Source organism: Brachyistius frenatus, unplaced genomic scaffold, assembly GCF_029030835.1.
Source record: "Brachyistius frenatus isolate BFR_SWC_R1_liver_20210118 unplaced genomic scaffold, ASM2903083v1 Contig_28, whole genome shotgun sequence".
In the NCBI taxonomy this organism is placed as follows: domain Eukaryota; kingdom Metazoa; phylum Chordata; class Actinopteri; family Embiotocidae; genus Brachyistius; species Brachyistius frenatus.
The window spans coordinates 4,434,344-4,564,746 of record NW_027210627.1 but is presented as its reverse complement, the minus strand read 5'-3'; the positions used below and the strand labels follow the sequence as shown (position 1 = coordinate 4,564,746).

General features: G+C 40.9%; 5 protein-coding genes across 5 annotated transcripts; 1 reads left to right on the top strand and 4 right to left on the bottom strand.

Annotated features, from left to right (window-relative positions):
* Positions 1-45,009: 45,009 nt before the first annotated feature.
* cdk5r2b (cyclin dependent kinase 5, regulatory subunit 2b (p39)) lies at positions 45,010-48,118 on the top strand. The gene has a single exon (XM_069698934.1). It carries the CDS (start codon positions 45,297-45,299, stop codon positions 46,185-46,187), a length of 891 nt encoding a protein of 296 aa, XP_069555035.1. The 5' UTR covers positions 45,010-45,296; the 3' UTR covers positions 46,188-48,118.
* Positions 48,119-54,798: 6,680 nt separating this feature from the next.
* On the bottom strand, positions 54,799-58,679 carry fev (FEV transcription factor, ETS family member). The gene is made up of 3 exons (XM_069698933.1): positions 58,603-58,679; positions 57,850-57,921; positions 54,799-56,647 (listed from the first exon to the last, which is right to left on the bottom strand). Exons 1-3 carry the CDS (start codon positions 58,649-58,651, stop codon positions 56,106-56,108), a joined length of 663 nt encoding a protein of 220 aa, XP_069555034.1. The 5' UTR covers positions 58,652-58,679; the 3' UTR covers positions 54,799-56,105.
* A 5,224-nt stretch (positions 58,680-63,903) lies between these two features.
* On the bottom strand, positions 63,904-67,357 carry cryba2b (crystallin, beta A2b). Its single transcript, XM_069698724.1, has 5 exons — positions 67,312-67,357; positions 66,277-66,465; positions 65,143-65,284; positions 64,653-64,795; positions 63,904-64,211 (listed from the first exon to the last, which is right to left on the bottom strand). The coding sequence occupies exons 2-5, from the start codon at positions 66,432-66,434 to the stop codon at positions 64,064-64,066; spliced, it is 591 nt and encodes a 196-aa protein (XP_069554825.1). The 5' UTR covers positions 66,435-66,465; positions 67,312-67,357; the 3' UTR covers positions 63,904-64,063.
* A 10,395-nt stretch (positions 67,358-77,752) lies between these two features.
* Positions 77,753-84,409, bottom strand: umps (uridine monophosphate synthetase). Its single transcript, XM_069698932.1, has 10 exons — positions 84,199-84,409; positions 82,737-82,890; positions 82,394-82,518; positions 82,102-82,289; positions 81,890-81,987; positions 81,655-81,815; positions 81,448-81,565; positions 81,196-81,371; positions 80,991-81,105; positions 77,753-80,021 (listed from the first exon to the last, which is right to left on the bottom strand). Exons 1-10 carry the CDS (start codon positions 84,346-84,348, stop codon positions 79,843-79,845), a joined length of 1,464 nt encoding a protein of 487 aa, XP_069555033.1. The 5' UTR covers positions 84,349-84,409; the 3' UTR covers positions 77,753-79,842.
* A 1,533-nt stretch (positions 84,410-85,942) lies between these two features.
* On the bottom strand, positions 85,943-117,595 carry LOC138621117 (fibronectin-like). The gene is given in 50 exon segments (XM_069698931.1): positions 85,943-87,389; positions 87,845-87,964; positions 88,252-88,358; positions 89,063-89,188; positions 90,191-90,355; positions 90,489-90,627; positions 90,712-90,882; positions 91,062-91,281; positions 91,441-91,549; positions 92,446-92,535; positions 92,649-92,840; positions 93,330-93,419; positions 93,600-93,785; positions 93,943-94,030; positions 94,119-94,330; positions 94,697-94,966; positions 95,055-95,168; positions 95,258-95,413; positions 95,525-95,689; positions 95,851-95,967; positions 96,049-96,315; positions 96,429-96,518; positions 96,607-96,683; positions 96,798-96,912; positions 97,508-97,780; positions 98,451-98,642; positions 98,778-98,864; positions 99,010-99,178; positions 99,551-99,645; positions 100,043-100,306; positions 100,716-100,918; positions 100,920-100,995; positions 103,028-103,222; positions 103,309-103,398; positions 103,558-103,686; positions 103,809-103,994; positions 104,324-104,492; positions 104,640-104,761; positions 108,114-108,257; positions 108,614-108,742; positions 109,119-109,274; positions 111,954-112,130; positions 112,583-112,765; positions 113,277-113,474; positions 114,157-114,315; positions 114,999-115,136; positions 115,407-115,538; positions 115,985-116,122; positions 116,253-116,378; positions 117,318-117,595. Coding segments are annotated over 50 exon segments (7,515 nt in total). The 5' UTR covers positions 117,448-117,595; the 3' UTR covers positions 85,943-87,320.
* Between the last annotated feature and the right edge of the window lie 12,808 nt (positions 117,596-130,403).

The following is a 130,403-nucleotide window of genomic DNA, read 5'->3' as shown; positions in this document are numbered from 1 at the left end:
TAGATAGATAGATAGATAGATAGATAGATAGATAGATAGATAGATAGATAGATAGATAGATAGATAGATAGATAGATAGATAGATAGATAGATAGATAGATAGATAGATAGATAGATAGATAGATAGATAGATAGATAGATAGATAGATAGATAGATAGATAGATAGATAGATAGATAGATAGATAGATAGATAGATAGATAGATAGATAGATAGATAGATAGATAGATAGATAGATAGATAGATAGATAGATAGATAGATAGATAGATAGATAGATAGATAGATAGATAGATAGATAGATAGATAGATAGATAGATAGATAGATAGATAGATAGATAGATAGATAGATAGATAGATAGATAGATAGATAGATAGATAGATAGATAGATAGATAGATAGATAGATAGATAGATAGATAGATAGATAGATAGATAGATAGATAGATAGATAGATAGATAGATAGATAGATAGATAGATAGATAGATAGATAGATAGATAGATAGATAGATAGATAGATAGATAGATAGATAGATAGATAGATAGATAGATAGATAGATAGATAGATAGATAGATAGATAGATAGATAGATAGATAGATAGATAGATAGATAGATAGATAGATAGATAGATAGATAGATAGATAGATAGATAGATAGATAGATAGATAGATAGATAGATAGATAGATAGATAGATAGATAGATAGATAGATAGATAGATAGATAGATAGATACTTTATTTTGTTAGGAACCGTAAAATATACCCAGACCAGATAAGACTACAAGTCTGTGGTCAAGTGCAGACCCTCTCTTACCAGTTGCTGCTTGCGTGCAGAGAGAAATCCTGTTGAGTGTCCTGACTCACTTATATATTCTGTGCCCCGAGGGAAGTGATGAAGTCACCAACTCAAGTGTAAGAATACAAGAGATACACTTCCAAAGTAAACAGATGTGCATGTAAAAAAGGTGCTATTTCAGGGTCATGCGATTCTATTCTTATCCAAACATTCCACTCCTCCCCGTCGCTCCCTCTCTTTCTGTTGCACCATCTGTATGTTGAGCTTAGAATGCACAGCGCATCTTTCAGTGCACTGATTTAAGTAAAAATGCTCCATCTCTACACGTATACATCGTTTATGTGTGAATGTATACTTGCAGTGACTGTGTGTGAAACGCATGTGCCTGTTTGTTTATGCAAACATGCGTGTTTCTTTTTTGCAGGCAATGAGTTTAAAGTGACAGGGTGTGTGTATGCACGCCAGTATTATGTGTTCACAATGACCTAAAGCCTAGGTTGAGTAACCTGCTGCGATCACTGCTGGGTTCTTCCAGCAGAAGGCTTCAGTGGCTGCCAAATCAAAGTTCAGCTGATCCTCTCTATTGTATTTAAGAAGTAATTGCACAGAAAAAAATAAATGCTTACTTCTCGTTTTTCTGCTCCAACTATTTCATGTTGCTTGGGAAGAAAAAAATGGTAAATGATCATGTAATTGTTCAGAACCTGAACATGTATTATAATCCTTGATAAAGAGGTTTAATATTAGATTACTCAAAAGAAAAAAAGAAACATTAATCTTCATGAGAATTGCTCTTGCCTGTGAATGTCAGAAACACCAGGCCCAGGCTTGTGTGTGGAGTTTATTTGAACAGTGGCTGTTATTTTGATAGAGAGCAGGTCCCAAAGTGACTGCAGATTTGAGCAGAAACAACATTATGCTGGTGAATGAGATTTATTATGATGTGATCCCTTGACATGAACCGGCATGTCTGCATCACTTGTTACACATTCTTTAATGTTTTCAAGGAAAAGGTCAAGTTGTTTTGCAATGATGCCTGAATGGACACTCACTGTGCATGTAAATAACAGGAAGTGACGCGTGTCTTCACTGTGCAGAATGAACTTGCATGTAAAACCATTTTTTTCCATCTTCTAAATCAACATCTGTCAACTGAAATATTATTTACCTATTTATACGACTGGGGGAGACTCAGCAGTTTATCTGTCATTCTGTCAATAAAAGGTTTTTACAGACCACTGACAAGTTTGGTCCTTTGGCACTGTATACCAAACTGTCAACAAATACATTCATCGGGCTTAACCGTAATTGTTTAATTGGTGTTGTTGTTCTTTGAGATGGCTGGTAAAGAAAAATGTAATAGCTCAATTATCATCAAAGTAAACAAGCTACTGTAATTAAAAGCATACATTTTGCATATTCCTACAGGAAACAAGACCACAGTGTCCAAACTGTAATCAGTGTTTTCACTAGAAATGTGTGCCTAAAGAGATTAGTAGAAAGACAGTGAGGGTAAGAGTATATCCCTGTTGTTCTAGCATATCACATGTTTGTGTATGAGCAGTTGAGCATGCAAGTGCTAATATATCTCTTGTTGGCATGCGTGCATGCCTTTTTATGAATGTTTTATAACACCCAACAAGCCTAGTCTGTTTTCTGTCCCTCTTTACACCATGACATTTAGAATCAGTCTCCTAAACCGATAACATTTACAGAATGCTGTTTGCAGATGATGTGGTCCCGTTGCCTCTTCGGACCGTGACCTCCAGCATTCACTTGGACGGTTTGCAGTCGAGTGTGAAGCGGCGTGGATGAGAGTTAGCACCTCCAAATCTGAGGCCAAGGTTGCTCTGCTGGGAGACCGACAGGCGGATCGGCGGCAGCAGTACAACAGGCACTGCACCGGACCGTTTTGGTAATAAGGGAGTTGAGCCGAAAGGCGAAGCTTTCCATTTACCAGTCGATCTACGTTCCGACCCTCACCGATGGTCACCAGCTCTGGATCCTGACCAAAAGAATGAGATCGCAGCTACAAGCGGCTGAAATGAGTTTCCTTCGCAGGGTGGCCGGGGCTCAGCCTTACAGATAGGTTAAGGAGCTCGGACATCAGGAGGGAACTCAGAGTAGAGCCACTACTCCTTCACGTCGAAGGGAGTCAGCTGAGGTGGTCCGGGCATCTAATCAGGATCCTGATTAGATTGGGGACACCGGGCCCAGGTGTCCCAAATCCATCTGATGGCCGGCTCCAGCCTCCTACAACACAGAGTTAGAGTGTATCCATCAAAAACAGACAGGCCATCACAAGTAGGAAGTCAGACATTTGGAGACAGACAGGCAGCCAGCTGCTACAAGCTTGATGAAGAATAAAATGTTCTCTTTTCCCTCAAGGGTGGATTGACAAAATAAATTGTGAAGGACCAGTCCCTACAAGTAAACTCATGAGAAAGAACCCTAAATAGTGCATTATAAGAGTAATCCACATGTGCTGTGTGTGCATGCCACATGCAGCCAACAGCAAGTCAAGGAGAACAACAGCAGCAGAATTAATGATTCAAATTTTGATCCATTTACAGAATCTGAACATAATAGAAAGAGTGTCGTGCCACTGACAGTGATTTGGTTGTCTGTGGTTTCTGTGATTTGTCCATGAAGTTGTCAGCTGGTGACGCTCTGACGGTTTTCAAGAAAAGTATAATAAAGTCAATAAAATAAATTAGAAAAGCCATTTGGTCAGTATTCATTTGCTGTCTGACCTACAGCGTCACATAATTGTGATTGGCCCCAGTGCAAATATATTTATTGGGTCCCTCCTCTCATAGCCCTTGTTGCAACTACCTAAGGACAGTGTCCACTAAAGCATTCTTTCTGAGCTCTGCGTATTTTTTATATTGTTTTTAACGAGCGCCAGCAGCGTGACAAGGAGCCCTGGTTCTGCCCTAAGCGTTGAACACTGGCCGTTTTTTTCCGGTCACCAAGAGTTGAAAAGTGTTAACACTGTGCTTGTCACTGTCATCAGCCGTCCAATCATAGTGAAGGAGGGGCGGGACAAACACAGTTAACCACTGACACTGGTCGCTGATTGCTCCTCTCTTAAGAGCGGCTGAGGGAACGATAATACATGAATGAGCACTGTGCCCAGATTATAATCATAGTTAAGAAAACTGAAGCTGTGAGCTGTAGTCTGGCGGAGCCAAGCTACTCCTCTCGCCCCAAATGTCCAACATGTGATGTCACAAATGACAGAGTAAGGAAATTGGACAAATAAACTACTATTCCCAGCATGCCTTCTTCCTGTGTAACTTTTGAGAATAACAAAATTCAACAGGTCGAAGTGAAGGGTCAAAATACTATTTATGTTTAATAAAACATGCAGTTTCGGAAAATTTCAATGAAGACAAATAATGACACATAAAAAGGGCTATGACTAAAAACTACAGGTGCACAAGGTGGGAAGAAGGTATACATACCTATGACAATGAGCGTAAGACAATTTCAGTGGAATTGTTCAATTAAGTTGAGAATTGGGTCAGCCTATTTGTAGTAGGGCCCGCCCCACAACTTATCGTGGGCCCCTTGCTACTCCTGGGTCCGGGTGTATTGCACCGTTGCACAGTGGATAGTCACGCCATTAACTATGACACTATTAGGCTACAGGAATAGTTTAAATGGCCAAAACAAGCAGAAATACACATCGTTGGAAATGTAAAAATGACCAGCCGAGAGCAGTCACACATTCCCACATGTTGAGGAAAGTGTTGCAAAGAGTTCATACAACATTGGCGATATGGAAAAGGTTTAGATTTCAGTGCAATATCAGTTGCAAAATATGCAAGTGACCTGTAACCATGAACCCAAAAGCACAAAAAACATCTTACCCCATTTGCAAAGGTACAGTTAACATCCTATCAAGTATACAGAAAACCAGAGTCTCTGAAGATGCTGGCACAACCATGAGCACCAAAGTTCAAATTCTATCCTAAACTGAAAAATACCCCTCGAACTTCAAATTAAGTATTCTTATAAACAAAAAAAAGTTATGTTGGCATTCAGTGTTACTCACCAAAAGAAGATTAATATAAAAAGTAATGATCTGTCCACAGTACCATCAAGTTAAGAGGTGATTTGCAGCAAAGTAACTTCAGCTTGTAACTTCAGACTTTTTTGTTTACTGCTGCTTTTAATTGAACCAGATTCAAGGATGTTGATCAATTTCCTGTATTTCTGCATTTTACTACTGTATTTTATTTCTTAAACTGCTCTGCAACTTTTATTCTATTCTTAGCTTGTTTAATGTTTTAATGACTGTTTTTAATGTTTCAATCAATGTTCTTAATTGTTTTTAAATTTCCTTTTCTTTTGCCTTATGTTTTGATACTTTTAATGGTGTTATGTGAAGCACTTTGAATTGCCTTGTTGTTGAAATGTGCTATACAAAAAAAACTTGCCTTGCCCTGTGCTTTTTCTGTTGCATGGTTTACTCCTAATAATTTTCTCATGGGCTGTCACTTCAAAATCAGTAGGGACTGCTTAAAATGCATGTTACAGTAATGTTTGGAAGCAATACAGTCCCTGAATGTCATTTTGAGAAATACCATGTCATAGATGCCCTGGTTGAGGCTAGATCAGAGAAGACCACACAAGTGGAAAGCTTAATCCAATTTATTGCATAAGACCAACCCACTAAGGTTAAATCAGTTCTTCATCGAGTGAGTTCTCCGACTTCAGATGAGTAAATACGATGATGTCTTTTCCATTTAATTCTAACTTTAACAGCTTTATTTTCTAACAGCTTTATGAAATGTTTTTTCAAGACAACTTTGTCTAAAGATAGGAGTTGTGTTAAGATAACTAATTCATCATCGTATACCTTCTTTCTAAATTGAAATCCGATGTGACAAGCGTGAGGAACATGCAAGGCACATCCACATTATCTCATAGGGCCTCTCTTGTATATAGTCCCTTCAGCTTCCTTACAAATACTTGATCTGCGCTAACACTGCAGTTTGATCTGTGTTATTAATTCATGCGGTCTTCCACCAGGGAAAGATCGAAGAGGAAACAGGGATCATTTTTAGTGTGCCTTTTCTAATTAATTATTAAGAACGGAGGCCAACGAGTACATGCTTTTAACACCATTTGCAACATGTTCCACTCGACCTAAGCTGACACTTGCTCCAGTGGATTTGAGTTCCACTTTCTCGAAGCCTGACAGGGAATGAGATGGTGAACAGAAATGCTATGGGCCTGCTGACGAAATCACTTTAACTCAAGCCTCACACACACACACACACGCACACATAATACAATCACTTCTTTGTGAGCTTGGGAGATGGGGAGTGACACAAGGAGCAATTTTCTAAAATATTGATCACCGAGGGTCAAGCATTTCCTCACAAAAAGGGCTATATATGGAAAAGAGCTAACCCGTCTGGTCGAGTGTTTTTTTTTCCCCAGGAAGAACCTTATGTGCATCAGTAGACCTTGCTGATGCACATACAACTGATTGAAATATTGCACTTAGAGCTCAACACAGTATAAGTCCGCATTGGACCGTACTTGGCATTATGTGGACTTCAAATTAGAACAGTACTTGGACAAATGCTGATGATGTTTTGTAAGTGTGCAAGAACAAAAATGCAGATTGAGAACACCCTATTTCAGTTCACTGCATTGCTCAATAATCGTCCCCTTCGGAGCAGGTAAAAAGATTTGTAGTCAAGCCATTGCCCATTCATGTTTGTAATACGAAACAACCGTGATTGCTTAAAATATATAAATAGGAGAATGGGTCAAAAACTTCAGAGACTGCTCTTGTTTTGTGTGAACTGTGTGCAGCACCATGATGTGCACAGAGCAGGGGAACAGAGTGGGATCAATCTTCTCTAACCCACGACAAGACAGCTAATAACCGTATTTCTCAAAACTATTCCTTTAACCTCTGAGGTCTTGTCCCACTTTCAAACAACGTCTAAGGTTGCCTGATATCTTGATTATTGCCGCCAAACAAAGGAATAAACCTATTGGGCCATTGTTTGGCCTTTTATCCCTGCATTCTTTTCTCATCTGTCACGCATTCTCTAGAGTTGCCTTTTCCACCCACCATGCCAATCATCACAGTGAGAGAAGTACAGACATCATGAAAGTCTCCATCAACATTCTTCTCTTCACTGTTTTTCGTGACTCTTAATGTTTATAGATAATGATAAATTATCATGGATGTGTTACCAATTAGGAATCATGGACGTGTAGAACAGCGAACTCTCCATGAACACCGGTGACTGATTGGCAACATGCACGCCTGTGGTAATGTTCCTCTGTTCATTACACCTCCATAGTCATATAGCACAAGTATGTCGATTGCAGCTGGCACTGGAAGTAATGTTCGTGATAAAATCTATGTATTCATTTAGAAATGTAAAATTCATGTATTTTTCAATCTTGTTCTTATAATTTTGACTGCAAGTTAATAACATTTCACTTGTTGCAGAGATTCTTAAAACAAAAACTCTGTCTATGAACTATCCAAGTAAACTAAATCTTCATATGACGAAAAGTGCATTTGGTGGAGGAATCAAATAGAAGTTTAAGGCATATTGAAAGGGGAGACGGAAAGGCAACGTGCCAAGAAAAACAACAAGCCTCAAGTAACTGGTGATGGTTCTGTGTTCAATGCTCTCTGAGGCTAGTGATGCCAGACTTGGAAAATCTTGGCGTAATCACAGGTGTCTTTCCCCTGGCCACCGCTCCTGACACACACAAACTGGTCTTTACTTCAAGTAAAAAATCCTCTTCTTGTCAGTTCTTTAAATTTCCGTAAACTGATGATATGAATTAACATTAATAGGGCAGTCACATCTTCTAAATTCGACAGAAATTATGATAATTTTACTCTTTTTTTTTTGCCATCTCATACATGTCATACATGTACAGTGAACACTTCTCTCTCTGCCTATCTCTTTGTATGTTTCTCAGTTTACAGCCTTCATCTTTATGACCGAGGCGCCTGTCCTGCTTTGATCAGCTATCTGCCCCAAACAAGTTAAATTTCTGCATCATCAACCAAGCCTTCAAACATCTAAGACAGTATAATTAGTAATTTCAGGATTAATAACACAACGAGGGACAAGCAGTGGTACCCTTTAATCTTCCGATCTTCAGAGGGTTGTTTTATGTCCTTTCTCCAATCCACTTCCTACCTTCTTCTTAACTTCTACTGACCCGTGGTAGACTACAACCCACGGCCTCTAACCAGACCAGACTTTAAACCTCAGAGAAAGGGTGTGTATGGTTGTAGAGATCTGAAAACAAGTGGGGAGCCAAAAGGCTTTGTCAGTAATTTCTCATTTGTAGCTCTGTAATTCTTCATTTTAGTCTCTGGCGACCTGTAATGCATCAAAGCATTATAATGGATGCTAAGGATTAGCGGAGGAGTTCGAGAAACTGGGTGGATCTGAGTTGGAGCCTGATTGACTCATTCAACATAAATTGCATATTTTGCACTATTTGGATTAAGTGCGTGAGTTGCCTGTGCTAGTTGAAGCAGAGCTATACTATGTAACTTTCATCGTGTCATCATAGACAGTGCAAATAGACTATTAGCTTTGTGTTATAATGTATGATGTGTTATGATTACATTTTATTCATTGTAGCACATTAAAAACCTTAAATTGTACTAGTTCAGTTCTTCATTAGGGTACAGGTACTGCTTAGGAAAGATGAAACAAATTGACCATTTTTAGAACAGTATCATTACAGCAGTTGGGTTGGAGATTTAATGCAGCAATGGAATTCCAATTATCCGTTGCAATGAAGGTCAAAATCTTTATCATCAACTTTATAGCCTTGGCCACAATCATGGTCATTACCAAAACTGCTCTCAGCTGTATCCATAGCCTTGATGAGAACTTTAAAGAAACCTACATAGCAGCTAAATATTAGGGGCTGCACTCACAAAAATACTTAAGAATTGATGGCTATGTCAGCACGTCTAAGAATTTACATTTTGGGGCTCCTCCAATTGTCCAAACTTTACAGCAACAACACTATTACATCTGTGAGAAGTTAGAGGCAGTCCAGAGGGTTCTTGAGTCACTAACACCTAATCAAAATCAGTAGGCTGCTGCCAAGTAATGGGACGTGTTTTGGGGAAAATACAATGATGATAAGCGGAATCGGCTCCACCAAGAGGGTGTTTCGATAGCTGGTGAGCTATGTACTCCCTTCCCCAACAAATTAAACAATTCAGTCACACTGGAATCAAAGTTCACAGTTTCCGTTACTTGCTAACTGGAATGTTTTCGCTTATCAGTTCTGATAAGTAGTGATATCTGTCTGTCGGTAGAACTTTTCATTGAATCATGAATGCACTTAAGAGTGCGGAGTTTGACAATCCATTAGATTATTGCCAAGATGGCCATTTGCCAGACTGCAGTGTTTTTTGGTGTGACAAATTGGTCACAGGTCCATGTAATCTCTACAGACAGATATCAGCGTAAGAGTCTGTAGGCAACAGTAAGAATTATGGCCAAAGAGCCACTTTTGAGCCTTTCTTGTATTTTCTTTGCTATACCATGAATATACTGAACCACGACACGAAAACAGTTATATACCTAACTGAATGTGGAGCTGCTGGCAAATAGCCATGTTAGAAGACTCTGCAAGTTACTGTAATGATCTGGTTTGATGGCAAAACAGTGTATCTTCTCCTGTAATCTTCTTTTTGTAAATTTTGTAAGGGTGTTCTTAAATATATTTAGTGCTATTGAGACAGATGCTTTACTTGCTTTGTTTTTTTGACAGTTGAACTCAGAGAGCTACAGGCCGAGATACTGTCTTAAAATGGGTGTGAGAGTTGATTAAATGAAGGTTAATCAGTAGCAAGTTCTTTGTGTGAAGGCAGAGACAAAGAAGTATCCCGAGGCCATTTCTACTACCTTACATAGAGCATGCTGTCTTTGCACAGACCTGCCAGGCTGAGCTCACTCTTCATTCTTCACATTCTTCCATCCTCCATTCCCTCCTGTCCATTCCTCCTCTCTCTCACCCGTGAGCCCACAGGGCAACCCTGCCTGCAGACAGTGGCACAACTGGGGTAGATGTGCCGCAAACAGGCTAGATCACCAGGCTTTCTTGCACTTACTGTGGGCTTACCCTCTAGTTTTCTGCTTACACATAGACACTGGCTGTACTCAAACTATTTAAACTGTGTGTATTGAAGAGATTATACAGTTCACTCTGTACATCTGTCATTGAGAAATAGCCAATCACTGAGCTCTCTCAGTTTGTTTTAAAATTGAAATAAATTCACATTTGCAAACATTTGGCCAACAGAAACAGACATTACCTTTAGTTATATGCCCAAGCCTCTCTCTTACTGCTACCTCTTCAACATGTACACACAGCATCTCAATGTTTTTCACACATACAGCATACAGTACATTCCATGTGTTTAACTAAAGGGAAGAGTGAGAGGAATGTAGCCTAAAACTTTCACCTTCTGTTTTTTACAGGTGTGACTGAAGTTTTCAACTCCTGTTTCATGTCATAGCCTACCCCACCCCCACTTACGTGTGCCGTTCTATGCTCTTCCAGCTTAACTTCAAGAGGTGCTTTATTGATCACATGTAAGTGAAATAACTGGCCAAAAAAAAATGGAAGAACACAATGCATCACTTCTCTCTCTGCCACCCCTCCCTTCTCTTTTTAATGTGACAGACAGAGGTGATCAGGTACAGATTAAGTGGAGAATCAGTGATGAGGACAGATTTGAACATGTCAGGAGGGGAGTGCCATGGCTTCCCTGCTACCACAGTGTTCAAACCTGCCCCATGCTGAAGGCGGGTGTGTGTGGTTGCATATCTATGTGCATGTACACACATATACAATATTTTCCAAGTATGCATTTCTGCAGACCAGAGACCTCCCAGCAAAAGAGACCTGAGGCCACAAGTAGCAGAGACTTTTAAACACAGTGTTTGTCTTGTTTAGGATGGTCATTAATGATGGTGACTATAGTGCACACCATAAGGGACTGAATATGGAAATACTTTTTTTCTCTTCTGACCTTCAATGCACACTTTTCCTTGGCCAATGCTAAGCGTTTTGCAAATGAATGTTTGAAACTGGAATGACAGGAAGAGTTGAGCTGTTGTGTTAACAAACAATAAGTGTTTTCTAAAAAGGAGAGTGTAATGCTTTCACCACCTAGAGAATTATGTCTGAAACAAACTATGTGTGGCCTTCAATTGTGATTTTGCTTAATTTGAATGACATAACAACTACAAGGGTTAATACAACCCTGCATTTATGTTGTCACGTATCTTAAGGATTTAGTAATGCACTAGTATAATGTTGTCAGACAATCAATGGGGAGTTGTTTAATGTAGCACCGATTGATGTGCTTCAATACATTACAGCATTTTAGATGCTTGGTTAAATCATTTTCTCAATATATCTAATCTTATAACATACGGGTTATAACAGGTGAGTTCACATGCAGCTGATAAGTACTGGAGGCAAATGTCCGGCTAACAAGATATTGTGGACATGGCAATGGCAACTACCACACGATAAAAAGTTTAAAATTAAAGTGCAGTACAGTAGGTCTACTTTTGGACAACTAAACACATGTTATGGTCAAAGAAACATCAAGGTAACTGAAATATGGTTATATTATAATTGAAATTAGACAATTAAAACAGCTCACTACATATACGAGGAAGATTGGGGTCATGATTTAATATATATTAAAAAAAAGTCAACAGGATGCAAACCTGTTTTCTGACACTGGTTTTGAAGTCAAATTCTTGAACAGCCAATCCCCCTCAGGCCTCCTTATAGTCACATGCTCTGCCCTACAGTAATGTAGATATATGGCTGACAAATGTTACTAAGGTTCATATGTTTATTTAATCAGATATGCAGTTACATCTCAGTCACATAATGCTGGCTTTTAGCTGCACATATCTGTTTCTAAAACTGAAAATTAGGACTCTATATAGAGTGTATTATTACAACAAAATTTGACTAGTCACACTGGTCATGGTGGCACAGTGGTCCAGTGGTTAGCATTGTCTCTTCACAGCGAAAAGGTTTGGGGTTCAAATCCGGGCCTGGGCCTTTCTGTGTGGAGTTTGCATGTTCTCCCTGTGCCTGCGTGGGTTCTTTCCGGGTACTCCGGCTTCCTCCCACCATCCAAAAACATGCATCTCAGGTTAATTGGTGGTTCTACAAATTGCCCTTAGGTGAATGGAGGAGCGTGAATGGTCTTCGTTTCCATCTGTCAATAAGTGTTGGCCCTGTGATAGACTGGTGACCTGGCCAGGGTGAACCCTGCCTTCACCCAAAGTGAGCTGGGATAGGCTTCAGCCCCCCCCCCCCGTGATCCTGTTCAGGATAAAGCAGGTATAGATAATGGATGGATGGATGGATGGCCACTGGTCATGAATCCAGGCTGTGGGGAATAATGACTGTAATTTCAAAATAATCCTAGCACGTTCTCATTCCCAGGGCGTCAAACAATGCCGTTTTGTCAAAGCCTGGTTGTATCTCATTGATGTGCACAAGGTGCCTGTGACTACCCAATTCAAACAGCACAGTCAGGTAGGTGAAATAAGAAGTGTGAAAGCCCGTATATAGAGCAGGGGTTGGATGGATCAACAATATGTTGGACAATGCAGAATTCTTTTAAGTAACATCCACAAGTAACATTATTTAACATATTTAATTTACATAATGTAGTTGAATGTAATTTATGTGACATATATGGAGTTACTTGCATGAGTAAAGAACTTATTTTGACCCAAACAGTGATCTTTTTCTAAACCTAACAAAGTACTTTGGGTACTTAAAACTACCTCAAACTAAAGGACTTTGAGATATACTGTACACGCCAAGAGAGTGAGAACAGGTTGGTAATCCATGTAGCAGCCAACTCGGCACCAAATCCAAGAGGATTAACTATTTTTAGTTATTGTGTTTTTTAAATCTTAAAGTAAAGTGAGACTATACTTCAATGAGTGTACTTCTATGTCACTGTGAGTCAGCCTTTGTTAGCATTGTGTGTTGAGTGTGAAACAATAGGTTTTAAATCAATCCCATTCTTCACCACCAGTACCTGAACATGATGACATAATATTTGACCAGGTTACATCCTCACCTGCACCAAATGTCTTATGAACAACATTCCTTTGTGTATGAGGCAAACATTGGTGGTGTGTCACCACCTCAGTACCGCTGACATGAATATACCTTCTGGCTGTAGGTGACGTGTGTGTGTGTGTGTGTGTGTGTGTGTGTGTGTGTGTGTGTGTGTGTGTGTGTGTGTGTGTGTGTGTGTGTGTGTGTGTGTGTGTGTGTGTGTGTGTGTGTGTGTGTGTGTGTGTGTGTTTGCGAGCGTGTGTGTGAGGTAATTGAGAATTATCTCTGATGTAGTGAGTAAGCATTAATTTTATGTGCTCAGCCCTCTACATGATACACACACCTGACATCTGGAGCGACGTGCTTTTATTGGGGTTATGACATTAAGAGTATACTGTTTCAGAGATCAACAAATGGCGTGTATGTGTGTGTGTGTGTGTGTGTGTGTGTGTGTGTGTGTGTGTGTGTGTGTGTGTGTGTGTGTGTGTGTGTGTGTGTGTGTGTGTGTGTGTGTGTGTGTGTGTGCTTGCAGAGTCTTGCATTCAGTCATTGGCGTTTATGTATTTCCACACATATACGTGCGTTCCAGAGTTTAGGGAACAAAGAGATCAGACACAGAGGAGAAGCATTTAAGCGTGTGCCTGGCTCCCAGTGTCACAGCAATAGCCTTCATCTCACCTAGAGAAACCACAACAGAGGACAAGGAGGGGAAGCCTCACTGGTACATGAATGATGGCCCCCGCCTAAAGGGGAATTCCACCCTAAAACATATTCTATGCACAGGTGGGTTATATGGAAGACATCTATTCTTTCATAGAGGTTCTTGTGTTGCTGGCAACCAAACTGAATTCATTTTGAATGATGACAAAGCCAAACTAGAGGAACAATTGTTGTGTGATTATCCAGACTTTAGATTCCAGTAGAGTTCTCTTCATCTTCAAAACAGTTAAAGTTGTAACTAATACATAGGAAGAGGAGCATTTTTATAAACAACAAAATTAACAGCAAAACAAAATGACAACTCTACTTTACTCATTAAAGGAAAGTAAGTTATGGTCTGTGTGAGTAGGGCTGAGTACCACACCTCGATACTTTTATGGCACCGACCAAACTGCTTCGATAATATCTAGTATCAAAAAATGTGTTGTTATTCAATAGCAAATTTATTCAGTTTTAACTTGGGTAAATCCTTATTTCACTATTTTATAAATAAAATGTTGTGTGCGGTGTCGTAACTGAGTGGGGTAAAAGCCTGTATGTGAGGTGTTTAGGAAACATCGATAAATTGCAGCATCTGGGGGAACATCTGTAAAATTGTAGTGTCTATTAATAGTCAGCATGTGACCCAAAACTCTAAATTGTAGCGACAGAAAATAGCCTGGATTAAACTCTACTCCAAACTGCATGAAAAGTAAAGATATGCATTGGAATGTTTCATCAAATTTTCTTTTTGTTAAAATGGGTTTTGTAAAATTGGTATAAAAAAGGGAATTTTTCACGAACCATCAGTTAACCATCATTAACTTCTGAACGATACCCAGCCCTATTTGTGGGTCTTGTTATTGTCTGTAAAGATGATTTTACTCAGAGTATTCAACAGGAAATCAAAATAAGACTACATCTGTGTCGACAAGCTCAAACATCCAATAAGCCACGAAACGTCTTTCGTACTAGGTGACATTGTAATAGTTTGCTTCGCCAACAAAGGCAGATGGGCCCTTTAAATGAATTACCCTTTTTATAGTATATTAATATCTGAAAAAAGGATAGATTTTCATTACACGTGAACTGATTTGACCTGCGGAATCCAAAGAGCTCTAATTATTAATAATTATATTGCTATGTGTGAAATGAGTCATTTATTAAACTTCTGTGGGCTTGTTTAGTCATTTGAGAGGAATTCTCTGAGCAGAAATTACACCTTTTTAGAAGTAGTATAGAATGGGTCATTGTTTCAGGCTGATGTACAAACCAAATCAGCCCAGGGGACATTATCATGTTTAGTGCAGGACAGACTCATTAAAATGTAACTGGAAAATTACTCTAAACAAAGAGTACTAAAAAGCCAAAAAGATGAAAAATGGCATTGACATACTTAATGTACATGGCTTTGTAAAAAAAAAAACAGTTGAATTGTAAAAAGGAAATTTGTGAAAAAAAAAAAAAAAAGTTACGCAGTTAAAAATGTTATTGTTATAAAATATAACTCCGTTAAGTGTTCGTGGCCCCAATTGTCCCAATGTCAACAACTCCACCTGCTGTCTGGCAGCCATAAGTGTGGGCTTAGGGGGAAAAGTGCATAATCACATACACTTTTTAGATAAAAAACAAATAAATGAATTCTGACATCTGTGAGAAGACAAAAAGTTTAAGAATACTAGGAATTTGAGCGTTTAAAGAAATCAAAACTGAATGAATTTCATAGGGTGTGATTTTTGCTGTGCAGCGTTCTTGCAGTGCGAGAATCCAAAGCTTGGCAGGTGTAGCAATTGTGTTTAAGAGTTGCAAAGATTTCAGTTCCCAACCTCTCGCCACCGTCCATCCATCCATTTATCCGTTCGTTCATCCATCCATCTAACCGCTCACTAAGGGCATCCAGTGCAGTGCAAGCCTCTAATCTGTGGGCCTGAGCAGCTGCTGCCTTGTGGCTGACAGACAGCAGGGCTCTTATTATTGTACACACATGCATGCTCTCACACACATGCGAGCGCACTCACACACACACATGCACATACACACATGCATCCACCAAAGTCCTCTAATGTGGTAGGCCAGCTGCCAGTGGCGTGCCTTCCCCCTCACCAGTGTGACCCCAACATTGCTGTTGCAGCTCCTGGTGCTACTGCTAAACTCAGGGGATTTTCCAGGAGAGAGGTGAGAGTGTAATGTTGTGTTAAAAAAAAATTAAAAGGGAGTTTGGGGGGATGTTGCAAGGTGAGAGATGACAGCAGATACGAATATTAGGACGATATTGAAGAGAAAGTTCAGAAGCAAAAACATGGAGAGAGTTGTGGTGATAACTCAATATTTACCAACTGGTTGGACACACTATTCAGACTGAAATGTTGTTACTGATACCAGGAGAGGTAGTCAAAGTTAGAACGGAAGTCATGTCAGGTAGGTTTTGCCAAAAAAAAAAAGAGTCCTACTTTTCTGGATTACAAATCCCATTGCCCCATTGATCTTTTCCTTCCCTTTGCCACATCATCTCCCAAGCTTATTAGCTTCAGCTAGCTGTGTTTCTGACATATTTTAGCTTTTGTAGGCAACCTCAACCAAGTCAATATTCATGTCCAACACTAGTATTTTAGTAATCCATTCAGTTATGCGCATATCTAAATGACCATTCATTTATATACATGATAAACATACAAGCCAAGTGACCATGCAAGAATTTATATGGGAATATCAGTGTAAATTCAACCGTCCAACTCTTCCCTGCCCAACCCTGGCAAGCCCATCCCAGCCAGCAGACTGCACATCTGCTGGTGAGGTCAGTAAACTCTTCCCATCGCAGTAACATGAGGATGATGGATGCTTTGGCCGCATAGGTTTTCTCTGTGGTTTCCTCCTCTATAGACCTCAGAACCAGACTCAACTCCGTCCACCTCTCCCCTTCTCTGATCTCTCCTTCAGTTATCTTGGTGGCTGCCATCTTTAGCTGACTGTGTAATTCTCAGAAACATTTATTAATTACTCCTTGTCCTAATGCATTTTTCTCTCAGCATTGGGCAGGGCTATGGTTATGTCTATATAAAGAAAGCAGTGTAATATCTGCTCTGCAATAAATGTTCTACATTGCAATAGGTTGGCACTGCCAGCAAAAAGATTTTTACATAGGCCTAAAATTCTCATTATTATTAAACTGTGAGAACCAATGAATGTTTTTATAATTGTATATTTGTATATATAACTGCTGAATCACTGGGGTAAAAATCAAGTTGAACATACAGAACTATAAAAAATACTTAATATGACTAACAGAACAGCAACAGTCATGGGCAAATAAACTTTTCTGCATCTGTACTCCTGACTCTGTGTTGCCATGAGTTACATAAAACATTGTTTGTTTGATTAATGCACCTGAATGCTTTGATAATGTCTTGTGGCATCCTACATTTGTTACCTGACCTCAATTTCTCCATTCCAGAAATGGGAAACATAATACATACAACACACACCCACACATATAGTATACACACACACACACACACACACACACACACACACACACACACACACACACACACACACACACACACACACACACACACACACCATGGCCAGCTGCATGTGTTCATTTGAGGTGATAGTAAGATCAAAGCAATCATCTTGTCGTCCCCCACCAGAACTGATCACACACACACGATCAGGATGTTGTTAATCAGTAGCCGTTTGAGCTACTAGGGAGGGGAAGTAAGGAGAAATCCTTTTTTTTTTTTTTTTTTTTTCATGTGATATTCACATGGCTGTTTAAGTCCTGCATTTATTAACTCTTTTGGGTACTAAAAACAAAAATAGATACAAGATTTTTATAAAAAGAATTTGCACTTGAAAGTAAAAAAGACATGTTTGTATATTCTATATGACTTCAACTGAGTGCCAGAGATGGCTCAAGCAGGTTAAGTGTGACTACTATTTTAATGGCATACCACAGCTCGATATTTACTCTTCCAAAAAGTGGAGAAGGCCATGAAATTGCTCATGCCATGAATGAAACAAGTGGTTAAAGGGAAATACATGGACTTCATTAAATCTACGGATGATATGCACTTTAAATACTGATGATGAAAAGCAAAGACAAAGAACAACCCACTAGATGTTAAGCCATTAACCAAGAGCCAAAATGAGTCACAGGCTTCTGTCTGGTGGGACACCACATGTGCTTTATGATTCAATCAGCCCGTGTCCCAAGATGACACTGCATTTCAGAAAACCTTCAGAATAACAAATATTCACTCTGTTTAGCTATATTATTTAGAGCACTGATCAGCTAACCAGCTGCTGTTTTTCTTAATAACATTTATACAGTGCCTCCAAAGAAGAAAGAAAGAAGCTTCTTAGAGGCCGAACAACTAAAGAGTCAGAAGAGGAATGTACACTGGCCTGTGTTGAGGGGGTAGCCTAATTGCTGTAACTAAATAATAGAGTGAGGTTGACGCCCAGATCAGGTGAATGGGTGGTTGTCACTTTTAGGCATCAAGAGAAAATTATTTTCTGAATGACCCACATTTATATACACACAGACACATGCATGGCCACTTGTAGTCCACACTTAAAAACACAGTCATAACATGCTGAAGGAAAACGAGAAGAAATCTCTATAGTTATGTTAGCTGAGTCATTTCTTCTGCTGAGATTACTGGTCTGTAAGAATAGATGACGCATTCACCCTTTTTACTGAAGAGAAATATTACCGGCATTTTGTTAAATGGATGTTTGTGTTTTGTAAACTGTTTTCAAGAGCCACTGAAGGAGTTCTGATCTGCACGCTAGAAAAAAGATCACTAAAAGCTGTGTTTCATTAAATGTTTCTTATCCATCGATTTCTTTTTTTTTTTTTCTTTTTTTTAAACCAGATGATTCTATGCAAACCAAGTCGCGTTTTTCATTAGTTTTTCCAATAAAACTCTCACGGCTGCCCTGCAATATCCAGCATCTCCAGCAGCTACACACAGTTACAAGCTGTCTCAATTATTTGGAAATGTTACGGGAACAAGAGCCTTGAGTTACGGTAAGTGTTTCTGTGCATCTGTGTTGAGTCACCATTCTCGAGCCAGTCACAAAGTGAGGTCAAAGGTCAAATAGGTCCCGCTTGCCTCAATGGGAGCAACCATATTTCCTGCACTCACAAGCTTCTTGTGTGGCTCCTGAAGATTGGATGAAGGGGAGAGAAGAGGGGGAGTCAGGCCGGGAATAGCTTAATTTTGAAGCATTATTATTGGAGTGTTTAACATCCCTTCAGACAGGACTTAGCCGTAATTACACAATTGTACCCAGATGATTGTGACGGAGGGAAGGATCTCTTTAAAGTCTTTTCTCACAGCAACTTGTTTGCTTGCTTTGTGTCTCACCCAAACGCACGGAAAGACTCGACAAATTGATTTACAACTTCTGACTGACATAAACATCATGATTAGGCTGTGCTTTCATCATATGTTGACCAAACACGGTGAACCCATTCCCGTAAATCTGGGTGTGCAGGCGGATAGAGCTTTACAGGGTGAGGATTCTCATGAGCAAAATTGTGTCAATCAACTCTGTTTCTTACTAATTTAGGAATTTGGTTACATTCATTATCGTTACGGCCAATCCAAAATTCTCATGACGCATCGACGGCCCTGAAGGAAGTACAATCTACCCGCTTACATCGATCTGGTTTGATTATTGTCAGACTATTGTACAGGCAGTTGTCATCACATCTGTCCCAAATACATTGGTGAGTAAGGGCCTAATAAACCTAATCATAGTTTCAAGAGGCCATTATCAATGAAATATGACTCTTCCTGTTGCACACCAACAGGGTGCAATGGAGCTGCGGAAAACAATAACTTTCACGAGTTATTATGACAAGTTACACGAGTTTTAGTGACCACTGCTTCCTGCGCATTTGCGACAGGCATACCAGACCGTCGTTGTCACAGCAAAAATAACAAACATGTGGCTAACTTTGTGATAAGATTGGAGTTTGGTTAGGTTTGGGCACCAAAACTACTTGGTTAGGTTTAGGAAAATATCATGGTTTGGGTTACATATCACACAATAACAATTTGTTTATGTGGCACCAAAACTACTTAGCTGGTTGAGGAACGTTAGCTTACTTAAAAGCAGAGTGAATGAAACAATTTTCCAAAGGGTGAAGTTTTCATTATTTATTTTTTTTGGCTGTTTTGAGTTACTGTAGCTGACTTTGACGCAACTAGAGACCAAACTGTTTAAATGGCTTTAGAGTTGTTGTTTTTTTTAACCATTATCCTATTTCTAATCAAAGTTGTTTGATTGGTCAACATTTTTACACAAAATGAAGAGTTGAAAATGACCAGGAAATGAAGATAAGTAAGTAGACTTATCTTCCTTTCATATGAGGGAAACATGATAATTACATTTTATGTTTCAGATTGAGTGTTCATTTCACAACTTAGTTTGACACAGTGACACTAAGAGAATCACAACATCTCATTTAGGCCTTCTTTTGAAAAAAAAATGTGCTATAACTTAGAGTAAAAAAAAAAAAAACATCAACCATGAGCCAGCCATCTCGCGTAATTTCCATCTTTTCTCATTTTCCCGTGTTATTTTAAACTTTAAATCATCAGACTGGAAAGAAGAACAAAGCTGACGGTCTCTAAAATATACAGTCACTGGTTATCATGATGTTTTTTTGGTCTTGGATCTCTGAGAGGGTTGGTTATGGTTGAAATGAAGGCCGCTCATTGCCACAGCAACCATACAAGACAGAAACGCTGATGAAAATGTGATCATGGCTGTGTGTGCGTATGTGTGCACACATGGTATCATGGGAAGGTTTTATCGAGTGAACAAGAAGTCCAGACTGCGCGGTGAGACGTTGACAACTCGGTCAATATTTCCATTAAGTCAGCGTTACTCCACTTCACACTGGCCTGACATTTAGCTACCATCAGTGTAGTGGGGCTTTGTTCCTGGACCACTGCCAGAGAACAGACGCAGAAGTTTAATATCTATATCTCAGGAACATGTGTGCAGCACAAACATGCTAATAACTAAAGCAAACCACCATGCAAATGAATCAATTTACTGTATGCATCACCTATTTAATCATTTGTCATCAAGCCATTGTTACTGTCAACACTGCTCATCAGTTTCTTTTGACACTTGTGCTGTATGTAACTCTACTATGTTTTTCATTCCTTCTCTGTAACTCTAGACTACACAATGTTAATATAGCAGGAAAGTCAAAATTTCAGTGAAAATAATCTGTTGAGCAACAATCAAAAAACTATGATTCCATCTTGAAAGACTTTAATCAATGAAAAATTTTAACTTCTCTTATCTATGTTGATGTATTTGGATTATTTGTAAAAAATAAAAAATAAAACAAAAGTCTGAGAATACTGTCAATAATAGAGCAACTTCTGCTCAAAGGCCACACCTGTATGTTATAGGCCCCATAAAGCCACCATTAACACCCTGCCACCATCAGCAAGTAAATTATTACTTTAATTACAGACAGAAAGAATACTAGAAAGAGCTTATAACTACTCTAATAGGTATGACCCCTGCAGGTCCTCTACAGGGTCAAAGAGGGTCACCATCACTCTTCACAAAAAGAGTTCAGGGCCTGGGACTCTGAAGTGGTTTGAGCTTTAGGTGCTTATGAGGTCCTTAGAGCCTGATATTGAATAACCATGCTCTTTTATATCTAAACTATTTAGTGAAATTACTGGGACATAAACATAGATGAAAACACTTGCATTAACTCTGAAGAGTCACAAAACAGTTTGGCATTTTGGAGAAAGAAATCTATTGTTAATCATGAATAAATACATGTACATAAATACTAAAGATAGACGTGTAAAAATATTAAGTATATTTCTGTGATGCTTGATGATTAATGGGCCATGTCTTGAGGATAAAATCACACTAATTATGTAATAAATATCATATAAAACCATTGACCTAAATATACTTAGATATTCCAAAAACAGTGATCTCAAGTACAATAGATAATTAAAACTGCAAGCAGTGATATGCGGGGCCTCACATGCTGCACGTCGGGGAACCAGTGGGTCGGGGGCCTCTTGTCGTCCAAAATATGAAAAGAAAGCCAAACTATAGCATGTCGTCTGAAATACAATAAAAAAAAAAAGTAATACTATAGCGTGTTGTCCAAAACACGACAAAAAAGTTTCTTTTGGGGGATCTTTTTTTTGTTTGAGTTTTGTATTGTTGTTGACCTTTGGTTTGTTGTTACCCTTAGAGTGATTTGCTCTCCAGTAACTGTGTGGCTTATTAAGGGGACTCACCCTCGTGAATCATGTGTAATACCTGAGCTGGGTTCACACCCGTGTCTTCGTGATGTCATTTCCAGCAGCATCGTAGACCACTGGACTATCTCCGGTGTCGGAGAATGTGTCGCGGCAGGAGAAAGTGTTTCACGAGCAAACGGACAGTCTGGTTAACTCAACAGGTAAAAAATTCTACTTCACCAAGGTTGCTATTAATGGTTCAAATTCCACCTTGGCCTGTTGATGGTGATTCAACTTTAATGAAGTTGAAACATTTGGAGAAATTGAAAACGTTTTGCATACACTACACATTACAGGAATATATGTAATATCACTGCAGACCCCCTTGAAAACATGTATATATACTATCCACTTTTTTGTACATCTCGGTGTGATACACGTCCACCAAATTTCGTGCATGTAGGTAAATGTAGCCACCGGGGCATCTCTTTAGGGGGCACTAGCGAGCCATTTGGCCACACCCACTCGCGACTCCACAAAAATACAACATTTTTCACCGGGAGAGATGTGTATACCAACTTTCATGAGTTTTTCACTATGATAAAGTCTCCAAAAATGCAGTTCTTTGTGGAGAAAAAATAAGGAATGAAAAGAATAATAATTCCTTGGATAACAATTGGGCTTTTGCACCATCGGTGCTCAGGCCCTAATAATATAAAATTGATTTTTTTTTTTTTTTAAACCACATTGTGTTCTTGAGTTAGATGATACTGTAAGTCCATTAAATGAAAACCATCTATTACAGCAATTCTGTCACTGAACCTAGAAATAGATCTACAACAGAGTAGCTGCAAAAGCTGGAAAATACACAAAACATTTGAAAATTGGTATTTAATGTTTTTCTTTGATGCCAGTTCAAATTCTTGCTGCATTACTTTCCCATAGCATTCTTTTTAGATTTCCACAAATTTCTAAAACCAACCAAAACCACAGGAACATCAACCAGATTCAGGCAGCAAAATATTTCTTAGTTGAAAAAACATTTTTTGTTTGAACCCCTGCATGGTTCCATATGTGTGATGGTCAGGTCGAGCATGCATCTGTTGTATGAGTGTGTGTTTATGTGGGCTGGGAGTTTATCTGCGTATATTGAGGAAACATGTACAGAGAAGTTGTGTCTGTGTGAGTGTTCATTTGTATCACATTTGTGTAACAAAAGGCTCAGTATGTGTGAGGGCTTGTGTTTGTGTGTGTGTTGATGCTGTGGGTGAGCAGGGTGGGACCCTGATGTGGTTGCCCTTGCAATAGTTCAACACATGGCGATGGGGGCATGAGGCTCCACGCATCACTAAGAATGTCAGGGAAACCTTCTGTGTTGTGTTGTGTTGTGTTGTGTTGTGTTGTGTTGTGTTGTGTTGTGTTGTGTTGTGTTGTGTTGTGTTGTGTTGTGTTGTGTTGTGTTGTGTTGTGTTGTGTTGTGTTGTGTTGTGGGGAGGGGAGGGGGGATGCATCTGTGTGTGTGTGTGAGTGTGTGTGTGTGTGTGTGTGTGTGTGTGTGTGTGTGTGTGTGTGTGTGTGTGTGTGTGTGTGTGTGTGTGTGTGTGTGTGTGTGTGTGTGTGTGTGTGTGTGTGTGTGTGTGTGTGTGTGTGTGTGTACAGTATGACTTTTATTGGGCCGGTGTGGCCATACTAATCATTATGTATCTGTGTATCATGACGATGGCCTGGGAATATTTGCTCCAAACATCAGGAACAGCTGCCTTGCTAACTCCCAATGGTACACCACAATCACTATCAATCTTCCTGGGAATGTATTTCTCTTTTACTGTATGCATATGGATGTCCATGTGCTTCTCTGATGTTTTTCTTAATAAGAATTTCACGGTGACGTTACACTGCTGATTTGTGAAGACATATACTTTGTCTGGACCCCTTTACGGGATCAGCTCAGCGATGTCTTATACATCCGTTCTAATGCCAATTTAGCTATTTTTTAATTCGGTGTGCTGTTTGACTTTTGTTTTGTTGTGCTGTGTTTTTTTTTTATGTAGCAACAGCATGACTCAAATACAGCTTGTGTTCATTGTGGCAGACATGAGTACGGCATCCTATAAGCGATGGATGAGAGCTTTTTGTCTTTTACAAGGTTCGAAGGATAATATTCAGTTGTTTTCTTTTAAGTCTCAGATGTTTTGTAAATTACAATGTGCAAACACACACATTCACCTCAGTAAGCTTTTTGATTCCAAAAAATTACATGGATGATACACTAATATCTCACTCATAAAACACTTGTAATATACAGGTGCACTCATAAACAACAACAAAAAAAGAAATGAAAAACGAATGGACATGTACTTTTTTGAGGCAAACAGCTACATAACAGTATGAATATATTATTTATAACCACAGACTGTCAGGACTGACTGATACAGAGCTAAAACAATAACTGCATTAAAATGTAACTTAGTTTTTTAGCTTACATCCTGCTTAAGTCCTGCTTAGGGATGTTTAGGCTGCAGCTTGCCTAATGTATTACGACACACATGAGTGTGGTAGACTTGCATAGAGCAGTTCCATGCATGTCTGGGTACAAACGTTTCTTTGAAAAGACCTTAAGACATGACAGTGTGATGTGCATAAACTAAATTGAAATTACTGCAACTGCATGTGAACGATAGCAGAGAGCGTTAACGAGAAACTCCACGTTGCCGCAGCCAAGCTCGTAGTTGGTCGGACTTATATACCATTTCCAAAATAACTTTGTTAAGTGTCGTGGTATCATATATCTGTTTCACAACACACAACTCTGTAAATTGTGGCTATGACACATGTCGAGGTTCTCCGCGCGGTTCCTCGCGCGGTTCCCTGAGCGGTTCTCGTGGTCCTCGCTCCCCGAGCAGCTGCACAGAATCAGGGCCAATCCGCTGCTGACTTGACTGTTCTGCTTCCAGGAGTCAACCAACCCAGGCAAATGGAGTTCATCTTTTCCAGAGATTTCAGGCTCCCGGGATAAAACATCGTCGCTAGCAGGCGGACCCGGCAGGCAGGCAGCGGTCACCACAGCACCGGCCCATGGGCCAGAGGGAAACACCCTCCCTGTGGCTTCCCTCTCATGACAAATATTAAAGACCTGGCCTTCCCTTTGGCCATTTCTGCTTCCCTTTATTTGCGTGCCATTTTGTGGTGGTGTAAATAAAAATAAAAAATAAATTTAAATCATAATCGGATACTCCATTATTTTTGTTTAATATCTATATGAATCCGAAAAGTCCAAAAATACAACATCTGCTGAAACACTTTTAGTAGCTTACTTTATATTTATTTTTCCCATCATACTTCCCAACTGTTAGAACATTAGAATGCATTTTTTTTAAACATAAAAAAACATCACAAACTTTCCATCATCAGCTACAATTGAGAGCTCTCTTGTCGCTTGTTTAAGTGTTTCCCTCCCTTTGCCTCGCTGTCCTTCTCTTCCTTCCCTCCCCCTGTTTTCTCTCAAAAACTTACTGGGATAAGTAGCGATGTCTTCAAAGGCAGGGCAATATGCGTGCAGATTTACTACAAACACACAGGGGATAATTGCACCAAAGGCAAAGGATTTTACTCCCCAACAACCACGAATCACAGGACACTTCCCCGACTGCTGCTAAAACTCATTGTTACCTTTTGCCAGCTTAACAGAAACCCACATGTAGCACTTTATCCACTGTTCAAGTTAAGACTAATTTTCTCTCTGAGCCATTATGTGACTCATAAAACATTTGCGTGTGGCAACTCCCACCTTCCCTTTATCCCCAAAGAAAAATATACTAAACACACAATTCAGTTGCAGTGCACTTTAGGCGCTGAAGTGTATAAAAGAGGGATTAAAAAACAAATACCTCAGCCCAGTCGGTTTAAGGGGCTATATGGAGGGTGAAGAAGGCATGTGGGAGAAAGTGACGTGAAGAGGGTCCCCTGTGCCTCATCCATGCGCTCTGTCACCAGGTGATGTTTCAGTTCCTTCATTTCAACTGTGCATGCAGCAGCTCGGGTGTAATAAGGACTTATGTAAATAATCTAAGCATGGAAAAGAAGGCAAGAGAGAGACATCGAATAAGAGCTGAGAACAGAAAGGTGAGGAGAGTTCACGGAGAAGGTTGCATTTGGCACTTTTTTAGGGTAGTGAGAGGGGGGAGAGGGAGACAGTAAGAAAGAACAGCAAAGTTTGAAAGTCGAGCTCATTTTCTCCTCTTGCGGAAGAAGACATCTGGAGAGCAGGTGTTGCAGCCAGCTGTGGTGGAAAGAGGAGACGGTGCAAGAGCATGGGGAACTACTCCCTCTATAGGTCACTGAGACACATTACTTAAGACATGTCCAGGCAAGGACCACTCAATCCAAAGACTGATCACCCCACACACACACAAACACACTCACACATACACACACACACACCCCACCAGGTAATGTGAGTCAGGTGTCTAACTGACCTGAATCAAAGCATGAAACAAAGGTCAAAACAAAGAATTTTAAACATAAAACTAACATAATTTGCAGCTTCATCCCAGTGCCTTATGGAGATTGTAAAACCAGTGTGGCTGCATCAAAAACTGCATTTACAATGAATCTGTATGTTTTAGCTTGCTATGCAATTGATGACACAACTGACTTTCTCGTGGAGTGATGTAATGGCAGTGTTAGATATTCCACCTGAGGAAACATGAAATGAAAATACAATGGAGTGCAATGTTGTAAAACACAATGGAGCATTTTTATGGATTAAAAAAAAAAAAAAAAACATCGCTGAAATGTTACAGGCCTGTGGTCTTCCTGCCTCACTCAAGACTTTAACAAATGTTGAGTTAACACAATTGGAAAATTTGAATGAACTGTTCTGGGTGTTAGACAATGTTCTTTTTCTCCTTATAAGCGTCTTGATCCCTTAACATGTCTAGTTGCCCTGGCAACACTGCTCAAACACAATAAATTCTCATTCGAAGGCCAGATGAAAAACTATCTGGGTGACGCAGCATGTCTGAAGTAAAAATACCAGCTTGGTTATTTGTTCAATCTTGTAACGATTTCCCATCTTTGTTTGAAATTGTTTTCTTCTGAAAAATGTTTTTATGTATGCATTTCCTACAGGGGTGGGCATTTCAAGTGAAAATGCTATTTGACAAATAAATATAGTAAATAAATAAATATTATAATAAATGCAGAAGTACATGTTACATCATTTAAATATGTAGCCAAACAGAGGTGACATTTAAAAATGGTTTCAAAAACTGCAAAAAGCAAGACAATTTTTAACACTGTACTATGTTCTTACGGTATATTTTAGCAATTATGTTTAAAGCACATAATTTATTGAGGCCAAGTAGTAACTGAAGTCATCAAACACACCAGTTTTATGGTGGCAATAGAGAAACGAGCAGTTAGAGTGACCCCTCCATACTGAAAAGATACAGCATTTTGAAGACCTTGAAAAGCATAAAACTGAGAAATCATGTGATTTTATTTTTTTAATTTTTTTATTTTTTTAAACAAGTTTCAAATTAAGAAATCGTAAAACCTGCCCCCTCATAAAGTCACACTTAATAAAAGAAGCTTTATTCTTGCTTTGGACAATATATCGGTTCCAGAAGATCTTAAGTTAATAAACCAAATCAATTACTATGTTGCGGATGTCACAGATAAGTGTCGCTATAAATTGTTTTAAGAGAAACACAAAATGATCAAAGTGGGTAAATAAGAACCATTCACTTTAGCGGTCATGTTCAAACATTCAGTTATACTATTTAATTGGTGGTTGCATGTACATGTGTTGGTCCCCAGACAACACAGTCAAATTCAGTGAACCCTTTATTGTGTCTAATAAGGGGTTTGTGATGAGGGTTTTGGTCAAGACACAGCCTCTTGTTTTTTGTTTGTCTGAATCTGGATATTTACAGCGTGCAAAGCAGGGAACAATTTTGGAGAAGATGGAGAACATCTTGTTTTTTTACAGATACTAACCACAGTATTCACTGAGCTATAGAAGAAACCCTCAACCAAGGAAAAATATAACTAATTTACCATTACATAAATTTAGACGTGTAAAAGTCATATAGGACTTTGAACACACACACACACACACACACAAAAATAGAACATGTGATCATCCTTCCTGTGTTATGATCAGTGATCTATGAGCCCTGTGTCCTAACACAGGTCTAAGCCTGACTCTTTAACTGTACATCACAGAGATAATCTCCAGATGAAGATCTATTAGCAGTAATGATGTTTAATCCACTCTCCAGTATGCGTGGATAACAGCCCTCAAATTTTTACTTCTCATTAAATACTGACTGTCACTCTCTCATCATAAAGAACTGTTTGTTCATGTATATCACAAGCACAAATACAAGAACACAAAAGCGAACTACATTTTTTTTTCTCCAAATTGTGCCTGTAGGTTTTGTGTGTGCCTCCATGCGTGAGTTTGTGTACATGGCTATGTGTATCTGCACATTCCTGGCCCTCCAAAAGCATGTATAATAAGCTTTACTTTGTCGTGCACTACAGATGAACTTGAGAATCTGCATCGTTTGACTTCTTCGCTTTTGACATGGCTGCCAGTCAGCATCAGCGGTTGGATGAAATCAGAGCTGGTGCCCTCAGAGGATCTTCTATCACCCTTTCTCTCCCCCCTCTCCCTTCTTCACTGCTCTGTCTTGTTCATTCTCTTCCCCTCACTGCAGTTCTCCTCTGCCTGCCCTGGTCAGGTAAATCTGTTTCATATGACTTTGCGAAAGAGGCCCTGTGCAGAGGTTAACACCAAAAGTGGAACACCATGCTAGCAGAAAATTAATCTAGAACTTCTGCAAATTGTTCATTCGTATCTGATCTAGGTTGAACAAAGAACCGCACAGTTATGGAAAATAAAGGAATATAAGCATGTAACCTAAAACTAATTTTCTTTATAATTCATTTATCTACGTCTTACGATCAGAGCTTTTTTTTAAAGGCTGACAATGGCCTGTCACTGATATATGTCAGAGATTAAAAAACATTTTACAGACGCTAATACAGAGAAAGATGGTTGGGTTGTTTTATTCATATTTATTTAAAATGATTAAATTACCAGTAAAAAAAATACTGTTTCAAACACGATAGAGTTTATTGTCAAACTGTAAATCATCCCACCACTGTTACAAAGCTTTATCACAAGTATTTGATAACCAAATTTCGGTCAGTATATCAATATTGGAATTGTTTTTACTCCCTAATATTGCCATCCAAAAAATCTAGTACCAATCAGGCCCTCTTTTCTACATCTGAATTTGACTCACTAATTCAAACAACGTTTTACATTTCATTGACTTGTAATACTGAAAAACTAATTTTTGGTGAAATGTTTACTTGCTTTTGGCTGTAGTTGCTATATTAACCACAGTTACTGTAGTTGATATAGTACCTGTAGTTACCATAGTTACGTGAGAAAATTCCTGAATGCTAAATAAGACCCTAAAGCCAGCAATTGGTTATCTTAGCTTCAGTTTAAAAACAAAACCGATGAGATACTGTATTACCGTGTATAATCGGTGTCACTCATTACATTATACAGTAGGCTTATCCCTGGGCATAGTATGTCTTAATTATCCTCCAAAATGTCTTGCCTGTATACATCGAGCAACTCAACCAAACCTCATAATCCAAACCTCATAATCCAAACCCATAACAGATTAGTTTGGGTTCGCTGTTTTCAGAGCTTTGATTTTCCCTGGCCACAAATTGATGTCATGCTCGTCAGATCCCCTCCCATCTCCCGAGGAAGGCAATAGGAGATGATAGCTGGTTGTTGCCAAGTTACAAAAGGTGAGAGGTTAAGGAATGCCTCTCCCTGTGATGGTGTTTTCAGAGAAGGCCAGTGAAAGTACCGTTCACTCCTGGATACTTAGAACATGCTTGTCTTAGCAAGGAATCAAACACTGGTGATTTGGCTCTGTTATGTGTTTGTCTCCTGTCTCTCAGTCTGGGCCTTCTCTCCCTCTCAGCGCTCTTGGAATCGTCCGTGCTTCTTCATCTCTCGCTCCAGTTTGTGTCCGTCTCCCTCTGGCTTTATCTCTGTGTCTCTTTTCTGTCAGCCGACCACCCTGTTTTCCAAACCTCTTCATATGTCATTGATTGAGTTGCTGCTGTGAGCTTTACCAGATTGTTCTGTTTAAGTAGCCTACTGCCATGGGAGAGCCAAAAAAAATTACTTGTCAAAGAGGAAGCATGCCTACACACACACACTCAACCACACACACACACACACACACACACTCAAACCCCCCCCCCACACACACACACACACACACACACACACACGCACACAGCGCTAACAAATTCAAACATGATCAGAGAGCTAGAAGAAGATTTGATCAGCTCTGATGTTCTCACAGATATTTTCATAATCAGCAAACTGAACTGACAAAGAAAATAAACTTCCAACCAAATCTATGACATTCAGGGTCCAAGGTCCCTGAACTCAAAACGATCTTTGGCAGCTTTTCACAGGCCACAAAATGACATCTACCCCCTATTTTGGTGTCAGATATCATCCACCTTTCACTGTCAAGTCGGAAGAGTTATCCTAAAGCTCATCTCTGACTCACACATAGAGGCTGTCTCTGCTTCTTGCTGTATCTCTCTTATCCACAAACTCAGAGAACACAGGTCATTATGGAGAGCCACTGAGCTCTCCAGAGCATGATAAGTAGCCTTTAAGATGGCCTGATATTATCATATTCATGCCTCATTCATAACAGACAGGCTGATCAAAAACCTAGAGCATCTCCAAGAGGTCATCTTTGGGGTTTACTGTAGGTCAAGCCTAACCCATGAAAGCTGAGGGTCATGGGAAGCTGCAGTTCTTGGCTCGACCGAATAGGAACTTCACTGACAGGTTCTCTTGGAGGATGTTTGTAAAATGGCCGACCACTTATACCACAGCAAAGCGAAGTGCATCACAGGCCAAGGACATGGTGAGCACATCATGACCAATGATCTGAACCGAGGAGGAGGCACTGAGAAATGAGTGGAAGAGTGTGGCCTTTAGTCTGGGTTTGGACTAGGACAGGGTGTGTTGATGTGTGTGTGTGTGTGTGTGTGTGTGTGTGTGTGTGTGTGTGTGTGTGTGTGTGTGTGTGTGTGTGTGTGTGTGTGTGTGTGTGTGTGTGTGTGTGTGTGTGTGTGTGTGTGTGTGTGTGTGGAGAACGAGCACTAAGAGAGTGTGTGCCTGTGTTTTAGTGGGCTGAATTGGTTTGATTACATTTGGAGATAGCAATCAGCTCCATTCCACTCGCCTCTTTATTGTGTTTGATGTTCGGTGAGCATCCAGACGGAGCAACTCAATAGGCATGACTGGCTAGTATACACACAGACACACACACACACACACACACACACACACACACACACACACACACACACACACACACACACACACACACACACACACACACACACACACACACACACACACATGATGGGAAGGAGTCTCGAACAGAGCACCATTTAACTGACAAACTGGTCTGACTACTGCCTACACTTGTGACAATGGTAGCACAGGTGTGTAAAGGAAAACTAGCCAGACAACATCTGCAAGCATCTTCCTTTCTGACTCCATCCGTCCTCTTTTTCCCAGCTGCATATGTCACTCCCCAGATTTATTTGTCTGTTTGTATCAGTCTGGGTATATCTAATTTTTTTGGTGGCAAGTGGTTTTCTTTATAAGTAAACACATTTGGAAATGCTCTGTCACTGTTTAGGGTGGGAAAGGAGTGTGTTTGTGTGTGTGTGTGTGTGTGTGTGTGTGTGTGTGTGTGTGTGTGTGTGTGTGTGTGTGTGTGTGTGTGTGTGTGTGTGTGTGTGTGTGTGTGTGTGTGTGTGTGTGTGTGTGTGTGTGTGTGTCTGGGAGTGATTGTGGTGGGGAGGTACAGCTCACACAGGGTTAGTTTGACTTGATGCCGTGGAAACGGGCGATGTTTGGTCCTGATAGTTTCTCTCTCTCTTTAATTGTGGGGAAATGGGTTTCAGATGTTACTGCACGACTGATCACTTTGGGCCCCGCTCGGCCCCCGTCATGTCCTCCCAAACCACATCAAGGAGCCCAGGGCTGATGTGGGACGATACAGCAGCCCGGCGAGGGAGGCCCGCTGTGGGGTTGAACATGCTCCTCTGGGTGCCCTTGCAATAACAAGATCCACATTAGCAGCAGCCGTGTGATCTGTCCGTGTTGTCAGAATGTGCTGCTGCTGCCGACGGTGAGATATGTAACACTACTGCATGAAAACATGCGCTCAAAAATGATCGGAGCTGAAGATTTTCAGCTCTACTTTGTTAAAAGGAGCTTTTTTCAGATGTACGCTGTGAACATATTTGTGATATCTCTGAAATATGATCTATAAACACCTTTAACACCTAATTTAATGCTGGGGTTGGGGTTTTCTCTGTTTACTCCCCTGCTGCACAGAGAAGGTCAGAGGTCGGGGTCATCTGCAAAGTTGTATATCAGGGGCTGCGAGGCGTTAAGTGCCTTGCAAATGGACATATATTCAGGCCACACGAGAGCTTTAACAACTGAGATGCTACTGTAAATTTAACCTTTTACACTTAGAATTTGTTTACTTTTATTTATCAAGTGTACATGTGTTTTTGGTGACAGCCTCTAAAAAAAAAATCTGAAGAACTACATGAAAAACTTTATGGATATAATCAATCTAATGAAAACTTTCCTCCACATATTTTCAGCACCTGTTGAGGAGATGGCAGACCACTGTGGGTGTAGCAAACCCACATTCCAGTAATAGAGCCTTTTGGTTGCTTTGGTTTGTTTTCCTTGGATGACTCCTTACCCCTGGGTGAGGACTCTGGTTATTCACATGGGAGAATGCAGGGGTTGATGTCATGTGTTCCAGCTTTAAGGAGCGGGAGAAAGACAGAAACACACTGAACTGAGAGAAATTTGGGATGCAATGCTGCCCTCTGTTGTTGGGTAACATATTATTATTATCCAACTCTTGATTGGAGAAAAACCCTTTCTTTTGCCAAATTATTACTGGAATTTAGACATTTTAAGTCCCCTGCACACAAGCCATGTAAATAATAAGACAGGGACACAGACAATTACTCAAGCACTTTTACAATTGCAAGGTGTTTGCACTTTACTTTATCACTATGCTTTGTAACTGCACTATATTTCCAAATGGCATAAAGTAGGTCAATAGTAGGTCATTATTAAACTATACAAAAACTGCACTTAATTATATTTGAATAATTTCCAATTTCTTACACAGTATTTCTTTCCGTGTGTGCATGTGTAACTTTGTGCGTGTCTATGTGCTAATAAGACAGTGGGAAAGAGAGAAAGGCGCAGGAGGAGGATGTGGGAGGGAGGGGAAGTCAGATAGCCACCAGTTGATAGAAGTGTATCAGCCAGCTGGCCTGCAGCCGCAGAACTGTGGAGCTCTCCCTGATCTCTGGCTCAGGGAAAATACAACAGCCAGAGGCAAGAGGGGGACTGAAGAGGGCTGTATTTGCACTGACGCTTGCTGGGCAGTTGTTTTTTTGTTGCAGTTACAATAGATATTGAGGGTATTTTCTTTGTCTATATTTTGACAGCTTAAGATGGAGGAGTTCATGGTTTTCTGGTTGAGTTGAACTTCCGCATCTTTTGTGTGTGTGTGTGTGTGTGTGTGTGTGTGTGTGTGTGTGTGTGTGTGTGTGTGTGTGTGTGTGTGTGTGTGTGTGTGTGTGTGTGTGTGTGTGTGTGTGTGTGTGTGTGTGTGTGTGTGTGTGTGTGTGTGTGTGTGGTTAGCCCTTAGTACATTTTTGACATACAGTAAAATCAATGTCAGTCACATTAACTTAAATATATTGCAGAACCTATCATTTCTATGTTTTCTTTTAAGTTTACACACAAAATCCCAGAAACCAGGACAGTTCACAATGCTTCTGCCCTGCGGGTATGATAAGCCCACAGACAAAAACATATATATAACATCTGTTACCCATATTTTGTGAGTCTTCCAAGAGGAGCAATCCAGGGTTACTTTAAGAGAGTCATCATCATTTCACTCTCTGCTTCTGCCCAACTGTACGTTCTCGCTGTTGTCCTCCTGCTCTCTTTCAGTAGGTCCTATTGAGCATCAAAGCCTCCACACTGTTCCTATGGAGCAGGAATCTCCCTATGTGTAAACATCGCTCCAGTGCTTCCCAACTGAGAAACAGATTGGATGTGAACCTGCATGTGAACCTGGACATCTATACAGTATGATTCAGCCAAAGGGAAATTGAGGCGTGGGTGGGAAGACGTTTATCTTGTTTGGGGTCTAATTTACCACGAGTAAAAAAAACAAACACACAAATGGAGACACGCTATGTATCAATCTCCTTTTTTCTTTTTTTTATGTAGTGACAGTGTTGTGCAGGACTAATACGTACAATTCAACGTAAATAAGAGCATACCAGAAAGATTGATGGAAAGATCTGTAAACAAGTTGTGGAGATATTAAGTTTTGTATATTTGTTTATGATTGGGGAATTTCTCTAAACAACGTGAATTAAATCTATTTCAATCTGTTGCTGTTGTTACTTTGACGTAACTTTTCAAACTACATTTTCGAGATGTGTAACGGGGTCTTCCAGAGAGCGGCAGTGCTGAGATGTTCTCTTGCTTTGTGTTGTGACTTTGCTCAAAAATTTTCCGCCCATTAATTTTAGATCACAGCAGTATATTTGCATCAGCAATGACACACGCACGCGCAAACACGCACACGGTAGCCGATCTGCGACAGTTACAATGTCATTTAGTTTTTCACAAAAGGCGGGATATTCAGCTCAAGGTATATACAGATGTAAAGTTCACGAGCCTACCTACGTAAACACACCTCTGAATATTGAAGTTCACACAATCGTTACACTGACGGAGCCTGCACACAAGCAGCACGCAACAGACAAGCAGGTGTGTGCACATTAAAGGCTCAGATTCTAATCAGTCGTCATCAAAAGCAGGGGATGATGACAAACAGATCTCGTGTGTGTGTGTGTGTGTGTGTGTGTGTGTGTGTGTGCAGAAGTAAATATTTTATGAATTGTGTATTTTGAGCATTAACTATGGTATGAATGGTTGTCTTTCCGTGTGCACTCTTAACTCACAAATATACACACATATCTATACACAGCCACAACCGGTGATATCAAAATATTGTATTGTATAATAGCGAGACAAGGGCACAGCCTGGTGGCTACACATGGTAGGTTCATCTAATCTTTACTTGGGCCATATAGCATAGCATGGGCACTTCATTTGCAACTTCCACAGTCGTTGTTCACCTGTTTCCCCCCCTAAATTTACAAATTTCCCCCCTAAATTTACAAATTCTCAAACATTTTGTTAACTAGTTTCTTTGGTGTCTCTACGGCAGAGATCACATCCGTTTGGCATAAATATTAATTCTGTGACTTTTTGCTCAGTCTTCATGGTCAGAAATCCATAAAAAACACAAGTCAGTAAATGGGCATTTCTTTCAAAAGGTCAAAACTACATTGCAGGTGTTCGCTACAAAAGAAAAAGTAAATCAAATACAATCATCTAGTCATACCATTACATGTGATATTATTGTAAACGACTGAAGACTAATCTGGAGATTATGTTCCTCGTCCTGACAAAAGCCTCATGGTTATATGTTTAGAGTGAGTTGCTCTTGTACTCAAGACGGTGTATTTATTTGCGTGAGTGTGTGAGTGTGTCTGTGTATGTGTGAGTGCATGAGTGAGAAGCTGAGCCTTGACTGTGTCTCCATCCGCCGTTTGGCTACTTCAGATAAGAACATCAAAGCATTTGAATGCTTATCGCCCCTTGTTCTAATTATAGCGGTGAGCCACAACAGTGCAGGACACAATGGCCTGCTGGTTTTATATGAGAGGAAAGAACTACATCCACCCGTAACTCTGAGTGGATGTGAGCGAGAGATCAGAGCCTTTGATCGACTAGCTGTGTTTGATTGAAATGATACTCCGGTCAAGCTTTGTTTTGATATCATTCTCTTCTTTGTCTTTCATTACATAATTCAATAGGAAGCAGCAGGTGGGGTTGCTTAGCACCAGATGTTGCTTTTGTGCTGTTGAATGTTGCATGTGCCTAAACAGGGTGGCCAAATTAGCTTTCTGGTAGGCATAGTTGGAGATGCTCACCATAATAGTGAATTTTTCCAAGAAACACTTGATCAGTTTATTGCTGGGATACATTCTTCCTCTTCAACCCATCAAAGGAGAGACAGTTCATGTCAGGATTTTATTTTCTCACAGCAAAATCAAGCATTAGCACCCTGCGGCAGAACAGTTGAAAAAAAATTACATGAAAGTTTCTAGATCAGTTATCAGTATCGCTTACAGTGGCAGTGAACTGATAATGCAATGATGGCAAACAAAAGCCAAAATCCTGTGGGATTATATTTGTGTCCCAGCTGGACAAGCTCTACTTACTGTGAACTGAACTTTCTGATTTTGAGACAGCACTGTTTACCTCTGAGACATCATTTTTATTGAAACTTAATGAGAAAAATGTGAGAAAAGATCAAATTTTCCATTCTGTCGAAGGTGGATGAGTCCCTGACTCTACCTATAAATTAAAGTTGTCACCTCAAGAACTGTAACTCCTGAGAGTTAGATGTTTACATTCTGAGAGAGGGACAGCTTTGGAAAGATTTTAAGGTAGTGTATGTGCTTAAAGAGTTAAAGCTGGGACTGAGAGAAGTGGAGTTTCATTTGATGTGTAGAAAACCCACTGGTCCACACTCTCGCTGATCAAGTGAAACACTAATGAGGTCTCAAAATGACTGTAAAAGCTGTCACTTTTGACTTACAATACACTTGAAAAAAAATAAAAGTGATGTCACAAATCTTCTGGCTGCTTTTACACTAATTATAAATGTGTGTTAATGGACCAGGACTCCCTAAAGGCAGCCTCCCTGAACTCTACGGCCTAGTTGTATATTTCTCAATAAGAGAATGACTCTATGATATGTGAACTGCTCCATTCGGTGTGTGAACAATCCTGCTTTGTCATGGATGGGAAAATATGTGAATATCTGTGTGTGTGTGTGTGTGTGTGTGTGTGTGTGTGTGTGTGTGTGTGTGTGTGTGTGTGTGTGTGTGTGTGTGTGTGTGTGTGTGTGTGTGTGTGTGTGTGTGTGTGTGTGTGTGTGTGTGTGTGTGTGTGTGTGTGTGTGCCATGCAGCTGCAGACATGAGTAGCAGAGACAGCTCTTTTACAACTCTGTGACATTCACAGTGACCCACCTGTTTCTCTGTGTGTGTGTGTGTGTGTGTGTGTGTGTGTGTGTGTGTGTGTGTGTGTGTGTGTGTGTGTGTGTGTGTGTGTGTGTGTGTGTGTGTGTGTGTGTGTGTGTGTGTGTGTGTTGTGTGTGTCTGTAGAAGTGTGTATCTGTTTCTATGATCCCACCTGTCTCACTCGGCTCTCCCTAGATTGTATTTTGTCTCCACCTGCCTGTGTCAGCCGTGCTAATCCCTCCCACCAGCTTTGACAGACACGTCTTCGATAAGACACGACACCCGATCCCTTATACCATTTGATCTGCCCAGCACAGACACACACACACACACACACACACACACACACACACACACACACACACACACACACACACACACACACACACACACAGAGAGAGAGTTGGATTCCTCTTTGTAAACTCTTGAAAAGCAGACCAAAAAAGAAGCAGTGAGAGATTATATTTTATTCTTTCGTCCTTATGTGCTTCTTATTTCAGTGTATTTTGAACTCAATAAGAAAATGTATTTTCAAAAAGGATGACTCACACAACTTTACGTTTTTCAAAACAAGCCATCACAATTACAGTAATGTATATTATATATATAATGTGTATATTTTTATATTTATGTCAGATGATTATTTTCTTATCATTTGTAAAAAAAAAAAAAAATTCTAAATGTGTTGCTTTATGCAGGGGTCTAGCTTATTAGGCAACTGGGCTGTAAGCATGCTGCCAGGAGTAGATAATAATAGCTAAATATACCAATTTCAACAAAGAGATATTTCAATGGCATGGAGACATTTGGCCTTCAAGACATTTTATTGCTCCAGTGTGGATGAATCATCACTATGCTTTTATGTAACAGGCTTTAAATAGATTTGACTTTATGTTATGTGTCAGTAAAAAGAGCAGGTAGGCCTATACAAAGTGACATAAACACTGCCATACTGATGAATATTCGGATGTATATTTGTATAGTTTTGTTCCTGTGCAGAATATCTAAGCCATATGTACAATAATAAAGGATTTAAAGCATTGCGGTATCTTTTCCGTGTCAGCGCTCTCTGATTCCCTCTGTCTCCCTGCCCACTCCCACTCCGCTGGCAGATCCTCCGTTAGTTGATGGGAGAATTCTGTCACTAAAGCAAATATTAGTCAGCGGTCTCAGAAACCGTCACTCCTCCTCTCTTCAGTCCTTCTACCCGATATGTCGTTCCACAGTTTCACTAATGAAATGTCAGGATGGGGTGGTGAAGACGCCTGCTGACAGGAAATGTCACCAGAAAACTCTCCCTTCATGACAAATATTTCCACTCACAGACCGGGTTGATTTACAGCCAGCTGGATGTGACTGCCCTCCAGTGGTCAACTTTCACTTGTCCACCCCAAATTTACACATTGTTTCATATTGACTGACTGATGGCACTGCCCTGCTTCCAGTATTGATAAATCAGATAATAAAAAAACAAAAAAATAAACAAAAAAAAAGATTCTGAAATATGCCGAATTCATTAGGTGTAATTTAACTTCAGGTATCTTGTGTTCTCAAAATAATGCTTTCAAAAATCCCCCACTTCCGCTACCTTGCAACTTCAACTTCCTAAAAAAAAAACTTTGTTTGCTGAAAAAGAAAACAATATGAATACGATGACAAAGTGTCATCCACTTTATACATTGATGTTTGTTTTTCTGAAATAAATACAAATGGGATCACAACATTTTTTTTTTTTTGACCAAAATGAAGCTCTAAAATATCAAATAAACTTTTAAAGTCAATCAAGCTGGTATTATTGGTGAAATTGGACCTAATACCGCTAGTTCTAAAAATGTATTGTAACTTTGTGCCTCATCATACTTTCACTATGTTTTTGTGGCTATGAGAAGTTAAGGAGTGTATTGCTTAAAATAAACGTCAGATGGTAAAATGTATTCAGTCTTATGGTCAGGTCAGGCTAAATGCTTAAACATGGAACTTGGATAATGCAGAAGTCGGTGGAAGTTGCTGTAGGCGCTACAGTTGCACATAAACACCACCGGGAGGCAAACTTACCACAGACAATGAAAAGAAAGAACCTGTTGAACTGTCCTCCTTTGAAATATCTGACTGCAAAATCTAGAGTATTATCACAGCAGCTGAATTTTGATGATTCTTTGCTTTTTCTAAATTCAGCAGTTCATATTGTGGGTTTTAAATAGTATTAAAATGGTATGGCGTATAGACTGTAACAGTGGAACAAATAAAATTAGGGGAGGTTTTGCTTTTGATATGTTCGAAAATAATGGTTTTGTGAAGTTTACAGTGACCAAATGCTCACCAGTATTTTTGTATGAAAAACGCATTTTAAAAATGTTGACATTGTGCTGAATGTTCATACTGATAGTCTATTGTTTTCTCACACGTTGGCAGCATTGTTCTTTCTCTCTGGTGAATATATACATCAGATGTTCCCCATCATCATAATATGAATAATCTGAGTGAACATCTGGAGCAGAAAACAACTCCACATCTGTAGTTCTTTGTAGGCCTATCTTTTCTTTTTTGCACCACTACAGATAGTGGTTTATTAGATTAGCTGTTTCTAAAAGGCCGAGGCCGTTATGATTTGGGGTGCAGTTTGTTTCTGTTTGTTTATCAGTTTGTCGGTAGGATTACAGATAACTAGGCCTGCAAACGAGGCCTTTCATGACATTTTGGAGCAAGAATGCAGCCAAAGGCCAAGGAAGTCCCCCATCAAATTAAAAGGGATTTGGCCTCCTAATCTGTTTACGTCTGACGTCACGGTAAGCGTATTGCGTCACTTCCTGTTGTTGAAGAGCTTCACGAAGTTTATTTGATCTTAAATCTTAACTCACCCCTGTTAAGTCTCCATGTACAGCAAGTTGATTTTGATTTGAAAGCTGTTTGAAACACACACACACACACATGCTCTACTCAAGACCGCCTTGTCTTGCAGCATTTATTTCCAAGTTTTAGCTTAGCAGTTAGAAATGGCGTCCGTCCCCGTGTTTCCGTCTCTCCAGCTCAGTGTCGGATGTTTAGTTTCCCCTTCTGCTTCCTTGTGTAGTAGCGGTTCGTAATTTGTAATACATTGAGTTCTCACGGCAACGAGGATGAGGTTTACTGTCAAATTACATTAAACATCTACGTCTGATAGGGATTAAATGGTTTTATCTGAACATACTTTATTTAATCAGTGGCAACAGAGGGAATTTTACACCCTCACGTTCATTTTCAAATTCTTAAATTCTGCTTAGAAACACATTGACAATGATATTATATGAACAAATATTACCGCGTAAATATTACGATTAATGGAGGACCTTGGTCAATTTCAAAATTCTAGATCATTTATCAAAATTTGACGAACCTGGCAAAAGAGATGACATTGTTTTTAAACAGTTGGCCTGTACTTTGCCAGATCCTGACCATGCCTGCAATTCTTGGAAGGCAAACAGAACTTGGCATAACACTGGGAAGCCAAAGCCAGGCCAGCTGGGTGAAAGCATGAAAAAGGCACAGCTCTTAAACCCGGTCGAGGCAGATGGCTAACCACCTCCGAGTCTGGTCCCGTCTGAAATTTCTTCCCGACAAAATTTAGTTTTACCTCCCCACTTTCACCATTGTTGAACTGATGGGTTTCTCCTGTAGGCTGTCATAAGGTCCTGACCTTAACAAGTGTCCTAAGATAACTTGACTAGTAATGTGGCGCTCAATAATACAATTTTGTTCAATTTAATTGATAAATCCATCAGATGGTGGTAGAATACAGTTAAATAGTCCAAGTCAAAACATCGGCCAGTCAAGAAATAAGACGGCTCCATGTCATAATCATGGGTAGTAATTCTTTTGGGATTCTTATGTCAAACTTAATACACCAAGAAGTTGTGGTGCATTCAACGGACAGCGGTTTCGCAGGTAGCTGCGTATTTTGACATTATTGTACTTTTGGAAATGTATCCAGGCAGTAGTTGCAGTTGCAGATATGCATCTGTTGGCTTTGTGGAGGTCTGTGCTCTCTGACTGCCTTCTAGTTTGCCCTTCTCCGTTTGCTGGATGTTTAAATATCCAACTGTTTTGTTAACAAGCCTTCAATACGGACTTCATACGTTTTCAGGTACGGTGTGTTCTCCTGTCCCCAAGTTTCCCAAAAACATCAGTTAAAGCAACATTCAAAACTTATAATAGCACAGTCGATTGCATTATATTCGAAACTCATTTTAGCCACTGAAATGCACTTTTATGCAATTATTTACCATAAGGCATACATGCATTTGCAAAATTTAAGATATACAATAAGATGTTTCTAAAAGTGTCCTCAGGATCCAACCTTTTCCTCTGCCCTGTGATTCTTAGATGTTATTTTTTCCCTTTCATATATATATATATATATATATAATATATATATATACACTGTGTAATAGAGCCAGAAAAACTTAATGATTCATGTCTAATACATTGAGATTATTCCCCTGTCACATCCTGTCGCATTTTGTTTGATATGTGATGAAAGAGTTTCTTTTGATCAGCATCTGATTCATGATGTGTTGGCTCAAACGTTGGCGTGATCAAAAGAGTTTGTGTGAAACGGGTAGCATTTTACAGTTTGGGGACATTCATGTCTTTTATCTTAACTTGCTAACTTTGGCCCGAATTGCATTTCTTTCTTTTATTTTGTTGTAGTTGTTCGGTTGGCAATTTCAACAGGTGTAACCGTCGGTTTATTTGATGAAGACCGTTGTTAGAAAAATTACTCATAGATGCTTTGTTCAAAATCAAACATATCGGACATTTATTCTTGCAAGAAGGAGCAAATACATGCACCCTCAAAGAGAGGTGTCCAGCATTGCTCCCAGATCTCCCCCGTAGGGCAGCTTTTACAGACAGTGTGACAAACAGTTGACAGTAATACTGAGTTTGGGTGTAGGTCACACTATAAGGACACAGGTGAGTCGTCAATTAGATGCGGAAAGTAAAACAAAAAGGAATCACTTGCAAATAAGAGAGAGAAAACAAAAGAGACTTTCTGGAGCCACAATGCAAACAAGAGGAAGAGACAAATCTTTTTTTCCATCAACTGTCGTGCAGTGTTGTGTTTGATCGTCAGCTGTGAGGTTGTTGGCTGACATGATTTTGATGAGTGCCTGGATGGATGAGGCAGACTCCAAGGATGTAATGCAAAGTACATTTATTTTATTTTCATTTCTTGGTTGCTGAGTTGATATGTGTGCATCTCCGTGAGCATGTCTGTGAGGTTTAAGTTCTGCAGAGAAAACAAAAAGTCTTAATATATGATCAAATCAGCTAATTATTAACATCCAAACGCCATGAATATCAGTTATGATATGATTATTACGCAATGCTGCTGGCGATGATGATGATATGTAACTGACGACATTATAAGTGGAGGGAAATAGTAAATGTAAAGTTAGATGATTTCTTCTGACCTCTTCTACCTTCCACTAAACAACAAAGAACAACACATCTGGTGTGGTAAAATTACTTAACATTGGATTGCACCTTAAGTTATTCATCTCAATGACCTGAGAACTTTTTATGACATGAAGGTGATATAGGCATTTTCAGTGTCGCATGTTTTGAACAGAACTGTCTGACATAAGGAAATGCAAATTGTCTGAGGCAATTTGGCACCAAGAGTACTGATATGACTCCTATTTCTTTTATGAGTGTTATCTTTTTCTCTTTTGGTTTGATTAGGACACATCCTGAGGATTTTAAAGTGGTTCTGTGTGCATTGGCTCCATATCACAGTATATTCCAGGAATCTGAAATGAAAATGGTTTGCGTTAGGCTAATTCACTCTCCCCATATTTGTTCCCTTTGCGACTATACCTCGTAATACGTATATATCGTCTGACCCTGATCCGAATGCAGTGTTTGTTACAAATTTGGACAGGCTGGATCATTTTTTTACCTTTCAACAATACTTTGTAGATTCATTCTTGCAGGATTGTAGTTCACATTGACTATTTGTTAGGCGTATCCTGCTGAACTGCACACATTTGCACTTTGTTGACTACACTGCATCACTCTATTGTCACAGTTTCTCACTATCCAAATGGACAGCAAATCAAATACAAGTGGACAATACCAGGAATGCAGTCAAACTCCAGGAATACCAGTGGGTGCGAACAAAAAGCAGCGACAATCGAAAGGTTATAAAAAAAAGCGACTGGATAAAAACAATGCACGCCGTGAATCAAACTCGGTGTGGACTGACATGTTATTTAATATACAGACCATTACAGTCATGGGGTATATATATGTGGAAAACTTATGAGACACCTAAGGTTGATCCACATAAGACAAGTTTCCAGTTGTGAACGGCTTACAATTCAGCTGAATGGCAAAGACCTTTCTGACCACTTCGTTGCATTAGACTTTCAATGCTATTTGCATCTGTTCCCTTTGCAATCAGATGGTAGTCATGTAACTCAATGGAGTGGCGCCAGTTCTGCTGAGGATAAGTGGATCACCTGAAGGACCCATTTGGATTCTGAGACATGCAATACAGTGTTGGATTAAAGCTGGCTCCTCCTGCCGCAAATCAGTAGTATTTGAAAACATTTATGTTAACACTTACGAATATGAATAATGAATAATAGTATGAATAATAACAAAAGCTTTTTAAGCCAGCTTCAGCCCCACCCCTCCTCCCCGAAACTATTTAAAGTGGAGCTGGAAGCCCATTGTCTCTTTGGTTAATGTGAGTTTTTGTTACCTGTCCAAGTAAACAAATTCAGGTGATGTTTTTATTGTATAAGACATTACTCAAGTGTCTGGAAAGAAGCAAGACACAACTATGCACAGCTTAGTTTACCCAGAGAGAGTTGGCACAGATTTATTTCCCCTTCGCAGAACATTCTTGTATGAACTATTTGGGAAAAAATGAAGCGCTCGTGTGGTTTGAAATATTTTGAAACCAGCTAAGAAATACAGTTCACTAACTCTTGTTTGACTCAACAAACCTTTCACCTTTATAATGTCTTTATTTGTGCAGCAGGGCCTTATCGGCACATGCACTGCGTGGCAGCTATATCCAGTCAGACAAGTAACTTTAAGTACAAAATCTGTCTTAAAGCTCTTGAGTTTGAACCACGGCTGCTATGTTGGTCAGTGAAAACATGTTAGATCCTCTGGTCTGCAGTCTAGTGTCTAATAGCAACAGCTCCATTTTGTAACCGGGAGAAAGGGCAGCGCTGATGAACATAAAAAAATAAATTAAAAAAAGATCTCTCTATTGTAGAGTCAAATAATAAGTCTAGGTAATGTAATCTTTCTAAATTTGTACAAAATCTTACATAATTAGGTAAAATATGGCATTCAAATTGAATACTGAAGCTTTTCAAGTAGTCACTCTACAGCAGTCATCTGCATATGAAGCTTCTGTTTCGTTTTCGACTGTTTTAAATAGACCTGATATTAAATACTCCGCATTTCTCAACAGACATAAATGATCAATTTATGTACTTGGACTTGCACTGCACAGATGGATCTGTTAGACTTCCATTGATCGAAAAAAAAAAAAAAGAGAGATGCTAAGTTAATGGTAGTGTGGTAAGGCCAGTGAATAGTCAGTGTAAGCTTGTTTTTCCCGACAAAGTCAGAAGGAAATAGTCCGATTTAAAAATAGCACTGCTTTTCAAAATACCTGGACTAACCAAAGCGGCGCGTGTCGCCTTCTATCAATGGCAACCGACACCCCCCCCCCCGCCCCCGGTGATTGGATCATTGATTGGTTTTCTCATTGGCCGGCTCGGCTGTCAATCAGCTGCTGCACTTGCTGGTTCGTCTAAACCCAGGCTTTACGCATAGCGAGTAATCTTCGTTTAGGTTCCAGGCATACGGGATTGTGTCGCAGCGTCTCCGTGCCGAGGCACGCAGAGAGCATCTGTTGGAATATAATTTCACCGTGAAGAAGAGCTCCACCTTCGCGCAGCTCCCTCCAAAGCAGCGACCAGACGGGGTAAATAAACGAGTAAATGGAGTTTCAATCGTCGTCGTGACTGTTGTTCACCGCCTCTCACTCTGCAGAAGATCCTGCGTTGAAGTTGCAGCAGCATCCAAAACCACCGCATCCCCTTTGCAGACATGGGAACCGTCCTCTCCATCTCCCCCGTGACAAAGAAGGCGTCTATTATGGACGTCGAGATCGCAGGAGAAGGGATCAAAAACGACAAGAGCCTCAAGCGGCACTCGATGTTCGTGTCTCTCTCGTGGAAGAAGCTGGTGGCCAATTCGGCCAAGAAGAGTGCCAAGAAGGTGAACCCGCAGCCCGTCCGCGAGCTTCCGTCCAGCCAGGTGGCTCAGCTCAACAGCGTAAACACCAGGAAGACGCAACAACCCGAGGAGAAGAAACTCAAAGCGCCCATCCCGGTTCCGGTCCCCACGGTCCCTACGGTCCCCACGCAAAACAAGGAGCCTGTCGTCCAAAACGGCCGGCTCTCGTCGGTGCAGAAGCAGCCCAGCAGCTTGTCTCTGCTGTCACCCAGGCGGATAGTTATCCAGGCTTCGACTGGGGAACTACTGCGCTGTTTGGGGGACTTTTTGTGCCGCAGGTGTTACAAACTGAAAGAGTTAAACAGCGGAGAGGTGATCCTCTGGTTCCGAAACATTGACCGGACTCTTTTGCTCCAGGGCTGGCAGGACCAGGGCTTCATCACGCCGGCTAACGTGGTGTTCGTGTACCTGCTGTGCGAAGACACGATAGCGGACCGCATCGACAGTCCGGCCGAGCTGCAGGGCACCTTTCAGACCTGCCTCTACCTCGCCTACTCCTACATGGGCAACGAGATCTCCTACCCGCTGAAGCCCTTCATGAACGACTCGAACAAGGACGTTTTCTGGGAGACGTCGCTCCGGGTCATCAACAGGCTGAGTGCCAAAATGCTTCAGCTGAATTCAGACCCGCACTTTTTCACCGAGGTCTTCCAGGACCTCAAAAACCAACGCGATGCCGTCGAGTCCAACCTGGACCGCTGACATGGAAACGAACCAGACTGTGGTATATATATATATATATTTAAAAGATGAATGTAAAAGACGAGTGCGAAATCACATCCGGGTGGTTTTGAAATGGAGACGTTGAAGGCTTCTCACGTCTGGGCTGAATAGGTCTCATGATGTTACACTACTTCATTAAGGTGTTTAGGCTACACTTTAGGAGAATTCATAAAATGCATGCCAATGGTATCTTGTCCTCTTTTTTTTTTTTCATTTTTATTTGTATGTCTTGTCCCTTAAGTGACGAGGGGACTGACTTCGTGGTACAAATATTATTTTAAGTGACACCCGATTCATCGATGCTTAGCCCACATTCAGACTCCGTGAGGTGAGGTTCCTGGCAGGACCAGAATAGATCCGTTCAGTCGAGTGGAGAGGTGGAGCTGTCCGAGGTGCTGACCTGTCCAGCCATATCTCCTCCTGTTTGAGTCACTTTTCTAGAGTAGAGCCAATAGTGGCTTAAGAGGACCCAGAATCAGCCCAGTACGCTTTCAGCACGTATAAGCCTAAGCCTTGTAAGTACAGGTAGTATGTTGCTTTTTTAAACATCTCAGTCAGCTGATAGTTAAGCTGAACAGGCAACAGATACCAGAGGTTTCTTTTAAAAGGGGACACAAACACTCTGCTTGGTATAACTGCAGATATTTCTCTATGGGCAACAGAAGTGTAAAGCCTGACTACATGTTAAAAAGCCCCACCATGCATTTAAAAACAACAAACACCATGCTGCATGAATGGCTATTTTAATACCTGGATAGTACAGTCTATAAATGTTTTCAGCTCCTCTTGTGTAATGAAAACCACCAAATCTGTCTCATTTTACACCGACGATGTGATTCTGTAGTAATGAAACTGTAAGTAGGCTGTTGGTTCAATTTGAATGTGTGATCAAGGGGCAGAAATGTGAAATTAAGAGAGGATTCCCCCCCCCACACACACACACACACACACACACACACACTGGAATGTGATAAATTGCACTAAATGGGCCCATAGATGGCCACGCAGCAAGATTATTAAATACATACAGGCCCCTCTGATGTATTGCTTCGCAACACACTGCAGGGGTCAAGGAGAGACTGAATGGAATGTCATTTTTCAAGAGATTTTTTTTTTTTAAATCTCATGTGCCAACAATAGACATGGCCTGAAACTATATGGTTTACATGTAAATATCCCAGACTTTAAATTTGCTCCTTATTTTATTTTATTTTCCCCTGCCTGTTTTTAAGTCGGCTGTATGCGATGTAGTTCGAGCAAAACAAATAGAGCTTCACGGTCAAATATTCTCGCCCTGTTCTGTAAATGCGATGTGGGCCTCAGTTTGTTGGCTTTCAGTTCACTTTCAGTCAATTCAGGATTTTTTTTCAAAATATAAATATAACATGTAAAGATCTCACTATTAAGCGACATCATTCAGACATGTGTCATTGCTGTTTCTATAAGCTAAAAGTGATTCGACTCCAACTCTGAAACCAAACCTGCAGGGCGAACCTGACTATACATTACTATGGTCCGTCTGAGTGATCGTCGTGATGTCGTGTTGTGAATTCATTGCTTGGGAAGTGAATTATAATGCTGCTATTTTTGCACAGCTGTGAACAAACCTTCGGTGTTTTGCACAGTGGCATAAGATAATGATAATGTACCAGTGTTTCCCTTCAGGCGCTGGAGTGTTTGCCGTTAAGTTTGCAGTTACCGTCGCCAGTTCTCGTTTTAGGATGATCGTCTGTGACTTCAATCTTTTGTACAGCTCATTTTTCCTATATGTCATCTATGGAAAGTGATATTTAGGTGTGTTTTCTGTGGTGTTTTACCACAGTTGCATTCACTCTCTACATGTTAATAAAAGGTCAGTACAGTAACTGTTTATTGTGACCATATTGAAATAAATCCAAACTTATGTAGGATCTGTCGTCTTGTCTCCCATTGTTTTGTTCCTTTGACACTTTGTGGTAATGTTTGTGTGAACAGCTCGATGCAGTGTATCCCAACGTGCGCGCACATGCTTGGAAGTCCACGTTTGTACAAAGCTTGCAGTTTGTTGGGAGTGTTGGTAATTAACTCGGACAGCCTCTTATCCACACGCACAACCCACTAATCCTTGATTTGCATGGGAACCCTTGAGACACGGTTATGCAATAGAAATAAGTCCATGACAAATATACTTCCCTGGATGTGTTTAGGATGTTACCATGGGAGGCTGAAACTCGGGACACTTCATTTGTTGCCAAGAAACTGGAACTCATCCGATAAGAGTTATTATGATATGGAGGTGCAAACTGAGGGTGATGGGTGTATATGACTATACATTTAAATCTGTAACAAAACTGCACCTATTACGTCCTGGAATGTTCTGCAGTTGATATCCGTTTTAGAGACTGAGGAGAGTAAAGCCTGCTGACACATATAAGAGATATTTTTGGAAACCTATCTCGGTGTCTTGGGTATTGTAATTGGGGCCACAGTGAAATGGGAACACAGTCAGCTAGACAGTGGGAAGGTAAATTGTAAAACCTTCACTATTGTGGAGTGTTTATGGAGTCATCTGCCGCGCTGGTCTCGCAATATATTTATGAAAAGACTTTTTTTTTTTTTTTTTAAAGATCTGCTAAAAACAAAAAAGAATGTATATAAAGATATATGCTATACTTAAATTGCCTAAAATGTGATGGATTATGAGGTTTCCGAAGCTTCCTTCAGTTGAGATCAGGGGCACATCGATGATTTACTGTGATGGAATGGAGCTGAATCGATAAGGATTTCCTCCTGGTTTTATGAATAAGCCACGTGGGCCGGAGTGCTCCTACATGTGATTGGTCAGAATCTGCTGCAGTCTCAGAACTGTCTGTGACTCTCTCACTCCTCTCTCTTCTCTTCTCCTACAGGGACATACAGTTTCTATTTACAGAACCAAAAAAAAAAAAAAAAAAACATAGAGACAGGCAGACAGGAGGAGAGAAAAGACATCAGGGCAGAAAAGGTGCAGGAGTGAAATATTATGAGGGGTAGTTAGAGGTATAGAGAGAGGGAAAAGAGATTCAAATAAAACGTGGTGGGGGAGGAATGGGGGGGGGGACGCACAAAAAAGGATTAGAGATTAGAGACAAACAGGTTTCCATTTCATTTAGCTATGTCTGTCTAGTGTCAGTGTGGTGATAAAGGATACCATCAAACCTTTGTTGCATTAATCTGAATGATTTAAAACAAGCATTTTAAAGGTGAAACTTCAAATGTTAACAACGTGAAACTATAAAGACTGTTTTGAAAATTGAAAATGAAAATTGTCATTTTTGGTTGAATAACAGATATCAGTAAAACCTCCGTGAAATATTACTTGATGGACAGCATCGGCAGCTTCTTGCTATGGTTTTAAAAAGCTAATCTTACATTCACGCAGTTTTAGACTTTCATGTGAGCCGGGGGGGGGGGGGGGGAATGACATATTGCATATATTTCTTTTTGTCCCAACTCTTAACAGGATGTCTTCATGGCAGAATCCTGCAGCAGCATTATGTAACGGGTTTCATGTGTTGTGAGCCTTCTCTTTGTTATTAAGATTCAAACCAGGTCTCCTGCATATCTGTCTGCCAGCCTGCTTTCTGCATTCTTCTCCGCTGTGTCTCTATAGTAACGGGTAGGTGAGTGAATGAGAGCCGGGCAAAGTGAGGCGAGCGTGGGTTGAACCACTGCACAACAGTACACACTGCAGCAATCAATAGAAGACATGCACTCGGTGTTGGTTGGATGTCTGTGGGTGCAGGCATGTCTCTGACTCCTCCACATTCTGCCACTCTCGTTTTTTTTTTGTTGTTTTTTTTTTTTTGAGTGGCCTCTGCTTTAGTGCTGCTGCGTTTACCTCGTTTACCTCTCTGCTTGACTCGTCCTCAGTTTTCAGTTGGTCTCCATGACAGTTTCTTGATTGCAGTGTTTGCTATATGATGCAATGCAAAACTCAATTTCTTCGGTTACTTTTAATTTTGTAGTACTTGTACTTCCTTTTTGCTGTTTATGCCATGTCATAGTTGTATTCCCTAAACATTTCAGAGGGAAAATGTGAGCTTTTCAGTCCGCTATGTTTATCTGACAGCTTTAGTTACTTGCTGCAATTATGTTTAGGATATTACATAAAAGTATGATTGTATTAGGATGCTAAGATTGTGTAGAACAATGTATTTTAAAGATTAAATGAGTGGTTTTGAATCTTTTTAGCTTGTGACCCACATTACAGACAAGTTTTTTTTTCTTTGGCTGTAGTTTTATTTAAGGATCTCCATAACAGAGATTTAAAATAGAAAATAGATAAAAAATTTGTATAGCAGAAATGTCTTTTTTCTGTCCTTTCCCCTATTGGCCCCAAGGCGGGGGACCACTGAACTACCTAACTGTACATAAAGTAGTAAAACGTATTTGATGATATAACAATATATGAGTCACTTGGGACACTTTACTGCTGAACATATACTAAATGAAACTGTCAATAAAAAAACAATGTACTTTCATTTCAGTAAGATTGTATTTGGAGACACTATACTGTAATGCTTCCACTGGTGAAAAAAAAAACAGCACAACAAAATTGCCTTCTCACTCAGTTAACACAACATCTTTACTAGCCTGAATACACAGTCCCTATCTATATAACTTTTTTTTTTTTTTTTTACTTCCATCTTTTTTGAACTGGGATTCTCTTTGACCCGACATTCATCGTCTTGAGCCGGGTTGAAAAAAAAAAAGACCAAATCTGGACCAATTGAGGCCACACCCAACAGGGATTATGTCTATTTTGCTGTCCTCTCGCTACATAACCCCTTTCGCTAATCTCTTCAACTAGATTACTCCAGCGTTAAATTGCAACGAGGGGCACTTGGCCGCCACCATTACATGGCGGGGTAAGGTCAAGCAGAGGAGAGAAAGTGGGCCAAAGAGTCTTAATACACTTCGTAGTTCAGTATATTGAGGGATGATTCATTTACCTTAAAGTCGTGTTACGTAATGATGTAATGTTGTGTTCGTATGACATTTTTTTTTATATATATTTAAAGTCGTTATACAATACAAATTCCTTCATTCATCACACACCTACACAGTATTCATTGTTATTTTCTCTTCTTTATCGGTGAATCACTTCACACTGCATCAATCTGCATGATTATTCATCCATTCAGATTTATGTAACAGACAAAATCCGACCCCAGGTTTTGAAGTTTACATGTGCCAGTCCATTATCAAAATTGATGAATTAACATTTCAAGCAAACCATTGCTGGCTTCTTTTGCTCGGGCTTTAGGGTTATTTCTCACTATTTGGACCCAATTGCTAAATTTGATTTCCTATTCCTCCAAACTGCCTGAAATACAGTCCTGTAACTCTGAAAAGCTCTAGAAAAGTACTGAGGTTGGGAAATTATTATTATTAATATTAATATTATTAGTCCACTGCTACGCCAAATAAAATGCTCAACTTAACACATCACTTTAACAGAAATGGTCAACTGACATGGAAACTGTGTCTCCACTGAGTTTATGCCCTGATATTAGTTGTTCATTGAACATGTTTTATTGGAAACATGGGGGATGAATAAATACACACAACATTACAGCATATCCGGGGTTGCCTCTGTGCTCTTATCTCACAGAATCAAGGTCAGTGTCCAGACATGTGGGTGTCTCCGATAAAAGAGGACCAATATATAGTGCATTGGTCTAAATCGTTATAGCCTGTTCTCTTCTACCTCTCATGTTTCTCTTCCCCTCACCTCTTTGACTTGCTCTGATTTTCTCAGCTTCTTCTTCTCAACTCTATTTCAGCACCTCGTAGGTGTGTGGCTCTAAATTAGCTCAGTCTTCATTACCACTTTCTCGAGCTGGAAGAATGACTCACCGACTGCAACGCTTTTCAGAAAGCAACACCAGGCCCGCTGACTAACTCTGTGTAAAGCACAGAGAGGCCTAATTGGTCACAGGATATGTGACTCATGGATACCTGTCAGAATAGAACAAAATTTGGAGCAACTGTAATCAAACGAGGGGGTTTTAAGAAAACCTGCCTGTAGCAAACTGCTATCCTTTAAGACTCTGCCACCGCTGCAACTATCTACGGCCCTTGCCCACCGTAACGTTTTTTTTTTCCCCCCCGAGCACAGCATATTTTTTTAAATGGTTTTAATGAACGGCAGAAGCTTGATGAGGCGCTGAACGTTTATTCTGAGCTGAAAGGTAAACGTTAGGCTATTTTTTTTTTTTACGTTCAACCAGAGTTGAAAAATATTAGCACTGCGTTCGGTTAACCACCGACACTGCCCACTGACTGGTCCGCCCTTCAGTGGCTGTGCAAAAGCTGACACGAGCCGAGTTCCAAGACGGTTAGCATAGTGAAGAAAACTGAAGCAGTACGCCACTAACCGGGTATCCTCTACATCAAAACGTGAAATAGCCACGCTTCGTGCTTCAAAACTTTCCCGCCGAGACAGCCCAAAGCGTGGCTATTTCACGTTTTGCCGGAGTGGACCGGCGTGTCTATTTCAAGCATTGCTGTGAGTCTGGGTTGGAGCCCCAGTCTGCGCAGCCAGGCATAAGTGAATGCACGTTTCTACCTTCAACAACCTTCATGCTTAAGTACTTTTAGGTTTGAGGACCACATTTTAACATTTAACAAGCAGTTTTCAGAGTTTTTTTCTAAAAATGACCATATCAACTTTTTTTTTTTTTTAAATATGATCCTTAATATTTAGTCCTGAAGGCGGGTTTGAGACTGACAGCCTGCACACGAGTCTCTGTTTGAATTCATATTCAAACAATGGAGACCGTCCAAACGACTGAGAACAAACCCAGATCTTACTCAGTGCTCAGAGTACTACGATTTTTTTTTTTTCTTTCCCTCTCCTCCTCCACCGCCTCCTTCCTCCTCCATGTGTTTTCCTCTCGCTCCTTGGTGTCCTGCATTCACACTGTTAATCCTGTGGCTTGCAGGAAAACACCCACCTAGTTTGTTATGCAAGAAGAGAGAGGATGAGGATCAGCAACAATGGGCGCTGCAGATTAGTGGCACAGCAGTTGGCAGCAAAGACAGTGACGATGGCGATGCTGTGGAAGTGACTTCATCCCTGTGGAGTTTCTACTGTGTTTTTATAAGAGGACACTTCTTCTCCAGTCGGTGAAACCACACATCAGGGACTCACACCTCTTTTTCCCTCTCTCTCTGTGTGTGTGTGTGTGTGTGTGTGTGTGTGTGTGTGTGTGTGTGTGTGTGTGTGTGTGTGTGTGTGTGTGTGTGTGTGTGTGTGTGTGTGTGTGTGTGTGTGTGTGTGTGTGTGTGTGTATGTGCGCGTCTGTCTGTGTGCATAGTCTCAAAAGGCTTTCTTTAAAGGACCCAGGCAAGTGAGCGAGAGGGATTCAATAGTCAATAGTGACCCCATGTCTTTTCTATTGATATGCAGGACACACACACTGTTGTTGTGAATGAGAGCTCTCTCTCCGTCACATATACTTTACTTCCTTTCTACGTGTTTGCTATATCGACTCTATCTGGATTGTTGTTGACTGATAATTCTGCAAGCTGATCATTACAACAGAAAAATACACATTCTAAAAAAACTCATCTTATTAAATGACCAACTATTATACGTCTAAAGGCATTTATTTTTTTTTAGTAATAGGGATAAAACGTCTGTCTTTCCATGTCTGATGGCGCTCCAATCCAGATGTACTTCAATTTCTGCAGACCTGCACTTTCGTCAAATGGCATTTAGGGTTAATCTGCTATTTGCAAATGCTGTTCCATATTAGACCAGCTCTGTTATCACCTTGTTATGTAAACTGTGCTCTGGTGTTGGAAGAGTTATGGTGCCCCCGCATGGCTGACAGGATTTACTGTCACGCTTTGACACCACTTTACTCTGCATCCAGTGCAGTAGCAGTAGCAGCAGCAGCAGCAGCAGCAGCAAACTACACCATAACAGGTGCATTTACATGATTACAAGAAGTGATTATTAATTAAATGCCCATTAAATAAAGCAAATGTGATGCTGCTACTTGTACAACTGTACTGTAGCTTTATTGTATGATGGGTCAGTCTCATTGATGATGTTTATAAGTGAGTTTATTCGTTAAAACAAAAATAAGCATGTATTTTGCAGACTTTTAAGTGTATTTAACAAGTAGGCAACAATGAACTGAAACTATGTCGATTTTAAAGTATTTTTAAGCAAAATGATTTTTTTTTTTGGATTGATTTTTTTTTTTTTTGCAGTTGCACTAACTTCTTTTCCTAACTGAGAGTCTTAGTGATTCATCCTGTTGGTCCATAGAGACCTATTAGGAGCCGAGATTGGCCCTTTGACATCCAAATGCTGTGCCGATGTGACTTAATTTTGATTAAAAGGATTTATCTAAGATTTTACAGCAGCATTGACAGGCACTTAAGAGGCTAAATATCTAGCATAGATTTGTTGCTGGAAAAACTGTAATATATATATTTTTCAAATCATACCTGCGTGCCTCAGCTGATGCCGGAATCACATGCCAACTCTGTGTAGTGCTGTTCACTGAGAGTGAGCACGTCCGTGGTTTCTTGTTTTTCTATCATCGTCATAATTACTTTATTTATATCATTCAAAGACCGCATCAACATCATGAATACAAATCCAAATTAAAAAATACACACGGAGAGAAAACAACAACAACAACACTGACAACGCATGGATGGTAACTTACTGGACCAACACAAAGCGGAAGGACACAAAATTCAACCTGACAAAAAGATGTATTCATAACTTTATTCATTTTATTGACTTCATTTGATTTTCATTGATACGGGTGTTTTAACCACAGTATGAAGCCGTGTGAATGAATCTGAATCTAATTCAATTTAAAATGGCTAAAAAGCCTTTCTCTACCCTACAGTATTTACAGAGAAGTTCATGAATTCAGTTGTTATTCATGCTAGAGCCCGTTTCACAAAATACAACTCTTCACTGGTTTCACTTGTATTGCTTTTTATTGGGTCACATTTGATTTTCTCGTGTGGACACTGTGTCTAATCTCATCTCCATCAAACATTGATTAAAGTGACAATATATATTTAAGATGACTCCTTTGAAGGGAGGTCATTTACTCCAGATATCAATGAAGTCCAGCGAGTAATGTTCCAATCCAGAGCCACGAGATGGCGCCAGTGGTCCAATAATAATGTGGCATTTTGTTCCCAAGGTCTTGCTGCAAACAAACATGTATGTGAAATAAATATACCTTAAAGGCATGGGAGACAGGAAATGAGTCGAACTGGATACAACCTGATAATCCGTCTATCGTGTTTGTTTTTTTTTTGTTTTTTTTTAAATAACAATTTTTCATATTTTCTTTATTTCAAAAACTGCTCCCCTTCACGGAAACGATCATAGATTCCTGATTTAATTTCACAGATTGTGCCTGACAGACGGAAATTCCATATTTGAGATGTTTATAGATTAAATGTAATTATTTTAATACTTGAAATAATACGCATCTAAATTCAAACCATCGTGCGTAGTTTTACAGTCGGGCCTCTTGATTATTTAATTATTTCCCCGTGAAAAGATGACCTATTAAAAAAAGATTTTTTTTTTTTTTTTTTTCTGTCGAATAACACGTTTTTACTCATCCTGCTTGGAGTAAAGTTTCAGTAGCATCTGTGACTTCCGGTCATGATTTAAGTTTAAAATCAACTACGTGCTGTACAACAGTTCCTTGCGTGTCGTTTAAAAACGTAAAAGTTTGAACCAAATCGAGCCCGATTTAAACCATATTTTCGCTTTCGCCACTAAAAACCGAACTCCCCGTGCTCTTCGTCACCTCTCCTCGTTCATCGTTGTGTCACTGTGGTGTCTGGATTTTTTCCCGTTTGTCTAAAATACGCAGTGAGTCAGTTGTAATGGTTATTGATGTTGCTCAGGCTGCTGATGTTGTTGACACAGCTGATGTGGGGCGGCGACACGGTGCCAAAGGGCCCCGAAGGCTGGAGGTTGTGGCTGTGATACAGAGCCGCCGGAGGAGATCCCGGCCAGTAGGAGAACCCCGAGGGCCCCACGCCGGGAGCCACCAGGTTCAGTTTGGATATCCCGGAGAAGGGAATCGGGGAGAAGTTCCCCTGAAACTTGTAGATGGCCTGCTCCGTAGTGGACGGCTGGCACACCTGCGCCAGGCCGTGGAAATCAAACTTGTAGGCGTATCTCTTGCCGTGGACTTTGGTCATGATGTTTTTGTCGTAGTAGTAGCGCAGCGCTCGGCTCAGCTTGTCGTAGTTCATGTTGGGTTTGCTTTTGCGCTCCCCCCAGCGCCGGGCCACCTCGTCCGGGTCGATGAGCTTGAACTCTCCGTTGGTTCCCTCCCAGGCGATGCAGGACATGTTGGTGCTGTCGGAGAGGAGCTCCAGCAGGAACTGCCACAGCTGAATCTGCCCACTCCCTGAGTGGCGGGAAAATAAATCATTGGTCCACGGTTAAAAACATTAATTCAGGAGCAAGAAAGGAAAATAGCCTACTTTTTTTTCTTTTTTTTTTCTTACCTGCAAAGCGAGAACCAACAAAAATGATCATAATGTCATTCAGTAGGCTATAGCCTACATGATTCATATTTTACAAAACGATTCATTTGATCTACTCAGTATTTTTGATCTTTTTTTTTTTTCAAAGATCAGCTGATATTGTAAATTGTATTTTTTTAATTGGTTGATAAAATTGGCAAAATAAATCTGATAGCTGAATTCCTACAAATAATAATAATAATAATAAAAAAAAGATACAGAGAGACATTTTGGACGTAAAATGGTACCATTTTTTATTTCAAGAAAATCAGATGTCATTGACAATTCTGTGTGCTTCTCAATGCATTTTAAGTGGATTAATATTGTCTTGTACTGTAGCCTAATTACTTTATGTTACGTTATTCTTCACATTTTCAAAATATAGCCTATTTAAAATACAGGATAACGTAAGTGTTAATGGGTTTAAGTCCATCCATCCATCGATTACCTATACCCGCTTTATCCTGGACAGGGTCAGGGTGGGCAGGGGGTGGGGGTGTAAGTCTATATGACATATTTATTTACAAGTTAAACACGTGTCAGATATTTACAATTTTGTTTTGTTATTGTTTTAACGTTATAAACGGCTTTATTTTCCCCTTCGCGCGTGGTTTTGGATCAGCCCGCTGAATAGCATCATGTAATACAATCCGTAAGAAATGCCTGATGGATTTTACAGCCCAGCTGTAATTTTATTTTAGCCAATCGTATTTTAATGTAGCTACATGGTTTAAGTTTAATTTCTTTCTTTCTTTAGGTCTGTACCAATTAGATCTGTCAGAAAAATTCAATTAAATGAGCCATACATGCAATGTAATCCTGCTATAATAATAAGGATAGGCTATTTGTTGATTTGTCGACCTATTACACTGCAGGTTGTTGAGAGGCATTTTAATACGGGTTCAAAAAAAAATAACACCTATTTTATTATCTTTAAAAGAATAATATCTAATTCTTGTTTTTATATCGTGCTTGGATCAAAGTGAAAATAAGATATAGATATAATGTATAATAATAAAGATCTGCGCACCACAGTGATTTTATGATATGTCTGGATGGACCGCTGCTGAGTTCATTCTCTTACCTTTTTGTACGCCTGTATTTATTGGACCCCAAGATGCTCCTTTGGTTTCTTTCAACAGATGATCTGTTGGATCTGAAATCAAAACAGACACACTGTCAGCATCAGGTGTCCATCTTTCGCTTCAAATTATTACAGGAGGATTTCTACAACAGGTGGAGGCTTTTTATCTATTTCACAGATAAAATATATACTTCAAAACATTATAATCTTGCTTTGTGGGAAAAGAAGAAGAAAAAAAAATCAGCTCTGTCGAGATTTTTTCTAGAATCTCTTCTACCGAGAAAGAGTTCTGAGATGAATGCGTAAAATCAAATTTGGAGGCACATTTCTTTAAATCTGTAATCAGAGGGGGTAAAATCCTCCAGAGAATAGCTGTTCTAAAATACTCTAATAGATAAACGCTGTAAAATTGGCCAGTGCATACGAGTCAAAATGTTTAAAATTCCCAAATGTCAACCAAAACTATAATAGATTAAAATCCTAATTGCATCCTGGTCCAGTCAGAGTCTAATGCGTGAAGCATGTCGTCGCTGCGGTCTCCTCCGCGAGAAGCCAGGAAACGCGTCCAGGAAAAAGGATTTCCGATTTCCGACAAAAGAGCAGACGGGCTTTCAGATTGAAAAGGCTGAACAATGCTCTGCCCCGGAGACGGAGCATCATCGTCTGCAGGACACCGACACTCAGCAAAACCTCCAAAAAAATTAAATCATAAAAGGCACTTTCTGTAGTTCTTAACGGGACCAAATGACGAACCTGGGAGATACATGTTGAACATGAGGTTTCCTCCGCAGTCCCGTCTCATTGTGTTCAGTTGTTCAGAAAGGGTTGGATTTCATTTGCTTGGTGGCGGAGGAAAAGATTTTTATTAAACTTTATCTCATAACTGTGATCTGGAATAAATGCGGGTGGACAGATTGAAGTTTCCAGGCAACTGTCACTGGCCCCCATCTCTGAGACAATATTCAGACAGCAATTTCCCCTGGTGCATTGCTTTAATTAAAAGAGCAATTTACCTCTGTCAGCCCGCCTGGTGCCCACAATAAAAAGAGGCCGATAGAAATTCGGCCCTTATCAATCCACCATCACAGTTTAATAAAGTTTCCGCGTTAAGATCTGAGTTTCTATGGTGAATTGAAGTGTTTGACATGGAAACCAGTTCAGATCCTCCTCACTTTTCCGCCTCTTTACCTCTCGGCAAACAACAAAGACCTATTTCATGTTGGAAAAAGAATATTTACCTTGAGAAATGCGCCTCAGTGCACATGAGAAAACAAGAACATTTCATCCCTCCTAACCTTCTGTGTGGGTTTAAGGTTATATGGCCTCAATCTGAGGCTAATGAGGTCGTAACTTTAAAACCATGGCTTCTGATGCTCACTGGCGTTATCGTGTCCTCTCATATTTTTCTACTCCTTATGATTTTTGAGGCAGTGGACTGTGTTCAGCCTTTATGGCCCGGTTTGGACTGTAAATTCTGAACATATATTCCTTTCTTTCCGTAATATGTTACCACAGTGTCTACACACCTTTTGTCAGTTGTATTATCATTAAAATTGGTTTACTTCTGGCATTTAGGGGCAAAAAAAAAACCAAACACTTTTCCAATCACATGGATATTTAGATTATTTTAATCCTTCTATTCAGCTGGTTGGATATTACCGGCAAATATACATTAGTTTATGATATAGCATAACAATGTGATTAAATTTGATTTGAATAGTATTTATATGAATTGATTAATCTCATATAGCCCTATTTGTTATTCAAATGGTTCCAACCATTAGGAGTTTAAAGCAAAAAACATGATTGAAATGAAATATTTTATTATAAGAAATAAGCCTGTTGAAATACCTATAAAATCTGTTTTATGATATCCGTGTTTGATTCCAGGACATTTGTTATATTTCACATTTATATTTTTTCCCATTTTCCAACTGATGCACAAAGGCCACTAAAATACAGATTTTATCAAGCATCTAGATTGAATTAGAATTCAATTCAATTCAGTTCAGTTCAATTCAATTCAATTCAATTCAATTCAATTCAATTCAATTCAATTCAATTCAATTCAATTTAATGTTATTTTATTCATAAATCACAACAAGTCCTTTCAACATAATAAAGAGGAACCCAACAATTCAACGATTCCCACATGAGAAACAGCTGGAAGGAAAAAACGAACCAAAGAGGTTGGCGGCCGTCTGCTTTGACTGGGTGGGATGAGGGGAGAGAAACAAAAAGCATAGAGAAGAGAACATGTTGGTGGGGCCAGTAAGATCAGAAACATGCAGCTGCGGAGCCAAGAATACCTGCAACAAAAGCACCAAACTAAGAGAGTGAGGGGAAAGATAACAAATGACAAAGAAAACAATGAGAGACAGAAGGCATACAGATAATGAGATGCAACGATGGAATAAAAATGCATAGCTCAGTGCATCATGGGAGCTCCCCAGCCGCCCAAACCTATGACAGCATAATTTAAGAATATCAGGGTCCAGTGAGCCATCCCCAACTAAATCATGTCAAAAAGGAAAGTTTTAAGCCTAATCTTCGGTAGAGAAGAAAAAAAAAATGTGAACAACATTTCTTATTTTACAGGTGGCCAATGAAGAGAAGAGAATGGAGAAATATGATCTCTCCTACTAAATCCTGTTAGTACTCTTGCTACAGTATGTTGGATCAACTTCAGTCTTTTTAAAGAGTCTAGCCTGGAAGTAACAAATGGTGAAGGACGTATCCATGTCAAAAACATTCCTCACAGTGTTGCTCGAGGAACCACTCAGATCGGCACGAATCTGATCAAAAGTCAGAGAAATGTAAACACCCTGACGATGACGTGTGAATCCCAGCTGGCATCTTATTTTTGCTTCTTGAGGAGTCACTACATGCCTTCTATCTAAAAAAATAACAAAAAAAATGGACTGTAAACACATCACAAACACACTTTTAGTTCTCTCACATGGATCCATTTAAAAAAAAAAAAAAAAAAGATGAAACTGAGCATCATTAAATATAATGAAAATACATTTGGCTCACAGGAAGTCTTCACCCTTTGCGGGACTCGTGTCGTGTTGACAGTTTAGCATCAAGACAAGATATGAACGGCCAATGTGAAAATTCTATCTTATTTCTCATCACGTGCTTGGCTCTTTGTGTTGACTGAACTGAAAGTGAATGGACTTTTAATTATGAATCATCTCATCATCATAATGATTCACCTGACTGAGCTTAAACACGCACAAAAAGCACAGTGTAGGAAAAAAAAAAGTCCAGTAGGCCATCAAGTACAAGCTGTTTATTTATATGACAAGTTATTCCGGTTATTAATACAGATGACGCCCCTTTATATATACAGCTCACATGATCAGATTGTGTCAAAGCAGATTTCTGCGGGCTTCGAATGGCATATTATAACTTTGTGTAATACATTGCCGTTATATTACTTTTTAGATACCTTTTGATCAACAGAATTGTACTTTAACATATGATTTCAAGTTTTACATCCCCCCCCCCCCACACACACACACAAACAGGAATAATCCTGTGCAACTGGTAGGTGCAGAAATCATTCTTCGACAGAATATTTTTTATGCTCCATCTTAAGGCTGAAAGGCGTCATGGTGGGAGTGTCTCGGACGTCCCAGACTTGCTTTAGCTGCCTGTGTCCAAGTACGAGTCACAGGCAACTTAAAACAAGCCTAGAAAGTCAGACTATATCCATAGATGAGGTGGTAGAAAAAGATGCGGGTAAATCCTGCAGCCAGAAATCAGCAAGAGGTCAGAAATCCACCGAAGAATGAAGAACTTGTTTTAAATATACACATAAGTTTTTAAGAATTCTTTGATTGGTAGTCTCATAAATAATTATCATTTCAACTTACTGATCTGGGTTATAGTTAATAATTTATATTAAAAAAACAAACAGTTAAGATAGCATCTGATGGTAGCTCTGTGAGCCTGTCAGCATCTAAAAGCATGTCATGCACATTTCCCATAAAATGAAACAATAATTCAATAGTGTGTGGTTTATGAATCTTGCTGTTATCTCTGCAGCAACCTCTGTAGTCATTTTTATTTTACTTGATGTATAAAAATATTCAGGCAAGATCACACCATTTAATATGTTAACCTTCGTGTTGTCCTCGGGTCAAAATGACCCGCAGCTGTGTTCAACCAAGTTCTATTTTATTTCTATATTTTTTGGGGATCATTGGCCATCATTCTTTAAAGAAACCCTCACAGCCTCCTTGTCACCAATGATCCCCAAAAATATGAAAATAAAATAGAATTTGGTTGAACACAGCTGCGGGTCATTTTGACCCAAGGACAACACAAGGGTGAAGCAAAATTCTCTACCTTAACATCTGTAATTCAGATCAATAGAGTAACGTCATAAAGAGAAGCTTCCATTGAGAATCAGTAAATAATTCCTCTGTAAAGTCTTGAACTCACCTCAGTGCTCGGAGCTGTGTGTCCCAGCCTGTAAGCCACAGGTGTCAGTCCTCTGTGAGCCACGCTGTAGCGGCTTTAATCTGTCTGCACAGGAATGTATATTTGAGAAAGGTGTGTGTGCATGGTTACACATTCATCAAAAGATCCTGGTTGTTTGGGCGTGGGACCCTGAAACGGTGGAGGCTCGTGGGTGTGTAAAACGGACTCCCATGTCCTGGTGTGTGGAGGCAAACATGCTCCAGGATGCCGACATGTTGACTGTGAGGTGAGCATGATGGTGTCACATTAGAATAAACAAACAAATGCTAAATTGCTCGACTTCCATGTGGAGTACTTACATTTCCTGCAAAGTTATAGTGGGGAATTAAGTTCTCAAACTGAATGAACCATGTCTCAACTCAGAGCTTGTGTCAGAAATGATATAATTCTTCATGGTCATTCATGTTGTATTCACTGTTCAGAGTATTGAGAGCCTCTTTCTGCTGCTGGATTTCAATAGTTGCAGCTTTTAATAGCCTTAACTGATTGCCCTTATGGACAAAAAACAAACAAACATGCATTTCCCATGTTTTCCACATGTGGCAGCATATGACAACATGGGGAAAATATGTGGAAAAGTTTTCACATGGGCTTCACCCGTTACCCCATCAAAATGTTCCAAATCCAAACGTGTGCATTTATCACGTGAAATTGATGTGTTTTTTCTGCAAGGCTGATCTGCTTCTTGTTATTACATCTGCATGTCCTTCTTTGAGATAAAGTGTGAACATTATTAATGGTTATTGATAGAGGTTTTCACTTGTCTTGTAAAACCATGGATGTCCCAATTTGGGGGTGCAAACCTACTTTTCATCTGTCACTTAAGTCCTTGCACGGATAATGTTTCGTCTCTGAGGACCTCTACTGGCCTCTTTAAAGAAACAGTTCAAATACGGACGCCTGCTGACACCAGAAGCTTCTTTGTCAGCCCGTTCTGGTATTTACGGTAAAACTATTTATGCCTCTGTGCTCTGCTTTGTTCTGTTTGTTGAGGCTGCACATTTACTACATCACAGGCAAAGCAAGCAAGAGCAGAAGATGATTCATGATCCAAAAAATATTTTTGAGCTTTTTATACTGCTTCACTTGATCGGTCATTTTGTCAAATTGTACCTGTAACAAATGGGAAAACAAATAATAGAAACAAGCATGATCTCGTGCTCTTGTTTATTTTTTGAAATAATAATACAGTCCAACAAGAACAATATTACACATCCTAAAGCCCAACAGAATCAAAGCTTTCCATGTATGTTCACTAAAAGGCTAAGTAGGTCTTTTAAAAATTACAAAGCAAAATCTTGTTAATGGAGCTAAAAGCGGCTCTGATTTGCTTTTGCACCTGTGGTATGAATTACTGTCATATCCACAGGTACAAAGTGATTGATAGCTCTATAAAGCCAATTATTACAGTCTCTGAGCTCTAGATTTGTATTTGATCAATACGGTTGATAAACCTTGTAGCAATAAGAAAAGAATACCGACAAACAGTCTCTAGTTTTGAAGAAAAGCCTTTATTTCCTATTTCAAGAACATGCTTTAGCATGATAGTAGAAGTAGGTACTTAGATATCCATACATGCAGAGCCACAGAGTGATAGAAAGAGTTTGTCCATCTACTGTTCTGTGACAGCGGTCTCTCCAGGGTCAGGAAGCGGATAGAGGGAAGAGTTTTTCTTTTACTTTAAATTTCTTTTCAGGTCGGGTCTGGCAGGCAGAGTGAAGGCTTAGTGCTGGATCCTACGGATGGACTGCACCTGGTTGGTGTGAGCCTGGGTGCTGAACTCGTTGTAGTTTCTGTACTCGCCTTGGTGTCTGTCTCTCTCCAGGATGTACTGGTAGCCACGGTAACCAGGGAACTGGTAGGCAACCCAGCTGCAGAGAAGGAGGAGGGAGGGGAGGCGGTGTCAGAGTCGAGGTCAGATCCAAGGATTCGACACGTCATATCAACAGACACTTCAGGTTCTCATTTTAAATTACTTCATTAAATTCAGTGAAACTACAAGGCAAACGATTTTGTTTGCCAGAGAGCGTGCTGGTGAGCTCGTAAAGGCTTAGCCTGTCCAAAACAGACTTTTTCTATTAAATATCTTTATCACCCTGGCAATATTACACCCTGTCTAACTATCATCAAACTGTACTTTGTAACAGAACGTTTAAAAATGCTCAAATTAAAACCTAAATTGAGGTAATATAACAAAAAATGTGCCTATAAGGAAATGGAGATGCGACTGAAACCTGCGATATAGGAACACCGGTTACAAGAGACAGAGAGAGGGAAAGACCAATAAACAGAGAGGAAGGTGTTTGACTTACGCTCCCGAGTTGACTTTGATAGAGGGCACCTCCTTGCTGCACCAGCCCATGGCCTGTAGGGAGGGGTAGTCGTCGCACATCTCAAACTTACGGCCCTGGAAGTCCTCGCACTCGTACAGGGTCACCTTACTGTCACTGTGGTTCTGAAGAGGAAGAGAAGAATATGGTATGATGGTGCTGTCAGTGCGGTAACTGATATTACTCATTCCTGCAGAGTCAGTGATGTTTGAGTTTAAATGCTTTTTTTTTTTTTTTTTTTTATTAATTTAAGAAGAGAACCAAAATGGAAAAGAGGGGAATCAGTAAATTGATTCTAGGACCAAATGAATTGAAGCTAACAGAGGATAATAGGTGTTATGAATAGTCTTGGATTTGCAGGGATGAGGAGGATTAGGTTAGGCTGGGAAGTAAGTCATTTACAGCAGTTGATAAAGGTTGAGTAGTAAAAAATAAAAATAAAAAAAAAAAAAGGAAGGATGGGGGAACTTACAGCGCACTTGATGGGTCTGAAGGAAAGCATGTGCTCGGTTCTGTAACTGCTGTTTCCGCTCCAGGCCTCGTAGCGAGGATAGTCTCCCTTCTCCAGGATAAACTGCTGTCCCTGGAACTCTGGGTACTCATAACCCACCCAACTGTGGGAGAGAAAGGAGGAGAGAAAGTGAGCGAAAATAACTCAAAAAAAGAGACAGAGAAGCTCCCGGACATCACACACAAACTTGTGAACCCCTGAATATAAAGCACTGTCAATGCAACACAACTGAAACTGTTGTTTTTGAGTCTAACGCCCACTGAACGGCCTCAAGTGAATACAACATGCAGCTTCTTTTGTCACTGGGAGCACAAAGCAAACATGAAATACTGCTGCTCCACTGCTGCTGCTGCTGCTGCTGCTGCTGCTGCACACAAGGCTTCTTATCTGATCAGCAGTCAGTCAGACAGACGTTCTGGCACACAGCCGGCAGCTGCTCACAGCCAAACTCATATCACAACGGGGTCACGCTTGGATGCATGCGCGCACACACACACACACACACACACACACACACACACACACACACACACACACACACACACACACACACACACACACACACACACACACACACACACACACACACACACACACACAAATGCAAACGATACATGCCAACTAGCAATGTAATAACACTGCATATGAGTTGTTTTTTTTTTTTTTTTATTCTTGACTTGTCAGTGTTGAAGTCATGACCGCTTTAATCAGACTTTTTCAAGCAGATAAAATTAAAATCGCAGGAGAAGCAAATAATATGAATTGAATGGATGTTGCTTCGGGCAAGAATCGGGTCTTAGTTGAGGAAAACTACAGGACGACATGCTTCTTTTACATAAATATCCTTCGAGGCTTGATGTTGCATGTCTGAGTTTATAATTTTAACAGAATTTAACAAATCTTTGACTAAAATATGGCCTTATCATAAAAATGCCTAAAACTTAGATGAATACAAACTTGGTAAAACTAATCTTATATATAAAAAATAAAAAAATTTAAAAAAAAATCCCCAAAAATGAAGAGGTCAAGAGATGAAATATATAGATAGATGGATAAGGAAGCAGGCGATAAAAGCACCCACAGTGTTGTACTTACGGTCCGTTCTCGACCTTGATAGAGCGGATCTTGTTGAAGCCCCTCTCCATGATGTTCTGGCACTCCAGCATGAACTCACAGCGCTTTCCCTGGAAGTTCTCCTCCTCCCAGACTGTGATCTTGAACTGGCCCATCTGCTCCATCTGTTGAGTGTTCATGGTTGCTGCTTCTCCCTTATGGGGTTACTCTCTGAGGAAAGTAGAGGGTTTAAAAAAATTGTTCAGTATGAAATGGATCCAAATTACAACAGAAGGTCCTGAGTAGGTAAATGAATAGAAATTCTCTCAGGTAACAAACTTCACAGTACTTTTGTCTTGCAGTGCATGTGGGTGGAATATTTGTATTTCATCTTAAAGAAAAATAACTGCAGTGCATGCTAAGGTCACTCCCAAAAGGTGTCAGTAAGATGTGAAAAAACCCACTCATTTATCATTTTTATCATTTTTTTCCATTTCCTTGCAGCACATATTTGTCTTTGTTTTCATCCAGGCGATCCGATCAGAAGCTACAGACATGAATCCAGCTCATAAACTGTACTGTGGAAGCAATATAGAAACAGCAAGCCACACATCTGTACGTTTAAAGCTTCACTGCTCTGCCTGGTGTAGTCTGAAATCTCTTACTCACAGAGTTGATCATTTCTGACAAGCAATGCCAGCTGTTTTTAATCCAGTTTCTTTGATTGTGATGTAAAATTAAAAACAAGCACATTACTGATTTGAGAAAAATGCTTGTGTGATGTTTACAGGCCAAACACAAGCACACTAGAAGGGGCCAGCTGTCTCCTTTAAAACGTATGCAAAAGGAATATAAATCAGCTATCCTCTAAAGCAAAAGTATCAAGTGGCTTCTACGCTTTTAACTGTTAGCAAACCAAGTCTCATTCAAAGCGCATCATTTCTAGTGTCATCTATCGAATAGACGTATGGGGAGCGTCTTGGTGGGCGTTGGGCTCCACCCCGGTACACAGAGCTGTCCCCCCCTGGTTGCAGTTTTCTTGCAGCTAAGTGTAAGGCAGTGTGGTGAGATACTTACAGACGGTACTGAAGTGGGACAGATCCAGTATAATCAATGTCGGGGAAGAGACCCTCGCCTGTGTTTTTATAGGGCCGGGCCCCCTGGACCTGCGCCACTCCATTTGCCCAGCAGCCTTGCACACTCAGCAGCTGAGCAGGCTGGCTGAAAAGGGAGCATTAGCCTGGCGCTTTGTGGAGGCTCCAGAGCACCATTGTCCTCAGAGCCCCAAACCGACTTAGTCATCAATATGGCAGCCGTGCTCAGTGGGAACCTGACCCAGGACTATACAATGGTAACGCACTGACACAACAGTTTGATTGGTGTAGCAGGATAATAGACACATTCTGGGAGCTGATCCTCTCCCTCTCTGTCTCTCTCGCTCTTGCTGTAGGTAAGCTGGTTCCCTAAACTAAACCAGAGGTAAGGAAAAGGGTCCGAGGTATCCCACACAGTGAGTACGAGGACATGAGCCGGTTTCATCCTGAGGGCATCGCTTTCCAGTGGATCTGGAAGGAGTGAAGTGAAAAAAGGGCAGAGGTATTTTCTGAGCAGGAGTGATTGAGAAATCCGATCGATTCTCCTTCGCACACACATCGACATTCGTAGCTTTGAAACATTTTGACTCCACAAATGAGGCACGTCATCTCCCAAATATACAGTTTACATCAATATGTCATACAGTAAGATTCATACCGGTGGTACTATTTTATACAGTATGTCCCCAAAGAAAGGCTAATACTCTGCAGCTTATATTCTACAACTCCACGTAAACCACTGCCGATGTAAATGTAAAAAAAAAATACAAAATAAATTAAAAGAATTTTGCTGTGAAACATTAGGAGACAATAAGCTTTCAAATGAGAAAATGAATGTCAATGTATTGACTGAGTGACAAATAAAATGTCTAAACAAAGACAATATGGAAAAACAACAGAAAGCACAAAGTATCAGCATGGTGTAGATATAAATAAAACAAAAGCTTTTTCTGGTTACTTCTGCTCTTAAATGTCCAATGACTTTTCTTACCATATAAATTATAGGTATATCGTTATGTACTAATAGTATCAAAGTAAATTGTATCCTGTATTTCAAATAGCTAATAGCTTGAGAAAACGTATTATAACATTGATAAAGTCAATGTTAATCATCATATAAATGAATTTGAAGTTTCAGTTGAGAAAGATGTCAGTTTCCAATTCTATGTTTTGGATTTGGATGTTTCCACTCGGATGTCTGAATGAAAATCATTTCACTGTAGTATCCTGTTTTTCTTGCGTGCGCTGTTATTCCTATATTGTGTCTTTGTTTGGTAGAGCAGAATTCCTGTCTAAACTCATTCTGTTACATGTCTACATTTATACAGTTTGATTCATGTATAAACAATGTTTACGATTTCATTTGGGAAACAAAAAAATAGCCCTTTGTTTTGATGAGTACTGACAAAATACCATTTCTCCATTGTTAACTGAACACGGGTGAAGAATCAGCCCTGGATCCCATCGACAGGTTAAACATCTGGCTTTCTTTATTGTGTTATATTCAGATTTAATCCTTTGGTCATATTTTACGGTTTTTGAACACGAGTGTAACAACAATATTGTGTTGTGTTGTGTTGTGTTGTGTTGTGTTGTGTTGTGTTGTGTTGTGTTGTGTTGTGTTGTGTTGTGTTGTGTTGTGTTGTGTTGTGTTGTGTTGTGTTGTGTTGTGTTGTGAGAAAGAAACTGTTGAGTTTAGAGCTGGATTTTCCTTCATCATTGGTGACATCTAGTGGTAAATGTATTCATTACAGGCAAACATTGTAAATTGAACATCTTGTAAATGAAATGTCAATATCCATACAGTACTCACATACAGTAATGTATCTGAATATGGTCATTTGAACTGAAACAAGGTATAACATGGTCATGGTATTTAAAAACAGACCTGTCCTGTTAAAAATAATGGTTCTTTTCACTGCTGCTAGGATTAATATACTGGTACGTTCTGACATCAGAAAATCTCTTGGATTGGCAACAGCCAGAAATAAATATAACAACAACATTAACCGTCCGGCCGTGGGTGGAGCACAGAGAATATTACTGAATATTCTCACTTAATAAAGTCGTCAGCTTGTTTAGTTACAACATATGCAGTGTGTGTGTGTGTGTGTGTGTGTGTGTGTGTGTGTGTGTGTGTGTGTGTGTGTGTGTGTGTGTGTGTGTGTGTGTGTGTGTGTGTGTGTGTGTGTGTGTGTGTGTGTGTGTTCCACCTGTGGGGCGTGTTTGCTGTTTACTTGTATGAACAGCTTTCTCATTGTCTTCCATTAACCCATTCATTGTCCTTCTCTTCACGTGTGTGTGCATCAGTGTGTCACGCTGCTCGCCTCCAGAGCAGGTGATGGGCAGGTGAAAGGAAAGGCTTATATGGACACAGATGTTGTGTGTGTGTGTGTGTGTGTGTGTGTGTGTGTGTGTGTGTGTGTGTGTGTGTGTGTGTGTGTGTGTGTGTGTGTGTGTGTGTGTGTGTGTGTGTGTGTGTGTGTGTGTGTGTGTGTGTGTGTGTGTGTGTGTCTCTCTCTCCCCCTTTCCCCTTTCCCCTTCTCTCTCTCTCTCTCTCTCTCTCTCTCTCCATACATCCAAATGTGTGTGTGTGTGTGTGTGTGTGTGTGTGTGTGTGTGTGTGTGTGTGTGTGTGTGTGTGTGTGTGTGTGTGTGTGTGTGTGTGTGTGTGTGTGTGTGTGTGTGTCTGTCTTTGTCATCTTTCTTCACCAGGTTTGATAAGAAAAATCACCTGTAGATCCTTTTCCTCTCTCACACACACACACACACACACACACACACACACACACACACACACACACACACACACACACACACACACACACACACACACACACACACACACACACACACAGCTCATTTCCCAGTTAAATACAGCTGGGAGGGATTTGCATGTGGGAGGGGTGGTGCAGGCCAGTACAGAGCTGGTACGGTACTGTTCTACTTTGAATCCTTATCTGGCTGTTCAACAAATGTATTAATTCCTTCCAACCGGTCACATGACACCTCTGCTCCATTGGGCACTCGCTCTTCATCTTCAAATACATTACGTAGCTTTAAGCACTGGGGACTAAAGTAAATTTACTTTCACGTACTCACATATCAGAAAAATTGTCTCACGATCTCTGAGCTGCTGCTTCAGCTAAGGAAACTTCGACATCCCTTACATTCTCTAAGAACTACTACTGTCATACCTGTGATTTATAAATCAATGATGGAGGACTATCATTAACGTATTACTGTGTTATCTTCTCATTAACAATTTGCACTGCCCCCATGACAAAGAAAGTGTAAAGCTCATGATCCAGTGAAAGTTAAACACATAATTATCCTAAAATAACTGTCACTATGTGTTCATGTGTTTCGAGTATTATTTAACTCAAGGACACGCCGCCTCACTATGGCAACTGATTCCTCTAATGCTCTGAGTCATGTCCATAGACTGTGTAAATAAAAGGTCACATCACGCACAATAGGTTGGCGAGTACAGGAGCAGGACATTTTTGTTTTCATCTTTTATTAAAGGGCAGACATTCTGATCCACCTGTTTTTTTTTTTTTTTTTTTTTTTTTTTTTAACCTTTTTCCTGCTCCCAGACTGGACTGTGCAGAAATATACTGGGAGTCATTATCTAAGGATTGTGCTGCATGTTAAAAGTTAATCAAAAATACTTCATATTAATAACCAGATTTCACAATTTTGAATGTGATTTCACCAAAAACCACATTGATCCTTGAGAAGTTCTTCTACCTTTAAGCTTTTACAGCGAAATTTGTTATATGAATCAGGTACTGCTAAAATATTAAAGCCACTGGTTCTAAAATGTAGGTAGTAGAAGACAAATGGTTAAAGAGGGAAACTGGGATCTTTTAAGGAAAAGAGAAATAAATTACACTTTAGGTTTATTGTCCAACACTATAACTGCAAGGTACAATATTGGGAAATAAAATGGGATTGTTACTCCCCCAATCCACACCTTTTTATTTGGCTGTATGTAGCTGCTCTCTCACTTCCTAGGAATACTGTATGAAAAGGCTTTCCTAATAAATTCCCTTGGAAAATATAGCTTAATATCTAAAAACAGAACTTTTTGACACTGATTTTAATATAACTATCATCACATGTCTGAAGTGTAATGTAATATTCTGGTTGTTTTTCTCCTTTTTGTTCTACCTTTTTATGCAGGAAGTGTAAAAACATTGCTTGTTTTCTCAGTTAGTGTGAGTCTGAACTATTTGAATAGTTAGTGAATGCCCCTCCTGCATATGCACACACACACACACACACACACACACACACACACACACACACACACACACACACACACACACACACACACACACACACACACACACACACACACACACACACACACACACACACACACACACACACACACACACACACACACACACACACACACACACACACACACACACACACACACACACACACACACACACACACACACACACACACACACACACACACACACACACACACACACACACACAGATTGCCCTGAATAAATGCCCTCCTTCAGGTGGAACGTTACCGTGGAGACTAATCCAGGTAAGGATGATGAGAGCAGGACATCTGCTCGTGCCGTCTCCACTTGTCCCCGCTGTTCTCTGAACGGGCAGCTGGATTTATACCTGCAGGAAAAACAGCATGGAGACGTATCGTATAGATTATAATATTTTCTGTGGAAGTGTCTATGAGTCATCATTGTTGACATAAACAGGCAGATAAAAAGACAGTCAGTATTAAATTGTGATGACAGGCACACACACACACACACACACACACACACACACACACACACACACACACACACACACACACACACACACACACACACACACACACACACACACACACACACACACACACACACACACACACACAAACACACTGCAGTTAACAGTCAGTTGTATAAGCAGACAGATCATACACAGTTGAGACTATTTTAGTAGTCAGAGTATCAATGCAAAATATATTTTCTTTAAGCTCTAAAGAAAAAGCCCACAGCCTATTGTGCTAACTCTTCTTACATCTCAAATGTTGACTTTTTATTTTAATCCTGTAGCGCTCATTCTACCACCAGAAAGTCAGACAGCAAAGGAAAGGGGTTGCCAACTGGGAGAGGGAACAGGCCCTGTGCATTTGCATGAGTCTTCATTATCAGTAACTGTCAGAGGAAACAGCACACAGCACACAGCCTACAGGCACACACACACACACACACACACACACACACACACACACACACACACACACACACACACACACACACACACACACACACACACACACACACCCTCAGGGAAGCACTCACTCCACTCCACCACTTATAGATAGTACCAAACAGTTTGGCAGGCACCACAAATGTAATCATGTTCCTGCTGTGCAGATACAAACAGTGGTCTTAATGATACTGATACAGTGTGTACTGTGCTGATACAGCCCTGCAGAACCGAGTTCATGGGGTCACAGCCGAGGCAGCAGGCATCTTGAAATCAGAGGAGTTAAAGGTTTCCAGACGGTCAAATCGGAATTAGTCAGATTTAGCCATAAAGCGCAGATAATATAGTGTGTGTTTGGTGGGTGGCTTTTCACATAACACTCTTTGTCATTGCACTCTTGGTTTGTATGGAAAAGGCTAATGTGCACAGAAAGTATGGAACCTCAGGAAGTGACAAATAAGATGGATGGACAATTGAATTAGAGCAGTGGCAGAAGTTTGTGTTTTTTTTATTATTTTACGAATAAAATCTGGTAAAGAGGGGGCACCGGTTGGAAAAGTTGCTCTGCACGGGATGCAAAAATAACAAAAAGAGCATTAAAGTAGGGCACCTTGGTTATTGGAAAGGAGGCTGTGGGAGAACAACTCCCTACAGCCGCCCACTATGTCTGACAAAAGAAAAAGAAAAGAATTGGACCCAAGCAAACATAGTCAAAGTTGGGAGTTACATGGAACGAGTAGACTATTAATTTGAGGCAGGCTGAAGGTAGAAATATTCCATAGCATTGCAATAAAGAAAAAAAAAACCTTCAAACACACATTCCACCCAAGCACACAGCAGAGCAGACAACCAACTAAAGATGTTGACCCTTTGAGGGCACCAAACCAACCTCCATAAAGCCTCCCAGTCAGGCTGATGGCCACCAGGTGAGGGAGAACATCACAGCTGCAAGAAATGCCTCCTGATGAGCAAGACGAGCGAGCCTATAACCGATTTCTGATCATTACGTACGGAAAAACAGGGTGACAATAGGAAGTCAACACTACATGACATAAAGAGTTCCAGCTCTCCATATGTCCAATACTATATGTGGACTGTATGTGTTAAAAACACATTTTTTTACAATTATACTTAGACGTCATTTATGTTTGATACTCCACAATATACATATGACGTGTTAATACGATGAAGGTGTTTGCTTTAACTGATCGATACTTCAAACGGAGGGAAAAAAATACATCTGATGTTTGCGATCATGAGTTATTTCACAGGTAATTTAATATCAAATTCAGTTAAACTAACCCCAGAATAACTGGGGATAACTATCAAATGTATTATTTATATTGTACATATATGTAGCAGTCCGTTAATATCCAGGAAGCCGCAAAAAAAACAACGGTCAGTTTTTGTCATCGGGTATCAAAAATAAAAGTATATTCAAATGTTTAGTTTCTTTATTAAAACAATACATTTGTCATGGTATAGGGAAAAAAAAAAAGGACCGAATCACCATGTTACCATTAAACTATGAGTCTCTCTGCAGTTTTGACAGATAATTTGGTCTCATGTGAAGGAGAAGTGTGAGTAATATTACTACATGGCCTTCTGTGCAGTATTTCCCACATATCACCTGTCATAGTGTTACAATAGGGATTCTTTTTTTAACCAATTGAAACAACAACAAAAAAAAATAATGGGTGATGATCACGTGATGTTTACCTTAACTAGTGGTCTGGTTTGAGGCAGCCGGCTACGCCTATGTGTTAAACCCTAAACAAATGATCTGCGAGCTAACGCAGCTCCTGGAGCAGGTAGGGAGGGTGCAGCAACAGCAGCACCAGCTGGGACAGTCGTTCCAAACCGGGGTAAAGTAACCAGGATACTGAGTAGTGTGAGCGCTCCCTGCCTCTTGCCTTTAAACAAATATTGACTGGAGATTCAAGCAGAGGCAAATAGATTCTCAGGAAAAGAAAGACATATTCAGGGCAGGCTCTCTCATGATGTCGCCCGTCAGGTGATGACACACACACACACACACACACACACACACACGTGGTGCTTTTTGAGGTAATGAAAAATGATGGGGGGGGCGGGGAAAGGATTTATCCGGGACACAAACACAACGGGAAGGTGACAATCTGCACAAGGGAACTAAACGTATATAAGTATCAAATTTAAACATTGGTGGTGTCAGTGGATAGACAGCACTTCTGGCATTTATTTTCAAGCGCTAAAAATTTTTTTGCACATGTATACTCGTATAGATCATAATGTAACATATTAATCTTAATTTAAAAGGACTTAAATTTGAATTTAGTCTTTGGAAGAGATGTTTTTCTCTCCTTTGAATTGATTAAGAGGACATGTACATGGATATGTATTTGATGCATTTGTGTTTTGGCCCTTTTCTTATCACTCAGAATCACACTGACGTGTTTCTATTAGATGTTAAGGGCGGGAAAATGAACGCTTGAAATTAAAAGTTCAAAGACGATAGTTTCCCTTTCAGTAAAATAGAGTAGTATGCTTGCATTGGGATCATCAATTTATTGTCTAACCACTGTCACACTTTGCCTGAAATGGATTAAAACAAACAAACGCCAGTGAATGTTTACCTTAAAGGGTCTATATAAACTTCATTATAAGAAGCAATAAAAACAATAAATGGGAAAAGTGGTGGTCACTGAATCCTGCATCACAACATCCAGATGACAGATGGTTTGTATCCGATGTCTGGTGTATGTATGTGTGTGTGTGTGGAGGGGGGGGGGGGTAATGTTTAGTTACTGTTTTACACAACCTCCCATTAAGCCCATCTCTCTGCTCTCTGGTGCTCGCCTGCTGTCTCACTTCATGACGCAGGAGATGGGCAGTGATGAACACGGCCCCCAGTGGAAAATACGTGCCGTCATCATGAATGTGCCAACGGGAAAATGATTATGAAAAAGAGCACTGAAGGTGGTGATGATTGTCCCCGCTATTGTTCGGGTTCAACCCTTCCAGTGCATGCGAGATCATCCCTGGGCGATTCGAGCAAACAACACACAGACAGGTATAACCACTCACTAAAAGACAAACAGTGACTGGGAATCACTTGGATACTTCCCCAGTGTCTGTCAATACAGATCTGCTGCCTTAATTGGCTGTTTTACTCCGGGCCTGAACACACAGGTGGTGTCCTCTATAGGCAGGTTTGCATGAACATATGGATTGATGTGAGATTCATAGTCTTACTTTAACATATTTTACTTTTTTCTTTAAAAAAAAAACAAGAATACACAGTACATGTTGGATTTAAGCTGCAACTTGTCAACTTCCTGCCTGGTAACATCACTGATTCAGCCAACTTGAATTCACCAGCTGTAACTTCCCTTTTTTTTTTTTTTTTTTTTGCTTTGCTCAACACAAACAGACTGCTATTCAACAAAAGAATCCTTCTAAATTTGGGTAAATGATTGTGGCTCCAGTAGTCAGACTGCACGTTGGTCCAAGGGCGCTTCCTTTTGCTCGTTGCCTGCAGCCAGCTGTATGCAAATCAGACCATCTACCTATTCATTGAACTATACAGCACACCTGGTGCCTCAGGTACTGAAACTGGCATCTCAGTTGGAGCAATGGACTTCGACACCGATGCAACTCCTTAGAAAAGAATCGTATACATCCCTGAAGACTTTAGATTAACTTCTGATTCACTTGTGCTGCTGAACAGCAGCAACACCTGGCCTCATCCATTTTGGCGCAGTTGGTTTAAATACATTGAGTTATTTGCGGGATTTTGTGAGAACATACCGCATAGAGAGAACATTTGTCTGACTTTGAGCTCGACAGTAACAGTGATCTTCTTTTGTAACTAAAAGCAAACTTTGCGTCTTTCCCCAGTTGCCAACCCGTACCTGCGTAACGCGAGCCGAACGAACAAAACTTCATCTTCAGGTATTGTACGTGAGGCTCAACGTGAAGCAAATACGGACAAACGGGAAAAAAGTCACAAAAGCGATCGCGGTGTGGGCGATGGTCGAGAGATGGATGTGGGGCGCGTAACAGCTGGCTTCTCTGGATGTCAACCTTTGGTGGGGAGGAGGAAATAGAAAAGTTAGAACACCAAACGAAAGCAAAAAAAAAAAAAGTCTCGTTGAAAAAAAAAAATGATATTTTGAAGGATTTAAAATTTGTGAAAAGCCTCCCGGCCTACCTTTAGAAGACGTAAGGCAATGGCAACATGCGCAAACTTGGTCCTCACCTTTTACGCGCAGTGGATGTGTGCAGTTTGCGGCAGGTATACACCTTTTATACCTCAACATAATCCCTCTCTCTCTCTCTTTCTCTCTCCCTCTGTGGCTCCTCAGGGCGCGCACAGACACCTGTCGCACGGTGCGTTGCTCTGATCCAATATTGACATAAAGGGGGAGGGGTGTTGTGTGTGTTGGTGGGCGGTCACACACACACACACACACACACACACACACACACACACACACACACACACACACACACACACACACACACACACACACACACACACACGAAATGAATTATTCTTACCAACCCCTTTTGCTCCATCCAAATCGCCCTCCCTCCTCTTCCTCCTCCCCCTCCTCCTCCTATGCCAGGCAACGTCTCTGACCTTTGTGCCTCTACTGAACTGTGAAAAGGCTCATTGTAACGTAGCTACCTGCCAAGGTGCTCGATTTGTTTTACTCAGTTCGGGCATCATTTTCATATCATATGCCTTGCAAATGACTTTCAGCCGCTGGGTGACTCATCCTGCTCCACAACTTCGGCGGAGGGGGAGGAAGAGGGGGAGGAGGAGAGAGTTTACCGTGGAATTCTCGTTGTGTCGTGGAGGGAACTTAGACGTGTTAGTAAAGGAAAACCTTGAGACATGAGAAAACATTGATGTTATCTACAGTATATAACCTGCATATCTCCCCAAAGAGGATACAAGAGGATCAAGACTTGAATTAATGACTCATCAGGTGACAGTTTTTGGAGTTGGTCCAATATAATTTTCTTTTTCTGTTACAGCAAATGATTTTTTTTGTCTGATTGAGTTGTTTAACCCTGATCTTTTTTTTTTTTTTAGAGGTGTTTAAATAAATTGCAAGTTCAGCATGTGCAGATGTATAAATTCATAACATCAAAAAACATTTGGTAAAAAAAAAAAAAAACTTTTTTAAATGATTGTAATCGGAGCTTTAATTAGTCACGTGACAGAAGAGGCTGTTGCATGTATCATCCACAATGACAGAAGGCCAATCAGAGACCTCCTTTGTTTGCTATGGGTATGTCTTTTAAATTAAAGGGACACACTGCATAATGCTTTTTTCTAATTGTAGGCCTGTTTTCAGAGATTTAACCTAGATGATTTCAGGTTTATTGAAATTTGGGATTAGAAACTCTGCGCTTGGAGTTAAAAAAAATAAATTAAAAAAAAGAGAACATTTAACAGGCAATCAGTCACTCTGATTGATCCTGTATCTTTTAACATGACAACCTCAGTCCGCTGATTTTTTTTAAACCTCATGCCAGTCACCCAACATCATGAGGGATAAACATTAAGAAAACAAGTGAAGGTTTAAAAGCAAAAAATTATTCAATTGTGAGATAAAATATGGAAATAAAATCACCTGAATAACAAGAAATGCACTTTTTGCAAACCTGTTGTCAAATCTATTTATAGGAAGAATGGTCACACAGTTAATCCATTTCTTAGATAAAATATAAGTGTCATAATCATGTAAACGGTAGAAACCGTCAAACACTTTTCCAATAAATGAGCAATGTCTAGCACTAAACATGAAATTAAGTTGGGTTTTTTCCAACATAGGATTTATTTTGCCCAACTTTACAAAAAACCTGACACTGCAGTTCTCCCTTTATTCATAGAAGGAAAGAACATGGAGGGAAAAGTCCAAACAAAGTCACCGCAAGAAAAGAAACTTCACATTTTTCAAGGAAATCAAGGAGGGAGACACCAGTGACTCCAACATGAGGCTGCTTCACTGCATGCATTAACTGCACTGAAAGGGCTCACGGACACCTTTCACAAAATTCACAATTTGTATACTTTTAAAAGGAAGTGTCACAATTGAAACTTTCTCTTGCATAAAGAAAAAAATATATCAAGTCACTGATAAAGTCACATTTTGATTCACCTCGGTGTTTGTTCTTTCAAAAGAAACGACATGGACGGCAGACTCGGGTCCGGCTGGTCAGAGACAGCTCTGACTAACTCATCTTGTAACTCACAATGATCTGAATCAAACTCATCACACAGCTAATATTATAATAATAATAATAATAATAATAGTCTAATGATTGCATTAACACCAGGCAGGTGTTGAATCAGGCACTGATTCAACCGGTGGACGATTTTGCCCCATTTTCTTCAGGGCACTGAAATCAATCAGGCAAATGAAAAGCCATCATTTTGTAAATGACCTGTAAAAGGTCACAAGTAAAAGGCGTTATCTTTTCCAAAAAAATATATTATTTGAACCTTTTCATCCATTACGGAACTGTGACTGAGCAAATCAATAAACTGGAACTGTAATGTTACTGTACATACGACGTTTTGTGAATCTGGAGTTCAGGACTGAGGAGCCTCCGACAGAAATACATTTTTGTAGTTCTTGACTAAAAGACTGCGAGCACTCGGGAGTATTTCTCATCTTGTAAACGGCCAAATACTATAAATGTTGGTCTAGTATTTCAGCAATTATACAAAAGCATGCCGAGCAATGGCGGATTTTGGACATTTAGCAGGTAAACGAAAAATACACAATTAATAAACTAATTCAAAAGAAACGTAACTTTTTGAGATTGTCCAAAATCTCCATCAGCAACACTGTTCTACGTACACACGAGGAGTTAACCAATTCATTATTTTTGAAGGAATACTTTCACCCAGGTCTGATGTACCACCGCACACTAGATAATCAGGACAAATTGTGCAGTTTATGAAGAGGAAGGAATACAAATTTTTTTTTTTAAATAAATCAACAAAATTGAAGCATCTCATTAATTGGACAGACTTGAGAACGGATGTGTTTGACAGTAAAATGTTCGATTCCCCACATCTGCTGTGTGTCCCTCGCGGCCGTTACCGAGCTGCGTTGGTGCGGGAGGAGGTGTGCGGCGCACGTCTGCAGCGCTGACTGCCGCTTGTATAAAATACCCGCATGTCATCTGCAGAAGTGCCGGTTGGAGTTGTACTTTAAAGTTTGAACCGAGATGTGATGATGCAGGTGCCCCCTCCTCAGCTCCTACTGGCCGCTCTGGCTCACTCTCTTCGTGTACGCGTCCCAGCCCGACTTCCTGTACGACTCCGCAGCTTTCAGCCTGTTGGGAGCTTCCAAGACGCCTCGTCCCACGATGATGACATCGGAGCCTTTGTTGCAGATAACTTCCTCTGGGGTGGAGTACTGTTGGCCCAACAAATCTCCTGTAGAGGGGAGGGAGACGCAGAGACGGGGCAGATGGGTGAGGAGGGGAGATGGTTGTGGACTTTAAAACTACAGACAGCCAGGTCAGCAGTAATCTGTTGTACGACAGTGCCACCCTGTGGTAAAGAAGAGTCACTACACAGTAAAGAAGGAAGAGTTTATTTAGATAGACCTACATTTTATTGTTGTACTGGCTTTGTATTGTAGCGTACTAGATTTTAAGTAAAATTATAACAACGAGGTTTAAGTGCTGACTTTCAACCTTTAATTGGTGGTTGATTACATCTTCATTAAATGAACTCTGTAATTTAATCATCCCTGAATTATAGGAGACTAAAAGATTCGATAAAGCAACAAACTTGAATTAATCCTGTTGCAAGCTGCAATCATTGTTTTAAGTCTACAGCCTTTAGTTATCAGCTTGGCTTGGCCTGCAGCCACGTTCACTTACTGGTCCTTTCTGAGGTTTTTCAGTTGGATTGCAATCAGTGTTGCATCCAAATGTCCTCGTCTGCAAGTTATCTTATCTGAAAGTTAAGGCTTAGTGTGTCGAGCCAATTCCTGAAATTGGGAGACAATTTTAAACCGAGTATGAACATTAACCCCTTTAAACACCCTTAAAGTTAAAAGTTTACACCAGTAATTATTTAATTTAAAATCTGATATAGTGGAATAAAGAGCAAAACAATTAAAAGTGTCTCTGTCCAAAACCTATGAGCATATTTGTTGTCGTGATTCATGTCTTAATGTTGATGTATAAATCTGTTCTTCCACCTTGTTTAGACACGGTAGGAACATCCCAACACTCGTGCAATTCGAGCCAAATTTGTATGCATGCATGCGCAAAGCTTTCCCAGCTTGATTTGAAGTACATTCAAAGTGTAACTTTGCGAGTCTAAACTCTTAACATTTATAGAGAGGCCAATGAACCAACGGCAAAGTAGAAACAGACGAAAGTCGGAACGTACCTCCAGCCTGCATCTGCACGCCGGGGGTCACGTGGATGAACTCCGGCCTCTTTGTGATCTTGGAGCCGCAGATAAATCCCATCACAAAGTCCGAGTGCTCCTCGGCCATCTGTAGCTGTGAAGACACGCGGCGGAGGTGAACAGCTGCAAACCGGTGGGCCGGGGGTGCTGCGCGACACGTCTTGAGCGGAGCGGATATGCTTACCACAGCCTTTGTGTATTCACCGGTAGCCAGCGAGCCCCGGGAGCTCATCTGCGCTACGAGCAGGCAGCCTCGACCCAGAGGCTTCCCCACGGCGCTCAGGCCCTTCACGACGCCGGGCCCCGGCACCCCGTGGGCGTTCACGATGTGGGACCACGACGAGATCTGGTACAGGCCCCCTGGAGAGCAGACATGCGAGCATGATGTCGGGCTGCTTTAAAACGCAAAACGGGTTCCTCGAAAACGTCACCTCACCTTCGTACTGGTGCTTCACCGTGTTCCCGATGTCGGCGAACTTGCGGTCTTCAAAGACGAGGAAGTTGTGTTTCTCGGCCGAAGCCTGCAGTTTCTGGCTGAAGGCTGCCGTGTAGTCCTGTCGCATGACAATAACGTCAGTTTATGGGTCCTGGCGAAGCTCTCCGTGAAGCAGAGTGGTCCCCCCCCCTACCCCTCCCCACGTACCTTGAGGATGTCTACGTGGGTCTTCAGCATGCAGATCTTTGGGCCGAGGGAGTCGGCCAGCTGGAGCAGCTCCTCGCTGCTGGTGACGTCAGCCGACACGCAGAGGTTGGACTGCTTCTCCTCCATGATCTTCAGCAGCTTTGATGCCAGAGGGTGAACGTCTGCGGACGGAAAATGGAGCGTTAGCTTGCCGCAGCGGCGTAAACGCGGTCGGTAAGCTTGTCAGACCACATACTTCGTAGCTTGGCTCTGTCCGCGTAGCTCAGCTGCAGGTCCGGTTCCACACACAGCTTCTTAGTGGCGGGAACGTCATTGCCGTTGTCCTCCTGGGGGCTGACAGAGGGGGAAGAAAAAAAAAAAAGAGAAGAGATATGTTAAGTAAAAAAAAAAAAATTAAAAAAACCCCACACGAACTACAGTGAACATCTCAGGAGGGAAAAGCTGCACCGGAAAGTGTTGTTGTCCAGGATGAACTTGCGGACGCTCTGGGCCATTTGGGTGTCGATGCGCTCGGCCGCCAGCAGCACGTTGAGCAGCTTGAACATGGAGATGATGGGACGGAGCCGGATTCCCTCCGAGGCCAACATCTCCACACCGCCCTGCTCTCTGTCCATTAGTACAATGGCATCCGTCACCTTGAAGAAATACAAAAAAATTAAAAAAAAACCTTAAGAACCTCACGTCAGCCTGTTGTTTTAGTGACATCATCACTACGGCTATAGCCTTTCTAATTCTTCACCTTCAGCCCTTCTTTGTAGAGCACTTGGGCCGTCTCCAGGATGCTGCTGCCGCTGGTCACCGTGTCCTCGATGATCAGACACGTGTCCCCCTCGCGAAACGACCCCTCCACCATCCGCTTGGTTCCTGAGGCAGGGTTACATAAGAAACGGTTGTCAGTGTCCACTAAAGACAAACAGACGTCTGACCCGCCACTACGACATTGTCCCGACATTGCATTCAGCGGTTGAACCCGGAGAGAGCAGCGCGACAACAAAAGTAACGCTCTGTATCTTACGACTTCAGAAAAGCTGTTCAGGGTGTTTTTAAGCGTCGGCGGCTTCTTGGCCGACGGCCTGACTCACCGTAGTCCTTGGCCTCCTTGCGTCTGATGAGCATGGGCAGCTCGTGTCTGGAGCAGATGATCGTGGCCATAGGCAGAGCGGTGTAAGGAACCCCGCACACCGAGTCAAACTGCAGTCCTTCCTCCTGCACTCGCTGGTAGATCAGACTTGACACCTGTAAATAAAACAAAGACAATAAAAAGCTCTGCTGTATAGAAGCGGTCAGGATTTTTGAGTGGCGGTGATGTAAGGGAAATATTCACAAAAATCTGTTTTTTTTTTCTCTCCCTCTCACCGTGTTTATCGGTTTCACTTAAATCCAGGGGTCGTATTTGATGAACAAGTCAAACGCCGCTGCTTGTCTTATTGTCAGGACTAAGAGGAATGATCACAGGCATCAGTGTTTTTCTCCTCAGAGTCCAAATTGATTTGACATTTTTACTGCTTAACTTAAAAGCTTTAAATGGCCTTGTTCCTAAATACACTTCCAATTTATTGACCTGGTATGTGCCCTCTCTGCCTATAGATCTGCCGATGGAGACCTACCGGTTACTCCCAGGTCAGTTATTCACTAAGGGTGATCAGGCTTTTGTTTCCAGAGCTCACACACTACGGATCTATCTATCTACCTGCTGAACTCAGACACACTAAAACTCTCGACTTCTTTTAAATCGCTTCTCCTTGTGAAAGCTCCTGGAAATGTTTGATATATATATATATATATGCATATTTGTTTTCATTTATATTAAATCAATATTTCTTTTCTATTTCGTTGTTTTACTTTGTTTTCTTACAAGTCTTATTCTATTATCAGTAATCAAACTACGCCCATGTCTTTTGGTTCTCATGTTATCTGCATTTCCTGGCTTTGGTTCCATTATATAAAGCACGTTGCTACATTATTGATATTATGAATTAAAATCTATTCCGTTTATACCGTTTAGGTCGAGGCACGGTGCTTCTTTTCAGACACCGATTTTAGGTGGATTCTTTTAAATGGCTGCCAGGTTGACTTAACATGATCAAATAATTTCCAGCTTCACCTTATCACAGGAGCAGTGTTTTGCTCAGCTGATAAAAGTAATGATTACCGAGACACGAGTACGTGGCATCAGTATGAGAGCCATTCAAACCTTGCACAGATCAATAGTTGCAGAATTCTTGATGGTTTTTCTGTGCGTTGACTGTTGGGGACTTTCAAACCTAACGTGACAATTTGCCCACGTGTGAACCAATATTTTTTTATTTTTTTTATTTTATACACTTTATTAATCCCTGAGGGGAAATTTCTTCACTACAGCAGGGGGGGGCTCTCAGGGGGAGACGGAGGAAAGACATTTTGAAGTGAATCAAAAACATTTTGCCTTTGATTATTGCAGCTGCGGGATGTTTCACGTTAGTTTCTGTGAGTCGCATCACGTTTTTTTGAAGTCAATTTTAAAGTTCAGTCAGCACCGTGTCGATGAGGTCAGCACGTGTTTACCTGGTTCATGAGCGCTGGGTGGGACACCAGGACTCTCAGGTCGATGTAAATGGGTGTCATCAAGCCGCTCTTCAGCTTGTACTCTCCGAACTTCACGGCGTCCACGTCGTGGAGCTTCAGGATCAAACTGTCGATGGAAACGCTCTCCATTTTTGTCTTTACAGAAGATTGGACTCGACCTTTCTTTTACACTCACACTTCTCCACGCTTCCTCAGCGGCAGCTACAGCAACTCAACTTCCGCTCCAGGTCTTCAGAATAAAAGGGTCAGGCCTACTCGGGAATTTAATAGCATTTACACATTACGAGCTTAATGAGATACACGGTATCCCAGTAAGGGAACTTAAAGCACCAGAAAAAAAATCGTCCATAAAGGTAAAAAGAAACATATTACCTAACATCATTGTGAATCTGAGATTTAGCAATCGGCTTATTTTATTGTGGAAAGTCTGCTACAGGAAGTTTTTCTAGCAGAGCCAATGGCGCACCACATAGGAGAATGATTTCCTGTATTGGTTTACCAGAATAAAAGCGCAAACCTGCCACATGTTAAGGAATGTTGGATTTAAAAACGTTCCTCATATCCCCTATTTATGTAACAAAATTAAAAAAAAAATGTTTATTACAGTTTATGGATTTATATTATCCTATATCAAACAACTCAGGTTATAAAAAAAAAACTGCCTCCAACCCATTGGTTCCTGGACTCATGGTATAAAAGTAGTCCCCACGTTGTATCCTCATCCAAATAACAACCTGGGACATATTCCAACTGATCCTCTCTTTTCCCCGATCTGAAACACAGGTAGCAGCACGAATCTCTGCCTGTCTGGCTGACATCTCTCAGTGGATGTCCTCACACCACCTGAAAATCAACCTCGACAAGACCGAACTGCTCTTCCTTCCAGGGAAAGACTCTCCCACCCTCGACCTGACTACTACCTTGGACAACTCTGTGTTATCCCCGACCATGACTGCTAGGAACATCGGCGTGACACTCGACAGTCAACTCTCTCTTTCTGCCAACATCGCTGCAACGACGCGTTCCTGTAGATACATGCTGCACAACATCAGGAGAATACGTCCTCTTCTCACTCAGAAGGCGGCGCAGGTTCTGGTCCAGGTTCTGGTCCAGGCTCTGGTCCAGGCTCTGGTCCAGGTTGGTCCAGGCTCTGGTCCAGGCTCTGGTCCAGGCTCTGGTCCAGGCTCTGGTCCAGGCTCTGGTCCAGGCTCTGGTCCAGGCTCTGGTCCAGGCTCTGGTCCAGGCTCTGGTCCAGGCTCTGGTCCAGGCTCTGGTCCAGGCTCTGGTCCAGCCCGCTCCCTCCGCTCTGCTTCTACCAATCAGCTATTGCTCCTCACTGAGCTAAACACTCCATAAAATCACAACTGTTTGCTGTCCCGGCTCCTAAATGGTGGAATGAGCTCCCCACCAACATCAGGACAGCGGAAAGTCTGTACATCTTCTGCCGCAAACTAAAAACACTCCTCTTCCGACTTTACCTTGAACAGAACTTTAGTAGCGCTTAAAATGGCACTTACTGATAGCACTTTGTAGTTTGGCTTTCTTGAAGAAATTGTATTTTCTTGATTCCTGTTGTTCTGGGTTTTGTACCCTCATGGTTGAAATGCACTTATTGTAAGTCGCTTTGGATAAAAACGTCAGCTAAATGAAATGTAATGTAATGTATTCATCCTCTCCCCCAAAAAGACTGGGACCACGTGGCATGTTTTTTTTTTTTTTCCAGTTTATTAAAAAGATTGAGTCCACAGTAGTTCAGAGTCTGGCACCAACATTATAAAAACAAGATGATCAAAAATAAAGTGTACACCCCAAAATGGCATTGAACAAAATGCCTGAATAAAAAGGGATAAATAAAAGAAATGAAAAAAAAAAAAAAATACAAACACTCAAACACTAAAAAGCATTTCACTTGGAAATAATGGTGGATTTTCCAATTCATTTCTGAAATAACAGTTTAACTTTTGGTTAGTCAACTTTGGGTTTAATGATTTTATAGGTTCTAAATTGTATTTTTTTTTTTTTAAAACACCCATATTACATATGACACAACCACATGGACAGGGTGACTTCAATAGCCTCACATTAATAATAGCTAGGCAATAACATACCACCACAAAAGTAACAGTGCTTATTCTTTTAAAGGAGTTATTGTTTTGAATTGTTTTGTAATTTAACATAGCAGGATATTGGCCACAGAGATAGGCAGTACACGTATAGTGGTGCATTGTTTGTAATGAAGTGTAGTCCCCTTCATTACAAAGAAAGCTGATTCAAGATAATAAAAAACAACAACAACAAAAATCTTTAAATCTGATTGTGACTGTCAAGTCCGTGTAGGTCAATAAAGCTGAGACAGGAGCTGTAAAAGTTGTTTTGGGAAACAATGGCTACAAAACAACTCCTTCTCTTCATTTTGAAATGTTAAAGGACTGAGAAAATGCACTCTATCATTACTTAAATGTCCTCTGAAAACATTACAGTGAAATCACAGTGAAACTTAAAATAAAGGAACAAAAATGTGGGAAATGCAACAAAAGGTGGCGACAGTTATTATCAGGGATCATAATTATTTAAAATCTTGTAATTTCTATTATATTTAGAGATCTTCAGAAATGTATTTTGATTTGATCTGAGGGAGAGAATTGTCCTGGGATGTTCTGGAATTAACAAAAGCCCCAATGCAACAGTTAACATATATAAAAATACTGAATCTGGTGTGTATTTGTGAGTGGGTTTGTGTGTGCGTGTCTGTGTGCAGTATGTTTGGCATAGGCAGGTTTAAGGTGATAAAGCAGCAGTATTTGTGATTGGACAGATTCGTGTCAAAAATTCATCTGATGACTGAAATCCTTGTTTCTGTTGAAAAAGAGAGGATTCAAAACCCACATGAATAGTTGGAGAGATCTTTGAAAGAGTTTGGAGTAGAAGAGTCTTGTTAAGGCACGACAATTTGGTGTGGTGAAAACCTTTAAAGGTACAAATCTGGTTGAATTGTCTTCTTTTGATGAAAGCAGGAGGAGGCTTCCTTCTTGAAGTGGTGGCGACGCTGTGAGGAGTCTCACTTCTTTACATCCTCCTTCACTCGTATACTCCCATCTTCTCTACTCCAAGGGGCTCTGAGCATCTGCGAGCAGCTCCGGCCTCAAACATTCAATCGGACACTGGATGTTCTATATGACAGAAGAAGAAGGAGGTGTGTTTACTAGTTTTCATGGAATTCATAGTGTCCACAAAGTTATCCATATTACCACATTTCCAACACTAGCAAATCATAAATTTAACATCAAATTAAATAGATATTCTTTTTAAGGTATAATTAATATAGTTAACGTTCCCCTCCAGAACATAACCAGTACTCCCCAGGGGAAGATCTAAAGTTTGGGGGTAAAAAGTATGTAATAAAATAGATTTTCAGTTTTTGGAAATATAAGCAAAAATTTAAAGAAAGTAGTGATTCATTAATGGCGTTCCATGTTTAATACAGGGTTTAAGTTGCCTGATAATGTATACAGTGTGGTGATATCTAAGATTAAATGTTGATTCATTGGTTTGTCATGTAATAAAATGGAAATTTTAGACAAGAACATTTTATGAGAAAAAAAACATAACCTAATGAGATACTGACCAGTTTGCGTAGAGCGTTTTCTCTGTACCGGTCGAAGGTATCTGAGTGAACAGGTTGGAGGAGGTCAGCATCTACGTCAGCGTGTCCTCCTGGCCTTCTGCAGTTCTCACACCGCCAGCCCTAAAGAGGGGGAGGGAAAGCTTAATTTATATATACACACACATACATACATGAAAGCAGCCTGACCACATCCATCATGCAGTCCTTTACACACACACACACACACACACACACACACACACACACACACACACACACACACACACACACACACACACACACACACACACACACACACACACACACACACACACACACACACAAAAGAAAGACACTCCAAGAATTTGTACTCTGTCTACATTTTCAGCAATACAGAAAGTGGCATGGACATGTGTATAGAGTGCTACCTGTTGTCCTCCGTAGCAGGTGCAGGTACAGATGGCACCCAGGTATTCCTTCTGCCACTGGTTTCCAACCTGGTACATCTTCCCATCGTCATAACATGTCGACTCATCTGGAGAATGAGATTTATTGATTAAAGCTCAATAAAAATCACATAATTAAGCATCCCTGTCCGAGATCTAACATACCGAGTGTGTGGGAACCAGGAAGTGTTTCATGTATACTCAACTAATTTTATATCAGATATGAAGGGCAACTCAATATTCACAAGACATCCAATTTAAAAGGACAAGCAACACAACCACTCATGTGGATGATGTAGTGTACAAACCTTAGCAGAGTAAGGGACATTGTGACGCTACTTGAATAATGTTGAAGAAGCCACAGGAGGCTTGTGGATGTGTTATTGCAAACACTTTTAATTGACACTTAATCAATAGGAGTCCGATTTAAGCAGTTACAAGTCAATTCAAGTCAAACTGAGCGCTTCTGTTTCAACTCTGAGTTTCAGTGTTCCAGATAAGGAGATGTATGACAAGTATCCCTGGAACCTGAAGCTACAGTCATAACAGCATCTGCATTTAGGAGTAGTTGCCCCTTCAACACTCCCTTCTCTTTTTCTCAGGGTTGCCTAATAAGTCCATTAATGGGGCCCAGGCTTTGATACTCGGTCATTGTGACCGTAAAGGATCGCTCCCCCTCTCAGAGCTTAAGATACCTAAAAGGACAACATTCCTTCACAAACAGTCATCCAATATCAGGATATTGAAAGCTTAATATCCAAGGTCTTTCATGTGTGTACCAGTCTGTACTTACGAGGTTCACACTTGAATTCTCCCTTTCCATTGCCCAGACAGGTGCAGCTCATCATGTGACCGTTCTCAGCTTGGCGATCCCACTTTTCTCCAACACGGTGGTTATTCCCGTTGTCATGACACCACTCTTTAGAAGCGGGACGTAGCAGACAGAGGTACAGAAAGAGAGGACAACAGGAGTGAGGAGTAAAAGTAAGAGGTGTAGAGGAGGGGAGACGGGGTGCATTGAACAGGAGATGAAAAACAGGGAGGATGAATAGGATACAGGCGGGAGAGGGGGGGGGGCAGATTGAAGGAAGAGAAGATCATCAGTATATGTCAGGAGCATCCAAACACAACTCCTTTCCCCTTCATACTGTCGAGAAAGTTTCACAGCTTTCACATATACTGATTTCTGAACAGAGTAAATCACAGTGCCTGTAAAACAAGCACTCATCTTCATCGTAAGAAATACATCCATACTTCAAACAACACATGATCACTTTCTGCTCCCGGTGTGGATGCACAAGCCAAGCATACAGTCAGATCTGGGACAACAAACCTACGGCTGATGATCTCAGTTCTTGGTATTGTTATGTTAGCATTGGACATTTATGGACAATACAAACAACTGAGAGTGAGGCTGAGAGGTTAGCTGAGCTTTCTGCGCGTTTACTGTGAAGTTTTCACAGTTTACAGAGACAGAGCACTAAGATCAACATGGGCAGACTAAAGGCAGGCTCATAGATAATACATATATGATCTTCATCATGAATTTATGTATGAAGATAGTATCCTATACCTATAACACTAAATACAATTACAAATAATTATACATAAGAGAACAAAATGTATGTAAATGATCTATTTCTCATTGCCAAGGATGCCCATGCTGTCATTATATTACTGCATGCTTCTGCACATAGAACATGATCTTTATGGTTCTACGGCTTGTGAACTGTAGCTAAGGAATTTATAACGTGTATGATGTACAATACCATCATTTTTTGTTCATAAAAAATGTTTTAATCTCAAAACTCCTTCTTATAAATTCCTCTTGATTAAATCACATAGAATCATTGGATTATTAATAAAATTCTATGGTGGGTGTTTGCAAAGCATGATGGGATGGGGTTAATAAGCCACTCACTGGATGAATCACACCTAAAATGACCACTGCCCAGGCCGAGGCAGTGGCACCACAGCTTGAAGCCCGTCTCAGACATGCGCTCCCACTCTGAGCCCACCTCGTGGTAGGTGTGTGTGAATGTGTCATAACACACATCCCCCCGATTGGAGGTGATCGGGATGTCACCTGGAATTAAGGGAAGGAAAAAAAAAATTATTGAAATAATTAACACCTTTTAGTTAAATTAAACTCTCTGAATCTTTGTGATTACTCAGTTTTCTGTGATGAAAGGAAAACGTATCAGTGTGAACCACCGTACCAGCATTGCCAACAGTTACAACTTCCTCCAGAACCTTCTCTTTAGCCCCGCCCCTCATGGCCTCCACTACCACATTGTAGGACGCTCCGGATGTTAGTCCGATCAGTGTGGCGCTGTTGGAGGTGCCTGGAAGACGCATCTGTGTGGAGAAAGTAGCTATCAAGGTTCCTTCTCTAGTAGTGAAGATTTCTGAATGTAACAGTCTGTGTGTGCTTGTCTATACCTGGAAGCCTCTTTCCTCCAAGTTTGTGATGGGATTGCAGGACACCTCGTACTCTGAAGTTTGGGGGATGGGATGCCAGGAGAGGGTTGTGATTGTCTGCGCTTCTTGGGGTAGCTCTGTTTCATTGTCAGGGAAACCAAACGCAAGACCTGGCAGAGGCCCATCGCTCACCTATCAAGTCAAACAAACAAAGTGTGACGATGTGAGTTCATAAAAATCACCCAGACATTTTAAATATCCACTTTTTGTCAAATACTAAAAGATCCACAGCTAATATATAAACATCTTTGCTGTTTAGCCTCTTCCTCTGGCATATCAGGTTTACAGCTGATAGTTTAAGCCTCACACACCTTGACCAAGGGTACTCTGTTCCCATCAGGCCCTGCTACAGGAATATAAACCAGGGGTTCTCTGAGAGTGGGTCTCTGGCCTTCTTTGGGTCCACTGTAAGGGCCATGAAGTCCATTATTGGGGCCCAGGCTCTGATACTCGGTATATATGTGCTGACCCTGCTGGCCTGGTTGGCTCTGGCCACTAGTACCAGCCAGGTGGACGAAGTTGGAGTCAAAACTGGACACAGAAAAAGAGAAGGATGAGACAAGAATAAAAGACAGAAGATGCAAAAGAGGACAAAGTGTGGATGAAACAAAACTGTTTGAAGGAGCTCTCAAAATTTAAAGCACTGTTTTTTTTTTTTTTTTTACACAGAAGTTGTGTGTAGATGCTTACATCTTGTCATTGAAGGTCTCTGGGACATCCAGGATGTCAGGGCTGGGTCGATGAGGAATAGGAAGCTGAGGCAGCTCAGGAACTAACAGCTGGTGATCTGTAGCTGGTTCTGATGGGATGATAAATAAATGCAAACTGACTGTTAGAAGCAAGTAAGGCAAAGAAAACGAGTTTTTAGCAGGTAAAAACACAAAATGGTCTCCACTGAGTTATTGTTCAGATGTCAGGAAACCAGCTGCCATGCCCTTCTGTAATAATGCAATACACCAACAAAAAAGTTTCAGAGTAGGTTGTGAGATTTTTTTTCAAAGGAAAACATTGACGACTTTCAGATCAGCAGTGAATCTGATGGATCCAAACTGACTCAGACTGATGTATGGTATGGTTTGTATCCGATACCAGTACAAGTTATAGTTTGAATAGTTGCTGCCAGCAGGGGGCACCACAACAAAGCTCTAAAATAAATCACAGTTGTTAACATGTAGCAACTATGATTTATTATGTGCTGTTTTGTTTGTCTCTAGAGAAACGACTCTTCATTACAACAATCATGAAAAGTAAACATAACCAGATTTCAAAGCTCTGTCCTCAGTTTTAGAATTGACATTACTTCACCTTACAAGAGCAAGTCTTGGCACAACTTGTAAAAGGTGGGGAGCAGAAACACAGGCAATAGTATTCAATTCAATAGACTAGTCATAAAAAAAATTCGTGGGAAGATTTAATATCGCCAATCGTACGTCATACCTTCAGAATGTGATCATTTAAACTGAAAGCATCATAGATTCAGTTTTTGTTGTTGGGAGATAAATATTTATACACCGCTCTGTTGCCAAAATGACGAAAGAATGTTGAAGAGAAACTGTCTTTTAACATTCAACAATATCTTACATATTTCCACAGAGGAATAATCTAACAACTAATCTGCAAAACAAGGAAAACCTCAAAGATCTTAAGCTTGATTTGACCATTAAACGCTAGCCGGTGGATAACGACTGCACTTACGAGTTCTTGCTTTTCCCACCAGAGGAGAGCTTCTCAAAGTGTTCTGCAGTGTTACAATCTTTATAACGTATTCCGTTCCTGGTTTCAGACCTATGAACAAACACAAACACATGAGAAAAAGTCCATTTGTACATTTTGTTTAATGAGAATAAATTGCATGTGTTCACCATTTGTCTGTGGCCATAAATCTGGTGCTCACTCACCATCAATGCTGGCGGAGGACTGTCCTGCGTGAGGTCTGGGGGTGACTTCTCGAGGCAAACCGCCCGCCTCCTCATAGGTGATATAATACCCGGTGACCTTTGGAGTGCGAGATGGCTCCCACATGAAGGAAATGCTCTTGGGGTTCAGGGAGGTGAAACGAATGTTGGTGGGAGGGATGACCAGAGGTTGAGCTAGAAGAGAGACAGGCAAGTCGTGACTCAGAAAAACAAATTAAATACATGTAATTTTGAGCAACATGTTTGAAGAAATGGCCGTTACCACACACTATTAAAGGGTAACTACATAATACTAAAACTTCTACTGCATACTGTAGCATAACATAACATCTACCACTGTTTGTATGAAGTTAATGTTGGGCTTTATGATAAGGACACAAAAAAACCTATCTTTTTTTAGAAACTATAATGAAATATTTGAGTTCAAAAATGTCAGACTTTATTCAGTATTACTAAATTAGGTTAATTTTGCTAAATAAAATACTGGAATGAATTTGAGTTTTCCACACTGATGACGTCTATCTTTGTTGCCACGAGTGTTACATATATTGTACTACAGTATAATCACTATGTTTTTATACCTTTTTATCTCTGCAAAGGTCTAATATGTCTAAGTAATATACAGTTCCTGACTGAATCTGCAGGACAGCGTTTATTGGATACCTGTGGTAGCAGTGAGTGTGAGAGGTACGCTGCGTCCGTTGCCTTTCAGCGTGTAAACGTTGATCTTATAATTGGTCCCGGGCTCCAGACCTTAGGTGTAAACACAGACACGTTAGTAAGAGACGGTATGCTTAGACGGTATGCTTATCCTGATGTGTCGACAAACTATAAATATGACGTGAAGATTGAACTATATTACAAGAAGTTTTTGTATTGTTTTCACAGCTGCAGCTTTCCGTTTCGTGTATTTGAATTCTAACATCTGTGTACCTGTAATAGTGTATGAGCGCAAGTCTGGGCTGATGGTCTTTTTAATGGGTATATAGCTCGGAGAGGAGGAGGTGGGTGTGGCCTCAATCAGGAAGCCGGAGATGGTTTCTGTCTTGGACCTCCAGGTCAGAGTGATGGAGGAATCGTTAACGTCAGAGATCCGTACACGACGAGGGGGGCTGATATCTTCAGGCAGACGAACAGATAAAAAAGGATTTGTAAAAAAGAAATAAACCCAGCAGAGAAAGACCATCCATTGTGTCACCTCTTCATTTCCTTGAATCAAAACTGTGAATATATATATATATATATATATGTGAATGTTTCTGTGTTAGAGACTCACTCTCCAGAGTGGTGACCTCTCCTTGGACTGGCCTGCTGGTCAGAGAGTTCTTCAAGGCATAAACATGGACTTCATAGGTAGTTGCAATCTAATGGAGAAAAAAAACAACCTGTTTGAGTCTCCACAGCTGTGACTCATGTTTTAAGTGACTGCAGGTTGATTTCCTTCACACTCACCATGAGCCCAGATATATGTGCCTGCGTGGTGTCGGGGGCCAGGTTGATCTCTTTGGTGGGTCCGCTCTTGTTCTTTGGGTTGACCACCACACGGTATCCCGTGAGGCCTGTGAGGCCACTAAGACGATTTTCCTGGCGAGGCACTGCCCAGAACATCGTGAAGGAGGTGGGACCGACCTGGGAGAACTGGAGGTTTGTGGGAGGAGAGATCGCTGGATGGAGGGAAGAAAAAGAAAAGAACGAGGATAGTTAGAAACAGGGAAAGCAAAGTGGTTGTTGACATAAATCAAACTCTTTTTTTAATGGGTCCTGGTGTTTCACCAGGTGTGAGAAATATTGATTTCTTTTGTAAAAATGAAACAGGTTTCTGATAGAAAAGTCGTGGAATTGGCACTAAAACCCAGGTTTTCATGCTGGTTCTGGTGCTTTATCCATTTTGACTAGGTAATAGTACAGATGTTTAGATAAAGAAACTAACAATGAATCCTTTTGTAAAACATTAAATTATTTCTTAATTGTAATATATGATCTGACACATATAGAGAGTACGCAAACCTAAAATGAACTTCCTTCCCTACCTGTGGCTTGTGTCCCGACCAGTGGTGTACTGGCTGTGTCGTCGTGCACGGCGATGACCTTCACAGTGTATTCAGTGCCGGGCTGCAGACCATAGATGACGGTGGACTCAGCATCTCCTCGGGGAGCAGGACGCAGCTCTCTCTCACCCTCCTCTGGACTTGAGTACAGGACCCGGTAAGACGTGACGATTCCCTCAGGACTGTCCCAGGTGATCCGCAGCGAGGTGGAGTCGATGTCTGAGAAGGTCAGGTCCTTGGGACGGTCTACATCTAAAGAAGAGGAGATTTTGAGATTTTCAAAGAAGAGGTAAAAATACAGTATCTTACAAATGTATTTCTAGAAATGGCAATCCCTTACTTGTTAAAGCATTCACCACCAGTGGAGAGCTCTCTCCATCTTGCCCAAGAGCGTACACACTCAAAACATATTCTACTGTTGGCATCAGGCCTGAGAAAGTGATCTCCGTCTGGTCTGGAAAAGAGAAGGTAAAGGACATGACAGTTAGTAAAGCTTCAGCATACTGACGTAAACACAACGTACTGTGAATTTGAAGACCATACCTGGAGCCACCACCTCAGTGAAAGCTGGTCCCTGTCCATTTCTGGGGACCCCAGTCACCCTGTATCCCTTGATGGGACCCTGAGCAGGGCTCCACCTCACTGTGACACTGTTGTCATTCACCTCTGTCACTTTCATTTCGGAGGGGGAGTCGACACCTAGGAGAGGAGGAAGCAGGGTTGAGGAGGCCATGAGTGGAAACAATGGAGCCAAGATAATCAGAAAAAATGTTTTTAGTTTGTTATGCATCTGAAAGAGTGTGTCTGTACCAGTCTTGTGTGTGACATAGATTGGTGTGCTGGACGCGGGGCTGTCTCCTCTACCGGTCACAGCGTAGACCGTGATCGTGTAGTCAGTACCAGGCTTCAAGTTATTGATGGTGGCAGTGGACTGAGAGCCGGGCACGGTGAACTCTTTAGGATTACTGTGACCTCCTGGATGAAGATTAACAGTGTCACAGATTTGAGCAAAAATAAGACTTAGTATTTCCAAATGCAAAAGTTTCACAATAAATGGATGAACAATAAAAAAAAAAACTGTCCTTCTCAGCAAAAACCCTTAAATAAATGAAGTATATGATCTATTTTAGGTTTACCTGACTCTCCATGTGTGATCCTGTAGTAGCGCACAGTGACTGGTGGGGCAGCCCAGCGGACAGTGATGCTCATGGGGGACGAGTCTAGAACTTCTAGGTCTGTAGGAGCATCAGAGACTGGACAAAGAACAAATCATGAACAACATGTTGGTGATAACATGGTGAGTAAATAGTGTAAGTAAATCTGGTGTTTCATACTTGTTTTCTGTTTCCCACTGAGCGGCAGGCTCTCTTGTGTCCCGCTCACTGCGAAGATGTTGACCAAGTACTCCGTGTCCGAAATGAGTCCCGTCAGAGTGAAGTGGCCCCTGGAGGGGGGCAGCCTCTCGTCCTTGGCTCTCCCACCGCTGGCCATTTGGTAACGGATACGGTAGCCGGTGATTTTGCTCTGGGGAGCAAGCCAGTGGACAGTGAAAGAGTTGGTGAAGACCTCAGAGAAACGAAGGCCGACTGGTGAATCCAGAGCTGAAGGAGGTTGGGAGACAGAAAAGGATGAATAAATACTCAGTTTTAACATATCAGTGGCTGACTCTAAACTGATACACTTCGGGTCTCAAGTCAGATCAAATAAGGATCACCTGTTTTCTTGGTGCCGACGAGAGGAGAGCTTTCTCTCTGCTCATAGACACACACCACGCTCACCAGGTACTCGGTGTTAGGCAGCAAATCTGTGGACAAACACAGACAATATAAATATAAATGTAACTATTTGTGTCTGCACGTTACTGTGCATTATTTGTGCGTGTTACAACTTACTCTTTAGCACCACATTGTTAGTGCTGCCTCCAACGCTGGTTTCTGTAATGTCATCTTCATCGTCAATGGGGTGATACCTGAATAATACAACAACAAAGAGTAATTTCTGTTATGTTTCTGACACTTGAGTGCACCAAAATTAGTGTGCCTACAAAAAAACAGGTAAGCAGATGTTATATTCCTTCTCGTACCTAATGAGGTAGCTGTCAATGTCAGCCGTGTTTGGGACGCGGGGAGAGACCCAGGTGACTTCCAAACTGTCTGCTCCAACCTCACCAAAGCCCAAATCAGTGGGAGCTGGCACAGCTATTGGAAGAGAGAACAGCAAAAGGTCACATTAGATTTAACAGATTTGTTACTGCTTGTAAAAGAAGTTCAGGGAATTATAATAATTCGATTAAAGAGAAAAGAGACAAACGAAAGGGGAGAAAACAAACAGGAAGAGAGAGAAACATGGACATATAGAAATGACTAAAAGAGTGAAATACACACACTAACATCAAGTGTGTGTCAGTGTAAATTTATGTCTGAAGTTTAACGGCATCTTAAAAGTGAGAGAACAAGCAGTGTTTGCTCTATGGGAGGCAAAATGAGCCGGAGTATGATAAAACCTCGAAACTAAATCCAGATGGTCCACGCGTACACCGACACAGAGGAGTATTAAACTGACAACGCAGCATGCAAAGCAATTACATCGGCAACTTAAAAGGGTTTTTATTTGAAGAGCCATGTCACAGGGTTAAGAACCGTATTACGTCATATAATCGTAACACACACAAGGTCGTTTGTGATTCCCCTCACAGGCAACTTAAATCACATTACCCATCAGCCTGAAGGAAAGTCAGTTTGGTATTATGATTTATAAATGAATGGCTCTTATAACAAGAAACATGGCTCTTACAGGTCTGCTGAGTGAGCGTGGTGGGTTCACTCTCGCCGTTCTCCGTCACAGTGATCACGCTGATGTCGTAGCCGATGCCGGGCTCCAGTCCGTAGACGGTGTAATGACCAGTCGTCGGCAGGACCATGTCTTCAAAGATGGGTACGCTCTCGCCAGCTGCGACCACCGTGATCCTGTAACCAGTGATAGCTGTGGTGTTGAGCGGCGACCAGTTGAGGCTGATGGTGGTGTCGCTCACATCCTCGAAGCTGAGGTCAGTCAGCTGTGGTACTTCTGGGTGGCGGGAAAAGGAGGGTTTGGGGCGAGGCGGTGGGGGGGAGTGGAGGAGAGGGAAGGAAGAAAAAAAGGAAACAGACACACACAAGACAAAACAAAAACAAAACAAACAAGAAGCAAAGACGAAAGAAAAGCGAAGGCACAAGGAAAGAAGAAGCAGGGGTTAAGCTGAGCATCAAAAATGGTCCACTTCCAGGAGGGTGACAGACTCAACATGTCACACTAATGGAAAGGCTCATGGAAGTTTGCTTCTACTGATATATATATTACCATCTAGTGAGGCTATTCAATGAAGTGTCTCCATTGAAAATTCTTAATATATATACGCAGACAGCAAAGCATTAAGTGTTGCAGTTTTGCAGTCACTTAGCAGCTGGAACAGAGCTATAACAGCAGTGCTACTAGAGTAAGAGCTCGTATAAAGTTACATGTTGAAAGTTGATGTGTTATTTCAAAATATAAACTTTCAACATAATGTTATTTTAGATATGTGCTTCTGCAAATGATAGCATGGTCTTACCTGTGTAAACAAAACGTACAAAATGCATTTTGAAAAGGCACCTTATTTTTTATTTTATTTTCTAGGATCGAACATACAGTGCACACTCCAGGGGCTTAAAAACCCATTAAAACCTCTAAAATCTGTTTGTAAACTTCTTAAACTCACCCGGTGTGATGATGGTCGACACAGGAGCGCTCTCCATGTCATCCTTCACAGTAACCACACTGACGTTGTACTCCACACCCGGACTGAGGTTTTCCAGGGTGCAAGAGTTCTGCCCCGCCTCCACGAATTCCTCCACACTGTTTCCTTGTTGCCCATTGGTGGGAGCGCACGTCACTTTGTAGCCAGTGATGTCTTGGAGAGAGAAGGAGTTGGAGAAAGTCAGATAGGAAAGATGTCAAGATGTCTGATTGATTATTTGAAATGTGATTAAATGTGACTTGATCATTTGTCTTTTATGCACATGTGGGGGCGTATTTGCGCGTGTACCTGGTGTACTGGCTCTGTTCCACTGGACCATGAGCTCACCGGTGCCGGGATTCGACTCCAGGTTGAGATCAGTAGGGGGAGACAGAGCTGGAGAGGAAGAAAAAAACAGATCAGAGCAGGAGAAAATAGAAAAGAGTATAAGATTTAAAAGGATGTGGAGGAGTAAGAGAGAAAACAGAGGTGAGTAAAAAAAAATAATTAAAAAAAATACATGAATACATGGTTTACTTACGAGTGACAACACGACGTGTGACCGCCGCTCCTTGCTCATGACCGTCAACGACTGGCTGGATGCTGTAGGTGTACTCCACTCCCGGAGTCAGACCGGAAATGTAAATACTTCCCGAGTCAGAGGTCACGTCTCTCGGGGCTTCCCCACCCTGACTGGGCCGTACTGTCAACTGAGACATGAATGCACACAGAGTCAGAGACACACGGACTGCGGGTACAGGAGGTAAAGGTCACAGGTCAGTGTTTTCCCAAGAACATGGAGGCCAGAGGAAAATTCTCATCTCTGGTGTGACATAGTCTGACCAATCAGATTTAGCTCTGGAGTTCTGAAGTTCCCATGTGATCTAACTCTGAAGAGGCCTTGACTGAAGCAAAAGTAGCTGGAATGTGGTTTCAACATCAAACAGAAGGAAATGTATTCATTTAAGGACAATTACAAAATCCAGTCGCTGGTTTTAAGGGACAGAATGGAAACATGGTCAGATTTATAGCTTCTTATGCAGTATTTAACTTTGTGTGTTATGTGTAAGCAGTGAATGTACCTTATATCCAATGTGGGGAATGGGAGTCCAGGAGATTATAATGGAGGTATCCGTCACATCAGTGTTGAAATGAGGAGCATTACCCATGGGTGGGTCTAGAAACACACAGAGAGTAAATGAGCGTTTTGATAAGTTTTAGTGTCTTAGAACGCAAAAAAAAAAATACAACATAAGTGTTTACATGTACTCTAGTCACTCAATTATATCTTGACGAGTATTCAAACTGACCGATTATAGTTTCTGGAGATAAACACCATTACTAGTATTTTCAGGGTTTACTTGTGCAGCTATTCTAAAATTGTACTTAAAGTTATGTTCATAGAAATGTGGAAAACATCCAAATTTAGAGAATAATAAGAAATTAAAACGTGTCACTTTTAAAACTGCTGAAAAACAAAATCATAATCTCACTTTGTCACACGAGTACCAGCTAGGCGAAGTGACCACAAAAGCTTTACAGGCAGTCGTTAGATGAATGCAGCGGGAACTCACTCGTGGTGAACACGGCAGTCTCTCCTTTGCTCAGCGTGTTGTCCTGCTCTGCGTGCAGCGTAGCCGTGTACTCTGTGTGAGGCTGCAGGTTGAGGAGGGTGTACTGAGAGAGGCGGGCGGGCAGGCGAAGCTGCTTGGGGTTGGAGCCCTCAAGGTTGAGGAAGAGACGGTAGCCGGTGATTTTGGCCTGGGGTGCGAACCACAGCATCACCGCACTGTCCTCGGTCACGTTGGTGAAATGGATGTCTGTGGGGTCGTCTGGCTCTAGAAAGAGACACATCAATAAACAAGCGTTAGATATAACATTACAGACGTTGTCATCACATTACATATGGGACTGTGCGAAACGTCAAACACTCTAGATGTTTACATTCTTATCCTTCATGCAATACCAGCCTACATATTATTTTCCAAAACATGCCACAAAACTATGGATGGCTTTTCAATCTTACATGCGGTAGCTATCTAATACCTTATTCATAGCCACTGCAACATTTTTTAAATGTGTAACAATTACTTCAGTCAGGGAAGGTGGTTAAAAAAAAATCCCTGTGATGTACTTCTTTTGGGAAGCAAGTCTGAGGTCTATTTGTATTTGTGTCTCTCTAATTTAAAACCCGTTTTATACAACTGTATATATTAACCTCCCTGTGTGGTCATCTGTCAAACTCACTCGTAGTTCGCTCCCCAATCAGTGGTAAACTTTCCTCTCCGTTGTGAATGGCGTAGACGTTGAAGCGGTACAGTGTGCCTGGCTGAAGGTGCGTCACTTCGATGTAGGAGTTTTGGCTGACAGGCAGAGTCATCTCTCTCTGAGGAGAACCAGACTCATCAATAGGAACCGCGGTGACCCGGAAACCAGTGACGTCGCTGCCAGGGACTGGACCAGGTCAGAACGATTTTTTTGTCGAACACCTCAAAGAACTGCAGGTCGGTGGGGGAGGCCACTTCACCTGTGGACACACACAAAACAAATACTTAGCATCAAAGTTCTTTAATAATGAGTAGATTCCATTTATGTCTATTATTGTCTTTCTATATCTTAAAGAAAAATATATTTGTATTTTAGTGCCGAGTTAGTCAAAACTGTAAAATGTGAATAATAGCTCTTCTCTGAGTGAAAAGATAACTATCATACAGCTGTTGATGAATGCATGAAGAAGTGTGTGGGGGAAAAAACATAACTCATAACTTCTAATACATAACACAAAATGGAAGCTTATATAAAAGCATAATGTTTAGATACTGTAGGAATCACAGAATTTAAGTTCCTTACTATCCAACACTAAAGTTGATGCCTCTCGCCATCTTAAACAGGCAATAAAGAAAATTAAAATAACAAACTCAGGGGGTCGCATTTGAAAAAGTTAAACAAGGTTAAATATGTGAAAATTCCATTCAATTCCCTGACCTCATTGCTGTGATTTTATCATCCAGGGGATTGAAAACAACTTTTTGATAAGCCATTCAGCGCATTTGCTTTCATGCTGCATATCATCAAAGCACACTTTGGATTACACAGTGTTTACATAACAGGCTCATGGGTGTATGAGCAGGTTAACACAACACAATTTCTACAGAGAAACAAATGCCAAATGATTGCATTGCTCTGGATTTCAGAGAGATAGGAAGGCAGAACACAGAAATGTTTTTAAACAGGAGACAGATGTGAAGAAAAGCTGGACTGAAAGCAAAGAAAGAGAAGGGAGAGATAGATGGAGATCTGTGATGGAGAAAATAAATTAAAATATAAAAGAAAAGTCGCGATTATCAAGTGGAGATGTCTGAACCGATTCATCTTTTGTTAGTTCAAACCTTCATAGACTGAAGTGCAGATGCAAAGTTCAAAATGACTCAGCTATGCTTTGGATTAAACAATTGCGCTTTCTGGGAAGAGCTTTATGCTGAATCTCATGACTGCTGTTCTTCAAAAACATTTGAACTTTAAAACTGTTCACTGAAGACCTGCAAAGACCTACAAAAGCAAATCCAATCAGATGCGGCTGCTATGTTTAACATTCATGTAAATACCGTACATTATAACTGTTATATGACAACGTCTGATGTGAGCACCAATTCTGCACTAAACCCAGTGGATAGTGCAGCTCAGACAACACTATAAAACACACCAATATGTCATGGTGTGCAGGTTCCAGGGTGGAGGAGGGTTCCCCTGTCTGTCCAAACAAGAGGTCAACGAGGTCATGCACCTTTAATCCATTTTACAAACAAGTATCCACACACAAGGACACACACTTTTCCAACATCTGCATGACTGCACCAACAGCATGTTGGACCTGGCAGATGGAGAAGTTTTACATAACTCCAGAGGAGCAGAGTATGAGTGCAACAGCTGTGAACTCAATGACTTCACTTTTCATTGGAAAACTCTTCTTATTCCTCGTATTGAGTATTGGAACATTCTGCAGAAATCGCTAAATAGGCCACGAGATGACTTTCAGGTTGGTTCCCTTATGACAAGAGAAATAAATCAAATTCATATGAACATACAGCGAGTAATATAATCTGAGTGATGGGATAAAATTTGAATATCTAAAGATCACCAATAGGTCGATTTTTGGTCACTGCACAACAAATACTGCTGCGAACAGAAAAAGGGGACACGGTTTCCCAAAGTTTATCAATCCCTACATGTTTGAGAGCCAGACAAACCCAACTATTGTGGTAAATATCAGCCAGTAACACACCTTTGCAGGACGACTTTGGTTTGAGCTGGTAGAGGGGACTATATGAAAAACTCGTGGATGTAAAAACAAGCAGCTGTGGATATAGTAAATGAAGAAAACGGCCCCAACATATTGAGGAGTTTGTCCAGGAATCCAAAGATTTTGTTTGACAATCTCCTTCTTGCTACTCACAATCAGAAACACATCACATACAACCTTCTTTATAACCGTACAGGCTTCCTGACTTCCTTCTCCTGTATAAATGTTAGTTCCCCTTTGCTGAACACGAGTCATTTACCTGGCCTAGAATCTCCAGAGGTGTTGACTTGTACAAAGATAGGCTCGCTCTCCAGGCTGTCCTCCACTGCGTAGATACTGATGTTGTACAACTTCCCAGGTCGAAGGTCGCTCAGAGTCACAGATGTTGCCGTGTCAGGGAGAGTCAGCTCTGTGCTTTCACCTTCGACTGACGGCGTGTAGACGACGCGGTAGCCTGCACGGAGGAAGGGAACGTACAGTTCACTGTGTGTACAAATGACTAGATTTTGGATGTGACTTCACAATAGTGTCATAACATACCAGTGATGGGAGCCAGTGGTTTATCCCAGCTGATCACAATGGAACTTTCTCCCACCTCCTCTACTTCGTGCTCTTTGGGAGCATCGGGTGCTGTGATGGAAATTAAGTATGAAAAGGAAAATTATACCCACTTTATCATTTGATTTAAACTAGATATCAGTCTAGCAGCAGTCATTTTTGTGCCTTCGATGAGGGGGAAACACTACCAGATAAGAAAGGTGATAATATAAAATAAGTGAGAGTGCTGACCAGTTGTCTGTGAAGTAGTAAGAATGAGGTTGTCCTCTTCGCCATCTGTAACCTCGTAGACGTTAACGTTGTACTTCCTCCCAGGCAGCAGCTCATTAATGTTCACTGAGGTAGTCGAGCGGGGCAGGTCTGACAGGAAACACATATCTTGTATTAATACATCTCTGAAGAATGAGGGGGGGACTCTGTGACAACATTTTCATCTTTAGGAATAGTAATTTTGACACTATCTGACTCTATTCTGTACTTACCTAACACAATGGGCTGTCTGGTGGCTTGTCCCTGCTCACTGAGCTCATACTCCACTCTGAAACCAGAAACGGTGTCGGAGGCAGAAACCCAGGAGACGACGAAGCTGCTGGAGGTAATTTCGGTCACCGACTCCGAGATGTCAACCATAAGTGGAAGCGGGGTGGTCTCACCTTGTGATGTAGCCACTACAGGAGAAACAGAGACAGATGGATGGAAAACGTGAGAGCTGGTTACTTGCCGCCTCTGATTTCAGGACTATAAAAACTGGCCAGGACACCCTTACTTAAAAATGTTATATAAATCGCAGTGAAGACATTCTGATTGAATACAGGTTAAATTTAAGGAATCAAAAAGGAAAACAAAATTGTTTATATTGATGTTGAAACTCATTCCTAGATAGCCGTCTTCAAAATAATTTTCCAGATTTTGGAAACCAGGCTCAGTTGATTACATTCAGACAAATATTTTGCACCGACTAAGCTATCATTGAGATCTGTCCACTCCCTTAACTCACATGATCCGTAAGTGGTGGTGAAGTCAAACCGTGTGACCTCCCTGCGTCCAAACCGCAGCACGCTGATCAGCTGACCCTCGTAGGTGATGCCCGGTTTGAGACCAGAGATGGTGTAGGAGTGAAGATGGCCAGGAATCACCACCTCCCTCCACGGGCTCTGAGTGTTTTTCTGTAAAATGTGATGAAATGTTTTAAATTATGAGATATTGAATGTTTGAGATGCCAATAGACACATTAAGATCAGGTCCAGTGAAGAGATGGGAAATAAGAGGCATCGATTTCTGTGTTTGCCGTGTTGGTAAATCAGAAAACTCACCACTTTCCATTTAAGGATGTACTGGTTGATGTGAGCAGATGATGGGGCGTTCCACTGAATAGGGTGGGAGTTGGGTTGGTTTCCAGATTCTGTTATGATCACCTGAACAGGACGGTGACCACCTGGGAGAGAAACACAGCACAGAAAGAGGAGTAAGCACAGCAGCTTCTCTAGGGTGCATGATCAGAATATTTTGATAGGGATAAAGATCTAATATCAATGCTGCTTGTTTACTGTAAACGGTATCGTAACTAAAACATAATGCCAAATACAACCTAATGGCAACACACTGCTGTGTACAATATGAGTAATTTCAAAACACCAACAGCTTTACATAACCCAATCTAAGAGTGAGTATCAGTGAGCATGCAGCAGTGTTTTCCTGAACACAACACAGACAGAGTTGAGAAAAACTAGCAGGTCCTTGTGAGATTCCAGCATAGACTTCAACTGCTGGAGGAGAGAAGACTTTTACTCTGCTGTCTCTACTTCAAATCTTCTCTGTTTCCACCGCGTTTCCCAATCTTCCCAGTCCTCTGGGACATACAAATAAGACGAGCAAATATAGTAAATACATGACACTGTGAAATGTCACACTTACATGAAGCTCTTATACCGCTCATTATTTCCTTTGACAGACAGAATTTCTTCTTTTATTTCCTATATTTAACTTCAGTTAGGATTGCTCCACTTTGTACGGTACTAATGAACAGCAAATATCACAGAACTAAAGAGTAAATTATCACAACAATCCACTCGTTATGAAACAACACTGTGTCTCATTAATTGAATCAAACAGATGCTTAATCAAAAATTGCCGAAATAAGTTTAATTTACCATCCAACATGACCTATTGTGAAGTTAACATGGCAAGCAACGACTAGGTGTGAGTAAAAACCCCTTTAAAACAATCCAGAATAAGGTCTGATAACAGACCTTATTGTGGTGGACAGGGACTTTTTCCAACCCTCAAACATGGATTTCATTGCTTAATTCAACTTTTCGAGTCTCATTGCAGACAATTATATAAGCAGAAGCTCAAACTTGTAGTATCTGTACTAGCTACGAGAATACAAGAAGAGTATCGAGTCGTCTCTAATGTAAACAGAAGTCATGTGGCGAACAGACTCCTGACATAAGCTGTGCTGATAGAAACTGGTAGCGTCTATAAAGAACTGAGGTTTTCTAACCACTTTTCCAAATAGCAGACCTGTAATCAAAGTTTCTGAGCAAGTGGCTCGGTTAACCAGAAGTTGCTAGCAGATATACAAACCTCAAAAACAATCTGGGACCAATTACGGCCTATTACAGACCCACAGGCCACTGGCGAGGGGAAGGGTTACGCAGAATCAGATGTGGGACGCGCAGGAATACGGATGCACACTTGCAGCGGATTTACTCAACATGTTCACACACACACACACACACACACACACACACACACACACACACACACACACACACACACACACACACACACACACACACACACACACACACACACACACACACACACACACACACATCTGTGTACGAGCACACGCACATGCATGTCAAATTCACCTTTATGTTCCAAACATAGACATAACATTCATTCTTGATGCAGACAGATGCAGGGCCAGGTGGTGATAAGGACCAGACTAAAGGGAAGTCATGTTGGGAGTCATTGTAACAATAAGAAATGCCCCAAAAGATGAAATTACACCTCAGACAAGGAGACATAAACACAGACTGTAGACAAGAAAATCTTTTTTTTTTTTTTTTTTTTTAGGAGATCGTATCAACGTATGTGCCAAACCGGAGAGTTGCGAAAACCTTAAAAAAAAAAAAATCCTTCACTGGGGTTTTCCACTTTTACCTTTTATGGTGTTTTACATGGTAAGCCAACTGAGTTTGAGTCTGGATCTGGCTCTAGCTGCCCCTAAATCTTTGCATGCTGTATTTTGGAAGCCTAGGCATGCTCGCACACACACACACACACACACACACACACACACACACACACACACACACACACACACACACACACACACACACACACACACACACACACACACACACACACACACACACACACACACACACACACACACACACACACACACGCACACACACACACACACACACACACACACACACACACACACACACACACACACACACACACACACACACACACACAGAGCAAGTTCACAGCTGGTTGCTATTATGGCCACTTACAGCAGAATACTGGCCTACATTTTGTATCTCCCGTCAACCTGCTTCACATACAGAGCAAGCGAGTAACAGTTGAAATGTTCCTTTACATAAAACCTGATCAGCCTGAAGCCGTTTCAGCCTGCACAGCTTTACAGGTCCACTTAGAACTCTATACTGACATATTCATTCATGCTGTGGGACTGAAATGGTTTCGTTCATCAAAATATCAAATACATACAGCAAAAGCTCATCATACATGTGCACCGCTGGAGAGTGGAAGGTGATAGGAACATTACACAATGTTATATTCAGGAATGCCACCAGGTAACAGTAAAGGAAACCAAGGAAATCTACAGAAAAACAGAAGTTGTTTATAACTTCACAGGGTTGAATTGTATCTCACGCTAAACAATGAGAAAGTCCAGAAGGAAAAGTGCCACCGGGTAGCACAACGTTGTCTGTTATAATGGCAAAGGTGTTGGATACCTTAAAGGTAAACAACAAGGTTGTAAAGGAACACAGACAACACATGCAACAGGTAAGAAAGTAAATGATGTGCAAAGGAAAACTATTCCTTTCCAGACAAAACTGTGAGAACGATTTTGCTGGTTTGCGGAGTTCGATTCAGCCGAGCTTGAGTTCAAGTCATTACAGATGATGCAACTTAACCACCAGGGATACATCATGTTGTGCAGCGAGGCATGACTTTGTTCTGAATGACGCTAGCTAAAGACTTAAACTGAGATTTATTTAAAAGGTGATTGTTAAAATCCACCAAACAGAGCTGTTCAATGAGCTTTGGTTGGTAGTGGGTGTGAGTCGGGGTTTTATACTCACTCGCACACACCCCTTGCACTGTGGTGTTTTGTACAGCTGTGGCAACAACACAGGAGATGTGCCACATGCTGGCAAGAACAAAGGCTAAAAGTGTGTGTGGGGGGAGTGTACTTGTAAAAGAGGAAACCTCCCCCCACCTCTCCTCCCTTCTCTGTCTGTTTCACATCAAAGTCAAGGGCCTCATTTTCGAGGTGTCTTAAACAAACATTGTTCACTGCAAGGGTTGCAGCACAATTTGTGCAAGTCCACAATTTGGAGAGGGATGCTGCAAAAACTGACCAAGGTGGGAAATAAAAGAACAAAGTCCAGACTGTGAAAGGCAGCCAGAAAGCTGGGTGCTCACCGCAGCCTGATAAACCCAGAAGCCATTATAATGTGATCTGTCTTAGAGTAAAAAAAGTATTGTTACAAAGCCTAATCTTGTAAAGTTAGTCTTACCAGGGTATGACTGCTGGGGCTCGCAGCTGAGCTCTCCAACACCGTTGCCATAGCAATAGCACTTGTACATAATTCCATGGATGACTTTATCCCAAGACTCTCCGATCTGGTAGAAAGCTCTCGTCTCTGGCTCCTGGCACTGATCTGATGGCAGAGTCAGAAAAACAGCAGTGAAACAGTGTATAATAACAAGGATTTTAGAGCGGCACAAATACAGCTCCCCCCAAAAATGTATTTTTCACATCTCAGAGCCTGCAAATGAACTAACAAGAGAACATATCATATGATGTGTGAAGGAAGCACAAACTTAAATACATGGAATTATCAATCCATTTACTGAATGCTTTTTAGAAGTTAGTCTATACAGATTTTTTTCATCCTTGCAAATTTCCATTCCCTAAAACTCGATATAGAAAGATACATTTTAGACCTTATTAATCCCACAGTGGAGAAATTTGGTAAATAATTGGTAAATAAACCCATAAAATGATAAAACCCACCAATGGCATCACACTTCCAGCGGCCACGTCCCTGTCCAAAGCAGGTGCAGTTCATCATGTATCCTTCTTCATGCTGTTTGGTGAAGGTCTGGTTAACCTCGTAGGCGAGACCATCCACACTGCACTGGTCTGCAACAGACACACAAACAGACTTGTAACAAAACATGCGGTGACATGGCAGAGCAAATGTAAAAATAAAACGTCCTCTCCGAATACCTTTCGGCTTTTAAATATTTGCACTCCTGAACTCTGTGTGTGTCTGTTGTGAATGCTGTGTGTATGTGTGTGTGTGTGTGTCTGTCTGCATGCTTCGCAGGTGCAGCTGCGGCCATATAAAATCCAGGTGTGCAAGCTCACTTTTGACCTTTTGGCAGGCGAGTGATTATATCACACGTGACCTTTCACCTCTTCACTCAAGCAATTCTAATACCGGTCTCTAATTACACCACATGTAGAAGAAACGCCTGCCACACTGGAAACTCTCAATCACTCATTCTTCACACACCTTTAAGCTGCGAGTAAGCGACACAGCTCCATTCTCCCCTGCCGTTGCCAACGCAGGTGCAGCGCATCATGTGACCGAGGACATCGTGCCGTTTGTCCCACTGGTCACCGATGCGGTACATCACTCCTTCGCTTGCTGTGCACACTTCTTCGTGAGCTAAAACACACAAAGATGAAAACATTTACAAGAGCAGGTAATATGTCAGGATCTTGATCCAGTCCGACTCCAGCAGCTACGCATTTTAGTCCCGTTTCTGTTTTTAATGCTCAAAACTCACACATAATTTGAGTTATAAAACACAAACTGAATTCCCACACGCAGGAATGCATCTACACGAACATTTTCTTGGCAACGCCAGCTTCAGGAAACAAACACATTATACTGAATGATCCCTCTCGGAGATCGCTGACTAGACCCTACAATTATAACTCAGGGCTGTAACGGAAACAACCATCACAGAACACCTGTGTCTATAGGAAGAGAAAAAGAGATTAAACAGCTGTCTTGTCTTCTTGGGTGTATGAATGACTGTGTGTGTCCACCACATGTTCTCAGTTAATTAGAAGAGGGAGTCGGTTTTAATCGGAGATAGAAAGTTTGCAAAAGTGGGTGGGACAAGCAGAGACCTGTCTTAAATGTGTGAGTGTGCATGCGTGTGATGGAAAATATTTCAGTGCAGGTTTAAACCTCTTTTGTGAGTGTTGACCTGTATTCAGTTTAAAAGGAGGCAGAGCAGCCGAAAAAAGGCAAAAAGAGTCATTTATTGCTGAATCAGATAAATCAGTTACAGGTCAAATGTCTGATATGTCTTCAGTGGCAATGTAAAAACTGACAGACTGATAGATCTACTGTATTTATGGGGCTATTAAGAAGGAGATCATTGGATGATCTGCTGTCTTGGAGTCCAGACAAGGCTTTTCTATGCTTGGAACAATGTGGACCAGACCATCTAATTCTTGAAAGTAAAGACTTTAGACTTGGTTTGGTGGTTGTAAATTAAGGGCTGCGGCTGAGGCAGAGACACAAGAGCTGGACATGTTCAGGACACAGTATAGGACAGTCAAGTACCTCGGCAGTGGTTAGAGAGAGGCCAGGTCCAGGTTCATCCAAAATTAGACCTTATAATTAGATTGTTGGCTGCTTGGACAACTCATAATCCCTAGGATTTGATATAGTTTAGTCAGTATAAAAAGTCTGTTAACATATTGTATGTCACTAATGACGTTGTACTTTTGGAGTGAAATAATTCTTCCCTGCCGAAAAGATTTATCACCAACTGTGAGACGAGAGATTCAGAGGAGATGAACCAAAAGATAGGAATGAACATGAGAAAATAATTTGTTGGAGCGAAAGGAAAACTTCGCTCCCAAATGCATAATGCTGATAAGGAAGTACATGTGGTCATGTTTTGGTGTGGTTTCCAGGAAGTAAAAAGATTGTGATGGTGGATCTAACAATGTAAATGATGCAGGAGAGCATAATGGAATTGAATCCGGGATGTGGGTTAAGGCACATTAGCAGACAGCGGGTTTTAGTGTATCAGATCATGTTTAAAGAAGATTGCTGCAGGTGGAGCCGGAGGGCCTCCAGACCTGTTTAAATAGCGCCATTAACATCTCGACAACCGTGTTTGTTTTGACAATCCCTGTGAAGTCATTAATGCCAAATATCAAAGGCCCCCTGCTGCTTTGACAGCTGGACTGAGTTTACCACAGACAAACTGCTCTGACAATAGCTAAAGTGCATAAACTCCATTTTTTTCCCCCCCTTGTTAAAATCTTGACAGGGTGTTTTTAACAACAGAGTGGCAGCCGGAAGGTGTTCGCCAGAGTGAGGTGAGCATTTAAAGGAATTCTGAGGAAAAATGTTTTGTCCATCATACAAAAAAAAGCATGAGTTTACTATTCTATGGTCTACATGTGAGAGTGTCATTTCAAAACATCTGGATGTAACAATCTACTGACTTCAGATCAGAATTAAACAACAATAAAATATAACTGGATGCTATTGACCCCATTTTAAAGACATTGAAAGCAATTCCAAGAACTCCCATTTGTTGTGTTTAAGGGGCTTTGGCATCTACAATCAACTTTGATTCACTATAAAGAGCTGACATAATAATGTGGTTTCTAAATGAGACTTTATGCCCTGGTGAGACACAAACATGCGTCAGCTCTGAGGTTTAAATAAGTTTGTATTAATTTTACAGCATGATGGGAACATCATCATTACCATTTCATTACTCCTTCACAGACGTCAGAGCCAGTGACCTGCTGTTTCACTGGCTTCAGCCTCTTTTGCTACCCATGGAGACCTAAAGTGAATTTGACTCTGCTATAAATAAAAGGTGTAAGAACTGTAAATGAGCTATCTGCTCCAACTCCTTTTTAACATGAGTCTGATAATAGCCTTTATGGTAATTAAATAGGGTTACCCATTAGGTTTTTCCATTGAACACTCTTAAAGCAAAGTCTTTGTTGACTCATGGAGTCAACAGGGGGGCGGAGAAACACTGGGAGGGCCATTCCAATTAGCGGAGCTAATCTTGTTAGCTACTATCATGGCGAGTAAACTGCTGAGTTTATCCACAAATGTTCAGCGAACAAAGCCTGTAAGGCTGAGATCTATCTCACAAAAGAAAGCTTTTTTTTTTTGGTCTAAAATTAAATGTCCGGATGACATTTTGACTAAATGGCCTGAAACGGTTTTAAATGTCACGCAAATTAAAACAAAACCAACAACTCGAACACCAACAATTTATTTTTCTTCCTTTTCTCTCTCTCTCTCTCTCTCTCTCTCTCTCTCTCTCTCTCTCTCTCCATCACACAGACTTACCGGCCATTGGACAGAACCCGAAATGCTGCTCTGCATCATAGTTGGTTGTGGTGCCGCACCACTTCATGCCGTCTCTACGCCCTTCTGCAGTGCAGTCAGTGTAGTTTCGGTCATTGTAGAGGAAGGGAAACTGGCACAGAGCACCGTTAGAGTTACCGCCACGTGTTGCCACAATTGCTGTTAAGGAAAAAAGAAATCATGTATTGGTATTGGCATAATTTATTAATACCCAAAACCCAATATAGCTCTCGATTCAGTCACAGTTGGCGAGTTGTCGTTCACATGCAGCAAATATTACACCCATCCTAGGTTAGCTGCCTTCTTTTTATCCACGCTACGTGTCAGCTAGCATTAAACAACAAAGAAAAAAAAGACAAGAAAATCACATCAGGAGATTAGCTGGAGTGTTTTTCCGAGAGAGAGACTTCCAACTCTCTCTCTTGAAATAAAATTATGAAATAATGCAGTCCGCCAGTATGCATAACAGACAAGAGCCTGAGAAGAACAAATCAAGTAAGTTTTCAAATAAGGGTTTTCTAGGAAAACAAATTATCCCTCGTCAGCTGCTATTTTCCTTTTAAAATTTCGACACAATTCCCATTTTAAGTAACATCAACACATCTGCTCACCATTCTGCTCTGTGCAGAAAGAATATTTCTGGTCTGTCTCAAAGTCAGAGGAGGTGGAACACCAGAGCTGTCCATCACTGCGTCCGTCAGAGGTACAGGAGTGGTACGTCTTTCCCTTGTGAACAAAAGGGAACACACAGGGAAGGCCTCCGGAGTTGCCGCCATACACTGGAGCTGGACCATCTGGATGAAGGCAGGAAAACATATGCATCATTATAACTTGACAATTACATTCACTTTTTGGGTTGTATGTTTAGAGTTAAATTAAATTCTGTTGTATTTACATAGCGTCAAATCACAACACAAGTAATTTCAGGGCACTTAACATGGTAAAGTCCTTAGTACACAAAGGAACCCGACCATTCCCACATCAGAAAAAGCAGGAAGGGAAAAACTCCCCTTTTACAGGAAGAAAAACCTCTGACAGTGGGAAGGAAAAAGTCCCTTTTAACAGGAAGAAACCTCCAACAAAACCAAGCTCAGAGGTGGGTGGTCATCTGTCTCGACCGTTTGGGGTGAAGGGAGAGCAGAGAGAGAAAAGAACCGCATGGCTATCCAAGACAATTAGTTCATTCAACCTACTAATTTAACTTTACAGGTGAATTTCAGCTGACTAATTTTTGGTCTCTGATGTAGGTGAATATGTCCGTATAACCTTCCATGGGAGGCTCAAAATTTAGAAAACATTTCTCACCCCATTGGTCGCAGCTAACTCCATTGCCAAGGCAGGTACAGATCATCTGTTTCGCTCCCTGGTTCTTCATCCATCGCTGGCCAATGAAGAACTTCAGTCCTGTGTCTGTCCGGCAGGGTCCCTCCTGGGGATGCTCTGGCACAGAGGAGGGCTGGTAGACCGCAGGTTGGATGTTGGTGATCACACGGGAGCCAGTGCCTAAAATGCAACATGTGATTCGAATCAAGACATGATGGAGCAATAATGTCAAAAAGCGACAGTAAACACACATTTTTCCCCACTTAAAAAATAGCCAGATATAGAAACTATTGCATGATATGGTACAATGGGCTTACTTAATCACAACACAAGAGAAAAATGTCTTTAAATTCACACCTCTAACTGCTGTACAGCTCTATACAAGACAAAAAAAACCCAAAACAGTTTAAACACTATTATCAGCCACCAAGACGACATTACATGCATTCCACGCGTATGTATGTAAGAGTAAGCTAAAACCACCTATCAAATAATAAAATTTAAAAAAAGGTGCTTTCCATGTGATTGAAGTCACAGCGAGCATATGTTTCCGTCTCACACCCCGTAATCACTTCAAACCACTTGAAGCACATTTTCCCCACCAGCTCTTCCATATTTATTCCTCCCTCTCCAATCCCCTGTTCCCTCGTGCCATTTCTCTCTTCTTGTCATGAGGTCATGATCACGAGTTACAAGACGTGTCTTTCTCACTTCATCACTTGGGACACTTGGCACTTCTTATCTTCCCCCTCCTCACAACATCTGTCACTGGTATACATTCTTCTCTTCACACAAGGAGTGAGAGAGGAGGGGAAGGTGGGGTGGGGAGACTAAAAGAGACAGGGTGACTATCAGTTCTCACCCAGGCCAGTGGTGTGAAGTGAGGCATGTCGTTCACACTTCCACTCCCCTCGGCCGTTCCCTGTGCACAGACACTGGAGCATGTGGCCTCGGGCATCTGTCTTGGTCCAGGTATCTCCAATACGGTAGGAGGACAGAGTATCCTGGTCATTACAGCGATCTATCGGAGAAAAGAGAATGATAACAATTAATATCAAATAACACTGCAGGCATTTTAGGTGGAAAATAGGGTGACAACTTTGCAGACTGCATGTGTAGAAGTCTGCAGGGACTCTGTGGTGGACTGATTCCTCCTGGCCACCATCTGTCTCCATGTTTGTGCCTTCTAACTCGGCCGATAACTTGAACACACGCATGAATTTATTGATGACCTCTGAGGCCACCCTGAAGTCTTGCATGCAACAAAAAAACTAATGGGGAACAACATTCATTATTTTCTGTTGCATCAGCCGGCTTAATTAAGGATGCCAGTAATGGTTTAAATTGGCAACACAGCTGGTTAACAGTTCCTCCACAGCCTGTTAACATCCTCCAACAAATCACAGTCTAAACTTTGCCATTAGTCCTGTCAATATGACTAGAGAGCATTTGTATGGTATTCAATGAGGATTCAACGGATGCGTTTCAACATATGGGACTCAAAAACAGCTGCATTTCAGCAGCGATTAATTGCATTTTCTGCTTGTGTGACTCTGCTTGTTTTTTCCTTTCCAGTTTGAACATGTAGAGTTACATTTGTGTGCATGGAGGACACACACAAAGGCGAATCTTGAATACGAATGAAGCGTAAAAAGAAATGAAAACGAAAAAAAGTCAAACAACATTTTTTAAAGCAGGTCTTACTTCTGGAGGTGCATGTGATGCGTCCACTTCCCTCTCCCAGGCAGGTGCAGTCCACTACCATCCATCCCTGGTACGGCTTCTCCCACGTCTCTCCAACAACATAGGATGTTCCAGCCGAATTGTCATAGCAACGCTCAGCTGTAGGATGCAGAATCATTAACTACTTGGCCAATTAAAACCTAGTTTGTTTACAAATCAATTCTTACACATTAGCACTTAAAAAAACATACCCTAAAATAATGTTTACAATTGACTGTGAAAGATACATACAATAATACACAATAACTGAAATGAAATGTAATGTAATGTAATAACGACAAAATAAAGATAACTAGCAAGCAATTCAGCCAGTTTTCAGACCGGGTATATCCAGCCGTCTGTTAGTCAGTGGCTGTCTGAATGACTCACCGACAGGTTTGCAGGTCCACTCTCCCTTGCCGTTCCCCAGACAGACGCACTCCAACGTGTAGCCTTCCGTTTCATGGGGTCTCCTCCAGGTGTCACCTATCTTATACGAAGCCCCGCCCTCATGACAGCGGTCTGTGTAGACGCAAGTGAAATACGGTTGATTTTAGAGACAATTTTTACCTGCATGTGTGCCTTTAACATAATAAAAAGCAAAAAGAAATGAAACAATGAAGCACACACTCAGACATTTCTCCCATTATCCAACCACATAACTAACTGCAAACAGCTGCATGGCACCAGTTGTTAATCAGCTGCGGAGAGAATGGAGATTTACCAGTTTACTGCCACCAGTGCAGCAGACCAGGATGTAGTAGGCAGAAAAACACGAGATAGGATGTGTGGTCTGAGGTTGGAACTGTTAATTGTAAGAGGCAGCTTCTCATAGATTCACACACACACACACACACACACACACACACACACACACACACACACACACACACACACACACACACACACACACACACACACACACACACACACACACACACACACACACAGAAAAGATACACACTTACTGCCAATGGTGCAGCTGATCTTGCCCCTCCCAGATCCAATACAGGTACAGTCCCAGATCATGCTGTCCTTGGGTCTCTCATAGGTTTCTCCCACAGAGTAGGACCGCTCGTTGATTTTATCGTAGCACTTTTCCTCTGCTGCAGGGAGAATATCAAGGAAAATATGTGTTTTTTAAAGGGGAAATTAAGATATAATGTGAGGAATGATGTAATAAAGATGCTTTGCGCACCCGGTTTAAGAAAATTCAATAACTGCACACAAACTAACCTTCAGGTTTGCTTTTGCATTTGATTCCAGCGACTCCATGGCAGGTACAGACCAGAGTGCTGCCCAAAAATGGCCGTTCCCATTGGTCATTAACGCTATAGAGCTGACCATTCTCTGTACAACCATCTGACCAGAACAAAGGAGATGGGAGAGGGAAAAAAAAAAACCACACTGATGAGACGTTTGAATGGATTAATGCAGCATGAGTTTTTTTTTAAAATTGGAAACATAAATTGCAGCCACTGGAAAACGGTCTAGCCCTAACCACAGCTACAAAACACCGAGCAGTGTGATTTAGACAACAAACAAAAGCCCCTTTAATGTAAAAATAGGCAAACCCTAAATCAGAATAAACATCCTATTGAAAGACAAGACTTCACCCATGTCTGTGAAGTTTACTTAGGATGTGTTAAATTGACTTCAAAGGGTCCCTATGCTGAGTGATAAATCATTTACACAGAGTGGAGAATAATAGCCATCTACTTTTACTCTCTCTCTCTCTCTCTCTCTCTCACCAGACACGTTCTTTGTTCACATCTCATGACTTTACATGCCATGAACATGTCTCCCCCCACACACACACACACTTTTTTCCACTTTCAAACTGATTCCAAAAGGGCCTTTTTTTTTCTCCAATCTGTGAATTTGGATCATTATCGTGGATGAAGCTGAGGTGGACAGGCAAATTACTGGTGGTGGAGGTTAATCCAGTTGACCCCATGATCAGAGATTATGACTGATTATAGTTTTTTTTTATGTGTCATCCACTTTATATATATATATATATATACACACACACACAGTGGTCATCGAAACTTTTGGGTCATTGCAAATGCATGGAGTCAACAAAAGACAGTCAACCGCAAAATATGTTCCCCGTGTATGTCTTTACATATCTACACAAAAGTCTGAAACACACGAGTTAATTTAAAATTATCCGTTCAATTTATATTTCCTCATTTAATATCTCTGAAGTCTGCCAAGTTAATCTCTGGTGGCCCCCGGACACAGGTTTGGTATCAATTTCCTATTACACAAAGTCAACATTATGACTAAACAGCTTACCTTGAGAGGCTGAGGAGACGTGATGCTGCTGCGCCTGACGCCGATTCCTGTGCGTCGCTTTGGGCATGCAGTTCACTGCGCTCCCGATACACAGAGCAACCAGCACCCTGGTTAAGGTGCTGCCGGACATACTGTTCAATGCCAGCCACTCGGTCACTGCACAACGTGGTTACAGGTGCTCCTCGTGCACGTTTTTTTAATATATCACCTGAGAGAAGTCTGTTCCAAAGCACCTCTTTTCCTGCGCTCCACTTTCCTCTTTCAGCCTGCTCCTCTCCAGTCCGCGGCCCCAGTGTGCAGGTTACCACTCTGTGCGGGGAGTGATTTATCTGGGCATGGCTTAGTTTCAGGCGGAGGAGGGAGGTCCAACAAAGACCGACTACCCACGCAGCATGTTAGTGAATCAGACAATCTATTTTTTTTTTTTTTTACGAAACAAAGGTCCATCCAAATATCTGGCCATATTTTTTTTCCAATTTTTTTGTTTTACTATATTTAAACCAAAATGTTATTTAAAAAAAAGTTTTTTGGGGAGTAAGACCGTGGTGGCCACAGGGGCTCAGCATTGCTCTCAGCTCATGACATTTCTGTCCAGGATCACACTTATCCTTCCTGCTGTCAAATTCATCAGATGTGAAAGATAGTAAAGACATGATTAATGAGGTCTGTCACACTGCATTCTCAATTCATAAAAAAAAAAGACCAAAAAATGTAGAAGTCAGTGCTGTTACATATGTCCATGCCAAGGATTACTGGTTCATATTTATTCCAATAACTTGACTTTTGGCACAAGTGATGCAATGCAGTGTATTGGCCTACAGGTTTGAAACAGTATGAGCAATTACTGGCAGGAATTAGGCCACATGGCGTCAGTGTCTGGAAAGTCTCCAGTGGCGTTGCATTTTGCTGTCTGACAACGAGCCATGGGAAGTAGGGTTGTGCACTGCAGGTCTACCGCAGCACCCACTGGTAGATGGTAGAGAATCTGCACGGCAACAACTACACTGTGACATAAAAATAAATCAAAGTAAAATTATTTTTATGTTTTATTTATTTATTTAGTTCTGTTCACATTCTGGTGATATTCTTATTTCAGTAATTACTGAAGAATTGATATTTGGTTCCAAATTTTCCGTCCGGTCGGAAATGACGTTCGACGTCATACACAGAGGTCAAAGGTTCTCACGTCATGTCAACGTCACGTGACCACAAACCGGCGCAGCAGCTCAAGAAAAGCCGAAGCGAAAGCAAAGTGCGTATTTTTCATTCATGAAACCACCAAATAAGAAAAAAAAAAAAAAAAAACGTAAGGGACCGGAATCAACTGACAGCAGTATCTGTAACACACACGATGAAAGACAAATACCTCCGCGGCTGTCTTGCCAGTAAGATAGCGGGGAGCTAACGTTGATCAAGCTAAATGAATGGAGGACGCTAGCGGCTAACAGCGCACGACAAGGCAAGCACCGATATGTCGCCACGAGGTAAGTCTATTAAATTAATTAAATGAATAAAACATGAAGTATAAAAGGCTCAGGTGGTTCTCTGAGGGTTGAAGACAATCGAATACAACAAGTTCAATTAAAGGGGTTGAAATACAAGTAAGTACATTGTGCTTAGGATGCCACTATACAGTTACTATAAAGGCTCATCAGTCTATTATTAACTCAGTTTGATGATCTGATGTCCTCACTTTGCCTGTCAATACTAATTATGTCATGTTATCATTACGGTATTTAGTAAATCTGTCTACCATACCAGCCAGACCGTAGATGTTTTTTTTTTTTTTTTAATCATCAGTGTTTATTGTGTAAATCTGTCTTTCCTACGTGCCAAGCTGCCGCTGTTACATGTGTGTGCCTACATTAAGTCTCAACTCAGTTTTTAATGGCCATGAGAAAACGCTGCACAACCAATGTACATTTTACACCATATATACGATTCACACAGATATTTTCTACATGAGCATTTAGGGTAGTACTCTCACCCCCCCTCCAACTCGTACATTGCGTCATCCCCACAGCACCACCCCCACTTGAAACACGTTCCCACGACTGTGTCTGCAAAGTGTTTATATGTCCAGGTGTTTTCGTGAAAGGATTTACTGTAGTACAAGCTAACTTTTGTAATGTGCAAATCAAGGTCAGAGTTTTTTTTGTTTGTTTTTTTTTTTTGCTTGCTGTCCTTGTCTCTGGCTAAGCTTTTATCCTCCCTCTTCAGTTCTACTCATCTTGACTGTTTGCTCCTTTGCATGACACATTCAACTCTGATTATCCATGTTTTATGTATTTATATGTACATGTTGTTATTAAAAGCCAGGGCTTCATTTAAAAAAAAAAAAAAAAAAAAAAAATGAAAATCCCATTTAATAGTTTGTTCGACAGAACTATTTGATTCAGTTAAAACACTAAAATATGGAATCTCATTTGATGTCATCAAAGCTAATTTATAAAGAGAAAAAAAAAGCATCCAAAAGCTAAATACCTCCAGTCTTCAGCTTACAATGATTACAACACTCTTGGCATCAGAAAGCAAGATCTGCCAAAGGTTTATGTTGACATGAATTGAACTCTTAATGAAAAACACACCTTTAAGTGACGAGGACTACAGTTTTGTACAATGAATGCCGTTGACGCTTGATGTGCAGTTCACATTCTAGACAAATGTACTGAGTGATCCAGCTTGAAATGAAGAACGGCTCACTGGGTGTCATTATTTCCTCTGCAATGTCATGAGCTCAACTGTTAGAGCAGTAAAACAGATTAATTGTCCGTCAGCTGGTAAATTAAGCCCATCAAGCCGCTGTGAAATGGGAATGAAGGCTCTCTGACCTCCATGTTATGTGTCAGGAAATCTATGGCGTGTCGACACATTTCTGAGGTGTTAGAGATATTTTATGTTGGCATCGTTTGGCTCTACTGTGACATCCGTCTTAAACACTTTTGTTTTATTGAGCGTTTGCTCCACATCAGGAGATGGGGATTAGTTACAGTGAAACTTATAATGCCACACCATAACATGAGGACCCATCTGTTACATTTTGCTTATGTGTGGGGGAAAGCTGTTGGCTGGTATGTAGTACAAACTCCCTGAGATCTTTTTTTTTTTTTTTTTTTCTTTCAAAGAAAGCATAGAAGTGAAAAAAAAAAAAAAACACTGAGCAGCTGTGTTGCTGTCAGTACGAAGGTCTGATTGATTATATTTTGAAGCATGAACATGTATGTCATCCCAACTCAAGGGCGGCATTCACAGTTCCTGACGAACCACCTCTAAGCAGAGAAACTCCACGTGTTTTCAGTTACGGACCTATAACACAAATGCAGCCTGCTCGTTGTCTGTCTATATAACTAATGTTTCTGTGATAGTAAACCACACGTTGGCTTCTTTTGTTCTTTCTATCCGTCTGTCTCTCCGTCCTTCTGCCTGTCTTTCTCTCTTTCTGTCTTTCGATCTTTCTTTCAGTCCTTCTCTCTTTCATTCATCCCCCATAAATCCCTGGATCTCTCTCTTCATCGATGTATGGACATGTTTGTTGGGTGTCCATGTCACACAAAGGTCTAAAGGTGAAAAGGTCACCTGCTATACTGTCAGCGGTTTCACACCTTAAATCCATTCCTCTTTATCCGTGAAGGCTTTGACACTGTTATGTCTTTGTTTGTGTTGAACCTGAACTTGGAGCTCGTGACAGCAGAAAACTGCAACGTTTTGCACAGCAGAGGAACAAACAGCTTCAGGCCCTTGTAGCAGAGGAGAGTAAAACAACATGTGTCATTGCTTTGTGCTGTAATAATGAAGTAATCATATCAATATTGTGTCATGAGATAGTTATGTTGCATTAAAATGCAATTATCCACTAAACTGAGGCTAACCATCGGAAACTGCTAGTCATGAGATTAACTGTGTGGTTGTCTCTTTAAGGGTTAGTGGACTCTGTCATCTAAAATAAAAACTTCATACTTTGACACCGTAGATTTGTCTGAAAACAATTTAGCTCCTCCAAAAGAAAAGTAACTGACTTATGGACAACAGTAATTCATCTTTTAGACCACCTCACTTGAATGGCCCAAACTAAATTTGTTTCCTTGGTTACCGTCTGTAAAGCACATCTGCTACTGCAGTGCTGTGAGGCATGATGATGAAGCCGGAGGTCCCAGTTTCAAGACATTATCTGGTGATTGTGCAAGCTAACCGCGTGATGTGGCTTCACATATAAGTATACAAACATTCTTATGGTTAAATTGACTGGTTTTAAGTGGTATTTTGCCATTAAAAGCAAATCACGCAGGGTGACCAAAATTAAAATTGCAACAGTAATTTTACATTAAGCAATTTGGGTGCATTATTGACAGCGACAGCAACACCCTGAGCTATAGGAAACTATGGCCACAGACAAAACATTTTTTGTCTTGGAAAAAGATGGAAAACTGTATAAAAATGTGTGATTTTATGAAATCACCCATCTAATTTTATACTGCGTAAACCTCTCAATTAGGATTGAGCAGTAAGGTTGTGGAAACTGGAAGAGATTATTCATGACAGAGTCCTGTTTTGGCAAAAGTCCTGTAGGAGAAAAAGAAAGTGGAACAAAAGAGAGAAGAGACTGCACAAGGCATTTCATATAATCAAGAAAAGAGAGAATGAAAGTCGTAGCAAACTGTAGAAAAGTAAAAGAAAAAGTTTGTCTGGAAATATCTGGAGCATTTCAAATGAATTTCGTATGAATGATCCGAAGAGACAAAGGCAGAGAAGGGAGTGAGAAGTGAGGGGAGACAATGAAAGTGCATGGAGAGTTGAGAAATCTGGGCAGAGCAAGTGAAGTTTTACGCTGACGTGTGGAAATCATACTGTAACTTTGTGATTGCATTACACAACACATCCAGAATGATCACTCTGAGAAAGAGGAAAGAGGTCACAGCTGCAAAGTCTCTGTGCAGCTGCTGCACATCTTCATCCAACTTTTTCTTTATCCGCCCCCGAAAATCTTACTGTGCTGGCTGGTCAGTGATTCTTCGCTCTCCCTCTTTCTTACCATCATGAAGTGTCTTGTTCTTGCCTTGAATAATTGGCCATTCCTCACATACTACTGAAATGTCTCAGAGGAGTCTCTGGCTTGCTCTCCTCCTCTGCATTAGCCTCTAAAGGCTCCTCCAAATGCACGTGTTGAATTACGAGCCCTTTTCAGAGCTCCCGGTGTCCAACGTAAAACAAATTCCCCCCCCGCTGCCCCACTTGTTTAGTAGGTAAGACTTTTACTGACCCCTTGTATATTTTCACTGTCCCGGCAGCCAACGGACAACGCTTCGTCCGTTATTTTGCCGATTTATTATAAACATAACAAACGGTGAAGCTCCCTTTTAGATTTAGTTGTTTATAAGAACAGAATTTATGATCATTACATTTCAGGGAGTAAGGATGACCCTGATAATAAACTCCTGCGTCAAGAACTGATACAGCGCTGAGAGAGAAGTGTTTCCCACAGGTTGAGAGTTTACTTGTGGTAGTGCAACATGTGGTTGATGCTCATTCAGAGACTCGTGCATTTAGAAAGGGAAAGTGTAATTCAAGTTCAGTGTTTTTACACCTATGTTGCTCCTTCAGTCTTTCTGGATATGTTTCGTGGCACTGAAGCCTGTCTTAAACCAGCAAACTGTACAAAACATACAGCGTTGGCTGTTTTCTACCCAGGACTGTTGTTGCTTCCATGAAAGCCCTTTTCTTCAGCCATGTACGCTTCTTTAATGGAGTTTTTTTTTTGTTTTGGAGTACCAGTAAGAGGCCGTGGGTTCATCTCTTAATGCATTCGCCTTCCTCCATGCGCAGAATACCCCCAAAAAAATCACGATCCCTTTCATCAGTCACATATCTAGGAAACGTTTACTGGCCCCGGGTCAGCAGTTATGCAAGACCTCGGCTCCCACTCCACAACTTGAAAAGTTTTCATAAATTTGTTGGTTTTTTCAACGGTCATTTATGCAACTAACAAAACAACCATGTGCCAAATAACTGGTCTTTGGAGTTCGTTAGTAGACAGACCTCATCAACTAACTACGAGTGTCAACCTCATGGAGGCGCTAAAGGGAAAGTGAGGAGATCATCGTAGTCATTAGACTTCACCCTCTGGGAAGCATGAATGTCTGTACAAATTTTCCAATAATTGGACAATTGAAGCATCAAAATTGCATCAAGGATTCTTCCTTTTGGCTTTCTCAACATGGTTTTTATCATTTGCTTTTTGAATTGTTTGTGATTTTGAAGAAGGAGCAGACAGAGAAGAGCTCTATAATGTGATACACCTTCATCGTTGTGACATCTCCACCTGTGTAGTAGAGATGAGGTCGTACTTACTTAATGTGCATTCAATGTACAAAAAGTTTTCCTTTGTCTTTTTAAAAAAAAAATTTATTGACTTATACGAAAGGAAGCATATGAAATATTTTGGAGTTTAAATATTCACATCTTACCCGAGGCTGTAGTGTTCAGCATATCTGTTCCTTGTTGTCATATTCTATATTCTCGTCTCTCTTTAAGCGCACAACTTAAGAAGCTGCTGAATCTATTTTTTGGTGGGTGCCGTCCACTGAGGGTCTTGACATATGCCCCCCCGCCCCCCCTTCCCGTTTGCAACCTCAGTCACAGCCTTTTGCCGTGGAGACATGCAAGGAAGTTGCATGACGGTCCAAGAGAGCGTGAGAGCAACATGGCCCCTACCACCTCCACATTAGCTGCAGTACACCACAGATGAGTGATTCAGATCTGTAACCATTGAATTACTTTACGAAGGCAGGAAAGTTCCATGTGTGTCATGTACAACTCATGGACCACTTCCACTGTTATTGTCATGGAATGAGTATTCTTTTTTTTTTTTTTTAACCACATGGAAAGTTTGACACTTAGGATTTGGATGTAACTTGTAAAAAGTGAAGTGCTGATTCACACAATGCTGACTAAACCGCTCACCAACAGAAACATCTCTCCCGCACTTCACAGCATCCAGAGTTTTTAAAGCTCCCGTGCCGGCTGGGTGAACGCGTTCTGGCCGTATAATTCAAGCGTACAGCTCGTCTAAACTCTCCAAATGTTATACGATGAAACGGCGGATCTGATGAGGAAATGAGTCATTTCGCTGAGGTTCTGATGTTCAGAAGTATAATCCAACGTTTTACAGCTGCAACTGTAGCATGCGTCGTCGGAGTTTTGGTAAATTACTCTTACTGGCAGAAGAGGTAGACAAAGGTGCTGCACTGCAGGTTTAAAGTAATAAAGAAACTTGACACTGGACTGGTGCCGTTCAAAAATGAAAGAAAAAGAAAATCTCTTTAGAAGTTAACGCAAATAGGGTCCGACTGGTACGTACTGTTTCTATATTGTTTTCAGGAAGTAGGTTCACCCTCTTAAGTGTTGACAAAAGTGTTACCAATCTAACTCAGCATATTTATACTTTAACAATGTCACAAACTCAGTTGAATACTTTGTGGAAAAAGTTGAGTTTGCTTCAAGCAGTGTGGTCGTTGGAGTCAGACAGTAGGCTCAGTGCTCGTGCGCCGTTTTTGGATATTGGCCGCGTTCGGACTTTGTTGAGACTCACAGCTTTATAGTATTTAGCTTGCATTGCTTCCAACTTCGAGAAGTTACCTAAGTTGTAGTTGCTGCCGTATTTAAAAAAAAAAGTTGAGTCTTTTTAAAGGCCAATTTATAAGTTTGTTAACTCTAAAAGTAAAAGGTGGCTTACATTTTAAAATGTGATGCTAGATGGTCTCCCTTTAACTTTTGCTTGTTTTGTAGCAATAATGTTTCTGCATTGTTCATCATCTGGACACTGTAGTTTCTGAAATCATGGATGGGGTGGCTTTTGGAGTTTCAAGAACCAAAATAACCCAGTCTACCGACATATCTGTTCATTTCTAAGAATAATACACAGATTTAAGCTGCACTTAATTGAAAATCTCATCCACAGACTAAGCAGCTGTGTTCTAAAAACAAACAGCCAGTAAGTGCAAACTGTAAGTGTTTGATTATTCAGTAAACCTACTGTGGGCTAAAAACAACTGCGGAGGCAGAGTGGGTTACATTTGCTTATGCAGAGTTTTTGAATGCATCCTGTTTCATTTTCTTTTCTTCTAAATATTCAGACTGTTTCTCTCTTTCGCCAACTTTCTCAAAACCCCACTTTCCTCATCTGTTCATGATCTGTCGTTCTTCCTTTATCCCATCTCTCCATTTCCCCCTAACAAACAAACAGACAGATGAGGTCATGACAGCAACATTTGGTTTATCTCCTGGTGACAGACCATAATGCAAAGTGCTGCCGACCCCCGCAGGGAATCCGAGCTGGATGGGAGGAAGTTACAGTCACAAGGGGGCACGGTGGTTTGTGTGTGTGTGTGTGTGTGTGTGTGTGTGTGTGTGTGTGTGTGTGTGTGTGTGTGTGTGTGTGTGTGTGTGTGTGTGTGTGTGTGTGTGTGTGTGTGTGTGTGTGTGTGTGTGTGTGTGTGTGTGTGTGTGTGCTCGTGTAACACACACAGCCAGCAGTTCTCACAGACAGAATTGTGCTCCATCCTAACGGCACCAAAGAAGCATATTCTCTAAAAGCAGCAGTTTTCAGTCTTATCTTTCAAAAAAGTAGCACATAACTATAGATTTTGTATGTATTAAATGACAGAATTAAACTAAACTAATTTTGCCCACCAGATTGCACATTTTTAAAAGTATATTTTACATGTCTCTGCGGTTTCATTTGCAGTCTGCACACCCATTCGATATTTTTGCGGTTTTAGATACCGACAACCATCTCAATATAGCTTTACATCTCCTCTCGTTAGCGTTAGACTGTTTTGTGTCTGTGTCTTTAAGATCATTGACATCAATGACCCTGTCCTCCGATTGGCTGACTTTTTTTCCCCCGAGTGGCGTACTTCCATGCCAATCACAGGTTGTCCTCGGTCCTGCTGCTTGCTAGCTCTGCGACGAAAAGGCCGCTCTGTGTTTTCTTCCGCATAAACAGCTGGACAGTCGGCCATGCTGACCGTTAACACAAGTGGGACGAACTCACTGGGAAGTCTGAGCATTTTCACACTTTCGCGATATTTATAAAGACCTGCTTTAATAAAAAAAATAAAAATAAAAAAAAAGACAACAAATCTGAATTCATATGGGACCTTTAAAACTGGATAGTAATACAAATATATACAGTATGTGTAGTTCATAACTGATGCATAATCGCAATTGCAGTGTGATGTTTTTCAGTATGTTTGGCATTTATTGGCTTTGTATGACCTTTTTGTTTATTTCTAAATTGAGTTCAATTTGAAGCCTAAACATTCAGCAACAACAGATTATTGACCCCGACAATCTTGAATGTGCATCATGTAAATGAGAACAAGAGTTTAAAAGTTTTATAAAATATAACAGCATTACCAATTAAGATAAAAAAGCTAGTTTACCAATTAACAGTGTAATATAGCAATAGTTTATTTTTGGGGGTTTCGAGATTCGGTGTGTGTTTCCCCAACTTAAAGAATATTGCCTAGCTGACAGTAATATGCTTTTCCTCCTCTTGGGTATTGCAATAAAATAAGTGAAGACTGGGTTTGGTTTGTTAACTTCTTGGCAGATTGAGAATTATTACCGTGTTTGGGTGGTTGAATAGACAAAGTGCTCTTTGGACTGCTTTACCAAAGATGCATGAGCCCAGACAATGACCTCTCTGACCCTGCTGCCCCAGTCTGACCTGGAAATATTTAACATCCTCATTTGTATATGGCTGTGTTTTAGTTTCTGAGCGACGCATTGTTGACATTTTTCCTGCAAAATGGGGTCTTGATTTCAACACATCTTTCCGGGCCCAAACTTTATTCCCTGTTGATCGTAGGAAGACAAATCACAAGTGGCCGTTTCCACATTTGTTTGGCTTACAAAGCACTCATAAATAACAACCATTTTATTTTAGAAAAATGGATTTCACAGACATAAGAAGTATTTGCTTTCTCATGACTATGGGACGGTTCACATTGCATGTTAGTTACCAGGGGAGATTTAGATTGGGGTTTCTATGGTTACCCCCATAACACTGGTGAGGAATTCCAGAGTCATAACTTGACTGCAGAACAGGAAGCTAGACGACAAAAAGGGGAGGAATGAGGGGGCGGGGGGAGGGGGGAGAAAAATGTGAACCAATAAGGAGAGCAAGAAATGAGAGTGAAAGACTGCAACCTCCAAAAGCATTGTGCCCAAATGTCCTTTCTTGAGTCATTATAAGACCATAGAAAAACAGTTACTAAGCACAGAAGGAATGGAAATTCAGGAGAGCTGGGAAATGATGACTTCCCTCAAATGTCTGAGTCATACTCAGTGATGTTGTAATTAGAGGTATATCATATGCATCCATTTAGAAAGGCTGTGTGTGTGTGTGTGTGCGCGCGCGTACGCTCTTGGGGAGTATTACGACTACAATTTGCAGGTCCCTCCATCGAGGTTAGAGGCTTTCTCAGATCGGATTTCTTTTTTCTTTTTCTATCTCCGGGCCACAAGTGAAAACAGAACTAAAACAGATATATGAAATCTGTTGCATTATCAAAGCAGTTGGACAGACATAAAGTAGCCACACACAGTAACTACAAAGATTTTACCGCTCTGCTTGTTACTTCAGTTTAACACAGGTCATTTGCACAGATTCCGTTTTTTTAGAGACATGTTTTTTTTTTTTTTTTTTTAACAGAACAATAGTTGCCATTTTATTTCAGCAAAAAATATTTTCTCTGTGTTCAACCCAAAAAAAGTGGTCTGGGCTCCGGCTAGGTATCGTTCAAATATGTTCAGTACTGGCACAAGCACCGATACCTTGACTTCAATATCAGCTCCCAAACGATACTTTTGTCAATACCAATTTTTATAAGATTTATTTGAAGAAGAAAAACGACGTGCACATCACCGTACAAATCTTTAGTTATCATGCAGTTTAGGAGCGAGTTTGTGGGGGAGTTTTTTTTTTTTTTTTCCGTCAGCTACCGTTAACAGATGTCCCCTTAAACGCCTCGCATGCAAGTTATTGCTCGACACTACAGTTACCGATGTTCCCTAAACGCCTCGCACGCTATCGGTAAACGTTAGCGAGCTGGCTTCACATAGACGAGCCTGCAGTTTCTGCAGCGTTACAACAAGATTGATTTCATCTACGTCGTGTGGCTGCCCAGGCAGATAGCCTACGTTTGGTAAATGCTGTGGCTCATTCATACTGATGGGACTTTCCTCTGCTTAAATGTAGTGAAAGTGGTTTATAACGAAAATGTGTTTGTATGTAGCCAGGTATCGAAAATGATGTACCCAATGACAAGGCACACACCAAATGGACACAAATGCCATCAGCAGCGAGTCCCCAGCTTGATTGCTGTCTGGCTGGCTGGCTGGATCTTTATTGCACGTCATTCCTCTTTACCCACATTTCCTGTCTGTCTTTACTGCAGTATTTAAATAAAGGCAAAACTACCCCTTATAGAATTGCTTTTTACTTAATTGCAAGACCCACGTAGCACTGGCACTTTCTAGCATAGAAACAGCAGTGTTTTTTTGTAGGTGATCCCAGTGTAGGAAACAGAGTGGATGTTCCCGTTGTCTTTCTTTAAATGTCATTTTTCAAAGCTGTGAGTGCCATCCAAGAACATTCGTATCCATCCGTCTCACAGTTCTCTTGCATCATAACCTGCATGAGTCAGTTCAGTCTGGGTGGAAAGCAGTGAATGGAAACAGGCTGGGAAATCCATATGGACGCATGTGCTCCCAGATGCTCTGTACAGGCACTCCGGTAGCATTGGGAAGACACCAGGTGTTTTTACAGGGGCACCAGAGAGGGAGGGAGGAGAGAGAGACAGCTGGTGTGTGTTCGTGATGATGTCACAAGATGTTGCGTTCTCAGTAAATCTACTGTATGACGAATGAGAAAGGGAACGAATGACGAGACAACAACGGAAAAGAAAATACGTGGAATGAGAGCAAGAAGGATGGAAGTAAAGGGTAATGGAAGATCGGAAAACGTTGAGGACATTTACGTAATAATTGATCCAAAGATTTGTGCGTGTAGATATAACGGGCTCCTTCTTCATCGTGTTTGAACTCTTGTATAGTCAGATCTTAGCTGAGGAGGGGGATTTAAACCTGTGAAAGCGCCGTGCGTGTGCACGTGCATGTGTGTGCAGTAAATAGAAGAGATCAAGAGAATGTTTAGGATCCTTTCATGTCTTTAGAGGGGCTGAATTATGAGGAGAGACTCTGTCTCTTTGCTACCCATCCACTGAAGCAGGACGGTAAGCCGGGTCCAGTCTTTTGATGTTGTGCAGTGGCCTTCCCCCAAATATCTACTCTGCTATCAGAACAGAGGAGCAGCTGTTTTTCGTAGGGCACGCAGCCCAGTCTCCAAAGGATCTTTATTAATCTCTCTGATAATTCATGGAGCAGACGGACAGGAAAATGAGAAGGGACAAATGCCACGTCATAGATTACCCGGTGGTGAGGTTGTAGTTTGGTAATAAGTACAGCGGCAAGTAGCACAACTGAAACACTGCAGCAGCGACCTTTTAGGAGTCAAAGTTAAAAGTATGAAAAACAAATAAGCGGAAGACGTTTTTCCCACCAGACTCCAGCTAATGACCCATACTGTGATAAAGTCCCATTTACACCAGAGATCTTCTGATAAAGAGCCGTCACGTCCAGGATAGCCTCTATTTTACTGGCTTCTGCAGCTCCATGCACTCTCCCAGCAGTTCTCTAAAATACAGCTTTTTCTTGAGGTTTACTGTCTATATTTAGACGATCCATTTATAAGACACATTGCAACATGTTTCTGTCTAGCCCTCCATCTTACACCCCTACACTACACCTGACAGACACTCTCTTTTATGACATATGACAGGGCTTGTCTTCATATGGCTGAGAGCAGGAGAACAAGACCACACTGATATATCTCGAATTCAGTGGTTTTAATCGTTGCTCTCAGCTATCTGTATAGCGGGACTGTGTCCTTACATTGGTGGATCGTTCCTGTTTGTAAGTCAAAAAACGGTCTTAGTCACAGTTTCCTACCAGTGCTATGGGGAA

Bases quoted from the DNA above. Each gene is read 5' to 3' on its own strand.
- cdk5r2b (XM_069698934.1), top strand. From the start codon at position 45,297: ATGGGAACCGTCCTCTCCATCTCCCCCGTGACAAAGAAGGCGTCTATT.
- fev (XM_069698933.1), bottom strand. From the start codon at position 58,651: ATGAGACGGGACTGCGGAGGAAACCTCATGTTCAACATGTATCTCCCA. The intron at 57,922-58,602 runs GTTCGTCATTTG...TTTTGATTTCAG, and splicing joins GTTCAACATGTATCTCCCAG to ATCCAACAGATCATCTGTTG. The intron at 56,648-57,849 runs GTAAGAGAATGA...CCCGCCACTCAG, and splicing joins AAATACAGGCGTACAAAAAG to GGAGTGGGCAGATTCAGCTG.
- cryba2b (XM_069698724.1), bottom strand. From the start codon at position 66,434: ATGAACACTCAACAGATGGAGCAGATGGGCCAGTTCAAGATCACAGTC. The intron at 65,285-66,276 runs GTAAGTACAACA...TCTCTCCCACAG, and splicing joins ATCAAGGTCGAGAACGGACC to TTGGGTGGGTTATGAGTACC. The intron at 64,212-64,652 runs GTAAGTCAAACA...CCTTCTCTGCAG, and splicing joins ATCAAAGTCAACTCGGGAGC to CTGGGTTGCCTACCAGTTCC.
- umps (XM_069698932.1), bottom strand. From the start codon at position 84,348: ATGGAGAGCGTTTCCATCGACAGTTTGATCCTGAAGCTCCACGACGTG. The intron at 82,290-82,393 runs GTGAAGAATTAG...TATTTCTTCAAG, and splicing joins TCTACAAAGAAGGGCTGAAG to GTGACGGATGCCATTGTACT. The intron at 81,372-81,447 runs GTGAGGTGACGT...TCTGCTCTCCAG, and splicing joins GGTGAAGCACCAGTACGAAG to GGGGCCTGTACCAGATCTCG.